The following is a 142,226-nucleotide window of genomic DNA, read 5'->3' on the forward strand; positions in this document are numbered from 1 at the left end:
AGACACCGGGTCTGTTTCCTGCTTCTCGTCAGTTTTGGGTGTCATTACTGCAGTAGACTTCGCTGCCGCCGGATGTCACATGTACGGACAAATGTGTTCTTGCCGCATTCGAGGCTTTGGACGACATCATCAACAATCACACCAACCTGTCGAGGCGACTGGCCTATGTTCAGTTAACACAGCTGCTCACGTCTTTCAAGGGTCTTATAGATGCTGACCCTCAAAACAGCACCCTCGAGCTAGAGAGCTGTAGTGCTAGCATAGCTATTGACATGCTGTGCCTTGATTGCATTGTAGTGCTTGCAGAATTTAGAGGAGCTCAGGTCTTTGCAACTTAATCCGACGTCCTGGCTGGGAAGGCACGTAAGAGTCATTGGCCGAATGGCTGTGGAGATGTGGAATTCCATTCTTGGATGACGTGGGGAGTGATAGAGACCCCAAAAACTTTCGGGCCTTCAGTCGGCTATTCTACATGTCAGCGATATCGTATGTTGCTAGAGTCTGGGGTTTGCACAGGGGTTATCAAGCAATTCCTGAATATTTCCAATCCAGTTTGACCATGCAGTTCACCATTTTGAAGAATGAAAAGCAGTTCAAGCGACACGCCCTGGCACAGAGCTGTAGACCTAAGGGATGACTCAAAAAGGTGTTGACGTAGTAGCCGCTTGTCTATTTTTAGTCTGTCTAAATCTGTACTTCAACCTTGTTCCTGTGGAAGTGCTTAATTGAATGCTGCTACCACGCTGGCGACAAGCCTTCAGGACTTTTCGGGGCCTGCGCGGTCGCCTCTAGCCAGATTGACCTCTGAACAGATTGTAGCAGGTTTCAGAGAGACACTCATGTCGATTACACAACAGCTGAAACAGGCTGAAAGTGGGACAGTGTGACGTACAGTATTTCTTAATCGATTTTCTATTGATGCTCATAAGATGGTGGAATGGCAGCTAATGTCTGTTTGAGGCGTGGGAGGAAATTGACGAAATAAGACTGAAAATTAGTGGGGAAATCGCGTTGAAGATGCAGGCCTAGTCGTTCGTTCGTAATCTTCACTTTCATTTACTTCGTGATGTGCGAAACAGTTTCCTCATTGGCCTGCGCAATGAGAATATCACGGCCAGACCCGCGATTGCCAGGGGCACCAATGAGCGCATCGGCAGGCCGGTAAAGATCTGTTGCCGGTAGGCATTCTTTCTCAGTATGCAACCCAAAAACGCCTACAAAGATAAGGGCACCAGGGTTATGCCGCTGCTCTGACTGAGCGAGCTTCAAAGCGGCGCGGAGCATGGCAACCCTGTTGACTGCTGTTCTGGTACCCACTACCATCCACTCAGGTGTGTAAATCCGCGCTGTTTCCTTGTACGACTATCACAGTGGACCGTCCAAGTCTGTTTCTAACTCTCGGGGCAATCCAAAAAGAAAATACCCTACAGATTCCTCTAGTCCCTTGTCTTCGGCAGCTATATAATAAAAGAGAAGAGAATACCCGCATAGATTTTCACGTTTAATGGCGCAGTGTCTTTACTTTTATCCCCCGTGAGTTAGTGAGGTCCCCGCTCTACCAATAGTTTTCCTGTTCCAATTTCAGCAACCGAAACCACTTTGCAGAAGTGCCAAGTGGCTCCATATTCGAGTAGCCAATGGGCTCTTAGTGGCCTCTCCACCAAGCTCGCGCCGTGCTCATCACGTCGCGTCTCCATTCTACCTCTTGGTCGTCTAATGAACGAAGGTAGGCACGCGTCCTCCAACAGCATAGCGCTTTGTTCTGCTTCCCACAGAGGGTATGCCCACCCCCAACAGTCACTTTTCCGTTCCTTGATGGCCCTTGGTCCTACTCATCCTTTCCTCTACCCTGTTACTATTGCGGAGACGAAGCTCGCGGTTAAAGTACCTCAACTACATTCAAAAGGCACAAAAACTAATTGCCGAGGATGGTTGAGCAGATTGCGCCAACTACTACGGCGGTTGGTCACCAGTCACCTATGGAACGAACCGATGACGATGTGATCTATCTCTGCACCTTCAAAGGTCTACAGCGCCTTACAACACAGCGACTCAACTAACAAGACCATAGTAAAGGACCCTTATCAGACCACCGATGCTTCTCAAAGAAGAACCAAACAAAACGGCCGAGCCTGTCGAAACCACGTAACGTCAACTAAGCCAATGTCTCGAAAGAGACGTTATACAAGAACCAATACAGCCTCCACGCTGAGAATACCTGCTGAGATGGCCTACAAGCATATCAGGCTTGGTGTGATGAAGGACTTTGCTAGGTTACGCCGAGCCGTGTATGGTTTCTTTGACCGCGTAGACAGGTTTCGCTGCCGCATGGAGATCAGGCAGTATGCCAGTCCAGTGGATCTAGGGCCTCACCTGAGCGCCACTCTTGTCACTCATGATCAAGTCGAATACCGCTCACGCTTCCAAGGACTTACACATCAACAAGTCCAAAGAGAGTTTCGCTACCAGTTAGCAAGGAAGCTTTATTCGCATGCAGCCGATGGAGAAATATAGGACAGCAACGCAGCTGATGTCTATTTGAGGGAAAGGGTACCAACAGGGCATCAGTTAAGAGCGAAGCATTGGCTAAAAGGGACTACAACTAAGGAGGTAAGCGCTGACAGAGTACCGGTGGAGCAGCTGCGTAGCGAGGATAGAAATAGGGCAGCGCCTCTAACAACGAAAACATTCATCCTGTCACTGGTAGGCTTGGCGCGCTGCTTCTTTATAGACCCTTATGTAGACAAATTGACCAAAGAAAACGGTACTTCTTTTACAAGGTCAATAGTTCGACTGTGTTTGTATACTATTGATAAATTGTCTCTTCAGATACACGATTAAGCTCATCAAAGTGTTAGGCAATGCCTGGTTGTTAATAAGGTCGTAACTCGCCTCTTAATCTTGTGTGTTCTAAGGTTGCTTATTGTAAGCGTCACTCTATTTCCCTCATGGGCATAACTCCGACTCGCTCATAGTAGTAATATCAATAGTCGTTACCTTCATCCCACCCCCATTTCTCCGCGTTCCATTGCCGCCATCATCTTCCTCATCTGGCAGAGCAGTGGCAGACAGGACCGGTAGAGCACCAGCATAAGCAGGGCAGCTGCCCAAAACAGCACCACTCGGCTAGCCATACGAATTGACTGAACTGAGCGAAGGCCTACGGAACAACCCTGAGAGCTGGGATAACCACCCAAGCTCAAAGTTATGCAATTATCAGGATAGTAATTAGGTAGTAAATTAGGCCTAACAGTTTCCACACAGCTTGACCAACGCTATAGCCCACTGACATCGGAGTGCATTGTGCTTTTCCATGTGCTAGCATCCGTGTGCTAGCATCCATGTGCTAGCATCCGTGTGCTAGCATCCATGTGCTAGCATCCGTGCGAGCTACTCCATGTGAAGCATCTATGTTAAGTGTTAGCATCCGTGTGCCAGCATTCGTTTGCTAGTGTCTATATGCTAGCTACTTGGTAGCCACTGTGCCAAGACTTTAAAGTGCAGGTGGCCATTCTAGCTCCCAGGGTCTCAACACTGATCGTATGTCAGGGACAGCAAAGACTATCAGCAACTGGGCTTGGTATAGCTGCGAAGTCAAGTGAGCTTGTAACGACTACTGCTACTATAGCAGCCTACCCCAAAAGCGTAGCATACTGTACAAACATTTATGTTTATCCAGTATAATATAGTAAAGGTGAAGAGATAGAGAGAGAGAGAGGGCGCATAAGATCAGCTGCATAGGCATCTTTCTGCGTGAGCACATCTGCATGAGCACGATTCTGCTCCCGAGGAACTGCGTAGGCACCTATCTGCGTGAGCACATCTGCATGAGCACGATTCTGCTCCCGAGGAACTGCGTAGGCACCTATCTGCGTGAGCACATCTGCATGAGCACGATTCTGCTCCCGAGGAACTGCGTAGGCACCTATCTGCGTGAGCACTCTGCTTTGCACGATTTTTCTTTAGGCTGTGGGATTTCTATATCAATCAATTCAAGGTACAGTACAATTCGACCGTGACTTCCAAGATGAGATCGATACGCAGTCCGCATGTTTAGATACATACACAGATGCTCATTTGAAACCCCTGAAGAGCATTCTTGCCATAAGGGCCGATTACTTCAAAGAGAGCACCTTTCTAATATTCTTTTGCGCCAGGGTGCCGACTTGGTCTCCTCGGGTTCGACTTGACGGTTCTCCAAGTCACAGCAGTTTTCTTCCATCTCATCTTGCCGTCCCTCGAGCTCTTTGTTCCGCCTCTGAAGTTCTTCGACGGTGTCCAGAAATAGCTGACCAGAACGGGTGCCCAGATGGGTGGCCAGAATAGGTGGCTTGAATAGGTGGTCAGAATAGGCGTCCAGCAAACAGCCGAAGCGCGATGAGTCGCGACACCCCACTTCACCCTGGTGTTGGATCAAGACCAGCTGTTCCCAAACTCCCTATTTGACTATCTGTTCCGTGTGTTTGTGCCCTTGGTCAAAAGTCTTCTGGACCGGAGGCCGAATGCGGCGCCGCTCTCAATGGCAGGCCCCCCCCCCAGCTTAGACGGTCAAGAGTGCATCCTATCGGGTGCTGAAACCCGTCAAAAACACTACATGTGGAACAGGCCTGGACGAGCTGCAAAAGGCGCTTGGCACACAGACTCCTTTCCGTTGCGAGCATTTCGGGCATTGATGTCCCTCGAAAAATCAAAGGCTGGGAAAGGAGTGCAGTCTGTCATGGCTGTTTTGATTACCTAACGCATGCGCTTCAAAAGCCACATGGTCAAAACTGGCTCCGTCGTTGCCGAGGGCCCAGTGCCGACGCCTCCATTTCCGGCTTTAGCGGAAGCTGCGCTTCAAAGCCGAAAGAGAAGGTAATTGAACAACAAAGGGTGCAAGGTGAAGGGGAGGGGAAGTGAGAGACTCTGACCTTACGCATCTTCAAGCTTACAGTAATCTGAGCTGCAGGACCTTGGAGGCCTTGCTTGCTTGTTTCACCATCTCAATGCAGAGAGTTGATACTTAACGTAAGCCGAGTGTACTGCACTCTGAGTACCTGAAAACTGATATTGGAGAAAAAAATAGATCGCACAATACATCGACCGCCAATTCAGCGGGAGGTTAGATGTGGAAGAACAAGGTTCCTTCTCTGCTCATCTGTTCACGAAGTCCCCTCCAAAGGTGATATATTCCCTATCGCGGACGATACCCATATACCAAGCCGAGAGTACACCATCCTGGAAATGATGCATGACCTGGCTGTAACCGTATGAGACTGCATATTACACTGTGAACCAATTACTGCTGGAGATAGGAAAGATAATCAAGCCCAACCTCACAGCCGTCACGACATCTACACACGTATATGGTTCCTACCTCTTGGCCACAAGCCAAAGGTAAGCAAATAAGCTTAGTCATTACGAGACCGAGCCACCGTGCACCAATAGGCTAGGTAATCACTAGCCATTTAAGCCCGAGCATGCCACTGTCAGCGTCACACGAGCCAGGACACATTTTGTTACTGTATTTGTGGGGTTGTATAAGCATCAGCATAATATTATTGGCCTAACATCCTTGAGGCCAAAATAACGCCAAAAGTGATAGCGTTCGGGCTTGGATGGATGCACCAGTTCATAAAGACAATCACTGCCAAGTGCATCGCTTGCATGTTGCTACGTCATCGCCCATACATCCCCAAACACAATCATTCAAACAAAAAAGGAGGTACTAGAAACACATTCACCCTTTCATCATCCAAGGAAAACGTGAGTCATGCGCAAATATTTCCGGTCAAAATACCGTTATGACTAACACATATGGGCTAGAAGCCTGCTGTATTACCAGCTGATCCTACTCTGCTAGCGGTGGCCTACCGGCCTGGAACCGATGTAGGGGCAGTCAGAAGCCTACTTGACCTCTTTATCCGATTGTTCCCCAGGACCTCGCTGACCGGTGGGCGCCCGGTGAACGAATTCGGCGCCGAAGTACGGCCCTCGGCGCAAATCGTCGAGAATGTATACATGGCGGCAGACTTCTACTGCTGAGATTTACCTCCTAGGTATTTTGGTTTACATAGAAATCCATAGAGAATCTAAACTACCAAGTTACTAGGCAACTCAATAGAAGAATAAGGAACCTATCCATCCATTTACCCAGAATCACCTGCCTAGCCACAGCCACCTACAGGTCACGCTCTGAATTCCTCAACAACCAAGTCATGCCTTAGCCAACCTCAATAGCTTGATATAGATGACGTATATACAAGTAACCTGCTTGTGCCATTCATTATATTCCCTCTATCAATACGACTGTGAGGAAGTAGGCTTCAGCCCTCAAACGGAGACATAGCGTAACTAAAAGCCAAAATTATTGGCCTAGGCGTCACAACTACTCCCTTTCTTACCACCCAAGATATTCGTAATCCTACCTAGTCCATGTCATAACCAGAGAAATCAGCCCCTTCAATTTTTCCTTTTGCTAAGAACATAAGAACAGATGCTGTATACATATTAGCAGCTACTTTGGAACAAAATGGGGTGATGCTGACCTGGCTCAACTCGTTCACAGACGATGCAAATGTTGTCGCTAACAAAAATCCTATGACATCCAAGTCCCAGTACTCTGGATCGTCAAGCCCTAGGTTAATACCCTCCTTCGCATATCCTTGCATTAGTTCCACTATCAAATAGCCTAGACCGACTACATCCTTTTTGGAGCTCAGTGGGCGACAATTTTCCTGACCATCTGTACATCTTGATCAGCGATAGATTTGCTAGTGAGTGAGGGACCATGCCTTACTAAGCTTAATCCTACCACTGGGGTAGAGCAGAATACAAGAGCAGCTAAGATAACCGTGCTGCAGTCCCATTTTCTCAAGATAAACCAGCGCCTCAACCACCTACCAACCTATGAGACAAAATTCACTACTAGTGAGAGGACCAAACAGACCTGCCCTACAATTACTGCCAGGCGTTAACGATTGAGATACGGATTCCTAATAGCTTCTTAAAGCAATCATGGCATATGCTCATAGACAATGTAGTAATTCGTCTTGTCGCTATAGATTTCATGCACTATAACAATGTTCAGGTGTTAAATCAACTATAGCATCTTGATTTGTTCTATAAATAACTCCAAAAAGCGGCAAATGTTAACAACATCGCCAGGTATTCCTCTCTTTTCGGCAACTAAAACAAGGTCACCATCTCCCAGACTTTGCTTATAGATTTTCTTGTAACTAGCCCATGGTGACGCCGTCTTGATCAATGTAGTGGCCACTGTAGAGTTCCCCTCTTGTTTAGCTTTGACAAGCCTCAAGGGTTCAATTTGGTGAACTTGGTTCTCAAGTTGATGTTGAGGGCGCCTCTTATGAAGAAGATTGGTCTGTTTGTAAATGCTTTTTTTATCGGACATTGCTGCGCGAGTTAAAAAAACAAAAGGGTAAGGAGAAAGACAGAGAGAAAGGAGGAAAGAACGAAGAAAGGAAAGAAAACCTGGAAGAAAAAGAACATGGTCAAGGAGCGTCGTTTCCAGCTCCTGCAAGGGTGTTTCAACAAAGGCTTCAAAACTGGAGCCCACAATGGAAATCAATTACTGACCTCGAAACGCCTCTATTTATTCGTTGGATTACCCATAGATGTGTTCGCTTTTTCTTTTCGCGCAATTAGCCCATAGACGAACTCCTCCGCAATGTTAGACAGCAGTTTCACCCAAGTGAATCAGCGACTTGAAGAAGAGCGTCAGGCTAAGTTCTGCGGTACCGCCAGTATCAGTACATCGTCATTGAAGCCAACGTTAAGGACAACAAACCGCGTTCGTCATCCCGTTTCTGAACCACTCAAGAGGTTATACTGGGAAAAACATGGCTACCAAAAAGAAGATAATCAGCATCATACTAAAGCTATAATCAGTCAACATGACTTCAAAGCTGCCCTATTAAATACAGGAATCTCTGCCCCGAGGCTCCAAAGCGATGCTTTACCCTATCCAGCTCTTAAATTCCCACCGGGAGTACAGCTAGAATGCCTCCAGGGATCGGATCATATTATAGCAGCTAATGAAGTGTTTAATGGCACAAACAAGCATTAGATAGTTGATCTTTATCTAGATAGTGCGCCTACAGGTAAATTATTATAACAAATCAGCTAACAATACCCAGACCTAAGCAATGATCTGAAAACGCTTTTTGTCAAAGAGTATGAGTATCAGAAGCAACCCAATAATAAGGAGTTCTATTGCAAGATTCGAGGATACCAGGGACATCATAGCAATGAAAATCCCTACTTTGAACGAATATAGCTAGGGCGACTTTCTGCTCTTTCAAAGAATCGTCAAGATCTCCTAGATCAGCTGTTTCGCCATAAGAAATACTCAGATGCTTTCGATGCACTTTTAGCTATTCCTACCCTCTTTTGTGGCTTTCGACTCACTGTGGTTCACCAGGTAATATCTATGAGATGTAAAGAGGTACAGTAATGACCCACAACGATAACAATATAGAGTCTAACTTAAGGCAGCCTAATCTACATTATTTAAAACACATACTCAAGGTCTGGAGTAACATATGTGGTAGCGACTACAAAACTATGCGGCTTATTAATCAGCCAATAGTAGAACGTCTACAGGGAACAGCACCAGGAGCATTCAGTACAGACCACAACAAACTTCTTAGTAACCTCAGAAGTAGTTGTATCCTCGGAAACTTTTCCAAGCAACAACAAAACAAACTATAGATTTGAATTTGCAGTGTCTTGCAACAACGTTTGATACCGTCACTCTTCACTTTCTTTGAGGACCGAAAGTTCCTCAGCACTGCTGCGGATTACATGAGACGGCTGACAGGTGTCGGCTCCAAAGTCACAGTTCTGAGGCGTCTGGATGAGATGTTCCAAGACACAAATCAGCAGACTGATTAGTGTATAGTGCAGGTGTCGCAAACGGCTTATGTTACTGTTCCAGGAGATACAGCAACCCGTTTTGACCTTGGATGCCGGCAATTATAGCTTACTGCCTTTCGAGAGTTCCAGGAATTACCAGCGGATATGAAGAAGAAAGATGTACTTACAAAGGCTCATAGAAAAGCAGATAAGATCACACTCTTCGAGTTCGCTTCTCTTGCAAACAGACTAGGCTTCGAATCTGATGACTTAAGCAATATAATAAGAGCATCCCCATACTTTGAAGTCGCCAAACGCCTCCTCCTGTCTGCGAGAAAGCCAGGGCAATATCAATATCCCAATTTTGAAAAATGCATACAACAAGTAACAGATATATTTACAACAGCCTAGCCAGTGTCTACTCCAGAGATGCCGCATAGCTTTGAAATAAATAAACGTTGCGTGGAGCCACCGATTTGATGTAGAATCCCTTGCAACAACGATCACAACCGTGATCAAACAAAATTATTCCTTCCCAGTATACTATTAGAGTGTAAAACCAAGCAAACGCAAGTTACCTCATTCTTCATACAAAGATCAGTTTACTTATCGTATTTTGGTCTCCCTCTGTCTCTAGCAGACTTTATTATTAACCAACAACCAACACACCATTTCGATTTAGGGGTTAATAGAGCCAATCCTGCAAATAGAACAGGTCTTGGTTCTGGAACACATACAAATACAGCGGCGCAGCCAGGAGAACAGTCGAAACTAGATCAGCTTAAGGGACTTTCTCAAATTAAGCAAGCCAAACTTAACCACCTGTGACAGCTAGTTCAAGAGCAACAGGACCGCTTAAACCAGCTTACCAAGAGCGTTGACAACACTACCAATGAACTAGACTTTGGGCAGCATTCAAGTGGCATGGAAATTATACCAACCAACATCAAGAACGGGACGCGAGAAGCCTCATTGGTTGGAGACTTCGGCCATTCTTCCAAAGAAAACAGCCCCAGGGCCACAAAATGACCCTAAAGAATCACTTGATTCGATTTCGACAGAGTCCAAGGAGGGATTCCCTCAGATAACGATAACAGTATTGTAGGCCCGTCATCAAGTAACCAGCCAATCGTCATCATGTTTGTTTCGCGAGAGGACTCTGGCGGGTAGGTTGTTTGTGATGAGATTCATGTTGACGCATCAGACTCATTGCCAGTCCAACAAACAGCGGCAAAGTACATGAGGAAACAGTTCTGTCTGTTTAATACCAGTTACAACAACCTAATTCCTAAAACATGCTTCAAGAAGGTAACAGCAAACAAAACAAATACAATTCTAGTTGTCCACACTTCCCAAGTAAGTACAATTAACAATGAGGAGATATTGTAAAAACAAAAGCGTTAAAACCCAAATAAGTAATAAGTCTTCAGTAACAAAAAAGCTTTACAGCCTTCACGACATCGTCGTTCTACACATATGCTAAAGGTTTTAATGCTAGCTGCTTTAGACGGTCGTTTTTGTCACAACAGTCTATGTGCTGTACCACGTTCAGACCTAGCGTCCACATTCCAGCGTCAAAAGCCTTCCAAAATAAACCACAGTGTAATAAGTTAATGACACGAAACACGCATGCATAGAGTGTGCTGTCACCAACAAGCCCCAGCCTTTATCTATTGTTATATATGCCTGGTATCCATAGATATGGTGATGTAAAGTAATAAAGACTCGTTATATCGGTCTAATAATGATATCGCTTAACAAAGAGAAGAAAAGAGAGGTTATTGCCACGACCGTTTAAGACCGAGATACAACCTCCTGAGAACAAAGGTTATCCGGCCGGCGGCCAAATAACCTCATGTTCCAACACTTTCAAATCAGAAGCCTTAAGCATCGTCATTATAATAAATTTAGATAGGCCTTAACAACAAAATGACAGATCATCAGCTAAGCACAAAACCTAAACTCTGCTATATTTTCGCGTACCAAACGGCACGTTGTTTGCGTGTGTGTATGCTTTTACATCTCTGGCTGGTAATCTAATTCCATCATATCGACTTTGCTTCCCAAATATCCCTAAACAAGCTTTCATAAAGCATGCCTCACCTCAACCAATGCCAACACTATGCAAATTAGAACTAGTAAGAGTATATTGGAGGGCTAACTTGCCTAAGACTAGCATATCATCCCTCCTCTTCTCCTTTTCCTAAACCCTCTGTATATACTTGCCTTTAACTTCCTCGCGAAGAATAGCATCGAAATCCAGAGTACCTTTTATGATCATAGCTTAAGGACTTATATCATGACTTTGAGATATATGCTCAATATATATAGATATTTTCAAGATCTAGCATAAGTAAGCCGCCGAATAATGATTTCTATTATACAACTTATATATCCATCATCCAAAGTGTCTTCTATGAGTGCATCATCTAGTAGGTCCTTAACAGCAACAGCTAGTTCTTAATATGTTAGTCAAGCAGATGATCCGAGCCGCCAACGTCTTACCAATAGTACCCAGTTTCCACACCAAGTAAATATGGCGGGTACAAGCTTTACGACTATTAAATTCGTAGATAAGCTTCTTCAAGTATGGTAGCTGCGCTGCGATCCCATAGCCACTAGTAACCATGAGGACAACATCATAGTTGGTGACTGGAATACTTGTGCTGTGTGGACCACCAAAGAGGGCAAGGCAAGTTTTCTGAGCCTTCTGTGATTTACTAAACTAAAGGAATTTCTGAGTTAACCCCAAGCGAGGCTTGACCAACAAATCAAGTGTGTTAAGAGGCAAGTCGGACCACGACGCGACTACAAAAGGGTAGGTTTGCCAGAGGGATCGAAGTCTTGCCGATGGAGTAAACACCCAAAGACTTATTGATTGTCCGGCGTCAATAAGGACTGGATGGGATAGCGACAATTTAAGGATAACAACGTCGCCGGAATTGTTGATTGATGTCTGAGGGAACCTATAACCTACAAGTCCGTTGCGATGGACGAATAGACATGATAGAAATAGCAGGGATAGAGCAGATGCGCCAATCAATATGTAGAGACACAGGCGTGCCAACGGCGGTTGCAAAGCCAGATGTTCCTATATCCTGTAGATAGATAATATTGCCAGGCCTTAATGGAGACGCATGAAAACTTCATAGAAGTTATCTTTGAAGGATGGGATAGAAAGAAGAACAAGAGCTCTGATAGCTGATGCCGCCTACCATTTCTGATTAATAGATCACTCAGGACTTAGGCTTGAGACTTTGCACAACTTACCAGAACTGCCCCTCTATTATCCAATACATCTAGTGGAAACGACTTAGAAGACATCTAAGCAACTATCGCATAGAACATAAGTAGCAACAAAGTCATGATGCCTACTAAGCCGTGCAAACAACGAACCGAACGCCATCCAAGACCAAGCAAACTAGTCAGTGAGTCAAGGTGCTATACTACATATTAAAAAACCATGTTAATGAGAGCTAAATCAGCCACACGTCGTTTAGCGTCGGAGAGTGAGGGACTCTGAAACCAGAGACAGAGGATATTCAACGCCAGGTAAGCTATTAAAGCCAAGACATCCGCTAAACTCTATTGGGTGTATAGAGTTGGATAGACAAGGTATCTGAGAATAGGAGTTCGCACAATGGATCCCAATTATGATAGCCAGGAGCAAAAACAAAGACAGATGAAGAATACAGGTAGGCTGAGAGCAGAAATAGCATAAACAATAACGAGACAATATTCTAAGTTTTACATGTTTACCAAGCAAGTATCATTCAAGATAAGTTACAGCAAAGAACTTAAATTTAAATGTGTTGGTGAATCTCCATTAATTAATCTCAACTATTTTCCCCTTAACGTCAAGAACAAGGTGGCTTTTTTGAAGTAGGTAGACATTTATAACGCTAGTGTAAGCCAATACCATACTACATTTTAACTGTTGGTTGTATTATACATAGTATATACAGTACATACAGTACAACATAATAGTCTTTTCTAGCTCTAGTCATTTCTGGCTCTGGTGTCACGGGTTGGTCATGTAGTAGCTTGGGGTTTGGTATTACGACCAAACGTTGTGCCTTTTGGCTCACTAGCTTAACGGTAGCAAACCTAAGTCCTGTCGTTCTGTCACATCTGGTCCTTTCTGGCTCTAGTCATTTCTGGCTTTGTCAGTGACTGCTCCATGAGTATCTAATCACTCGGCGAAGCCCATTACAGCTTTTGGTATAGCTACCGTATTAAACAAAAGAAAATTCCTCAATTAGTTACTACAATATCAGTTTCCTAAAAGGTATTTAAAGCCGTGGAGGCCCTGTTGTTCAAACTCCTTTCTCACTCTAGAACCATATCACACATTATCAATCATGTCTGCAAAGAATCAAGTTACCCCTAAGAGCCCCCTCACTACTTCTGATGCTAAAGGATCCCAGAGATCTTTTGGTCTGGCGACACCAGAACTGACCCCGGCGGTCGAAGATGGTAGGATTGAAGCTGACCAGGTGAGGATGGCTGCTGCTGTGCACCAGCTCCTTGAAGCTCCCTCAGCCAGCCCGGGTGAGACAAAGGAAAACAAAGTCGGTGAAGCTGCAAGCAACACCAGTGCACGCCTCAGAGAAGTAACCGTGCAAATTAAACGTATTCTTGGCTGCTCTGACACTTTATATGCCGAAATCTTGGGAGTCAAACCAGACTCCACCGAGAATGAAAAGATAGCCGCCTGGAGACACCTAGGATGCTTGTTGCACGCAAAGTCCACTGACCACAAGGATGTGGCGGCAGCTTTTGAAAGTAGGATTGACTTGTCCTACAGCACAGATCTTGTGCTAACATAGCTATCTAAGAACTTCGAATTGCGGCAGAAAAACAGAGTGTAAGCCATCTTGATATAGAGGAGGTAGTCAGCTGGAATGGCGAGGAGAAGTTCCTGGACCCTGAGGAAGACACCATAATGGTTAAAAATGCCATCCCTGTCCCGCCGGCCTACGTGACGAATATTTATAACAAAGTAACCCCTACACTTTATCGACTTGGACAAAACCCTACCGATCCAATTGCGCTGAAACTACTGTAAGATCTGAACGCAAAGATTTCAGAGTTAAACATAGCGGAAAAGAAAACTTTAGGCACTAATGGTGCTGAGATTTCTCTGGACCAATGGTGTATCCCTCTATCATTTTTTGGCCCCCATTACAACCAAGTCCTGGAATACTACAATATCCTTGTGAATGATAAGACGAACCAACCAGCAAGAAATGCCATTGCCAAGGAAAAGGAACTGATTAACAGCCTGATTAAAAGAAACCACTTTCTACAAGATTGGACTGTTAAGACGGCAGATGAGTATTTACGAATTAAGGATAAAGCAACTGCGACTACCAAAGCCTTGAAACGCGCTGCAGATAAGGCGACCATAAAGTATCCGTGGACCATGGCCGAGGCGGCCGATGGCTCCCTCATCATAGGCGTGCAAAAACAAGGTCAATTTAGGACCCAGGTATATATTAAGACACAGGAAAAAGACGAACAGATCATTTGCTGTCTCAAGTCAGCTTCTAAAGTTAGGCTCCTAGAGGTACAAAAATACTAGGAGATAGATAACTTCAATAACCTTGCAGAAGGCCAATCTCAGTGGTCCTACAAAGATCACAACGACTTTAAAGAGCTGCTTTGGGTCACCAAATCCCAGACGAAGTGTAAGAATATTGCGGCTAATAACAAAGATCCAAACGCAAATTGCTGCGTCAAATTCCACGACAAGGGTATTCAGATCCTTACCATCACTAGCTTTAACAAGGTTCTCAGTCCTTTGAGTACAAGGGCTGAGATCAAGAAGGTCTGCAGGAGAGATGATATCTCCCCACCTTAGAAAGCTGGCTATGTCAGCTAGTACTGTGATCAATCTAAGGTTGAAAAAGACCCCGTTCATCGTAGGGCTCTGGAGGACGCTCAGGCAACGTCATCCATCAACAATCGGTTGGACCAGCAAAAACAGAGCCTGGATGAAGCTGTAGGGCAGAGGAGCCGAGTAGCTAAGCAGCTGGAGGACAGAGTCCAAAGTCTTGAAAAGGAAATAAAGGATGTGAGAAACATGGCGACAACGTTGAATCACAACATGGAGATCCTGATAGGAATGTTTAAGGAGTTCATGAAGGCAAAGTAGGACCGATCCCTATTTTTAAAGGTCACGGCTGGTACCGCTTCGTGTTCTTTTGTGATGTTTTCTTTAGGCACACGCGTAGCTTTTCTTTCTTCTTTTTACTAAGGTAAGTTTAGTATGTAGTAAATTAGTTATTACTAGATAAAGTTCATTTCACTTTAGGTGTTTATCTTAGGGTACATCTCTTTCCACTCAAAGGTATTTCTAGATAACGTCTCAGAGGCTACTCTACAGATGTTAGTTGTTAGGTCTTCTGGCTGTGAGGGTCACAGTTCTAGAAAGCAACGTCAGAGGCAATAACTTGATTTTCATCGTTCGAATTTGTCCCCCTCAGCCCTTCCTTGAACCTGCTCTTTAAACCCTCGCTGAACTATCGTAGTTCTTTCCGTTGCCCCTATCCGCTGCTCCATCAGTGGGCTAACGTCAGCCACCCACTTTCTGGCACCCCCACATTCTGGCACCCCAAAAATCCCTCACCATCATGATGCCCATCCAACTTCCAACCAAAACAACTTTTCCCATTTTTATCTAAACAACCCTATCTTTTCAGCATCACTTTATTGGCGTCTAATGGCCAGATACTCTGAATATGAGCTTAATCAGGCGTTGCATGCCATTGTCCTTGGTCAATCTATCAAGCAGGCAGCCCTGGAATGGGGGATACCTCGATCAACACTTCAGAATCGCATGAAGGGGGCCCAGACCAGACGTCAAGCATTTTCTGACCTCCAGAGACTATCTCAGAGCCAGGAAGATAAGCTGGCTGAATGGGTGCGAATCCAGGCTGCTCTTGGACTTGCCCCAACCCATCAGCAGGTCAGGGAATTTGCTGAGCGTATCCTGCGTCTTAATGGGGATACCCAACCACTTGGAAAGAACTGGATAGATGGCTTTAAACAAAGAAACCCATCTATCGCAACCCAGAGAAGTCGAGCAATCGATTCTAGACGCGTCAATGGAGCCTCAGCTGACATTCTGAAGGACTGGTTCAGATATCTAGAGATCCCTCAGATCAAGAGCATTAAGCCAGCCAACAGATACAATATGGATGAGACTGGTATCCTTGAGGGCAAGGGATCTAATGGGCTAGTGCTGGGATCATCTGAGACAAAGTCAGTCCAAAAGAAGCAGCCTGGATCAAGGGCATGGGTATCTATTATTGAGTGTATCTCAGCTGAGGGACAGGCACTGCTGCCGCTGGTTATATATAAGGGCAAGTCAGTCCAGCAGCAGTGGTTTCCTTTAGATCTCAGCCCTTATAATGGATGGGAGTTTACAGCAACAGAGAATGGCTGGACGACTGATGAGACTGCTGTTGAGTGGCTGAAAAGGGTCTTTATCCCTCAGACTGCCCCTAGTCAGCCAGAGGCCAGACTGCTGATCCTGGATGGGCATGGAAGTCATGAGACAACAGACTTCATGTGGATATGCTATATTAACAACATCTATCTGTTGTTTCTGCCGCCACATACATCTCACGTCCTCCAGCCTCTAGATCAGTCAGTCTTTGGGCCGCTGAAAGCAGCCTATAGAAAGGAGCTAGGCATACTCCTTCTATGCGATGATACTACTGTTGTTGGTAAAAGGAACTTTATAGACTGCTACCAGAAGGCACGTCTGGCTACTGTAACAGAGAAGAACGTTAATAGTGGCTGGAGATGGACTGGACTATGGCCTGTATCAATAGCTAAGCCTATGATGAGCAAGCTGCTGCTGGCACCAGCTACGCCAGTCAGAAAGACTATCCAGACTAGTCAGGCTGGTATCCAGGCTGGCCAGGATACTGATGGATGGGATTCTATTAGATCTGCTGTTGTATGGTCTACGCCTAAGAAGGCTACAGATCTATCTGCCCAGCTTAGATCATTCAGTCAGCTTGGGCCTGACAGTCAAGACGTCAGCACACAACGTCTACTATTCAGAAAGGTCCAAAAGGGGTTTTCTGAGCAGGCCTATCAGCTGGCAGTCGCCCAGCAGCAAATCCAGCATCTACAGAAGAGGGTTAATGATGGGACAAAGAGGAAGAAGAAGAAGGTCAAAGTGGACCCTAATACGAAGTTTGCGACGATCACAGACATCCGGCAGTCTCAAATAGATGCTGGCGAAGCTGTAATTAATCCAGGCGAATCCAGCGTATCTAATTGCCCTAGTCAGCCAGAGGACTGTATCGTATTTGGTGGTGGGCAGGATCAATAGTTGATTGAAATCAATAGTATGGGTTGCGATGGTTGTTTCTGTTGGGGTGCCAGAATGTGGGGGGTGCCAGAAAGTGGGTGGCTGACGTTACCAGTGGTCTGACCCGGGCTCCACCGCCGGGCCCGCTTGTGACCCACTGACAATTACGATGATCAATAGGCTCAGGTCTAGATATAAGACGTGGCGCGAAGGAAAGGAGAGAGAGCTCGTGCCACGTGAGCGGCGTCGACGCAAGAAAAGGGGCGCACCATGCGATACCCTTAACACCACCGTGGCACATAGTCTCAGGACACGGCGCTGTGCCGCTCCTGTGCTAGCCATGTTGCGCTAGCTACTCTGCGCGTGGCCGTGAGCTAGCCGTAGAGGAGCATTGAGTATGTTGTAGCAGCTGTGTGTACTTGTGAAGCTGCGTGCTAACAACCAAGCTTCTTGTAAATAACTGCGACAAGCCAACGAATGACGGCACATACGCCACGACGACCAAACTAAAATCTATTATGTGCTTCAGTTTTTCCTCCTGAGATTCTAATAGTCCAAGTAACCCACATTAGGTTAGGTGTCTGCGACGCGTTATCCATGCAGTCGAGGAACGGCTCCTAATCATCACGATCTCGGTCGTTCCGTTCCACCTTCGTTACTTAAACAACCATCGAGGGCTGTTCTACATCCTCTGCCATCTGGCGAGATGTTAGGAGCTAAGGGTCAGCGAAGGGCTGCTAGGAAGGGCTAGACGCTGGGGTGGAACACCACACGTCTGGCCTATCATCTGTGGCAGACAACTCACAGCGCTGCTCGTGCCGCCAGAATTGGTAGCAAGTGCGCAAGAGCGTTTATACTCTCCTTCAGCTCCAGCCGTGTTGAGACAGTCCAGAACAGCGATCAGCTCGCTTTCTTGGAATCGTCGGAGACTGCTAGTGTCAGCATGGAATTTGTCATAGTATAGGAACAACTCACTTATCATTCACTAGATTTACCATGAGTAATAATAGAATCCCACGTCCATACCGACTGACCAAGACAGCTAGCTTTCCAAGGGCAAGTCATTTGTTGAATGCACTTTTGAGCGGGTTTCTCTTTGTTGCTTGAGGTACACCGTGTAGTGGCGCCGCTGCTTTATTGGGAAAGAGCTTCTCAGCAAACTGATTGACAAGCGAGAGAACGGCGCCGTTCGGGCCGTAGCCTACTGCGTTCTCCCCGGTTTGGGCTAGACTTTTGGCCCTTTGATACAAATGCACCATCTGGGCATGACGGAAGCGACCAATAGCCGTTTGACAGATTAGTTTTGATCCCGCAAGTGCTGATTGCTCCTCCAGGATGTCCAATCGTTCTAACACGGATGTGCCGTCCAAATGGGTGTCTGGCCCGACTGGCAGTACTTGCCTGCATCCTTCGAAGAGGCTCATGATTCCGTTCCTCGATGCCCTATGACAGCTCCACAGACACACGATTGTGCTTGGGCTAGCGACGTTCTCCGTCTTTGCGATGATTAAAGGAATACGCCGCTCCTTACAATCCTGCTCATGTCTGGTAGAAGGCCTGGCGTCAACTGTGTCTGGACTTCTCTTTCTGTTGACTCATTCGTCGGGCAAAAGACATGAAGTTTGGTCATCACGGTGCAAGGCGAGTCTAGCGACAGCATGTCCGAAGTACAGTCTGTCGAGAGGCCACTGGAGCCTTCAGATGCAGGATCTCTTTCACTAGAAAGAGGTTACGAGGAGTTTTCGAGTTTGTCTCTTTCGCTTGCAGCTAGCCGCCCGGCCATCAAGTGTTGCAGTACCTGCAAGGGATTAATCCCGACATGTGGTACAGATTCGCCGCTATCATCCTCTGCGGATAGTGAAGGCGATGATGCTGCACTGGGTGCAACTGGGAAATCGTTCAGATACCTGGCAATTACGGTGAATTAACTGCGAACCGAAGGATATTGATAGAGTATAGAGCGGAACACGTCAAAAGTCGCAGTCTAGACGGACGCACATGTCCTGCAGCTCCATGTAGGTTAGTTGTTGGTTAAGCAGCCGCTGTACGCAACACGTCCCAAGCAGTGTGTATCATGGTTAGCCGGCATCAGGTCTGAAGCCAGTTCTTAGAGTGTAAGACAAGAAATAGGCTAGAAAAGCACCTCGTAAAGGCCACAGTTGATTTAAATACTTATACCTGTCCGCACAAGACCCAGGTTTTAAGTATGATGTCACTGCAAGGAGACGTCGAAAGGGACAGCTTCCGGAATACCAATGCTTATTTAATTATTTGTTTGTTGTCACCCAAAGGCCCACTCACACTTCCAACCCAGCTATAACTCACACCGAATCCCAGGAGTATACCTAGGAGAGGAAGAACACAAAGGAACGTCTATGCTGGTGTGTGTTTGTGAAGCTCTAAATGCACATAGCTGTTTATAGCACATTCTGCACACCCTTATCTTAGATTTCTTATAACCAAAGGAATCTATTGTGCCGGTAGATAGCCTTTTTGGGAGCTTACAGATCCCCTATGCTAATACAAGCAGTTTTCGAGGATTCTAAGAAAACGAGCTAACTGCTGTTATCACTTCCTGCGTTAACAAAGACTTAGTTAGCTGTTTTATTGAGACATCCTTGGACATACATTGAATAGAACTGGAGGCTAGCCGTTGAATTCTTAGAACAGTTGTCTGGCCAGAAAAGGTGTCCAGAAGTGGTGTTCAGAGATGGTGTCCAGAACAGATATCTAAACACCTGACTTAGATTCCTATTCAGAAGCGCCTCAGTAGACCAAAGCAACTTCTGTTGCTAACTACACCTCTACTTCTGGCTGTATGTTCATCAGGGACGTCCACTTAAGTTCTTACCGCCAAGTCCAATGCTCAGAGTCACTTATAATTTCATCCAAGCACGCTATAGCGCATGACCAGCGGACCGCACAGGCAACAGGCGGCTGTGCGGCGTGGCTTAGGCTTTCGTTGATATGCGCTGGAGACACTATGTGGCGCCTAGGAAACTGAGACGATGACAGTACTCCGCTGACATGAACTGTCTGATTGAGGGGCAGACTGTTCAGGCAACGTGGACCTGTCGCTGAAACGGTGTTACTGACCTGCTGTAGACGGGTGGAGTGATTAGTGTCTGAGCCATACGAGATACTTTGCGCACAGTGAGTCAAGTGGGCAAGTGCAAAATGCACGTGTGCACGGTGTATATCTACAGCTCACACTCATGTATACTTTGGACTGTCAGCGGGTAATCCAGTAGTTGCTTTCCTTATTGGCGGGCTGCTAACATGAGAGCAAATTCTGACTCCAAAAAGCCCAAAAGGACCTTTAAGCTGGGTGCTTTGGGTACAGCCGTGCGAAAAGGCACTGTACTGTTGCTAAGAGGCTTCTTGCCTTGGTGGGAGGCCCTAAATTATGTGCTAGCTATCGTGCTGCACTGTACGTTCATGCATGAAGCATTAGTGTGGGGGGACGGGTCCATTCTGAGTGTAATCAACGTCTAGGATCGACTTTAACGGAGGAGCAAAACGGTAGGTTGCTGGGTGTAGAACAGCGACGCATAGTGTGATTACATTGTTTTGTGCACTGTGTAATCTCCAAAGTTGGTCTAATGGCTACCCAGGGTAAGCTGGACACTGCATCTTGTGGTCCACACTGTCACCAGATGGCACCAGATGTCATGTGCACAGCTAATGCTGATTATACCTACAGGTACTTATGCTACTTATAATCATAGTATCTATTGGATTTTAGAGCACGCAAAGAGTGGAGTCTAAAAGTGGAAGTGGCCGCTGAATTGTTCACTGACGAACGGCAAGTTCAAGTCTATATTAGCTTCTATGATGTGCTTACTATCCTTTTCTGTGATGTTAGCCTTTAGCATTAGAGACTAAGTACTGTGGCTTGTGACAAGTTCCCTAGCCACAGTACTTAATCATGTTCTGGCAAAGGTTGGATGGCCTCTAGCTCTGCAGCAAGAAGTGGCGCCTAATCACTCTGAATATACCAACCATCTTGGACACCCATTCTGGGCATCCGCTTTAGGCGTCAGCTTTAAGCACCCCGTCTTAAGGACGTTTTTGGCTGCAGATTTGGTGCATGTTCTGATCAAGCTCAACGAGAGTAGTTCCTTTATGCATAATATGTGGATCACCTGTTTCTCGGCACCAAAGGTCCACAGAAGCTTTGAGAAGGAGTTTGTGGAGCCAAAAAGCTAATAGGGGATGGGCCAAGAACACAATGTGCCGAATCTGTGTACTTTGAAGCTGACAACAGGCGACGGTTCAGGCTCCTTAAAGTCCTAGGGACGCAGCAGTACAATAGAGACTGGCCTTGTAGTGAGGAGCGTAGACCTCAAAATTGATCAAGGCCGTTTTTAGTCCTCTTTGGCTTCTAGCTCTGACCACAGAGTAGTCAAAAATGACGACTACCATAACGTAATTTAGCAATAAACATAAACAGGCTATACTATAGCTATTTTTAGGCCTAGCATAACTATAATACTAAGGTTACTATACTATTTCCTATTTTAGTATATCTAAGATATATAAGTATAAACTACTAAATAATATTATACTTATCCTAATAATTATATTATAGTATAGGCTTTGATGGTTAAAGAATAGCGCTTCTGAATTAGTGCCTGCTGAAGAAGCGAGACAGGACTAACGAAAATTTTGATAAGGTAACAAAGAACTTGTTGTTGTAATGTGACTAAATCAGGCAGCGATATGGTGTAGACGTATACATTCAAGTCTGTCGGATGCATAAACACTATGAGTACACTTCCTTGAATAAGTCATCGTGGCCTAAGACCAAGACGGAGATGGTGAGTACAATTGCGGAGTAACTGCTCAAGGCTAATAATAGTACCTCAAAGGAAAGAACGTACCCTGTTCCTGTGACGAGAACTCCCCTAGACTTTGTCAGCCAGCGAAACCATGCCCAGACCAACTGCCCCTCTTCTATAACTCACAGACCAAGGGGGACTGCTGCTAAGGAAAATGACGCCCAACATCGCGGTGACAATGGATCCTCGAAAGTAGACAGCCGCAAGGTCCCAGCCCAGACCCATCATGTTGATGCATACCATTCCGGCAACCCAATGGAGCTAGAGAAGAGATCTTATGGAGGATGCAGCGCGCTGCAGGAACTTGTCAAGAGTAGCAGCTCATAAAGGCCATGTGTAGTATATCGTAGATTTAACTGGCCACGCTGTAGACGTTTCTGTACTTAATCGCTGCCCCTTTGTTCTGTAAGTCATAGCTGGGTTGGAAGTGTAAGTGGGCCTTTAGGTAACAAACAAACAAACAAACAATGTCATTCTGAAAACTAGGCCCTTTAGCATCTCCTTACAATAACATCATACTGTAATACATAGATCTTGCGTGGACAGGTGTAAGTATTTAAAATAACCAGAGCCAGAGTTAGAAAGAGTAAATAATAAATACAGCCAGAAACGGCTTATAGGTAGTATAAACCTGGCCCGACCAACGATCGCTGGCCTCCCAACTCTTCTACCCAGGCCAGGCTCCCATCGGTCCTGCTTCTTCTCAATCAGAAACGGCGCCGTGGTGTCAGCTATCATCATGGCGCCGCAACTGGATGCCGCACAGCGTTCCCTAATCACGGCTCTACAAACGCAAAAATTTGACAACAAGCTGATTACATCAAGAGCCTTACAGTATGCTCCATATACACCGTTCAGAAAATAGGCCTCAAATAAACCAGAACCAGAGACGCCCATTGAAAAACCAGCCCTTACCAGCCCTTATCAGCCGCAGCCCCATAGCCGCATGAAAGTACACATACAGAGGCTGTCCGGAAGCCATCAGGGAGCCTAATATCAGTCTTGGGAGCCGGATGACAAGGTAATCCATCGAATACCAACCCCGCTCCTACCCATTTGTGAGTAGCAGGGACTCGTCATCTTTTTCCACTTTGCACCGCCAACATTGCCCAAATGCGTCAGTAACGACATCGCCATGCCCTGCACCAACAGGCCGTCGCTGCACCGCCACAAGCCTACATCATGAGATGCCCAATTGGTTCTCGCGCTTCATTCAAGAGACCTTATCAGCATGCTTTCCACCAATCAATCAGCCAAGCAGCCAAAGCACTCCAGTCCTATCTTTCGAGGCGTGGCCACGAACTTCTTCGCCAATCACATGCCGTAGAGTGCTCAGCCTGCAGCAACCATGCATGTAGGAAGGGCGTTTCCGCTAACGGCCTTAATTGGTAAGAGCCTAATCTAATCACCATCGGCACCCCGCTTCCCAGGTGAACTGTCAACAGAGCGATGAACAAACAATATACATGAAACCCAACCGTACCCGCGACGGCGTCGATATCTCCATACTCGCTCGCTAGCATTCCTTTTCCGCCGCCCTTCGACAGAAGAAATCCCATCTAAGAATTTGGTTCCACAAAAGAACGAGGCCATGCCGGTCTTTAATCAATACTACTACGAACCTTTGGGGACGGAAGATACACTGCGACTCATTGCTTTAGATCCGGTGGTGGATGAAGGAGAACCGTTGAGTTGCACGATTTTCCAAGGCCGGTGTTCGGCACAGAGAGAAGAATACTCTGCTGTTTCATACACATGGTGCGAGCAAAACCCCTCGCGGACCTTGGAAATCAGGTGCGATGATGACGTCTCGTACGTGAGGATTACCTCCAACGTCGACGCCCTCTTGCGGCGTTTTCGCTCGCGGGCTAAATCCTGTTATTTTTGGATTGACGCCATATGCCTCGATCAGACAAACGAATTGGAGAAAGCCCAGCAAATCCCTCTGATGGGACGAATATATGGAGAGGCAAAAGACGTCTGCATTTGGTTGAGTGCGGAGGACCGCATGACTGCGAAGGTCTTCACACTTTTACGGATACTCAGTCAGCTCCCTGAAATTCAACCGCAGGGGCGCATGGCTGGACGCGTTGTCTTTCACTTGAAAAAAGTCTTCGGTCGTGACGACGCATTGGTTGGATGTAGGTCCCTACACAACTTCTTTTTGCGCTCTTGGTTCTCCCGTCGATGGGTCGTCCAGGAGGCAATCCTCGCCCGCGAGGCAACCGTTCACTGTGGGTGGCATTCCATCCCTCTACTATCCATCTCCTGGGCCGCCACGCGTTTCCTCAGCTTGGACGTGGCTTCTTACCCGATCAACATGGCGACAAACCTGCGCAAGACCACCACCAAGCGCGGGATACTGGAGCTACTGTGGTACTTCCATGAAGCCGAGTGTCGTGACCCTAAAGACCGTATCGCTGCCCTTTTAGGCCTTGTACCGGATGGCAATCGATTTCATCTCGACTACACTGCCCACTGGACGGAATTGTATAGACAGGTTGCTTCATTGGCCTTTGGTCTTAATGACAGCGCCACCAACTTCTAATTACTAATCCATTTATTTGAATTCGGTCCCGTCTCCTATCCAGAAGATACCTCCTATCCGTCATGGGTCCCTGACTGGTCAAAGTCTTAAAGGCGGACCCTACCATTCTTTTCTGACATAAGAAACCCAGATACCCATGAGCGGTATCCTACCTCATCTAAATGGCGGGAAAATTCGACTTTCACATTTAACCGCAGCGTCCTACGGGTCCATTGGCATCCCTCAATCGGCAGGCAACGAGGTTGCCAAGTCAACTACGCAAAGAAATATCACTCATTTTTACTCAATGATAACCGCAGAGCTAAGCGTATAATAGAAGTATTGGATAAGCTCTTCCCCTTCACTTTTAATTGCACACAGCATATTTTTGCCCTCTCTTCTTTGCTAGCGAAAATCAAAGAGTTCCGCCATTCCAGTCGGGACCGAGAAATCGATAATGCATCTTTCAATGAGTACATAATCAAGATCTGTCCAGGCATTTCAGATTCGACAGACGCAGATTCACTTCGCTCCCTTCAGTACTTGGATTCTCTTTTACAGGAATTCTGCCTGTTCCGGCTGGAGCCACTTGAACCATGCGCGAAGATCAATCCATGTCGGGTATACGGCATTGGCCCTAAGACTACGGAAGTTGACGACGTTATGATACCACTCTGGGCCCCAGAATGGAGGCGTGATGGGCAAAGGGCCTCTTGGAGGGGAATGGGATGGGATTTCCGGCTAACCACGATGCTCGCCGTGAAGTACGTTGGAGAGCCGTCCCTTCAGCACGAGAGCAATGTGTTGGACGAAAGGATGCCGGTCCACAAGGGCAAAGTGATTGGTCCAGCGGTTTGTGTTATCTCAGAAGGCGGACGGAACTGCACACGCGACGAGCCAATTGACAAGAGGAAGGAATTTCCTTCGGAAATAGATCAATGGCATTCAATGCGCTTAATATAGATTTTGTGGCAGGCGGTATAGTTTTAGTTGCCTCTGTCAACGACGGGAGGATAATCGAGAAGGCCCAGGCCGCCCTGCCCAGCGCCCCCGGAAAAACTGTCACAATATTGGAGAAGACTGGGTATAAAACGCTGAAGGCGTGGATGAGGTTTATATAGCACGCGACTTTCTAAGATATATTTATTCTCTGGATGAGCAATTTGGCCGGTTACGGTATTTATAAGAGCACGACGAGTGTTGTGCTGCAGGTACAGCATTCGCCCCCAGCTAATCAGGTCATAGATGGAAGCTTGAAAGGATAGCAGATTTCAAAGACCTGGATGCGAAGAAAGTGTAGCTCCGCTGCTTGTAAATGCTTGATGCGTAGCTACTCTTAAGCATTCATTGTGTCGTCAGACTCGTGAGACACTTACGTCTCACGATCTTTCCTCTGCCGCTTCCGAAACTCGCTCGCTAGGCTAGTCCGCTTGCGTTTACATTAGCACCTTGTTGCTATAAACGTTGAAATAGTTGTTGCCAACAAGCTAAGAAGTGTGGTGTGTGGTGTGTGGTGTACGTAGTACCTCAGCCCCATACTCTTCAAAAATAGAACAAAGCAGGCTAAAAGTAGTTCAGCAGTTAACTATTTATAGTCTGCCATCATGTACTAGTATAACTTTGCAAGTTTACTTGCCTTAAAAGTACGCGTCTTATACTGGTCTGCTTTCCTGTACTGGTCTGCTTCCTTATATAGGTATGCTTCCTTATACAGGTACGCTTCCTTATACAGGTACGCTTCCTTATACAGGTACGCTTCCTTATACAGGTACGCTATCACAAATGCTTTCTTAGGGCTTTCTCATATTAGTATGCTTTCTCTTACTGGTCTGCTTTCCCGTACTAGTCTGCTTTCTTATACAGGTACGCTATATCGCACATGCTTTCTTACAACTTTCTTATACTAGTCTGCTTTCTTGTACTAGTCTGCTTCCTTGTATATGTACGCTATCGCATATGCGTTCTTAGTAGGACTTTCTTATACCAATATGCTTTCTCGACTGATTGATTTATTCATAGACTGTCCCAGTCGCCCTCATGGCAGCTACGCAGAGTGCAGCTATAAATGCTAGTATTCTAACCATATTCAAAGAGCTACTAGTTCTAACAGGAGTTATTTTACTACAAACAAGTCGTTCCAGACAGAACTATTATCCCTTTATGTAAACACAGTTTAGGACAAAACAATAATGCTTAGGTTTACTACCGTTAAGCTAGCAGGCCAAAAGGCACAATATTCAGTCAATAGACCAAACCCCAAGTTAACACACAAGCGAATAATAACACGGTTACTTCTTTCTCTACTGACAGTCTCTCTAGGTGTTCTATATCTATATACTTGCTAGGTCTTCTGTGGCCCTCCTCTACTTCTATCAACTACTAAATCACTTGTCTTTACTACGTATATATAAGTATCCCTATATACATGTCAAGTGTCAACTTTCCCAGCTGCATCCTAAGCTTATAAAGGTCCCTACTATGCTTAGAACTCTCCCACGCCATTTACCACTTGTCTTTCATTCTCCGGCGAAGAATGGTTTTTGTGGTCGCTATAAGGGTCCGCTCCGGCAATGATACGGCCTGAGCGCCCGGGTTAGGGCTAAAGTCAGCGGCTTCCTTTGTTGCTAAGTCTGCTACTTTGTTACCTATTAGCTAATCACTTAGTAGTCAGGTCTCCATACCACCACCTACCCACTAATTATTCATCCTGTCTCCAATGATAGTCGAACCGTTAACCTTGTTATATCTTCATCTCCTTTCAATCTCACCACAATAGAGGGTGAACTTGCCAAACTACGTCAGCAGCTGCGAGAAGAACAACACCGACGCAAGGAAGCTGAGGAACTTTTACGATCACAAACACCTTAGGCTTATCTCAAGGCCTGCCACTCGCTCAGTCTCGCCATTCAGGTCATTACCAACTACCCCCTAACTACGTCAGGCAACACGACCAACACAACCAACCTGACCAGTCAAATATTTCCTTAACGTATTATCCTGTGGGATGACTTCGCAACAGCACAAGATAAGGTCTGAGCCATCTCTTGGACCCACAATTCTCTTCCCAACCCCTCCTCCCATCTAGACTATATGATGTCCCTGGTCAGCCTGATCAGCAGCGAAATTAGGCTCCGGAATTACGAACGCGATACTGTCGAAAACCTGGTGCGGAAACTCGTCGACAAGGCGTACAATAACCTACAAATACGAACCGATCTTGGCTTACTGGGAACTATGACGTTCAAGAGCCATACAAACCTCAGCAAGACTAACGACAGCTTATCCAAACACATACATCAAATTTTCATCAAGAAGGACAATAAAGGCCAAACGCCGCCAAACTACAAGTCCCAGCATAGGGCGCAGGGGAAGGGCAATCAGATGGACCAGTTCTGCATACATCGCACCTCTAACGGTCGAAATATTCCTGCCATAGCAATCAAGTCCAAGGCGCCACATAAGCTAAGGCGTAACAAGGTTATCACAGGCCTGGCGTCCGAGATCCAGCCGGAACGCAACGTGATTAACAAAGACGGTAACAGTTTCACGTTTACATCAAATATACTTACTACCGCCATTATCACCCAGCTCTTCTCCTATATGATTAGCACACGCATGTCACAAAGTACCAAAGGCAACTAAACGCCTATCTTCTTAACTGCCTTTGTTCTTTAGCCTATTAGAATAGAGAGTTCCTAACATGGTCCAACTGTATTAATAGAGGCGACTGTTGCAAGCTAATGCACCCCTTGTGTTTTAATACGCCTTTCAAATGTCTTAATATTATATTTTTTCTGGCTAATAGCTATATACTTGTGTTTTTAGGCCTAAGGCTAATAACAGAAAATGAGCGTCAAGTAAAATACACAATATGCTCTTGTTTCCTATAAGGAAGGCGGCTGAGACAGAAGCGTGTTACGATAACGTAGTGCGTGTATTTGTATCTGTAAACGTATTTGGTCCAGCCCTCCCCTTCCTATTCCAGCACACACTCTACTACTTTTACATACTTTTGATTAAGATATTCGACATCACTCAGTATCCTGTAGCGTATATTAATGACTAGACAGTTACGCAGGATCAACCCAAACTCACTGTTCTTAGATATTAACAGATTCTAGGTTTCCCAAGACTTGTATGAGATTACAGTATATACTGTACAGGCAAATTCGATCATCCTATTGCTTGGCGGGTTCCAAAGGCGGGAAGTTTAGCTGGTAGTGTCTGAAAAAATCCCAACTGAGTGTTCCAGATTTCAGGCGCCACATACCCAACTCAAACTCGTTGTAAGCAAACAGTACTGCCAGGTCGAGGATTGTTGGATTATAAGTCTTTGTGTTGACCGTAATGTTTCTATAAGACAGATTTCTGTGCATAAGACACGGCTTCAGGTATCGACCATATGATTAAAGTAGAATAAGAATCTTCTGCACCATCTGGTCAACAAGGTGTTGAAAGCCCAGTTAAGCAGTCAACCATGCCCCATACAAATCTGAGTCAAATTTGCTAAGGTGGCATAGCATGCCTTCAAAAAGGTCACACCAGTTGGAACTCCAATTAGTGACTGGCTATGGGAACATGCCGTAATAGGTAAGTCTCATGAAGCCAAACTGACCAAGGACTAGTGAGACACTGTCTCAGTAGATTGCCGCAATCCGCCTACACAGTTCTACTAGGTGCGGTAATCGCTTGATTATGTTAACATCATTGATAACAAGAAAGCCAAGGAAATCGGGTATAAGGGCACTATCCGCTTCCCTTCTCTCTTTCATGCCGATTAGTCTTTCTCTCTCCTAGTTGTTCTCTCTCCTGGTCGTTCTCTCTCCTGGTCGTTCTCTCTCCTGGTCGTTCTCTCTCCTGGTCGTTCTCTCTCCTGGTCGTTCTCTCTCCTGGTTGTTCTCTCTCCTGGTCGTTCTTTCTCCTGGTCGTTGTACCATAGCGCTGTCTAGCTGATGCAACAAGGTCAATGCCACGTGCTGCCCGGCAAGAGCTTTACTCCCTGTGGTTGACGAGGCTTGCTACAGAGGGTCAGACCAGACAGGTGTGGGGAGAAGTTAGATGTTGCACCTTCACGATATAATAACGCATATCCTCTACAACGGACACGCCAACACATATTATCAATATCCATCCTGTTCATAGGAGGCAAGCGTTGACGATTTTCGAATCTGGCGGTAACACTTGACGTCGATCATTAGCTATTTGTTTACCACATTTAGGACTCCTACATACCTAAAAGAACCCTATCATCAAGCAATACTTTTCCAAAATCAATCAGCATATCAACAAGCAGTTTATTACATAAGTCTCGTCAGCATACTTTCCAGTCGTCGCCAAGCAAGAGTTAAAAATGCGAGGTTTTTATCATCATCCTATCTCCATTATGAACCATATGATTAGCCAGAGTGAATATCGTCACATTCGGTTTGCATTTACAGCACCTAAATTGCGGCGCAGCAAAGAGGGGGTAGAATAAAGACAGCATCAATAACTCATTTTTAATTCCGAATCTCCTATACTATATATACTTCAATTATAAATACAATGTTTACCAACAAAATCAAGCGCCTAGCAGCGCAAGCCAGAGCTTCACGCAAAGTCAGGGAGATTAAAAATCCGCATAGTTTCTTTCGAGTATACAAGCCTGAAAACGGTCAACCATGCGCCGAAATTGTACTTGTCTATGGGCTTAGAGGCACCAGCCAAAACACTTGGACGTGGCCAGACGACCCGCATTGCTTCTGGCCTAGAGAAATGTGCAATCTGGATCCACTTTAGATGGCCAGAGTTTAGACCCATAGTTATCCTGCTAACAGTCTAAAGCGACCTATAACGAAGTCAGTAGCAGATATCAATGATTTTGCTGAAGATTTCCTAAACCATCTTAAGAATGAAGTAAACAAGGTAGTATGATGCTAATACCTCACCCAAAAGTTCCACATGGTTAACCATTGTAGTAGTTACCTATTATCTTCATTGCACATTCTCTTGGAGGCATTGTTGTAAAGAAGGTGAGTTTGCTCTTTATCTGCCTATATTTAAACTAACAATTAGTAGGCCTGTGTTCTTAGGGCAAACAATCAAGAGTATCAGGATATTATCAGTTTAGCCTGTGTAGTGTTTTTCTTAGGAACTCCTCACAAAGGCGCCACAATTACCAACAAGATGATTAGCTGCTTGAAAAAATTTGGCGTGACAGCTGTACTGCACGTCACCCCGTTAAGAAAAGACTCCCCAGAGTTCGAAGAAATTCACAATAACTTCAAACCATTCTCAGAGAGACTCAAGATCATAACCTTCTATAAGTTAGAGAAGATGGATCTTTTCGGGTTAGGTGCCCAGGTAAGTTTTCAGTCTTGCCAATCATACCTCTTTAAGAAGTTACTAAGAGAAATAAGATAGTAGTAGACAAATAGTCATCGATAACACCAGATCTGCCGAACCAAGTCCTGGTACCAATATTCATCAACCATCGTAATATTGCTCGATTTCCGAACATTTCAGACCCTACGCCAAGGAAATTGATCCAGAGAATCCAGAGAAGTATCCGTCAGCACAGGCCCTAGACAAACGACGCTTAGCGGCTAAGTTCAAGGCAAAAATCCGACCTTATCAAGAAGTACCTTGGGGCCAAAAGTGCCCCTGATGCGTTTTCAGTATCGCCTAACAACATTATCAGACCCGGGACTTACAATTAGGTTCTCTTGAACACCGAATTTCAGGCCTTAATCAATGACTTGTCAGTTAAGCCAAGAATACTATGGTTTCATGGCCTCGTAGGCTCAGGCAAATCAGTCTTAGCTTCTTTTATCAGTCACTGGATGAAATCCTTTAGCAAAACATACCTTCACTTCTCCTTTCAAGACAATGACCCGAATAGAAGATCAGTCATCTCACTCTTCAAATCGCTTGCCTTTCAATTGGTCGACAACTCGCGGCAATTCCAGGATCACGTCGCAAGCCTTGCTCGTGCAGCAGAAACGCTGGACGATTACCCTAGTCACTTTGTGTGGAAAAGACTGCTTGTGGCCGCAATTGAGAATCTTGATGATGTCTTTAAGCGACCAGTTTACTGGATCATAGATAGATTAAATATCTACAACGATCCAGAAGCATTGATCAGTGGCCTCGCCAATGAAGCTCTGTCTAGAACGCCAATCAAGGTGATCATATTGAGCCGTCGCACTCAAGCGCTAGCACAACTACTCAACGACAAAACTACTTAAGTCAACATGGAAACAGTCGCAGAGAAACAAAATGCAGTTAGAAAATTTGTTGAAGCCAATATTGGCCACTCAAATCCTCATACACCTCACATTATCAAAACAGCAGATGGAAATTTCTTAGGGGCTTGCTTGCTTGTCAACTATTTCTTTCGTTAGTGTGAGAGCTTTTCACTAGGCATAGCTGTAGATGCAGCTCAGGCAGAGTTCGCAATCCAGTGGAAGGCCCTCATCACTCACAAGGCCTCAATGTGGTCCTTGGAGCAGAGTTTTGTTGCGCGCCAGGCTCTGACATAGATCACCTATGCAAAAGATCCGCTGGAAGTCAAGCAACTTGTTCAGGCTATTGCAGTCTCCACGGCGAAACGCGTTAAGCCACAAGATATTAGGAAGATCTTAGGGCCTTTGGTTACAATTAACGAATACTCCAAAGTAAGGCTATATCATCGTTCGTTACGGCAGTTTCTGTTAACATCAGACAATCCAAATCTCTGTTCCCCCTTTCATTGTTCTCATACAAAGCTCTTAGTAGCCTGTATTTGGGAAATCCTTGGAACAGACACGGAAGCAAAGGGTCTCTCCATGTCCTCTAGGCTCAGCCGTCTGGGTGTTTATGCGACTATATCGTAGCACCATCATCTTCACTTGGTGGATCCAGCCAATCAAGCATTTGATAATGAAGTCCTGTCACTCCTCAAGGAGTTTATGACAGGGCCTGGTATTTCATCTTGGATCTTTCTGCTCTCAGAATTAGAGAAAGTAAATCTTATGGCATCCGCAGCAGACGCTTTGTTGCGTCTTTGGACAAGCTTAGTTAGGCAAGCAAAGAAGTCTGGACTTGATGACATCCTAGGATCCTGGGCAATCGAACTCATACAATTACTAGGAAGATTTGGCAGTCAGCTCACGAGACATCCCAAAATACTATTCAGCGTTATCCCGTCATTCTGCCCCTAGTCTTCTTTGCTATGGGCTCAGATGAGACGAAAACACCGGTCATTCCCTATCTTAGTGCAAGGAATCTCAAACATACACTAGGGCGACATTATTGCACGCCTCACGGTTTCACAAGAACCTGACGCTGTCGTATGTAGTCCTTAATATATCATAGTTTCGTCAGGTTCAACTGATAAGGTCTTTTTAATATTGACTCTTAGATTTATCCACCAAAGAACAATCAAGCACAAGGAAAGCATTCGTATGATGCGCTTCAGCACATCAGGAACGATGCTGGCAACATACAGAAACTGAGCTGTCAAAGTGTAGCATGTTGACAGTGACCGCCCGCCGTGGGTCTTTGCAGTCCCAGCGACACTTCGTCCACTAGATATAACCTTTTGCAGCAATGACCTCGCAATCCTAGTCTGCGCTGAAGATGGTAACATATAGGAATTCTCGATACCAGCTCTAGCAGCGTTAACAGACAAGGCGGTCGCAGTATAGGACTCAGTAGCGATACCGAACCCAATCGATGCAGTTTTAGAGCTGCCCAAATACGTCTCATTCAACTCCAATGGATCCATAATCGCCGTCTCATATCATAACCTACCAATCACATCGTGGCAAATTCCGACAAGTCGTGGTTGCCTGCATCGGTAACGATCTAAGCATTTAGAAATCACACACAATGTTACTCTGTCTCCAGTAACCAAGATCCAATGGTTGTCCAGTTACAGTCTTGTTTTATTTCTCCGGTGTAACGGCTCAGTCTGGACTTAGGACCCAAATTTCCAGACCATCTATCAACTTACAGAGTTCAGCATTATAGACATAAGAGGATATCTAAACTGGCCATTCTTTATTACCAGCGACAATCAGGGAAACCTGAAAGTTAGAAGAGCCAAAGGTACATTACTGGCTTCAAGGACTTCCAGTAGTGGGATACCTATTGACTTTGCTATTTGTCCCAAAGGTCATAAAGTTTATAAGCTTCATTATAGCCGATGCAACGTCTAGACCCCCATGGAGTTGAATCTGCAGACGCTTAACGTAGCTGAGAGGACCACTCTGGCCCTCCACAACAAGTCACGCGTGATAGAGATCAGAAATCAGGAGCAACGAGATTATATCAAGCTTCTCTCCATGAGACCTAAGAATCCCGTATTCTGCGCTGCATATGCGCGGGGAAGGATTTAAGCCATGAACGATTTACTCCAACTAATTGCATCTCGCTCATCACCTAGCTTTATTACCGTCATAAACATAGCATGGGGACATTCTGAGAACTACTTGGCTATCACAAACATAACAAATGTTCTAAGTGTCTTCTTAATCGAGGACAGGACCTTCGTTAAGATTACATCCTTACAGCTCAAAGACATCAATACAACCCAGTTATTATTCAAGCCTAATAACAGCTCACTTTTAGTAGTATTGCAAAAAGGCTTATACGTTTAGGCTTTCAAAGAGGACCACAAGCCTAAAATCCAAGCCAAAATAGACGTATCCAGCTACTAGATCAATCACCCCTTTGATAAGAATTACCTATTTGGATTTTGTCCAACACAAATACTGGTCTTAAAATGGAGCAGTCTGCTGCAAATTGCAGCCTCGAACTTCTGCTGTTCAGAAACACCTACAGCAAACTTATCTACCAATCTCAATATAGAACCCTGAACTGAGACTAGATTCCGTGTCAACAAAGTACACCTATCAACTAATCTTTCACACATCTTCATCTATATTTCGCGCTTTAACGACTCAGGTCGGTCAAGGTTGATTCGCATCGCTATAAACAACATACGTTCTTGTATCTTGGTTCAATCAGACGCCCTTTCAGTGTACCATTACCAAGGACCATTGCTTAATCGACTAGGTCAGTTCCTTAGCACAGTTCACAATTCTAGGGGAACTTCCAATAGTCTTGTGTTCCTCGATCAAAATAGGTGGCTGTGTACATTATCTGATGAGGGAACTGTTCAAGAGCATCTACCTCTGCCGCATAACTAGCTTGATCCTGAGTCTACTAGGTTGGCAATGGTTACCCCGGATGGTGCGGTTATTATCCCAAAAGACGGGAAGATTAGGGTCATTAAAGGGTGCCTTGAGCTGACGTTTCAAGAGAGCGAGTTAATAGCCCGAAAGGGTGAGAGGACCAAGATAGTATTAGATAGTTGCTAAGTCTACGGATACTGCCCTTCCATACCATACATTATATATGCTAATGATATGCCAGAAATAAGACGAAGAGGCTAAGAAGATGCTTTGTATGCATTGGTCAGGCCCATGGTCTACCCCCAGATAACACTCAGCTTACCCTTTTCCCTATCCCATCAACAAAGCTCACAGTTAAAGCTTGGGTTAACTAGCTGTCTTCCTTGAATACATTCAAAAGGCACAGAAAATAATTACTGAGGATACTTGAGTAGATGGCAGCAACTACTACGGCGGCTGGTCAGCAGCCGGGATTTGGTCGGTTTATCCCTGCTGTTAGCGTGTATAGATACATTTAGACAGCCCATTCATGGCCTGGCTAAGCTTGAGAAGCGTATTGCTGCTGCTTCGCAGTGGTTGAAACAACTCCACCGTATCATCGCACGCCGCCAAGGTCACTCCCTGGCAACTTCTGTAGGTCCTCAGGACTAATGAATACAATTCGTTCAGGCTGTGCAGCGGCAGTTAGCACTGACCACACATTTTGTGCCCAAAGCTGCATCAGTAATTCGCTAAGCATTTTGACTGATAATACCGTATATAAACGAGCTTCTCAACAAGGATCTTTATTGGTGTAAAAATGAACGTTCAATTACTATTAACAAGGTTACCGCTTTACAGCTTAGCGTCTTACAGCCGTCTACTGTAGAGCTCAATGGTCACATCACGCAAGATTTAGCCAATCATACACACCCTAAAAAGAAGGTCTGTAGCGGTTTCACGGACAAAATAACGAATTACCAATCGCTACCTATCTCCACTCGCTAGCCCCGTTGTTGCCTGTCTTTCCCTCCTTTATATTACCTTCCACGCTTAGCCCATTTCTCTAATTTCATCTACGCCAGCGTCTCGTTTTCCACTCCTGTCCGCCCTGTCCTGCACGCACGCGTTCACATCAACTGACTAACCTGTCTCCGGCGTCCTAGTCTTTCGACTGCTCTTAACTGCTTACCTGACTCTTTACGCGAGTAGGACTAGAATCCCGTTGGAACCCATCTAAGCCATAATCTTCATATAACGTCTGGCTTAGATCTATTGCCCGTTACCCTGGTCATTCTACTACTCGCACAAAAGCCCCTAATACACCTCGAGTAAGATCAAGATCACGCCAGGACCCGTCTTGTCTACTGCAGCCTATAAAGAACTAAGTCAAATAACAGAAAAGCACAACACTATAAGCACAATAAGTACCCACCTACTTGGTTTCTGTCCGCTACTTTCAATGCGTGGAATTCTAGGAGATTGACTGCAAGTGAATGCGACACGTTATATAGCATGAACTTCCAAGTACCGCCAGTCGACGTCTTTGCCATACATGAAGACCAAGACGGACAACAACACAAATCCATCAACCAAATATTCAAATTTAGCAGCGCATATTTGTCGCCAGAAACAGTCTGTTTCTGTCTTGCCGTCACTATCAAAGATGGCAATTACAACGACACTCTTATCTACCTTCAAATCACACCCAACCATCTTAATTTGCTACGCTTTAAGCTATGCAAAAAAAGGAACAGAAGTCCGTCACACTTAGACAACGTGCGTCAGCGACTAAGCAACAAGGGCAACAAGGGCAACTTAACTTGCCTTTGGTTCCAGCTACGCAGTGGTATTTATGCACAGCTTATTGTACCGAATGATTCCCCTGACTACAGGGCTCTCGTCAGCCTGGCTCAGCATACCTTTGACTTCGTTACATCGGTTATGGCCTCTTCGTCGTTCTCCCTATACCTCCCAGCCAACCAACTGTTAAAGCAGCTGCTCAAAGCTTGCGTCGAGGCTGTTAAGCGCTCTTCGGTGTTGACACAAGAAGAGCTTCGCTCATATCAACGTGCAGTGGATCTGCAGAGGTTATACCATGGCAAAGGTGACAAAGTGCTCGCCACCGGGGTTTATGATGGTAGCTCTTGGCCAGAGACCGATTCATGTGCCACAACAGTGGACTTCAACACTATCCCGCGTCATCAGGGCCCACCCCTACTGTACAGTGAATGCATTAACGGAGAGGAGAAACCCAGGGCAATCTCAGATGCAGGCAAGTTTGTCGAAAGCTCCCTTGTTAATTGTGCACTACTGGAGTACAACGAGACCGAACAGTCGCATAATATGTCGGTTACTTCCAAACGCGTACAGCAAAATGGGAATGAGGACGTTCTCCTACACCCAAGCTCCAAAAGAGTACTTTCACACAGTTCATTTACCACAATACCTAAGACAGCTTTGACAAGAAATGCTCAAGGCCTTCAAGTAAAGCCAAGATCTGAATTTGATGATGCGGATAACGATAGTAATATGCTGCTATGTAACTTGATGCGTCAGCTTGAACAGTAAGAACAACAAATAAAACAATTACAGCAAGAACAACAAGACAAGCAGCTACAGCAAGAATATCAGATCAAGCAACTACAAGGTAAAGTTAAAAAACTCTGGAGGCAGAATGTAGACCTCAAGGGACGTTATAGTAAGGTAGAGGATATTTGTGATAATTTGGATCATCAACAAGGTCTAGCCAAGGAGGACTTGGAGAACCTAGAAGTTTATATTGGTGAGCTGGAAGAGTTTTGCGACAAGCTTGAGAAGCAAATGCCAAATATCCTGGACAAATTAGAGGACTTGATAAGAGACAAAATGAGCGACATGTTGAAAGAACACATGGGCGACTTGGTGAAAGGACATGTGAGTGACTTGGTTAGCGAGTATATGGACAAAGGTGGTAAAGGGAATCTGACTGGGCCGTTGAGAGAGTATATGCGTAAGAATGTCACGACTCAGATCACCAAGATAAAGGCGAAAATATATAAGGCTCTACAAGGGTAAATAATACTACTGTTCGGGTATATACATAAGTATAACATTGGTTTTAGTGTTTTGTGCTGGCAAGTCTACTAATTAGCTGCTGTATCCAAGTAATTAGAGTAAGCAGGTAATAACATGGGATTCTGTCACAGGCGCTTCCGTGCAGACTAATAAGTCAAGGCGAGGCGCAACACATGTGCGACTCCTTTGTTCCCCAACGATACCGTGTGTAACGGGCGAAAAGTGCCTGTGGCTGGATGTAAGATCAAGGGACCAAGTACAGGACGCGATGAGGCTCACAGGGGCTTATCTGACGGACGCTTCGTCTGACCCAATGAACAGGGAAAGAAGGTCTGACATGGCACGGCCAAGTTGGTCAGCTAGTACTTACGGTAGCCTGCCCTGTGGCGACTTACCATTGGACCTTGTGCCAGGTTGGTGTCCTTTCCTTTTGTTTGCGCTATGTCTTGTGTGTGTCTAGACCTAATCCTCTGAGTCACCATGATCTATTCACCACATTACACTTCTGACGCTAGTTTTGCCCTATCTATCACGGTGCGTAGAAGCGCTCTCTCCATAGTCCGACCTGGACCAGGAAACGCTTGGTTAGACAGCCGCTCTTATGTAGTATTCAGGTCAGTTAGCACCAGGGACTTCGGATAGTGAGTGATTATCTCCGAGCCGCTTATCCAGGCGGCTCCACTATTACGGCCGTCATACGTGTGACAGTAACCGGTCCCCAGAGCGTTCTCGGATAGCCTCGCGCTCAACACTCCCGCTTCTGACAGCAACGGGCACTCTTGGAGGTCTTCAATGCCTACGATCCCACTTTTGCCAACCCCCCCCCCCCCCCCCACAAATATCCTTCCTGCCCCGTAGGTCGCCCGGTATGCACGGGCTACAACAGTCCCGTGTTGGTGTTGTGGCCCGTGCAAGACAGTAGTTGGATTTATTCTGGCCAAGTGGTTCAATAAAATCCTCCCGTGGCCAGTGACAGCATTAGCCACAACCCTGACAGCGACACCAGCCACGGCAGAGTTGCGTGGCTTGACGTGCCGTAATAGCCTCATTGGTATACGAAAACCAAAGGGGTTTTTTTCGGCATGGGCCCGCCGGGGAACAGCTCCGTCGAAAGACACCAACCTAAGCAGGATTACTTCTGCATGGTACTGCTGTTGAAGTGTGGCCCACCTGATTACATCTGAAAGAGGCCAACCTGCAACCCAAAAGCCAGAATAGGCTATATTTCATCATTCGGACTGTCACGCATGGGCCACAACCCCTCTGCAGTGGGAGTGGTAACCCGTGCACCACAAGCTAGGGTAACAGCAGTGGCAGGAACAACTATGTAGTGGTGGATACATAAGGGCTAAGCGAGATATGAAGAAACCGGAGTTAGAGGGATCATGCACATAAACGATAGTTGCCCTTGCTGGGGCGTAATAGAATTAATCAGTTAGTCGTCACTTATGTAGTATAGCTGTGAATAGAAAAAAGCATTATTAGTTAACTATTAATATTTCAAGTGGTTTTCCGTTGGTATAGCTGAGCCAGATGCCTTCTGCATCCGGGGCTTAGCGCCGGGGCCGACCATACATGTGTATTCACCAAAGATCCATGATAGATAGAGTAGGCCCTCGGGGAGGTTCCAGAGTTAGAATAGCCTTTAGGAACCTCTGGGTTCTAGAATTGAACAAGGTGTTTAATAAGCAGGGATTACTTTTAGGCGTTCTAGAAGTAATGGTGTATGTCCGTAAATGTTCTAGGAACAGTGCTGGCATTACTGTATGACGGTGAAGTAAATTGTTTCTAGAAAGGAGAGGCATTTGACAAGCAAGTAGGTAGATAGGGTTTGGCAACTGGGACTGATTGTCTTGGCAGACTTTTTAGCAGTGGTGCATTTTCTCATACATATACTCTTTCTTATAACAATACACTTGCTCTTAATAGTACGCTTTCTCGTAACAGTACACTTCGTTTCTATGCTTCATCTGCCAGGATTTTCCGTACTGTCCCATGTTCTCATAGCAGTACGCTTTTTATTCAACTGCTAGTAGAATAGATATGGAATATCTATTGAACATCTCACTCTTAAGCGTTCAGCGTGTCATCAGACTCTCAAAACCCTTATTTCCCCTCCCAAGTACTCCTTTGCCTTTTTGGGAACTTGCTTGCTTGGCTAGTTTGCTTGCGTTTACCGTGAGAAGTTGTTGCGATGGATGTGTAAATCGCTTGAGCAGGACTAGTGTTCTGAGACAGCTTGGCTTCGATTTGGGCGAGTAAAGCGCGAATCGCAGCCAGTTCCTGAACCATACATCGATCTCCAGTAGCGGCAACAGCAGCATCAGTTGGGCCACAATCTCTTCCGTGGTTGCTGGCTGTTCTAGCCACAGAGGTATCTTTGTTGGCATCAGCAAAGTCATCGGCAACAAAAGCACTGTCTTTGCTGATGCTATCTTTGCTGTCACTGACGTCTTCAGCGTCGGCATCCCCAGCGCCTTCGTCGTTGGCTTCCCCGCCGCTAGCCCGGCTATTGTCGTGATCGAAGTCGTTTGTTTCGCCTATGCCTTCTTCTGAGTCGTCATTGCTGCTAATTACGATAGCATTGTCGCCAGGAACTGGGTAGCTTGCTGGAGTCGAATTGTGGAATGGCATTATTCAGGAGTATGTGTGGATGAAGAGCGAGACTGAGAGCTGGCAGCTGCAAGGGTGATAGTTGCCATTTATATACTATTTAGCTCGGGGAGACTATCTCTCCGAGTTCTTGATCCAAGGTATCAGCCCCTTGAAGCCACACCTATCATGCATGAAGCGGACATCGAAAGGGATCCATTGCCGCGGTCAAAAGGCGCAGCCAACCAACGAACCTCGGACAACCCAGCGATCATGCATAACGCGCCATCTTGGTCACATGGGTAGCAGCCTCTGTCCCTGCTATAGGCGGCCTCTGTATCTCCTTATGCTATTGTTTCTCTCCTTACCTCGTCGTGGCTGGACTCGGTCAGCTCGCTTAGCCCCTTTCGATTTCCAGCTGTGGTAGCTGGTGCTTTGTGACAAGGGTTCTTTCTGCTTAGCCATTATGCTCAGTTTGATGCTGACAGATTCCGTGAGAGTCGGTAGAGTGAACTTCATATTGACAGGTCCATCTCTGCCGGTACGGTCAAAGAGGCCTTCAAAGCTCATTCAATACCTATCCATAGACACAACAACCTGGTATGGTGTCCTAGGTAACAGATTTTCCTTATTGCTTCTATAAAAGGAAGAGCCATCTCCTTCACTTTGTAAGTCGTTTAAGGGCATCTTCCGTTACGATTTTAGGCTAGAGCACCAAGTAGGCATAGTATCGCTATCTTCGTAAATACCGTCATTAAACTTGTAGCCCGTCTCAAGGGGATTTTTATGCAGCCAGCTGTTATAATAAGAGTTCTAGTAGTGCAAGGGTGGTCCAGGAGTCTGATCTTGGGAGTCCGACCCCTGAGGGTCAGCAAGAGACCTAGGGCCTTCCAAATCTAAGCAGGCAGCGTTAAGAAGTACCCCCAAAGCATCAATATGACTTGTCTATCCATGGGCACTCGACGAGCATTCTGATGGTCTTTCTGAGGTTTTCGAGCCATCTGCCTGACTCGTCTGAGAAGAGATTGCCATCATGGCTGGCAATGGAGAGCGAGTGATACCGAGGATACCGCCATAGGTATGGTTAAGGGGGGAATGTTGCCTCCTTATCTTCCTACTGACAGCCCATGGCCCATCAAATATTTGTCATTGGTGTCTAAGGCAGTAGCCTAACAAGTCCTTGCGTTCAATACTGCAGTATACGTTACGACATCTTGCCTGCTTACATCAAAGTACCATAATAGTAAGCCCCCTGGTCTACTGTTACGCCTTTAACATATAGCCCCTTTTCATGGAGGTATGTCTGCCTTGTTAACTCATACACATTTTCCTTTTTCTAGGGTTGTGTCCACTTTGTATGCTCTATTAGGCGTCGAACTCTCATTGTATTACCTTAGCTGATACGCGACAACTTGTCATAGTCCAGACTTACAGTCAAAACCTAGTCACTAAGCCGGTCCATCCCTGAAGTAGTGTATACCGCAAACCAAGCCCCACGCCCAGTACGATAGACAGACAGTGGGCGCTGGTCCAACTACCGCCCAACCCCCTCCATCTCGAATCAGCCGGTCAGCCCGACAAGACACCACGGAGGGTTAGCTAACACCCCCCCTCACAGCACGAGGCCGGATGTCTCCTCACTGCTTCTAGTAATTTAACTTCATGCGGAAAGCCCAACGGAGGGCTGAGTAGTACAGGACCTGTTAATACTAGCATCACGAAATTTTGACCCGTCCTCTCTGTGTCTGTATGCCCCTGGACCGACCGCCACGGATGTAATGTATCGCATACGAGATGGTAACACCCAGCTCATCATTCCTCTCAGACAAGGGGTCCTACCAAGGCTCTCATATCACTCCTTAAGCAGTAGCAAGAAAACCATGCTCATTTTACAACCGCTATCCACACACTCCTTCCTGTCGGTGTTTAGGCCTCACTGGTAGGAATTATATCACGAGCTTGCGATTCTCAGACTTCACTATATAGATGATCCAGCATACTCGCCTTAAAATATACTTATATTCCTCTATTATGATTAGTTTTCAGATCATCTAGAGCAACATTAGACTAAAGTCCTGCGCTCCACACTTTCACAACCAGAAACTAGTTCCTGGTCAGAGCAGAGGTTTAACAACAATACATTTATCGTCAATGTCGTTCTCTTGAACTTCAAGGTCAACCATAGTGACAAATTGCGCATTTCCTGAATCATCTAAGTGCAAGTTAAAACTTGAGTTCAAAGCTGAACTAGGGCTGTCTGTGTATAGCAAGTAGTATTAATGTGAATTGCAACACAGTTAGTTGGGTTGTAAGTGAAAAAGAGAGGTATTGCTAATCGGAAGCGGGACGCAGACGCCTATGTAACTGCCTGATTGGACTACATTAGCAGTATTGGTTCTATTGTTAACTTTCGAGGCTATGTCTCCATTGCTGGGTAAGCTCAATTCTGCTCTAATAGTTTTGTCTATTAGACTACTACTCAGACTGAAGTCTTTGTCAGTGTAATATGGAATTAGCTGTGCAACATGTGCAACCCATTTGGTAGCCGGTCTTTGGAAGGCCTAGGACAGCACAGGAGCCACGGTGGGATCGTCTAGTAGGAAAATTATAATCTGATCATGTTCTGTGATATGTTCGATATTAATTGAACAGGTTATAGGTGAGCCGTAGCCAGCGAAGGGAGTTTGGGTGACTTTGCCGACAGCCTAGCCCAAGGGACCTATTCATACAACCACTTCACTAGCAGTTCGAGCAAAGTAGGCCGATATAAAACACCGATTCCCTTTAGGGAATAGGACCTAAGCCAGCTAGGCAAAGGGCTGCCATGGAGATATGAATCTTACTTGTCTGTTTCTCGTCAGACCTATACTTAAAGACATAAGGGCGTCCTTACAGTTACCAATAATCAGTTTTAAGCTTCTAAACATAGTTACACATAGGATATATAGAGTAGCGAATTATTTCTGCCTGAGCATTCGTCATTTCCGGTTGCATCAGATACATAGCAACTTGGCCTGTTCCGCCTATTATGCCATGCTGCGTGATGTACAAAACTTGCTGTTCTTTGCCTTCCGTAGTTATAAGGGTTCTATTGGGTTACCGTAATACTACTCAGGCAGTCCTGTAGAGAAGAATAGCAGATAGACACATGTTAGGTTTTGCAAAAGAGTAAGTGACTAAAAGATATTGTCAATATAGGTTTGAATAAGAGCGTTCAGGATGCCACAAGGTTCAACGTCAAGCATTGAGGGCATATTTATACAGTCTAGGTCCATGCTTAAGAGGTACGAACGGAGTCGGTTTGCCATTGATGCACAATACATGGCTACAACTTCCTTGCATCTGAGAGCCAAGGGAGCGAGGTACAATGTAGCCAAGACAGGACTAGGATCGCTAGCCCACGATCCTTATCAAGGGACTAGGTTCATCAGGAGAACGTGCTTTAGCCGGGTACATAAAAGATATGTATTTAGCGGGACGTGCATAGTGACTGACCTCAGGAAAAACGCTTTATCCAAAAGAACAAAGCTTTCTTTATTGCCCGACGTCAATACCCAACACATACATCTCTTAACACACCTAATTTACTCACCACACAGTATTACTCATGGAGAAAGAAATAGCTTGTTCACGTTGCCCACACGCCTAAGAAGAACAGTTCCGTGGTCGCATTCGGTGTGGCCATAACCTGTGCAGGGGCTACGACGCCCCTCTCCTACTCCACCCCCTCCCGTTCTACAGTGGGTCTAGATAAGTCCAGGGACTTGCTCCAGAGCAGAACCTGAATTCATGTTCCGCATAGTCGCTTACTACTTAAGATAACCAGTCGGCGGTACCCGCACGTTAACGCTGTTGTTCCCGAACATGTTTTCTTGTTCTGGATGGAAAGGAAGCCGCGATGCATCTGTCTACGAGAATAATACAGAAATCCAACCCCACAGAATGGAGCCAGACCGGCGCCTGCCACTTTCGGCCATGCCAACAGAAGACATTCTGGTTGAATGAATGAGGGGTAGAACGTGAGGCTATATACAAACGTGATTGTCCTGGCTGGCTAGGCAAGCCTGCGCGAAATGGGTGAAGTGGTGATGTCCGACACCATTTTCCTCGTTAACATCCGGTCATTGTCAGCGGCGCCTGCTGGCATTCTCTGTGCCTAGCACTACTTTCATCTAGCAGCAACAAGACGCAGCAGAGGCTGCGGTGGAACAACCGAAGCTACGGACTCCACCGAACCTAGCATTCTTCGTCTTATGTTGCGCCGCGGGCAGCAGACGATTTACTGAGTTGGTAATTGCTTGACCTACCAAAGAACACAATTTCTTATTTCCTGAATTTCAGGTTCTGTGCCACAGCGTCGTATCTCACTTATACAAAGTCATTGCCTAAAGCAACAATAGGCAACAAGCAAGAACAACGAAACACGTCCCAGGCCACTATCATAGTCTGTGTTTTGTCCTAGAACAAGAGTTTGTGTTCTTATATAGATGCTATATAGGAATACGCAGCTTAAAGATGGCTAATCATTTTGGTTACTCCTTCAGCGATCGCATTGGTCTGTCAGTATAGGTCTCCACATATTTGACCGGCTACCGAAGTGGCCCAGGCTTTGGTCCAGGTTTAGGGTCATAATATGCATGAAAATTTCGACTGGTTGAATCTTCAACCTCACTTGATAATCCAGCAACCAGATTCATATGCTGTAATACATTGTTGTCTAGTGACTTGGTCAGTAGCTCCCCAAATTCGAGTGGGAGCTAGGATCCATCTATATACCATCTGTATTAAACATCCCTTCTTCAGGGTGGAGGCTTCTAATTTTCTGAGTAGGCTATTGATGGTATAGATGGTGCCTTGATGATGATGATGATGATGATATATTTAACGTCCAGAGTAAAAAGGGACGTGCCGGGCGATGCCGACATGGTCTATGCTAATCTATACTATTTTACAGGCTGCCGTCTTCACCTAACGTTCCTGTTCAATGAGTCGGGCAGATTTCAGAAAAGAAATTGGTTGCCTCCATCCATTCGCACAGAAGAGAGGCTCCCTGCGTAGAACCTAGCAGAAAATCTATGCTTGCTTTCGCCATATGTCGGCGAAGATGGGCTGGGGTGGCTTTCCGGCCACGCTTGCAGAAGTAGAAATGCACTGGGGTTTTGCGTCTACCACAACTGCAGTCGAGCAGTGCGTCCTTATGGGCAAACCTCTCGTGGTATGCTGCGAAGTCTCCGTGATGCGATCTTGATGCATACAGCCTTCCCAGCAGGTGTCGAGGAAGGCGAAGCTCGGGGGGCTTGGGATGGGGGACTATCCCAAGGTCGGCATACTGCCGAGGGCAGAGTGATGGCCATCTTCTGTCGAAAGTTTGGAAAGCGACCGCTTTAGACTGCCGTTTCAAGTGCGCCAATGTAGGCCGTGGATGTGATTCTGGGGTTTGTTTGCAGGCCTCCTTGGCCAGAGAGTCCGCTTCCTCGTTTCCTGGTATTCCCGCGTGTCCAGGGCACCACCATATGTATACCCTGCCGGGCATCGTCCAGCTTGTCCGTTCTCTCTGTTTCCAAGAGCAGGAGAGCCCACTAAAGGCCCTAAATCTAGTCTGGCTGCTTCCTGCGCTCCGAGCAACGAGCCTAGCCGCGACTGCGAGGTTGTCGAGGCAGATATGAACATTGTCTGCCATCCGTGCCGTGGGAGACCTTACGGCTTCCAGCAGGCCCTGAAGAGCGGCTTGCGCCTCTGCGTCAAAGACCTCCGTTTGGTGGCCGAGCGGTTCGGATCCCCGGAAGATCTGTCGTGTGGCCTGGTATCCTACCCAGCCAGCCCCGGCGGAGGTTCTGCTTCCGTCTGTCGTTTGGGAACCGTCGGTATAGACAACAATATCCCGCTTTGAGAACTTTCCCAGTCTGTCTGTAAATTCGAGGGCTAGTTCTTCCTTGGCCTTCCCAGGGTCGTATCCGACTCTCCGGAGGACTTTGTGCCAGTCCGCTAAGCACTCCCAAGGTGGTAGTTCCAGCGGGTCTATGTATTCAGCATTGCCATCTGCAAGCCATGCCATTCGTCGTAGCCTAGAGTCTGGTCCTGGCCTGTCTCCGAGCCTCTTCCGGAGGGGATGTCGTTCGTCAAGGCGATGGACCCTTACAGAGGCTTTGTAGAGCTTCGCGTCTAATATCACCTCTGCCGGCGGCAGGGCAGCTTCGCGCTGTAGGATCGGTACAGGCGTCGTTCTATACACTGGGAGTACAGATCTGATGGCCTTGGCTTGCATAGTGTCAAGTTGGTGAAGCAGACCGTTGACCCCGTTCGACACAGTGTGTCCATTCTTGACCCGGTTCCTGCCGGGCCACCATGCCTCCGATGCGTAATACTGAATAGGTGATACGCAAGAGGTAATAGCACGACAAAGGAGGTGCGCCGGCGCGCCCCAGACGGTGTTCCCTAGTCCTCGCAGTCCGTTGACTACCCGGCATGCTTTGGCGCAGAGGTCTCTCACATGGTTCTTGAATGAGAGCCTTCGGTCGAAGTGGACGCCAAGCCATCGCAGAGAGGAACCTTGGTCAACAGCATGAACTGTATGCTGCCGCCCGTCCAACATTGTGATAGATATTGGCGGGTTTCCATCTTTGCGTCTCTTGGTGAAATGGATGAGTTCCAACTTGTCGAGATCGAACGTGATACCCTCCGACGCGCCCCATCCCAGGGCTTCTTGCCATTCTTTAGCTAGTAGGGCACAGTTGTCTTCTAGAGAGGTTGAGGATGCCAGGATGGCGATGTCGTCGGCATAGCCAAACCGAGACCGCTTCCTTCCGGGACGCGCAGTGCCCAGCTTGAATAGAGGTTCGATGTAGAGCATGAAGAGGATGGGAGACACGGGTGAGCCCTGTGGTAACCCACACTCGAGGTCGAAGACGTCTCCCATCTCCCCGTCCAACCTAATTCTTGCTCTTCTCCCGATGACAAAGCTCGAAACCCATTTGACGAGGTTCTCCGGCCATCCTTGTTGGCGGAGGCGATGGACCAGCCTCCCTGGCAGCACGGCGTCGAAAGCCCCTTTCACGTCAAGTGTGAGCATGGAGGTGACAAGACCCCTCTGCCAGGCGCACTCGATATCGTGGATGGCAGCACCAGTGAGATCGCTACACGAGCGAAGAGGGAGGGCGCCGAACTGTTGGTCGTGCAGTATCCGGTGCTTGACTGTGATCCAGGCAAGCCTCCTTGCTACAAGTCTCTCCAAGCCTTTTCCAAGTACGGACAAGAGCGCAATTGGTCTATAAGAGCGCGGGAGCGCCCTGTCTCTCTTGCCCGGCTTAGGCAAGATGACTAGGATTGCTTCTTTGAAACAGGTGGGATGCCAGCCCTCGCGTATGCATCCGCTGTAGAGCGAGAAGACAATGTCCTCAATGACCGGCCATGCGGTCTTGAGAACGGCCGTCGTGATTCCATCGGACCCAGGGGTAGTGCTTCCCGCAGAGAGGACTGAAGTACGTATCTCGTCCTTTGTGATCTGTGGGAAAGGAAGTTTGGCCTGCGGGTGGGGTACTAGGGTCTCTGCTGGTATGTCCGCAGAGATGGCAGCATTTCTGAGAAGAACGCGGGCAAACAAGTCGCGCTTCTCTTTCGGTTGTGAGACGAGAGTGGATGGGTTGTCCTCATCTCGGAGTGGTGGGGTCTGGAAGGATCCTGTGGCTTTGTGCCACCCGACCATTTCAAATACGTCTTTGCCTGTGGAGGCTGCGGCGATCTTTTCTCTCCAGTAGGTGTCCTTGGAACGGCGAAGCTCACGGAGAAAGTCCTGTTTAAGGATGTCCTCCTCCTCTCGCTCCCATTGACAGTCTATTCCCAAAGCGCGGAGTCTCGCGACGGTTCCTCTTTTAGTCGTATAGGCGTGGTGTTTGCGCGTACAGGTTTCGTTCCAGTATGGCCTCCCTGGTCCTCTGCCAAGCGTGCGCCTTGTAGAAGCCGTAAGCGCTTCTCCAAGACAATCTGTGAGCTGCTGCGCTAGGAGGTCCAACGCCTGTGGATCTCTTGCGTTGCTTGCAGTATGGCGCAGAGGTTGCATGTTTCGCCTAAGAACGTCGAGGAAGAGCTTCTCATCCATCGTGTCGAGCCGGAACTTTCCCGCAGTTGGGCTGGGTATATCGGTTAGGGCCAAGGGGACCCGGGTAAGCAGAGATTCGTGATCAGACGTTGTGTGTAGGGACGTTTCTATGCTGGTGGATGCCCCATAGAGGTTGCTGGACGCCCAGCATAGGTCTAACGTGTTGCCGTCTTCGTGTGTAGCTTCACCTGTCGGCGACAGCAGGACAAGGCTGGCGGCTTCAGCCCATTCTACCAGGTTGTCAGCGTCAGGGGAGCCTGTGGCATCGGGCTGCCAGGTCCAATGGTGTAGGTTGAAATCCCCCGCGATCAGTACTCGATCCTCGGGTTTCGGTTGCCAGGCCGCTATGATATCCCTAACCGCTTGACCGGGTCGCAGCGAGCCGCAAGGGGGGTTGTAAACGTTGATGACTGTGAGGACTTTCCGCATTCCCACCAGGAGTTGTAGGAAGAGCAGATCTGTGGATGGGCTGGGCAGTGGGCGTGTTTGTACGCCCCGTAGTCCCGTTCCTCTGCGGAGGTAAGTGAGCACCCTAGGTCTGTCTTCAACCCAATTGTCCACTGGGGTGAAAATCTCAAAACCCGGGTGGCATCTTGTGAGCCTTCTCTCTTCCGAGCGGATAGCGGGCTCTTGTAGTAGCAGTATGTCGACATGGGCCGCGTAGGCTAGATTCAGTGCCGTTTCGTGTGCAGATGGTCGTCTGGCCACGTTTGCTTGCATGATTTGCAGCATCCTAGAGGACTGTCTGCTCCTGCTGTGTCTCATTTGTCGGGGCGCAGTCCATCACTTGTCCTTCTTCATGGGAATGTCGATGCGATTGCTGGGTCGCAATTCTCCACGATCTCTCTCCCTCAGCTCGGATGGCCCGTAGCTGTGCCTTGTTCCTCCTCTGGACTACGCCCTTCACCACTTTGGGTTTGATAGGGCAAGTCGCATAAAAGGCGGAGTGGGGGCCGTTACACGATGGGCATTTAAAGGGGCAGTCACAGCCATCGTGACCCTCGGTGCCGCCGCAGGGTGCCCGGTGTAAGTCAGTCGTGTGGGAGGGAGAGCTGCACTTGAGGCATCTCTTCCTTCTGGTGCACGTTCGTTCGCTGTGAAAGCCGCCGCAGCGGTAGCATTGGGGGGACCTCTTCTCCCTCGGAAACTGCAGGTTCACAAAAACGCTGGCCCCCATCAGACGGAGGCGTCTTGGTAGTTGCCTTACGGCGTCCGCCCTAAACCAGGCTGTCACCGTACCCAGCTTTTCGACTTCGTCTTTTCTGGAAAAGTATGCTTTTTCAGGCTTGAGTTTTGTCACGATCTGTATCTCTTCAAGGAGCTCCTCGGTCGTGATCTCCAGCTCGGTGTTAGTTATCAAACAATGCCTAGTACAAGGGACATTTGCGATATAGGCTCGGATCCAGGTATCGCGCTGCTCGACCGCCTGCGCCTGGAGAAGGGCAGCAATCTGTTCTCTGTTCTCCAGCAGGGCTTTTGCGCCATCCGCTGATGAAGGTAGGAGTGCTAATCCTGTCTTTACATGGTCGATCCCCTTGAGGGCTTCTCGAGCTTGGGGACTCAGCTTTTCTCGAACGAAGGCGTATATGTCGTAGGCCCTCTCGTTACGAAGCGGGTTGTCAGGTGGCAGACGCGCGAAGACGCGCAGGTCTTTCGAGGCCGCCTGGTTTCGGGCTTGTTTTGCAGCTTGTTTTGTTAGCTTCGGTTTGTCCTGTTTTCTGTTTAGTGGCTGGCTCGCCACCGCCGCGTAGGAACGAACTGGGGTCGGCTGGTTCTGGGCTGTGTGTAAGGGATGCCCTTGGAGACTCAGGGCGGACTCGCTGGGTCCTGTGCTAACAGCATGCATAGACCTTGCTAGACCCCGTTGGTGCCGGTCTGACTGCTGCTTCTCCTCCTGAAGCTCTCTTTCCAAGGATTCGATCTTCTTCAAGCAGTCTTTTAGGAATTGTTCCCTCTCAGCGTCCCGTCGTAGGAGGTCCTGGACAAGATTTGAGAGCTTGTTGATCTCATCTTTAAGCTCAGCATTGTCCTGGTAGCTGACTTGCTCAACCACTCTGACCTTTGCGGTCGGTTTTCGGACTCGTCCCGACCGTCGAGAAGTACTGGCGTCCCCGTGGACTGTGATAGTTGGCCCGACATCTAGGGAGACGGCCATGATGGTGGGATTCAGCTCGCGTGGGCTGATGATGAGAAATGATAGTGTGGTGGGCCGCAGCCCTCTATGGTCTTAACAGCTGCTAACAGTGGGTACTCTGATTTCAAAGACTTCAGTGTTGGTTCAGATGGTGCCTTGGTTAGCGTCTGTTAGTGTCACTGATTGCCCCTGCTAACGTTAGGTCATGTGTGCTAAAGCTCGCCAAGAAACCAGCGGAATTACGTATATCCGACACACCAGTCGGTAATGCTAACCGCAAGGCTGTTTGGGCATCGTTTCTAACACGTGACCATCATTTCCACATTACAGCCTGACAGCCGTCACTTTGTCCGATCAACCCAGTCCATTGCCTCTGGCTTCTTTGTACTGCATCTCTCCCATGGCTTTAACTACTGCTCTATCTGCAGCAGATGTGAAACGAACATTCACTGAAGCTGCCTTTCTCCATGTTGATGACGCATTGGTGGGGGAGCGGGTTAAGGAATTTCAACAGAGGGGGTTTCTAATCGAGTCTGCTGACGGCTTAAACTTCTGTAAACAGAATATGTTCGAAGATCAGGTATGAAAGCAGAACATTGCCCAGAAAACGCGTCACTGATATAGTTCTAGCGTGTCTAGATCACTTTGGAGGCTTTGTTCCTATGGTGTGCAGTTAGGATCTATGAAGTTTACCGTAGTAGCCCTGAGCGCATCTACGGTTTTATAACTAGGCTAAATCCTGAATTAAAAGCCGCAGTGGTATGACTATAGAGCCTGGGGTCAAGCGTAGTTATACTCGACGGTTTGCATCAACTCCTAATCAGAGGATTCGTTGCTTTAAACGGCCTCTTAGAAATTCCATATGCCCCCCTAAGAGACTGTAAACAAATTAAGATTAACATGCCAGAGGGTAGCCTGTATGTCTTCTATCCGCTTGTCCTTGCTCAGTCTAACCATCAAAGGATAATACATAATACACGTTTACAGATCCACTTACTGAAAGGCTATTCAGTTCAGTTTTGTTTTGCAACGGAGGATGAGATACAGGGCTGGCCAAAAAAGAGGTTCCTTAACAGCCGGGAGCTGAAGCAGCAAGCTGCAGCCCTGGAAACACTAACAATAGGTGTCAACTTTATGTTTAGAGATCAGTGATATTTAGTATATACATATCTGTATGTATGTGTCTCATGAGGGAACAGTCTCAATACCCAAGTGGCCTATATCTGTCGCCAGTACTCTCAGTGGAGGCGACCATGTTCAAACCCGCAGATTCGTTTTCTCCATATATAGATCCTAGTATCGTCTGTCCATGAAGCTCACGCTCTGCTTCATGCATCCCAAACACCTACATCAACGTGTATATAAGTGGGGCTTTTGATACGAGTGTTATGCCAGTGTACATGAGCGGCGCCTTGGACATAGATATCATGTCCGCAAAAGGATCGAGGCCATGGGCCCTATACTCTGCCATGGCAGCACGAGATAGATCAGAAGTTGGGAGGACATGGTAGAACTGCGACCAGGGCAAAGATGGCTCTTCCAGGTTCAGTGATAGATTAAGACCGGAGCCCACAGGCATGAGGTTCAACGATTTGGAGAAGGTCTCGGTGTTGCTTGAAACCAGTTAGGCATCAACATTGCTGGTGATAGCTGTGGAGGGTCCGAGAACAGGCTTGCTATCGTGTTCAGGGCTGCTGAGAGCTACTGTTGTTGGAAGCTCAACTTTAACCCTATTATTCTCTGTTCTTTGTCTTTTGTGATACTGATGTGTGTGCCCATCTATTGACTCTTGTGTATGGTCGGTACAAGAAACTTCTGCCTTTGCTTCTCTCAGTTGCATGCCCACCTGTCGCCAAAGTGCTTTCTGTTGCTGCAAGATATGTGAGGTTGATCTACCCTTCTTGTAGTTATGGTGGAGATAAGTGCTTACGCGTTCTATAACGCGTCCACACGGCGGGCAGAGTTCATAGTACAGAGTATCTGAGTATTAGATTATTAGAGTCAATCAACCAAACGAGGGATAAGTAAAATATGAATTACAAAGTGTCTCTGGAGCTCTTTCAAGGTCCAGAATCCCTGTAGCTCGCGGCATTCATGCTAGGGGCACTGCAGATCAATATCTTCTATGCTACTCCTCTCATTCTCAGAGTTAACGTCACAGGAACCACCAGTGTCACCCAAGTCATTATCATTCTTAATATCACCGAAATCGTAATCATTAGAGCGGAAACGGACATACGCCAGGCATCTCAATAGCTTGCACACATGATACTAAGCCTGGGACTAAGCATTTTTTAGAGGAGTTACTAACGTTAGACGGAGGATACTCACCTGAAAGAATCCAATATGCTCATGCAACGCCTCAGGGGTCATGAAATAATCTAAGCAAGTTTAACACTCCATGATAGACAAATAGCGTTGTTATGATGCAGGGAAGGATAGCTTTGGCTTCTTAAAGCCATTGAATAAAGTCATCACATATCAGGTATCCATGCCCAGGGAAACCTCGGGTCAAAAATTAGTGGCACACCAATGACAGCCGTGGCACATAAGTAGCACCCATTCCTACGCTTCCTACTCACACAAGATCTTTGTTCTTTTAGTAACCTTCATCAAATAATCATCTGTTTATTTTCCATCCACACTACCAAAACCTTGGATCAGTTACTGACAGTGTCCTCAGGGCACCTTTGACGCCTTATACTCACAGGCTTTCTGTACCAAGATGGCTAAAAAATGCAAGCAGTGCGACAACAAAGGCATTAACAGAGGATTCAAATGTACTTGGTGCAACGGCACTGGGGATGAGCCTGCTCAAACCAAAGCTGAGGTTTCTAGTAGTTCATAGATACTTGCTGACTAGGGGCATTCCATACAGTCATTCATACAACTAATGAGATTCTGGTCACCATATGTTCTACATAAAAAGATTTGTCTACATATATTACAAGAGCAATTCATTTAATTGTAATCACATACTGATGCTAATAATCACAATTCTTACTAAGTTGCAATACCAGAGCAGACAAACGCTTAATGACATCACACCTTGCTGCTGCCATATCCCTGGCTTATCGTGTCTAGAGCAAGGCATTTTGTTCGACTTGTGCAGAACAAAAGTCCTTGTTTTGGCGTGTTCTCACAAAATTGCTTGGCCCCACTGGCTAAGACTAGTTTAGTACTATGTCCAGTCGCACTTGCATAAAGGTAGGTTTAGAACAAGAAACTTTGTGCTGAACATAGGCCCACGCTCAGATATTAGAGCTACGTTCCCTGAGAACAAGAATACCCATTCCCTTCTTATTCTAAACATATCATCTTGTTTCACCTACTAAGAGGTTTACATTAAATTAAGCTACATATAGATTTAAGCAGAAGAGCCTACACGTAGTTAACTGAGCAAGGAGAAATCCGGGTTACCTTATCAAATATAAGCCACAGAAATGTTTCATTAGACCATGCACACTCTCAATTCCATCCCACTTAACCAAGAACTAGTTACCCTCTTCAAGGGCCACCAACTTGCATCAGATATCACGCATGAACCTAGTATTTGTATAGCAGTACTAGGGCTCCTGTAGCAACATCTAAAGTCTTGAGTTGTGAGGGAAGGGGAATTGTAGAATAGCCAACAGCTTTTCAAACGTCCCAAGATGGTCTCCATTCGCAGCCTTTTGCGCCATGGAGATGGCCATAGTATGCATATTAAGCGTGCCTCCAGAGTTTAAAAGGCTCCATTATGCCCTCTCTTCTCGCAGAAGTTCTATCGTCCTAACCGTACCTAATCCATCTTAGTACTGGTATAAATATAAGAAATCTGTTGACGTTCTGTGCTTAAACTTCTACAAGCGGTGTTGCCAACATTGTTAAACATAACACACAGAACACTCTTTCTGCACTATGCATCATCCAAGTACTCCTCCTCTCCATCTCTCTGCTATCGACATCTTCTTCCCTGGTTTCACCGGCCTCGCCGCAACACTCCAACAGCTTCTCAACAGAAACTTGGATGGCTACGCCGGTTTGCTATGTATCTATAGGATATTAATAATTTGCAGCAAGTTTCTGTGCAAGACCATGGAAGGATTCGTTAACACCTACTTCAGTTAGTAACCATTCCCAAACTTGTGACACATATTTAATATCCTCCAGCTTCAAATATCGATGTCTATGATCCTAACAAGGCATATGACATGTTGAATGCGTGGGTTTCTAGCCAAGCCTTTTCCAGAGATGCTAGCTCCTTGCTTATCAGTGTTAAAAGCAGACGAGGAAGAAGCTTGTCCTAGCTTAACATTAATATTACGGCTAAAAAACATCTTCGGTTTACTCCTTGGGGAACACCGCTGTATTTCTGGTATTGTGGGAACCGTCTCACTTTACAATGCACGCAAGACAAAGCAGCATTGTTTCCGCGCAACACAATAACAGTCTTGTGTGTTAGGCGCTCTACATAGGTTCTATAGGACCTTATAGAAGAATATCGCGTCAAATATCTAAGGTATTCTAAGAACAAAACTTCAATCTTTGAGAACTATAACAACAGCTAGAAATAAACCACTACCCAAGACCTCAAGCCGATCAATACTGTTATCATGAACAAGCAGCTCAAGCAGACGCTCCTCAAGGATGTCCGCTCATTCCTCGATCCCGAAGCTCGGGCTTGGTATACACGCTGCGGGCTACCATATCAAAGGGGCTACCTGCTGTTTAGCCGTCCTAGAACCAGAAAATCCAGCCTTAGCCTGTCCATTGCCAGCTGTTTCAAACTAGACATCTACGTTCTTAGCCTTACTACTATAAGTAATAGACTACTCAGTGCCTTGTTCAAGGAGCTTCCTTAACGCTATGTTGTCCTACTTGAGGACGTTGACGCCGTCGATACAACCCAATCCCGTGTATTTGACGCCAATGACTTTGACTCCAGATCAGAAGATTCACAAAGGTCATTAAAGGCAAAGGGGATTATCTTGTTGTCTGGACTCCTTAATGTTCTCGACAGCGTCGCATCGCAAGAGGGGCGCGTCCTCATCATGACGACAAACCATATAGACTATCTTGATGAAGCCTTGATTCGATCTAGCTGCGTTAACAAGAAGATTGAATTCCAACTTATAGATGCTAATATGGTCAAAAAAATCTTCAATACTGTGTTTCAATAATCAGAAAAGGAGCTACCTAACGTAGAGAAGCGAGCAGACAGCAACGAGGAAGTCCAACGACTAGCAGACCAGTTTACAGCCCAAGTGCTAGAGCTGGAGTTCAGTCCTACCGACGTTTTTTCCTTCCTCCTAGCTAACAGAGACTTGCCCTCAGGGGCTATGGCCAAGATAGATAGGTAGGTTTCCCATACAAGAGGGGAAAGAGCGCTAAGAAGGGGGGATTCATGGGTTCAGAGTGATTAGTTTTGGGGTGATCTCTACGCTATACTCTTCTTCTTAGTTCCGTCTTCTTTGAAATTAGCCCAACTATTTGCTATTCATTATCAAGCATACAGATAGCAGCAATCTCTCTTAAGTTAGATGCGCTCATCAAGCATACTCCCTTCTTCATCACCTCGTTATTAAATACAAAAAAACCACTTATACTACAACCTAACTCAGAGGGAAGTATCATGAAGAATTCTTTGAGGACGTGCCATAATAAACAATATACTGCTTAGCACAACGCTTCTTGGAGCGATATGTAAGTGCAGGCAGGATTGGCAAATGTCACAACCAGGGCTCTTAAGATCTTAGCCGTTCACCTTGGACAGACCAGCGTAACGATCCACACTTACATGTTCTCTTTGCGTTTTCAAATAAAGATACTCCTTTTGAGCAGCAGCTATTAGTAGGGTTCCTGTGATTAGACTCATCAGCGACTTCATCCATGATGTGCTGGCTTCTTGGCAGCCACCAGCATAGAACTTGGCGTATCATTGTAGGAGCGTTGGACGGAGCTTGCGCTGAGATCCATGGACCTTCTCAAAAGGGGGGGTGCAGGGTACGCAAGAGCCCAAAGTTCAACTACGGTCCAATAGTAAACACCAGGCTGTCCAGCCCATGGCTGGCTGGGGCTTCTGGTGCACTCTCTAGTTCATGCACGCACGACGCAACTAGACTCCACTGCAATATAGGTTGGTTATACCCGGTCTATTTAAGATTTCATTAGCTTGATGATGTTAACAAGTCTCAACCAACAGTTACATTAACCGTTCAGATGTAGCATGGCTGACATGAACATGGGCTACCCCACCCGCATGGCCGCTGGAGGAGACCATGGCTGAGCTCAAGTACTGATACGTCCTTAACCCAAGCTGGCATAAGCTTTACCAAGAGAATCCCAAAGGTTATGTATAGATTACAGATCCCAGGCATAGGCAGCAGTGTTGCAAGGATTAATAGGTCATTCTTCTCATTATAAAATACGCTTAATGCCCATTCTCTCTGCAGCATTACTACATATTTTCTTGCAACCATCAGTCTGCTGCAGTGTGTTCTCTCTGTGCAGAAAGCACCGGGTTATTGCTTCCTCTTACCTGGTTAGCGTCCTTACTCAGTCTCCTCAACTAGTTAATACACCCCTCTAATAGCACTAAGCAAGAAGTCAAAACAGAAAGAGCTCCTGGCTTAACTGAGAGAGCTCTCTCCTAACAGTACAACAAAAAACATCATTGCCTTGTTAGATGCCAGACGCAGCGGCGACAAGAGACGACTGAGCCATATTTGCGGTAACCTCCTCTCGTATTATTATACGTCAGATCAGAAGGTCGACTTGGGCAAAGAAGTTATCTTAATCTCAGCATTCACTAATCTTACCTACTTCCTATCAAGGCATAACGTGTTAACTCTCGCCCGGGATCCTTCCTGCTTCAAAAGAGCCAAGCAGTCTTTGAAAGACAATAAGGTTCTGCAATTGTGGTCAGACTGTCTCAGAGAATGGAGCAAGGAAAGTCCAGAGTTAGGTTTGGAGTTCTACTGTGGTAAGTTTGACGCAGCAGATGAGACGTTCTCCCGCTAATAGAACCCGACTAGAAATCCGAGACATACAGGCGAATCCTCAAAAGCAAAGAACCGACACCACAACCCCTCAACCAAAAAGGCAGCGTGTAGCCCCCCAGGGCGGTGATAGCGACACCGTGGTTGCGGATTGTCCGCGAGCTGTTCCAGCTGGCGATCCCACCTCGAATGCGGCGCAAGAACGCAAGACTGGACATACAGACGCAGCTGAAACAACAGACGCTCAACGATCCAGTTCCGATGGTTCCCTGGCTATCTCAGCAAACGCCAAAACGAACAATGGGATATTAACAGATCCACAGACACGACCTGTGGCCAATTCTGCCCCCACGGAAAGCAGTCAACCTCGCTTGGCTAATGACAGCGCTGTGATGAGTTTGGAGGCTCGGAAGAAGATCATGACAACAACCCTTTCCCGATGCTATGTGGCTGTTTACCCCGTCCAGATGTTTGCGGACTTGATCAAACAAGCAGGGCAAGATGTGAAATTCTCCCATCATCCATCATACACAGACGGCTACTGCTCGCATCAAATTGGATCCAACGCTGCCAGCTTCTGCATCCGCGCTTCTCGGGACGTTTTGGAAGAAATGGGATGTCGCTTTGAGGGTGAGTTGTGGCCGACGTCTCGTGTTGCAATGATACTGATATGCATGCAGCTGGCCACTTCATGGCACAGTTCCCTCTTGTAGCACGTCTGTTCGAAGCTTGCGGCCAAGGCTATACAACATCAGTTTTTTGGCATCTAAGAGGCAGTGTCACTCATATCAAGGAGGGCTTCGATGTTGTCTGGGAGTCAGTACCGGATTGGATTTCCTTCTTGACTTATCTGCGATCAATACGCTCGCAGGTGTCCGAACTATCTTCGCTGTATGCAATGCTCCTGTCGTACCCACTCGGGACGAAAGCAGTCGATGCGTTTTCCGCCCATTCATCAATCCCTATGTCTCCCTCTTCCTAGTTCTGATATACTCGACTTGCGCTTTATCCACAAATAGACCGCGTTTAGGCACAGGAAACAGCCAAACACCGGATTTTTCTGCGTATTCTCCCGTGATGAAACCTTCCGTCCCTTCATCAGCAAACAGCACGATGCCGTGATCAAGTATGTCCTGTCCCTCGGCATCCCGCGTTACGTATATGAGTACAGCGACGGCATCGTCGGGGGTATCGTGAAATTCGAGATCGGCTGCGTTTAGTTCTTTGTTGACCTGTTATTCAAATTAGCCTGGGAATCATGGCTGTAGTACATTCCATACCCAACCAGCAGCCCTCTTCAAGATCCGCGTCCTTTCCCAAGTCGTCACCTCTTCTCCAACCAACATCTTCCCCGGGGAGAACGATGGAGTACTCGCAGCGTGGACTGTGGCAGCCTTGTGATTACAGCCTGGCTAAGCTGTCAAGCATATGATTGCAAAGCACCGTTCCGTGAACGTGGTCACGCCTTGTAGTGGGGCTAAGAGGGGTAGTATTCGATGGAGTACCCAGTGGCTCGTCAATAGCGCTGGCAATAAAGTTGAAGAAAAATTCGAAAGAACTATTGCCTAGTCAGAAACCATCACAAGCAAGGCCGTTTGCACGACTATAAGTGTTTGCGTGACATCTTGAATACGCATAGGTTGAGGTACCGGGTCAAAAACAAGGCGTAAAAAACAATTGGGTTTAGAGCTACTACGGGTAGGCCACACTAGGATCACGTGTGTGGACCAAAACAGTGTGTTGTCGGCCGAACTTTGAAGCAGGGCCGGCGCTCCCTAAGCAGAGTCTCAGCATGGGAAGACGAGGGAAATGCGCAGCCTTTGTCGCACATAGCTTACGTGAGCCGTTGCGAGATTGCAACGTCTAACTGTGTAGCAATGTTGCAACGACTATTAGGCTTCCGCGCCCAGAAACCGCGGGTCAAGCCTATTTTCAAACTCACTACCCTTGAGAAGAATCCTGACCAAGAGAATCCCAATTGTGTAATATAACCATCGTTCAGAAACCAAAAGACCCGAATCTTATGATATTACTCCCGAATAACTCTGCGCCTAGAATGCCGGAAAGAGATGGAGCTCACGCCACGACGGCAGCAGCTGTCTGTAACCAACACGAGGAGCCTCTCCTTTCTCATGCTTACCGCTACTAAGGATATGATGGACGGCTAACTGGACTTAATCGCAGTCGGCAGATGGTGACCCAGCGGAAATATTACTAGTATGCTCCCCCAGATAAGACCTGCAACATAAAATAGGTTAGCTTGAGTACGTTTATTTTCTTTTTTAGTCACAGAAAGAGAAGAGCAGTCAAGCAACCTAAGCATAATGTCGACTAGCGCACAGAACCGTTCATCAATATATCGACAGGAATGGTCATGGTGCTGGTTAGACCATGAAGCGCCCTTGATTAAGCCCCCTGTCACTGGTATTCTTGTGACTATCGACATTAAGATCGAAATTATACGTTCCTTTCCAGCGCGGCTTGTATGGTAATTAACGTGAGACAAAGAGTTTAGTCACTTGTACGCGCACATCTGCGGATGGCTGATTGGGAATGGATAGAGACGTTGATTTGTCCCATGGCTGCCCCTGAACGGTTCCTTGCCATAGAGCTCATCCATAGAAGGGTTCAGAAACAAGACAACTGCATCATGGTGTCAAAGCCATAGCCAAACACAGGAATGTCAGAAGTTAAATATGAAGGATTTAGGGTGTAGTAGATGCGTGAAAGAGGGGAAGATGACCTTAGCGACCTGGAAACACATGGTTAACCGCAGAAGACCTAGAGCAAGAAGGTTCACAATGAAAGGTTACATAAAAACATACTCCCGTGTGGTGGTGATTAGTTTAGCAATGGTTTTAAGGCAAGGATTACTTCCATTGGATCCCATAAACAAAGGCCTATTAATGCCGACCGCCTGATTAGTGTGGACTCTGGAAAGAGAGCTTGTTCCGTTGGGGTGATAACTGATCGGCTGTCAGTGTCCATATTGGGGTATAGTATATATAAAGGCGCTATGGCCATAGAATGGTAAAGACATACCCGGGTTACCATAGGCACATACACTTAACTTCTGCCTGTAAAATCTTATGCCCTAGATCCAGCAAAGATTAAGTCCATGTAATACATTAATTCCCCTTGCCTGCACACCGGACAGTGCGCCAACGGTAAGCAATACAACACGACTTCTGTCTAACCAAGAATAGACGAAGGCAGGGCTCTCACACCTTAGGATAAAGCGCCTCACCCTATAAGTTCTGCGGCTGCCTCAACAAAGACGTTGCAACTAACCCTTCCCTCTAGTTTTCTTGTCAAGACAGATATTGACATTTCCAACAACTCCAACATAGGAAAGGATCCCACTTGATCTTCTCATCTGCGCGACGATAGTAGAACAAGAGTTACAAAATTGCCAGGAATAACGCGTTCTTAACATGATCAGAAGGTACAATAGCTAAAAGGAAGACTAGAACCCTTGCTCACATGATACAGACATACGTTTTAAGCAACAGAGAGAGCACAAAACTCAACTGGCGTTGTCCAGATGTGGAGCAGAGCTTGGCTCATATGCTTTGTGAGCAGGGCTAGACCGTTGAGCCTCCAGGTCCAGCCCCAGACCAGGACCTACTTACACCCTATGACCTTAAGCTAGATCCCCAAGGAGCGGCTTTCGTTATTAAGTGGAAGCTCACAAAGATACTGAAAGATGCCGGTTAGAAAGTTGCACCAGGTATACAGATGTCGTCCCTAGATACGCCTATACACCACAACACTCCACCAAATTATCAACACAATCAATTTCTAATCCTTGAGAAAACCGCTGAACGGAACTCGGCTAAAATTAGAGAACGTAAGTTTCTGGATCTATGAAACAAGCCTTAAGCTTACATCTACAGGTCGTGATAGGCCTTTCCACGAGCAAAGTCTAACAGGCATCCAGAAAGAACCATTGGTCCTGGAAACCCTTCAAGCAGTTCCTATCGCTTCTCTACTTAATAGCTTAAACGTAATTCGCTTCCTCATTATTTGGTTTCCTACTAATGCTTTTCAAGAACAAAGAATCTACGGACCACAATCAAGACAAAACACACAACCAGAACCAAGATAATACCCTTATAAACAGCAACACCGGCGGAGCCATACTACCAATAGCCTACAATCAAACGATATAACCTGAATTCACACCATCTAGCTCCTCTCAGAGTACTTCTCTATATCTAACTATCATACAAATACCTCAACATAAAGAAGAAATAAAAACTGCGTTAACCAATATTATTCTATGAAAAAGGGATGATCAGACCCTTCCTGCGCTTTTAACAACCAATAACCTCTGCTCAAAGCTACGAACTTTTAGGCCTCATACAAGGTAACTATACTTAGCTAGATTTAGTCCAGTTCTACATGTACTAATAAGGTTGCCCATGGAGTTAGAACAAGGATCAGCCCCTCTAGCTTAATCAACATATTAAGTTATAAAATTCTAGCGACAGGATTTCAGTATTTTAGACTTAGTAGACTATCCTAAGCTTCAGCTATTTAGCAATAAGAAGGCGACTAGCTAAAAATTCGCAAATAGGGCCTTAGAGAAATTGCTAAGGAGCACTGATTTCAACTGGTAAGCAATCCTAGATGCTTATAATATAGTTAAGAAAAAGTTTTAGCATAAAGTAGTTTATTATTATAACTTCAAACTCTGTCCTATTATAATCCCAATATATTTGCAATTTATGCTTTCAGAGGCTATAAGCCAATTAAATAGCCTTCTTAAGCTCTTAGGACATCCTGCTCTGCTAAGAGTTTAGCCGTTAATTCAAAAGCACTCTGTATTAATATAGCAGGAGTAGTAAAATAAAAAGATGCCTATTCTTAACAATAAGCATTACCTTCACGCCAGGTACATACATATAATGCAAAACTTGATGTAAAACTTACGCAGCTCTTACTACGCATTTATTGCGTAAGTAACTGTAGAAATAAAGCCAAAGTTTTGCTGCCTTACTGCAACAAACAACATGGCTATTGCGCTTTAATAGCCACTTTATAGCCAGTCTCAAAGACAGCCAGGCCAATTTCCCCTGCTTCACTAATAATTCACCAAAAAAGAGCAAGGTTTCATGATGCTTTTCAAATGTTCAAGATAGGACGAAGTGCTACACGTGGACCATCATAACCTCACAACTACATAAACGTAGAAACCCTGCCAATCCTCCTCGTTTAGAGCTAATGCCTTATTATCATAAATAAATGTTTAACAAAACTATCCCATAATTCTGGTTGTCGTTGCTTTTTAATAAAACTAAACGCTACCTAAACTTAAACATAGAAATGCCGACTATCCTTCTCTACAGGGCTACCTAAGTCGCAGTTCAACAGCCTAACGGAAGCCTCTTGAGCACAGAAGGCCAAGAACAACAGTTTCTATACATCACACAGGATAGCTTGATCGGCGGGACAGGACATGTCGCTGCTTCTTTGATGCAACCGGAGATGACGAGCGGCCACGCAGAAATAATTCGCCGTTCCACTCACCCTATGTGCAACTACACTTAGAAATTCAAGACTGATGCCGGAAAATTGTGAGTGTGGTCTTTTCACCTCGAGCAGTCGCCTGACGGGAAAGCAGTCGAGTTATATTCACATCTCCCTGGCAGCCTTTTGCTCATCTAGACTGGTATCTTTCCGATAAGGGAGCTCGATGTATAGCAACCACCAGCTTTGCTCGTGCCCCAGGCCAGGTGGTTGTCCGAATGGGTCCCTCGGGCCGGACGGTCAGCAACGCCACTCACACTCTACTCGACGGCCATGGCTCAGCTGTGCCCTGTTCAATTGACTTCGGCAGTATTACAGAGCATGATCGAATTGTTATCTTCCAACCTGAGAATAGGACTCAAGCTCCTGTGCTGTCTCAGGCGTTTTTGGACGTAGCCATTGGGAGGAACACACAGGATGCACAACCGCTTCCTCGTCGTATCACCGGGGTTATTGACCCAGAAGGTGAAATGCTGTATGGGAGACCCTGGGGAAAATCGAAGGAATCCGAGTATCAACATGTGGTTCGGTGTACAGATGAAACGATAAGTGCTGCCGATTTAGGAGGACATCATTTGGCTGTCTGGGTCCCATTTCAAAGCGGCATTGTACCCGCCAGAGAACCAACGGTCGACCAACAGGATTATGACCAAGCCCAGCTCACCTCGCTGTACGAAGACACCAACAGTTCAACTTCAGGCTCGGACTTAGGCATCTCGAGGGATAATCCAAGCGACCCATCCTTCTTCACCATGAATTCCTTTCAGACTCCAGAGGATGTTAGCAACGATCTGTGCATTGTAGTCAAGCCTTTGTACTGATGCCTTAATCTCATACTAACTCACAAGTCATCTATTTCTGCTAATATCTAGACATAGGAGTTTCTGATACCAAGCAAAGTTTTGGTTTGAGTAGTTGAGCACATAATTAAAACATTATTATCTTCTTCGGTGACAACATACCCTGTGTCTTAGATTCATGAGCCCAAACCTGCTTACTGTGACACACTGACTGCCACCAACTTCGTCTTTGCCTCAGCCGTTACGTACTTCTATGCAATTCCTGATACTGGCTCGGTCTTGACAGTGAGAGTTGATATTCGTGATTCAGCCTGTTAACCGAATTTTGGCATTTACTTTGGAGTAGTTGATGTGGCAAATCCAGCGCTAACGTCTAGCGGGCTTCTTCGCGCCTCTATTTTGCTTGCTTTAGTCAGTAGGGTTGATGGCATCCTCGAACTGTTGAACCAGTATTAAGTGAACATAAGGTGCGTCAAAAACCGTCCTATCTACCTCTTTTGAAACCCACTTTTCTATTAACGTGATGTTTAAGTTTAATTTCTGAGTCGTCACTTTAGGTCAAGAGTTTAGGATAGATGAAAATGATGCTAGTGGTGAAGGTGACGGAGATAGTAACTGACCCCTGGATATTCGGCTCCGCTCCGACACCCTTGCTTAACTCCCCGAGCACAGGGTTTGTTGTGTCATTAACTCCGCCACGGCGACGACGCGCCACGCCTGATTAGGTCTGTTTTGTTGAGAGCTGTCTTATGATAGTCCGGGCTGCAAAGGAGCTCTTGCTGGAGCGTATCCAGTACTGCATACTGGCATTTGCTCTTGCCAACCTAAATGGAAATTGAGATATCGGTTCTAACATAAACTCTCTGCGTAGCTGGGACTTTAATATGGATTATGTGGTGCTGGACCTTGCACCTAGGTTGCAGTACATTATCTATTCAGTAGTAGTCGGCCTCATCACTAAGTTGGTGACCTCCTACTTGTGGAGGTCTTTTCAGAAGCGGAAGATGTCAAATTCGTATAGGGGTCAATTGTGCGTATATTCTGGTGTGTGTAGCTGTAACTATTGCTTGTGGGCGGCCGCGCGTGAGATACGCGCTTGGCAACCCCCTTTTTCCTGCGGCCTGAGGCAACACGGGGCGAAGCCCGCGCGCGCGGCCTACTGCCCGAGTCGTAGCCCGGGGATACCGGCGCGCGCCCAAGCGCACTTCGTGAGCGCTCTGAGAGCCTCAATTCTGACAGAAGAAGGGCTATAGAGCGATTCCGCGCTATCCGCAGCTAGATCCCTTTTTAGGCTTAGACGTGGCGGACACAGTGGTTGTCAAAAGTGGTGGGATTGTCAAGAGCAATACGCACTGGATAAGCGAGGATGCGCGCTGTGCGCGGCGAATGCGCGGAGAAATGACCAGCGAATGTGCCCAGGATTATACCCACTTCATGGGTAGATTAGGCCAATAAGAGCCTGCAAATTCACTGGGAATTACCTAACAAAGAAGCCCCTGAAAACGGGGGTTTCCTAGGTTTTTTCTCTAGATCATCTACACAACGGAGAACACAGATACAACCAATAGTATCATCTAATTTACCCCTACTTTCAACAGTAGCTTCTTCCTTAAAGAAGCACACCTACCTGCTGTAGCTCTGTAACTTATATGTTATAAAAAAAGGCTAAGATAACTACCTATAACTTCTTTAGTATAAGGCTTATTTATACTACTAAACTAGAGAATATAAAGACCCTGTTTACTACGCTAGTCTAGAAACACTTTAGCGTTACTTTTTGTTAAAGATATAGGTATTTACTACCTCTTTATACCTTTATTGCTTAAGTATTTCCGCTATTATAGCAGATTATATAAGCAACCTATATACCATAGTAATCTACTATACTAGTAGATTATTATATATATTGCTTACATAAGCACATGATTACGTAAGCAACAGAAGGATCTAGAAGATAACTTTAAAGGCAAGATTGGTTATAAGCCTTAACTTTGTTACACGATTAGGTTGCTTATTCTTAGTTACGTGTATCTGCTTATTAATAGGTTAGGATTGATTTCTGAGGCGTTTTGTAACAGCTTACGTAGTATGGAATATTCTAGTAAGCTGCATAGGTCTAAATAAAGACCTAGATATCTCTATATCTAAATACTCTCTTTAAGCAAGCAAGCAGATAACAATCCAACTATATACTATCTTTACTAAGCCCTTATTGTTATATTTATTTCCCCTTATTAAGAGTCCTATAGCTACCCCTATAGGCTTATATTGCTGCTTCTGTAAGCCTATCCTTCTTAGATATCTCTTAGAGACTCTTTATCTCTACAGACGTCTACAGGGTACTTAGAAACAAGATATCTAAGATACCCTTTACCTCTTGCTGTTGTGCAACAATAACGCTATTACCGTTATATATAACTACATTAACCGTTATATTAATAAGGCATACGCAGACTTAGCCTAGAAGCAGGCAGCAGCAAACGGTACTAACAGTAAAAACAGATTAACAGCCGCTATTAAAAAGACGCCTAAGAGGACGGATCTACTTTAGTCTATAATCCCCTACTTTAGTATAGACAGAGCGTGGCTTTAATCTAAGATGCTGGTCCTGTTTATCTCTAACAATAATATAACTACTATCCTGATTAGTAACGCTAATAAGTTTAAGCTAGAACGCTAGTATAGACTGTCTCCTTCCTGGCGCTTTATGCCTTTAAGAGGTAGTCCCAGACGCTGCCCCGCGCAGACCTTGGCCACTGTTAAGGCGAGCTACTGCATTACAAGGTTTGCCTGCCGCTTTAAGGCCATCAAGAATCAGGATGCCAACCATTCCTCCGTGCCAATCATTCGGGTCAGCCCAGTCCACATGAATGGTGTCCAGATTGCCGCTGTGCCGGCTTAGCTCCAAGCCGGGAATTCTATAACGCCGTGTTAGGTCACATATTAATCAGGTTGCTGTTGTTGTCGTTGTTGTATTTAACGCCATGGCGGCAAGAGCGCAGCCGCCCTTGCCGCAGACCTCCCGAGGGTTATGTGGTGTAAAAGGCCGTAGGCTACGAGCTAGTGTACAAACAATTATTGGTGCGTTGATGAATCAAGACTCAAAGGGCTAAGCATTGGTGTCGAAGGGCCTTTTGAAGCGCCAAGCCCCACTTTCCAGGTGCAGGTGCTGTCACCTGCCATTCTGTAGCAAGCATTGCCGTGTACAGCCTCAGCCATACATGGCGACCCTAGCGTCGGTTGTCTTTTCTAAGGGGTTCTTCGAATTTGCGGAGGGGAGAAGAGTGATGAGACGATCGAAGTCGACCAGTCGGTTGGAGATAGTGACTTGGGGCCCGGAAGTGCCGCTTAGACGGGGAATGAATTTCGGCCGTCTCCTTCGGGAGATTAGATGGAACCCCTGCTTTGTACACTACTACTCCGTAGTCCGTGTTGCAAGGAGACCCACTCTCTGATATCGCATCTGACAAAATCGCGTTGAGCAGCCAAGAAGGGCGGTGTTGGGAGGCTGGGCAGGGGGTTTCACCGGCTGGCTAATGCAATGTCAGGGACCAGCAGCGAACCATTGCAGGCAAACCAAGGCATGTTAGTAGTCTAACCTTGCCGGACCGACAGATTCACGTATGGCGATCTCATACCTGCTTACCGCTGATTCGGGATTCGCTTCGGTTTGATTAAAGGGGAAAAACGCACATCCTCTCAACTTTCCTTTTTCCAACCATTCTCCCACTAGTCTCATCTACTGAAACTCAATTGCACAGGCGCGGACGACACAACTTATTGCCAAAGACGCGACTGTATTCGGTTTACTCCATTTGGATGGCGGTCGAGAAGCTCTGTTCGGTTGCTGATGTGTTCATGTAAACAACGCGATAGCCTTCTTCGAGCCAACCGGGTATCCGCCCTTATCTGCCTTGGTAGCAATCCCATCCCCAACATCTTTGCCTCCTGCTCGATCTCAGCTTGTCCAGAGCAAATTCAGGTCTCTAGTTGGCTGACTGAAGCACCGCCACAACCACATCTCTAATCCCTTTTCATCTACGAAGAAGCATCCTCTTTCTTCCCTTAGTCAAAGCCTCTTTCTGCGCAACATCCGTCGAGTCATGTCCGCCGCTACCGTGCCCGTCCCGGCGCAGCCGCAGAAGCTGGAGAGGAAGCCTATCAAGTTCTCTAACCTGCTTCTCGGTGCTGGCCTCAACCTGTTCGAGGTCACCACCCTCGGCCAGCCCCTGGAGGTCATCAAGACCACCATGGCCGCCAATCGTGGTGACGGGTTCGCGACCGCCTTAGGCCGTATCTGGAGTCGTGGTGGTGTCCTGGGTTGTAAGTATCTTCTCTCCCACCTCACCACCTGCTAATCTAAAACCCACTCAGTCTACCAGGGTCTGATTCCGTGGGCCTGGATCGAGGCTTCGACCAAGGGCGCAGTGCTGCTATTCGTTGCCTCTGAGGCCGAGTACTATGCGCGTAGTGTGGGCGCCAGCGAGTTCGGCGGCGGCGTCATCGGTGGAGTGGTGGGCGGTGTGTCGCAGGCATACACGACCATGGGCTTCTGTACTTGCATGAAGACAGTCGAAATTACTAAGCACAAGATGACTGCGTCAGGGCAGAAGGCCCCTAGTATTTGGGTCACTTTTACAGATATCTTCCGATCTGAGGGTATCCGCGGTATCAATAAGGGTGTCCATGCCGTTGCCATCCGCCAAATGACCAACTGGGGAACGCGCTTCGGTCTCAGCCGCCTTGCAGAGCAGGGTATCCGTAAGGTTACTAACAAGGATAACGGCGAGAAGTTGAGCGCCTTGGAGAAAATCACGGCCTCGGCTTTGGGCGGCGGCCTATCGGCCTGGAACCAGCCGATTGAGGTCATCCGTGTCGAGATGCAGAGCAAGAAGGAAGACCCCAACCGTCCTAAGAAGATGACGGTGGGCAACACCTTTAAGTACATCTACCATACTAATGGCCTTAAGGGTCTTTACCGCGGTGTTACCCCGCGTATCGGCCTTAGTATGTGGCAGACGGTCTGTATGGTTGCTATGGGTGATATGTGAGTTTTGCTCCGGATAAACGGAGGGAATTAAGTTACTAACCTATGATATGATAGGGCCAAGACGTATATTGAAAAGCTAACCGGCGAGACGGTCACGGCAAAGCATTGAGCGGTGGCGTTTGGGACGCAAGGGGGAAAGGTTGATTTTGCTTTGCTGTTTTGGTACAATCTGCTTCCTGCTCTCTTTTTAACCAGATTTAGGTGAGAGGTCTATCTGGTTTTATTTTTTCTACGGGCGAGAAGGGTTCATATCAAAAGGGCCAACTCTAGGATCAACTGAGAACAAATATAGAGTATGTTAGTCGGTACGGTCATGCGTTTGACATGAAAAGTGTTTCTCGTACTTATCTTATCAGTATGTATAGGCTGCTAGGCTGTCTAGTGGCAGTTTTGTGTTGCTGGTTTTGTGTAGTGTCATGGTGAGCTTTCTAGTATGCATTTATGTCGACAGTCGTAGATTGATGTGCGGAGATTCCAAGGTTGTGCTGAGATCAAGAAGGGGATACTTGCTGCTGCCAGGACGTTGTTCTATTATTGGCGCGTCAAGTTTGGGCTAATTTTTCAAGATCTCCGGGCAGGCGTGTCTTAATCTTGCCACCTGGAAATGACATGGAAACCCAGAAACTACTTCTTATCACGCGCCCTGATACAAAAAGCCGACGTCATCCTCCCAAGGCAAGGCGTCCCAGGGATCCGAGCCATCGAGCGACGGGCCGCTGTCACCTAGCTGTTGTTCAACGCTAGACGTGGCTGAGCCATCGACATATACAACGCCGGACCCGATCGGCCCGCGCAGGCGCGCCTCGAGGACGGCACAGCATTCGGCGAGGGCGGTGCGCACCGTATCGGCGACGACAAGGGCGTGCTGGAGCAAGGTGCGGCGAGCACTGATGCAGGCGTGCATACAGGCGAAGAAGGCGGCGGCCTTGACGCTGGTCTCGCCGGCTCGCACGCGGCGGCGCGTCAGGCTCGTGGCGTGCTCGAGGGCATGGAGTAACTCGCGGCGCGACAGGGATGACGCGACCGGAGATGAGTCCTCGCGCAGCTGCTGCAAAACCTCGGCGCACACGATGAGGGATGCGGCCAGGAACGTATTATTGAACACGCTGCCGCCGAATAACTGCAGGTTGGCGAAGTCCTGCAGCGATAACCACGGCGCGGCGGCCGCGTTGGTTTCGGTGTCGGTGTGGGCGTTGTCGCCGTTGTAATCGTCGTCAGAGCCGTCGTCGCCAGCGCCAGTTTTGCGACGCCTTGTTGGTTCGCCGCCTTGGGACGAGGGAGGTGACAGCAGCAGCAGGGCGCACTCCTGGCACATAGTTCGCGAGAAGTGGTAAGCAACGTTACTGGTGGCCTTGTGCGCGAACTGGGCGTGCAGCAGCAGGAGGAAGCGCCTCGCCAGGAGGTCCTGTATCTTGATGTGGAACGCCCTGGGCCGCGGGCCGTTGGCAGTCGCCGGTGACAATAAGAATGAATCAATTAGCTTAGAGGTCTCGCGACAGGCCGCCGTGAGCTCAGCTCCCATGCGCAGGGCCGTGTCGTAGGAAAGCTCACCCTGGAACCGGCTCAGGAGCTCGGCTATGCGACGCCGGATGGGCAGGGACCTCAACAAGGCGCATTGAATAGAGCTCTGCGTAAATGTGCTTGTCGCGTGACCCATGGGCAGTGTCTCAGTTGAGTCGCTGATTTGGGAGTCGTTGAGATTGGAGGGAAACTCGCAATTCAGGGCCTCGGCCGGGATGACGGGGTGGGTACCGGAGTCCAGGCTGCACTGTACCGCCAGCTCGAGGATCGTGACCCACAGCCGTCGCCGGACCTCGGCCTCCAATGGGCTGACGGGCAGCTGGCTGGGCGCGATGTGCAGGCCCACGGCCATGGCGCTCTGCACAAGGGATGCCACGCTGATGCCGGCCAGGTCGCCACCGACGGCGTTGGTGTTGGTCAACAACGCGATGACCAGCAGGCATTGAGACTGCACGCGGCGGAGGCTCAGGTGTTTCTTCCGAAAGGGGGCCGCGAGACGCACTTGGCAGGCATGGATCCAGTGCGTTGCCTGGCAGCGCAGGGTGGCGGCGCCATCGGTAGCGACGGCATCTTGGTAAAAGCAGGTTCCGATGGCCATGACGAGAAGCAACTGTACAACGAGTGGCTCGCTGGCCGGCTGCGGGTTGCTCCAGTATCGAAGATAGTCGCGCCGGAAACAGGGAACATGCAGCACCCGGAATACCGACTCGAATGTTCGAAGGTACAACCGGACCAGCTCATCGCAAACCTCCCTCGGAGGCATGTACTCTCGGAGAAGCATGGGGGGCGATCGGGAGTCGGGCCCCTTGGATTTCACTTCTCGCGCCAGTGTCTTACATTTCTGCAGGAGCGGGTGACCCTCGCCCCGGAACAGAACACTGACGACGTCGTCGAACAATCCTTTCTGCTCGTACTTTGCCCCTCGACCAAGTCAGTCAAGAATCCAGGTCATTATATCAGATAAGTGTGCTGCTAAGGATTTTTGAAGCATACGACTTGAGACTTTCGTTGAAATATACCTTGCGTAGAATCGATATCCAATGTGTTGGTGCGTACAGCCGGGACTTTGAGAACAGCACCCTGCCCGGTTCTGCCGCCGAGAAGGACTCGGGGTACAAGGGGTGGGGTAGGAAAGCAGCCGATTGTCCGGCTTTCGTGTTTGCATTCGACAGGGCGGTTCCACTGTCGGGGACGAGCGTCACGGCACTAGCGTCTGCTCAACGGCTGGTCAAGCGCGCCGAGAACTTCGGTCTCGAACCAGTCGGGGCCACTCATGTCTACGGAGATGGCGCCTGGGACCGCCGATGCAACGTTCAAGTCTGTTGCAGAAAAGTTCTTTGGGTAGTCGGCATTGGCCAGCGACTCTGACGGCGGCCCTGAGCCGTAACATTGGTGCGTAGCTTGCGTGCTTGACGCCGACGAGCCTGAACAAGGCTGCGAGCTGGCGCTGTTGTAACTGTCGATTTGGGAGTCGCTACGGGCATAGTTCTGATAGTAGGTGCACTCCAAGTGAGCCTGGACACACTGGGCACAGGGTGCTTTGCGATCGCATGCAATCTTCCGCCGACGGCAACTTGTGCACACCACCGCCTGTCTCCGCCGCTTACGAAACGGTAAGTTTGGGCCCTGCCCGTCGGGCATGACTGTTTCGTCTCCGCGAAGGATAAAAACTGGAGAAAGAATAGTGGCACGGGCCGGTCTACCACAATGAGCTATACACTAGCACTGCACTACGGATACAAAGGATGAATTAACTGCGTATTTAAACAAATGTCGCACTTACCTACCTACCCACTTTAATATCTGATAAGCCTTCATCACTTGCCAGGTAGGCCGAGTGAGCGGGGTGAGCGCGACGGTATTGTGCTTGGAGCCTGAGTCAGAGGGGTTGATTGACAAGGCTTCGCCGCCCTTATGCTTTTGCATACAAGCCCAGCGTCCCGCTATAGTACTACTTCAGCTCTGACGTGATTGACAAATGAAGGGGCTAGAACGCGCCAGCTTGCACCAACAGGTGGCGCACGTCTTAGTGTTGGCTGCAACCGGTACGTACGGATAGGTGGAATCGACCTGTGGAAGTGGAGTAGGCGGTTGCGGTCGGCAGGGGTGGGGCGGGCCCCAAAAGTCCCGGATAATAAAAATGTCTTGGCTCGTATATCCAGCATACGGCCTCCGTATCTTTAGCGTGTTGTATTGAACCCATGCTAACGTCCTCTAAGTCATGCCTCAATGGCTACGTAACCGTCCTACTATGCCGCTGGGCCCCGCTGGGTCACCCGGCTCAAGCCTGAATCGAATTGGCAACGAGCAGAGCTTGCTAATCTATCTAATTGACCCGCCCGTCTTGGGTGTAACGGTCCAAGGCGAGTATATTTTCAACTGGCTATGGCGACTACTATGAGTATCCTCAGATGAGGATCAGAAGGGAAAACTACGCATCTCCACCTTGCCGTCGGTTTGATCAGGGTGATACCGCACTGGCCATCCGATGGTTGGCATCGTTGATTCTGTGGAGGGCCTAGCCGGGGTTGTGTGATCCTGGCCGCGATGTTTAGCGAGGCCTCCTACGGGCCCAGCCCGTTACACTGGGTCTATTGAATTGTCGACAGGGTCAAGGCCCTTGATTATTCACGGGGGTTGAGGGTCCTTAATGGACACCTTGTTCCCGCTTGTCGGGCGGATGTGAATCATCATCATCCTATTGGGCCCTTGATGAGCACCGTCTCTTCGTGCTGGGTTGGAGGCCCCAGGCCCCCGATTGGTCTGATTGGTCTGATTGGTCTGATTGGTCTCTTTGACGACGTACCTGGCCGCCGGTCCCGCATTGTTCTGGCTGGGGGAGACCGGAAGGCCCGCATATCCCATCGACTGCGGAATGGCTACAGTACATCCTGTGAGGGACGTAGGAGTCAGCCAAGCCTTATTTCGACCAACCAGATGGTCTGGTTTCTCGGTATCTCTCGCGTCGGTCCCTTGTGCGGGGTAGAGCCAATAAGGGCATACGGATACATGGTAATAGTAGGAAGGAATACATAGGGTAAATGACGTACCGTCATATATACCCTGCTGTGAGGGGAAAAGTGGATAAACAAGGGGGGACGATGTACTGTACAGTGGGGAACCAAAAGTCTGAGATCACCCACCGTGTTGTCACGGCGCTGGGCCGGAAGCGCGGCCTCAATCCTGGCATTGATCTCCTTCCATAAAGCGTTCTTGAACAAAAGTCGAGGCTTGCCGTCTGTGTTTGGGGTCACAGTCTTAAACGTTGTCTCGATCGCTTGATGGTCCGATCCGTGGTCTGTCTCGTGCACAGCGCATCTTGTCATCATCCTTGCTAGCTCCTCCGATGCGATTGATAGGTCAATCGTTGTTGCTGCTTGCTTTTGGGCCCACACAGCCACTGGCCGTCTCAGATCCATCACCCCCTCCCATGATGAGCGCTGTGTGCGGCCAATTTGGCCTCGATCCGTGTCAGAACCTCAGAATGATGATGTCTGCTCTTGCGGAAACTACGAGTTCGATACAGGGGGTCAGCGAAAAGGGCTTCCTCCTTATTCTCAACTCTCTGCAACTCTCGACAGTGTGACAGATGTAGAATGCAAGTGTTATTCTGTACATGGCAACTTGCTTTCTCCCCAGCCCCTATTGTTCTGCTGATGATCAACAGCCGGCGTGAGAAATTCGACTTGCGATGGTTTTTGAACAATGTTGAAGGTGGAGGTCACAGATTTGTTTATCATCTTGACATCCTGCCCGCCCTCGCCAAATTCTTTCAAGTTCTCGGTGGAGATACTCGTAGAGAAGATCAATACAAAAAGACGGACAGCTTTTGAATGAATGAGATACGACAATACGGTTCGAACCACCCAAGCATTGTCCCGATTGAAGCACTTGAACGTCTATCTAGTGTTACCACCCTAAATCATAATAAGATCAGGCAGTCATTCCTGCTTTCCAAAGCCCAACAAATCCGAGCCTACCAGTAGCCATCGGACTTTGCTTCTGCACCTCGTGGGGCGACCGGTAGTTGAGGAACTTCCTGTTGAGCCAATCGTGGGCATTCCATCTCTGACCCTCGAGGTCCTCGAATTCAACCTGGTTGTTAGCCCGGAGGAAGAAGATGATGGCGTAGCGCGAGCCGCGGGTCCAGCGGTCGAGATACGGCACCACACGATGCAGGCACGACTTGAGGCGGCCGGCCGTCAAGAACTTGACTGTGTCGCCAATGTTCACGATGGCATGCGCGCCTCTGGCTGGCGGCACGTACTGCCACTCCTCGCTATGTGGGTTGCAGACTTGCAGGCCCCATTCGGTGTTGAAGAGGATCGTCACGCTACCCGTGTCTGTATGCGCGAAGTGGCCGCTGCTCGTGTCCGCCGGCAGGTCTCCCTCGAAGGGGTAGTGTTGCATGACGGCGGTAGACGTGGACGGCTGATCCGCCCGGTGAAGATTCTCGAGCCGCGAAGCACCCGTCAGATCCAGGCTGGTCGATAGCCGGCTGAGAATCAAGGTCGCTATAGCGTGTGACTGCTCAATGAAGGTGCCGGCTAGGTCTCGGTGCATCTCGGCGCCACGAGGGAACCGTAAGTGAGTTCGTGGGAGGAGGATGGCGTCGGCTGGCAGCTGCAATACATGGACCAGCAATGTGAGTCTGGGTCAAACAAAAACCTGGAGCTTAGCAATCCAAGACGCACCCTGAGGCCCTCGCATCCATCTTTCTTGCCTTCCATATTACCGGTATCAAGACTTCGCGGCTTGTAACTGTGATACCTGTTTAGGCGAAAGCATAAACAGAATGGGTTGGGCATATATACCCGCAAATATTGAATGTTTCCCAAGCGTGGTTGGTATCCTGCATCTTCTCCTCCAATGGCTTGTTGAAATACTGGACGGCGAAGTCGTTTAGAAGGCTGGTTGTTGCTCTGTATGACTCGATCTCGTCAGAGCCCAGGTCAAGACAGAAAAATCCCCATTCTGAACAGGCGGAGAACAATCTAGATGCTTCCTCAGCGTCGTCGCTTAGCAACTTCTGGATGCTGATGACGCTCAGATTAGCTGTGTTGCCCTGGCTAGGGCCTTCGAAGCGAGCCGAATCCATCTTTGACATTATCACCGGTGAGGGCCAGAGCAACAAGAATGTACGGATTTGCCATCTGAAGGCGAGAGCATGGCCAATCGGCTTATATAGAAGATGTCGGGTGCCTTCCCTTTTTTGACACCTTTCTTTTTTTTCTTCTTCGGTATTAAGAGCTCAACTACCAAGGTACTAGGTAGCTAAAGACCGCTCTACTAGGAGCATGCTCCAGCTCCGTTTAGGAAGGTCAGGCTCCCGCTGCGGTCCCACTCTACGCTGGCCGGATATTACTGAGGATAAATCCGCGGAGATAAGTCGATAGCCCGGATTGATTCCCTACTTCTTCATATCACACATCGTCGGCAACTACCAAGGAGCCAAATTCACAAAACTTGGTACGAGGGTACCATCCGGCCAATCTTCAAGTGCTCTTCACGCGACAACGCCAGGCCAGTCCCACCAGAGTCTATTGCGACGGTACTTGTCGGTGGCTCTCGGGCGACTTGACGGTTAGTCGATTCGGTACGCATACACCCGTGGGACACCAGACCTACGATGTCCCGGAACGAAGCCAGAGCCACCGAATACGTCGCAGTTGAGAAGGGCCGGGAACGAGAGACGAATGGCGCAGAAGGAGAAGAACTACGGGATCCAAACATTGTCGACTTTGACGGCCCCAATGACCCAGATCACCCACTGAACTGGTCAACGACCAGGAAGACGACGACCATCGTCGTCGTGTCCCTGACCGCACTGCTCTCGTAAAGTTCCGGTTCAATCTTACTCCAGTGAATTGTCAATCGCCGAAGCGATTGGCACAAGTCGTCAGAGCTAATGCATTTCTGCCCTTTGCTAGGCCCATAGGCTCGACCATCAGCGCGGCGGCGGCGGCCGACATTATGCACCACTTCGGCACGACAGACGAGACGTTGGGGGCCCTCATGACCACGATCTACCTGCTTGGATACGCCTTCGGCCCCCTCGCCATCGCGCCTCTGTCGGAGCTGTACGGACGCGCCATCGTGTTCCGCTCCTGTACTCTCCTCTTCACCGTCTTCAACATCGCGTGCGCGGTGGCGAACAGCTTCGGCTCCCTGGTGGTGTACCGCCTGCTGGCCGGCATCGCGGGGTCGTGCGCGGGCACGCTGGGCGCCAGCTCTATTGCCGATATGATTGCGCGCGAGAAGCGCGGGCGCGTCATGTCCGCGTACATCATGGGCCCGACCCTGGGGCCAACCATCGGACCCATCATCGGCGGCAATCTGACGGCGGCCGCGGGCTGGCGGTGGGATTTTTGGCTCATGGCTATTGCCTCGAGCGTCATGGCCGTCTTCGTCATCCTCTTCTTACACGAGTCGTATCCGTACGTTATCCTGAAGAGGAAGACGGCCAGGCTGCGCAAGAGCACTGGGAACCAAGACCTGCGGTCGGCCTTGGACACAAGCAAGACCCCCAGCCAGCTGTTCAAATTCGCTATCCTACGCCCTCCGAAGATGCTAGTCTCCCCCATCATTTTCTTGATGTCGGCATACGCCGCCACCGCCTTTAGTTACGCCTACCTCTGCTTCACGACTTTCCCCCGCATTTTCCAAGACCAATATGGCTTCGGCAGTGGAGCGTCCGGACTGACCAGCATTGGACTTGGAGTTGGGTTTATCGTGGGCCTTCTATTTGTCGGGGCCGTCTCCGATCCCTGGTCTGCCTACCTCACAAAGAAGAACGATGGCGTGACCAAGCCCGAGTTTCGACTGCCCACGTTGATTGTCGGTGCCGTGTTCGTCCCTGTCGGCCTTTTCTGGTACGGCTGGTCGGCCGAGTACAAGGCCCATTGGATTGTGCCCATCATGGGAACCGCTCTGCTCGGCATCGGCATCGTAACTGCATATGTGAGTTTGTGTTTCCCTGGACCAGCACACTCTTGAAGCAAAGCTAATGAACGCCCTCACCCGTACAGACAACCAGCGCTACATATCTCATCGACGCATACACGGTTTACTCCGCGTCGGTCATGGCCGCAAGTGCCATCCTCCGCTGTCTCTTCGGTGCCCTGCTGCCTCTGGCTGGTAGCGCCATGTTCGACGCCCTGGGAGTAGGCTGGGGCAACTCGGTCCTTGGCTTCATATCCCTCGCCTTTCTCCCCCTCCCGTTCATCCTTTTCTTTTACGGTGAAAGAATTCGCGAGTCAAAACTTTTCAAAATGGAGTTTTAGAATGCTTAGATCGGGCTACCTTTCGATTCTGCATGAGAATTCCAGCTATCCCAAACTTCTCAACAAGATATGGAAATAGAAACACACTTTTAATGCTTATGGTGTACTGAGATAACATGCTTGAGAGGCTGCCACTTGACTGCCACATCGTCCACGGCGCTCAAAAAGCTTGGCCTCCCGGGGGGCGCCAACCGACCTAAGTTTCGCATCGGCCCTTGTCGAGTGAGGTGCCCTCCAGAGCCTCGATCGCCGGCCCAGATAAGACGTAGTCCGAGAGTGTCCGCGAGGCGTCCGAAGCCAAGGCGTCGAGCAGATGGACATACGCGCCCACCAGGACGTCGGTGGCATCCCAGCTGTAGATGTAGCTCTTGCACGTGACGGTCACAGAATACGAGCCGGCCGCGGACTCGAAGAGGCCGAAACTTAGATCGTAGCGGTTGTTCTGGACGTCGCTGTAGCTGTCCACCGCCAGCCGGCAGTCGTCACCCAGGGCCACGTCTGCCATGGCGCCGACGCGGTAGTTAAAGGCGGTTTGGCACAGCGGGCTGACGGAGGTGTCGTCACGCGGCACGTTGAGGCGGTCTAGGATCACGTCGAACGGGACGTGGCCGTGACGGCGCGCCTCGAGCTCGTGCATCGCCGTGTTCCGGACCATTTCGGCAAAGGATGACGCCGCCGGCCTTCGCTCGTCGTCAAGGAGGCGGAAGCGCAGAGGCAGCACGTTGACGAAGTAGCCGACGACATCGGCGAGGCTGCCGCTGCCGTCGTCCGGCCGGTTCGCGTCGAAGACGCCGATGCAGATCTCAGCGAGGTCGGGTAGCAGCTTCGAGAAGAGGGCCTGCGCGGTGGCGAGGTAGAAGTGGAACGGCGTCGCGCGCAGGGCCCTGCTGGCGTCCTTGATCTTGGCTACGAGATGGCTGTCGATGTTCCGGAGGCACTTGTGAACCTCGTAGCGGCGTAGCGGCTTGCGATGTGTGGCGGAAGCAAGAGGCAGGAAGGGTAGCGGCTCGGGCAGCTCGGTGTACAGTCTTTCCCAGTATGAGATGGCCTCTCGCATGGCGCCGCTGCCCGACATGGACTCGACAGCCCGCCTCTGCTCGGCCGCCGCGTCTATGCACAGCTTGGTCTGTCGGCTCAGCGTCTGCGCGGAATACGCCCGTCCCAGATCGCGTAGGAAGACGGACCAGCTGACGCCGTCCATGAAGATGAGGGGGTAGCTGAAGATGATTGCGTACGCATCCTCGTCCTCAACGTGAACCAAGACGGCGCCGAACGTCTCCCCGTAGGCGAGATCCCACGCGCGGTTCTTCAGAGCGCTGAACTCTCGGGCGATGACGCCGTCGTCGCGCGTAGCCGCGTGGACTTGCTTCAAGAGTAATGTCGAGGACGGCGGCTGACGCAGGAGTGCCTGGGTCGGTTCGCCCGTCTCGTCGTCTGGGTAGATACATGTCCGCAGCGATGGGTGATGTACGACGACTTTGGCGAACGCCTCGCGTAGCTTTGGGACGTCGAGCGGGCCCGTGATAGAGTAGCAGACGGCGATGTTGCTGGCCCCCGGGTCGTCTAGAGCCTCCCCAAGAGACCAAAGCCTGGATTGCAGATAGGACAGCCTCTCGACTCTGGATGTATTTCTCAATCGCTTCTGGGGCTGAGAAGACTGCGTCTGAATAACAGTATCGGAATTTGCGTCGCTATCGGCCTTAGTCTCGCTCTTGCTCAAAGACGCTTTTGTCTTCAGGTCTTCATGGCCGCTTGGCAAATCGATAGATACACGCGCTGACGTTTTTGGGCTGCTTGTCAGGGGCGGGGTTACGATCGATGGCGCCGAGCTTTGTGACGAGGCCACCGGGTCATCGAGGTCGTCCGATCTGATGGTTAGATTGGTATCCGCGCCATCGCTCACGTCCGAGCCGTTGGCGCCGCGGAGGGCGAGGTACGTGGCCGCCGTGTCGGCACAGATTTCGTAGATCGTTTCTCCCCCGAGGAAGCGGAGGACGGGGACGTCGACCGAAATCTCCCTCAGAAACCATGTACGCGTCTCCACCGCCAGCAAGGAGTCGAAGCCGAGGTCGAGCAGCGGTGCGTGCACGTTGATAGACCCGGCGTCGAGCTGCAGCAGGGTCTCGAGCTTGGCTGAGAATGCATCTTGCAGCATGGCCTCGGCTGCCTCCGCTGACGAGGTGCTGTCTATTCTCTGACTGAGTGGCAAAGCTTTGTCGTCATTGACTCCCACCCCACAGGAGCCGGCCGCTTGCTTGTCTTCGTCGGGCGGTGGCAGGACGAAGTGCGACAGCCGGTGGTCGCTGACCCACGACGGCCTCACGAGGTCAGCGTCGCCCGGGCGATCCGGGAATGGCTCCAGGCCCATGCAGATATCGGCGGGTAACCCGGAGTCGGGACGGCTGGCGAGGACGGCCTCGGTGAACAGCTGATGCGCGTCTGATTCCGAGATCGGCATGAAGAACTGCTTGCGGAGGTGGTCCAGTAGCTGGCGACCCTGGCGCGTGACGTAGCCGGCGTCGGCCACGACGCCCACATGCATGACCGAGGCCGGCAGGCCCCTTGCGCGCCGGTTCGCAGCCAGCCCGGCCATGAACATGTTGGCCGCGTGGTAATTGGACTGGCCGGCGTTGCCGGCAACGGTGGCCAGCGATGAGAACAGCACAAAGTAATCCAGCTCATCGCCGAAGAGCTCGTCCAAGTGCCGCGACCCGTCCACCTTGGGCCGCAACGTGTCGTTGAAGCTCTCGACGTCCATGTTCAGGAACAGCTTGTCACGCAGGACAAGCGCCCCGTTGGCGACGCCGCCGACGGCCGGCATACCGTCGCTCCGCATCTGCTCGAGGGTCGCGCGGATGTCGTCTTTGTTGGTGACGTCCATCGCATACACGCCAACGTTGATCCCTTGTCTCTGCATCGTCGTAAGCCACTCGGGGTTCACCTCACCGCCGCGGCTAGTTATTGCGATATGGCGGGCGCCGTTCCGCGCCATGAAGCCGCAGATGGATTGTCCGAGATCACCATTCAGGCCCACCATAAGGTGCGTCTTTGAAGATGAGAATATCCCTGTCGTGTTCAAGGCCTTCACCTGAACAGTGACCTTGTCACTGCTGTTCCCATACCTGACATGCCAGTCGACGATGGCGGGATATGCTACGGAAGACGATGGGCGTCCCAGAAGGGCGTCTCTGGGGATCACGTGCACCTCATGGTACGCGTCACCAGCGGCTTCGCTGTCGACAAGGCTGAGGGCGTCAGCGTACCCATAGCCCAGCGCCTCGCTGTCCGTCTCGAGGAACGCCGGCTCGAAGCGGATGACTACGCAGTCCGCAGGCAGGCATGGCCGCAAATCCCGCTTGATGCCGGCTCCCTGCACCGAAAAGTCGATCATGGCAGCGACGTCGTCTGGGAGCGTCTGTCGAACCGACGAGTCGAGTGCGTGGGCATTGATCGAGATCCAGCCTTCCGGCAGGGCCTTTTCCGGCAATGAAGAGGACATACAATAGACCCGGCGACCTCTCCACAACCGGCAGCCCGCAATAGCTCGGACCAAGGTCTCGGCTGGCTCATGGAGCAGGATAGGCCCGCGCCGGGGCACGCGCGGAACGAGACTGCGTGCCACAAGCTGTCCAGCAAGCGCCTCAAGCAACTTGCTGGCTCGGTGGTGAGTCGAAGTCGCGCATGGTGAATCGCCAGAAGGTAAGGGAATTGTGCCGTCGACATCGACAAGTGCGACAGACGCATTTGACCGAGTCACGGCAAAGGCGCTTCTCCTGCCAGGTGTGGTCGAACCGGCGGCGATGGAGCCATAACATAGGAAGTGGCGGTGTTCCGGGTGAAGGAGTGGCACAGATAGCTGTACGTCCATCAAAAGTAGTCCGGCCGAGCTGGAAGTGCGAGCCCTCGTTAGGCAGCGTGATACAGTGTGTTCGAGCCCAGTTAGCGACAAGATGCCGTCGGAGCACTCGACCTCAAAATCCCAGTCTACCTCTGCTTCCCACGCATCGATCTGTTTGGTGACTATGCGCCGCGCGGCATTGTATCGATCGTTTTTTGCCCCGTCGGGGACAAGGCGCGGGATCAGCAACGAGCCGGCGTCGGAGGCGAGCTCGGTTTCGGTCGACCACAGCATGGGCTGGCGATTCGGGGCGTCGATAAACTCTGGCTGGCCAGCCAGTGCGAGACGGATGAAAGCCTCGGCAATAACAGAGGTGTCGGCGTCATCAGGCGCCAGACGGATGTCCAGAAGCTGCAAGTTGATATCGCGCTGCTCGGCCCGCACAGCCCGCGCGATGCCGGCGAACATATTGGCCTGCGGGTTAGAGCCTCTGCAGCCCGCCGTCACCCACAGAACCGACCGGGCCCTCTGCAGAAAGGCTTGGAGGCGTTGTAGCCTCGCTGCCGTTACCAAGTTGTCGGGGCCGAACAGGGGTTGATCGAGCTCGATGAGGCTGATTGCCGACACACGCTCGTGCGGGCTCACGACGAGCTTGTCAACGCTGGACACTGTCTCGATGGTCGTGCTGGCCCACGGAGCGAGGGCGCTTCTCAAGTCTTGCGCCAGCCGGGCCACGACGGGCGTGTCACCTCCGATGATGAGCAGCTTGGCGACGTCGGGTAGGGCCGGGAGCGTGGCCAGGTGCGATAGCGGACTGCGCAGCAGGTCGACGCGGTCGTCGACTGCCTGCGTCACCAGCATGGACAGATAGTGGTTCTTGAGCACGGGGCTGTCCGACGTGGCGTGGTCGACCCCCGAGAAGCCGGTCCGCCGAAGTAGGTCGTCCCACTGCGCCGTCGGGATGCCGGGGGCCCACTTTCGGCCCTCGTCGCCGATCTGGGGGCCGAGCCACCAGCCCGACAGGACGCCCAGGATGAAGCCCAGACGCAGCAGATCGCCCGTGATCTCCATCATGACCAAGTACCCGCCCGGCTTTAGGAGACGGCGCACCTGGCGCATCGTGTCTTGCAAGTGCTGCGTCGCGTGCAGGACATTAGCCGCCACAATCACGTCGTAGGCGCCTTCGGAGAAACCCTGCGACATGACGTCCTTTTCGATATCCAGCACCTGGAACGTCATGCTGTGCCGCCGGACATGGTCCGAGAACCTGTCGGCCGCCCGCTCGAAGAAGCCCGGCGACACGTCTGTAAAGGTATAGTGGCCGTAGGCATTGCCGACGGTCCGCAGCACCTTCCGCGTCGTGCCCCCGGTGCCCGCGCCGACTTCGAGGATGTTGGCCCGCGGGTAGCGATGGACAATCTGGCCGACGGCGCGAGCGATGTGGTCGTTCATCGGGCCGAGTCCGTGGCCGTCGACGTAGAAGCGCGTGAGCATGTTGTCCTCCATCATGATCTCCAGCGGCTGCTTCTCGCCGCGTATGATGGACACCAGGTTCTCGCCCACCGCTCGCATTAGCTCTATGTCGATGTGGTCCTTGAGCCTATCTGCGTGCTGCCACACGGCCTCTTTCGTATCGTCTAGCCACTCGCTCTTGACCGTCGGTTGGTGTCCTTCGCGGACCAAGTCGATCCAGTGCTGCGCCGACTGCACGAACATGCGGTGGTGCCATGTCGCCGCCGTGACCTCGTAGGGCGACAGTTCCTCCAGCAGCGTGCGATAGTAGAACAGCGCCGTCCGGCCCATGGCATCGACGAGATGACCGTGGTCACCGTCGCCTTGCTCGGATGCTCCTTTGTCGAGCACGCTCCTGTCAATGCCCGTCGATATGTCGCTATCCCACTTGACGTGGGAGAAAAGCACGCAGTCGCCATCGGCAGAGCTTGCCTGATTAGCCATGGTTCGCATCGTCACGCCCTCGATCTGCACGGCGACACGGCCCGAGTCGCCAAATACAACCTGCACATCACCCTCAAATCCCTTGGGCGACGACGCCGTCACCTGGGCCGAGATGCTAGCAGCAATGCGGGTGCGGCCGGCTAGTGGGGATTGTGATGACGAAGGAAAAGGAAAAGACGAAGAAGTAGAATTTGATAAAGATGATGCCGGTGTAGCACACGCACTGGGACAGTCACGCACCGCGATGCTCGCACGGCGGATGGCAACAGGAAGATAAGGCGTCCACATCTGCTCTGTGGCAGGCGATGCAAAGGCGGCGAACAAGGCGTGAAGCGCAACGTCTAGGACGGCCGGGTGGACTGAGGATGCCTCAGAGCTGTTGCCGATGTCCATGTCGCCGTCCGCCTCATCCCACGACGCCGACGTGGAGGCGTACCTAAGCGACCGCTGCGCCGACTTGGTCCCGCGGAAGAGCCCGCTAAAGGCCAACCCGACCTTCTTCAGGGACGAGTAGAAGAGGTCGACGTCGACGGGGCCGAGGTTGGGCGGCGGTTGGCTCGGCGACGGCAGCAGCGCTTCTTCTCGGTTCGCATCGTCCTCGCCCTCGCCCTCGCCCTCGCCCAGGTGTACCTCGACACGGCCGCTGCAGGTCACGTCTGGCGCCGCGTCCGAGTCCGACTGTGCGGCCGAGAAGGAAAACTCGGCCGAGAGCAGATGCTGTCCCTTGCGAACAAGACGCAGGTCGGTCGTAAAGTCGCAAGAGGAGTTTTCTCGCAGGACGACGGCCCTGTGCAGCACGACATCGCACAAGTCGACCAGCGTGACGGGTGACGCGCCTGCGAGCGCCGTGGCGGCTGCGATGATGGCCGAGAGGTAGGACGTGCCGGGAAGCACAACCTGTCCCTGGAATACGTGGCCTTTGACCCAGGGCATCTCGTCCAGGCGCAGCACGTTGCGCCAGCGCAGTTGGCTTGGCGTGTTGTCGGGCGCTCTGCGGCCCAGCAGGCCGTGAGAAGGCCGGTCGGCCAGGCGGAAGTTGCGCGAGAGCCGAGACTCTCGCCAGTGCACCTTGGCGTGGTCCCAGCGGTAGGCCGGCAGGCCCTTGGCCAGCCGGGGAGGTCTGGTTTCGGCTTCGGCGCCTTCACAGCCCGCATTAAAGGCCCAGCAATAGCCACTAAAGTCGACCGGAGCCGCAGATCCGAGGTGTTCCCAGAGATAGCCGAGTCCGCCGGAGAAAGCCTCGACCTCGTCGTGGCCGCGCTGCATGACGCCGACGTACGGCAGGGGGGCGCCCAAAGATGCTTTGAAGATCTGTGTGGCGGGGCTTTTCAGCGCAGAGTGCGGTCCGACTTCGAGGACGGCGTCAAAGGGCCCGGCACGCCACAGGGCGCACTCGACCGCGGGACCGAAGAGCACCGGGTTGGTGAGGTTGTCGACCCAGTACTGGTCTCGCACTGCTTCCAAGCCGCTGCCTTCGTCGCCGTCGTCGTCGTCCTCGGCGAGAACCGAGTCTACATCGCCACGCACGCTCGACACCCATACGCAGCCGTCGGCGGGCTGCTGGACCTGGATCTCGCACGACCGCAACGAGGCGAGGTACGCGGGTGCGCAGGGCTGCATGTGGCGCGAGTGGTACGCCATGTCGACCTTGAGCTTCCTGGCGAACGTACCCTCGGCTGTCAGGTGCGCCTCGACCTGGTCGATGACGTCGACGTCTCCGGAGAGCGTGACACTGGTGGGAGAGTTGTCAGCCGCGACACTGATGCGCCCGTCGTACTCGGGTCTGGCACAGAGCCCGCATGCATCGTCCCAGGACAGGCTGGCAGCTAGCATGCCGCCGCCGCCGCTGCCGCTGCCGGCCAGCCTGGTGTGCAGACCGCGGTAGTAGGCGATGCGGATGGCGTCGCTGGCACGCGGCAGGATGCCGGCGGCGTACGCGGCGGCGATCTCGCCAGACGAGTGGCCGACCACGGCCCGGAAACGGACCCCGCTGGCTCGCAGCAGGTCAACGAGGCCGATCTGGACGGCGGTGCAGAGAGGCTGTGAGAGGGCAGCCTCTGCGACGCGCGATTCTGCCGCGTCGGCGATGAGTTCCTCCGTCAAAGACCATTTTGGCGCGTCTGCGCCTAGCGCGGCGAGCGACTTCTCGCATCGCTCGATGGACTCGCGGAAGAGCCGGCAGTGGAGAATGAGGTTGCGGCCCATTGATGCCCACTGCGCGCCTTGGCCCGTGAAGATGCCCAGCAGGGCGGGGGCTTCGTCCGGGCCGTGGTCACCGGGCCGAGAGGGCCGAGGCGGGGCCTCATTCTGATTCTCCAGAGCAGTGGCTGTGTCCGCAACGAATGCGTCCATGTAGGAAAGCAGCTTCTGACGGGTGGCGCCTGAGAAGGCGGCACGGCTGTTGTTAAAGTGAGTACGCCGGGACTGCAAAGTCCAGGCCAGGTCGCCGAGGTCAAGCACTTTGTTGCTCCGCACCTCCTCGGCGTGGGCTTGCACCACCCGCACCAAGCAGTCTCGCGAGTGGGCAGAGAAAACCAGCGGTCCGACAAAGCGCTCGTCGTCAGAATGCTCCTCGCGAGTAAACTGCTGCTGCTCGCCGTCTACGTAGCTTTCGAGAATGACATGGGCATTGGTGCCGCCGAAGCCGAAACTGTTGACACTTACACGCAGAGGCGAACCTGACTTCGTCTCTGGCCACGGCCGCGCCTGGCCGGTGGGGATCTCCAGACGTTCGTAGAAGGGATTAATGGCCGGGTTGAGCTCGGAAAACAGCATGTTGGGCGGAACCGTCCGGTTCTGGATGGCAAGCGATGCCTTCAGCACACCCGCCAGCCCGGCGCAACCCTCGAGATGGCCGACGACTGTCTTGATCGAGCCCACCAAAAGCTTGCCAGGAGGCACTTCCGAGTTGTCGCCGTCGTCGTCGCTATCTCGGGTCGGGAAGAATGCGTCTCGGATCGCCTGCGCTTCAACAGGGTCTCCGGCCTGGGTGCCCGTTCCGTGGGCTTCGAAAAATTGGCAGCGGTCGCGCCGGGCGTCCAGGCCAGCATCTCGGTATGCTTGCCCGATCAGGGCTGTCTGGGCGGCGGCGCTTGGCACCGTTATGGCGCCCTTGCCGCGCCCGTCCGAGTTCACGGCCGTGCCCCGGATGACACACTCGATGTGGTTGCCATCGCGGACCGCGTCGCCAAGTCGCTGCAGCACAATGGCCGCGAAGCCCTCGCCTCGGGCATACCCATTCGCGCCCTTGTCCCACATGCGGGAACGCGAGTCTGGCGAGAGCATGTGCAACTTGGACTCGGCCACGTACATGGTCGGATCGAGAATGAGATTGACTCCTGCTACAATGGCCATGTCGCTCTCGCCGCTCCTCAGGCTCTGAACGGCCTGATGCAGCGCCACCAGGGAGCTGGAACAAGCCGTGTCGATTGTCATCGACGCTGCCCTGGCGTCCAGAAAATACGAGATGCGGTTAGATAGAATACTTCGGTGTGTGCCGGTGGCGTGCTGCGCTGGCAACGTATCGAGGTCCCGGGCCTGGACGTCAGCAAAATCGCCATTCATCAGCCCGGCCCACACCGAGGTGAGTGATCCCTGCAGCTGATCGAGGGGCAAACCGGCCGACTCCAAGGCCTCGTAGACCGTTTCCAGAAGAATACGTTGCTGTGGATCCATGGCCGCCGCCTCGGCAGGGCTGATGCGGAAGAAAGAGGCGTCAAACAGGCGGATGTCTTCCGACAGCAGATAGCCCTTGTTCTGGACGTCAGTGCTGCCGTGATGCTCGCCATTCTGATGGTAAAAGCTCTGCAGATTCAGCCTGTCCTTTGAGAATGTACATAGGACGTCTCTCGGCTGCCTCAGCAACTCCCACAATTTCGCTGGGGAGTCTGCCTTGCCTGGAAAACGGCATGCAGACCCAATGATGCCCACCGGTCCTGCCATATTGGTGCTTGTACTAAAAATGGGGTGAATGTTTGGCGGATGGGGAAAAAATAAAATCGTTAAAGTGGCCAAGCATTCAGTGAAATTAAGGTTTTTAACTCTTGAGTACGTATTAAGGGCAACTTTCTCAATGGGAATCTCTTGATAATTTGAATCAAAATTCCACGTTGATACATGATGACCCATTTCTGCCCCGTCTCACGTTATCTCCGTCCTCACTATGTACTTGCGCTCTTGGCTAGCATAAACACATATCAACCAAGTCGCCAATTTATGCCCAGTCCCACACGAAATAGGAAGTCCGGTAATTCTGCAACACTAGTTACTGGTCGCAAATTATCTTTGGCCGATTGTCAAATACACAATCTCCGTTTCGTCCCCGCTCCGTACCCCGCTCCGGGCTCCGGTCCGGGCTCCGCCCCGTACCGCCCTTGATCTGGAGGATTAATCATACAGAATCCTTTCATTATATTCTCTCGGGGAATAAATTCTGGAACGGAGATTGGAACAGAGACCTTTCCGCATGCTAAGACAGGGTGTTTTTTTCTTTTCTTTCTTGACTAACAGCGACGCACAAAGAACTTGAGCAAACCACTCCATTTAAGCGTCCCATCTGGTGTTTGGCCTCAACTTCTTCTGCCTTACACCCAGCTACTCAATGCAGCTTGAAGGATTGCCAGGCTGAACCCCAACACTACTTACCCAATCATCACTATTCAGAAATCAAGTTCAGGCTCAGGCCCGGCTTCTTCGATATGACGGAGACGGCGTCATTGCCAACCACCCAGAAAGCTCTCAAAGTCCACGGGCCGGGTGATTTGCGCCTTCAACACGACTGCCTCGTGCCGATCTTGCAAGACGACGAGATCCTCGTGCGGGTGAGATGCGTAGCCATCAACCCGGTCGACGCAAAGGTGCTCGACATGGGCCCTATCGTCGGCGCCACCCTGGGATGCGAGTTCTCGGGCGATGTGGCACGGGTGGGCTCGTTGGTCGAGAACAAGCGGGTGGTGGTGGGAGCCGCCGTGTTTGGCTGCGTGTACGGCAACCACCCGGGGCAGCCGGATAACGGCGCCTTCGCCGAGTTCGTTGCGGTGGCCGGGGACCTCGTCTACCTGCTGCCCCGCCACATGACTTATCAGGAGGGTGCCACCCTGGGAGTATCCTTACCGACCGTGGGCATGTCGACTTACTACCCTTGGAAGTTCCCGCCGCCGCCGCTGCCGCTGTCGTCTTCGACTCCGGACACTGACGCTGACGCTGATGCCCAGTACGTGCTCGTGTACGGCGGCAGCACGGCAATGGGTGCCGCGGCGCTGCAGCTGCTCCGCATGTCGGGGCTGCTTCCGGTGTGCACCTGTTCCCCGCACAACTTCGCCATGGTGAAGGCTCTGGGTGCCGTCGAGGCGTTCGACTATCACGAGCCCACCTGCGGAGATAGCATCCGCGAGTACACGGCTGGCACGCTTGCCTACGCGCTCGACTGCATCACCGACTTGGCGTCAATGAGGATCTGCTACACGGCCTTGGGGGGCGGCGGCGGCCGATACATGGGGCTGGACCCCCTGCCTCTCCGCGCCCACACGCGCCGCGACGTCAAGCCCGAATGGACCCTCACCTTCACCATGTTCAACAAGCCGCTCGATCTGGGCAGGCCCTTCTCGCGTCCGGCAAGGCCCAAGGACAGAGCCTTCGCCAAGGGCTGGTTTGGAGCCACGCAGCCGCTGATCGACACACCTGGCCGGGTTCGACCTCACCCCCTTGACCTGAGTTCTGGCGGGTTGCAAGACGTGATCAAAGGTCTGGATCGTATGCGCAGGGGTGACGTGAGCGGGGTCAAGCTGGTCTACTCACTGATGTGAGTAATGTGTGTGTGTGTGGGGGGGGGGGGGGGGGGGGCACGATGACAAGGTTGCGTTTTCCATACACAAGTCCCTATCTTGATGGATGGGTTATGAAACCTCCCCAACATACATAGGTCCCTATACAGAACCTTGGCCAGCACGACAACCTGCGTCAGCTGTTGGTGCAGGTCGGCGCGTTTTAACTGCTTCATTTGTCAATCACATCAGAGCTGCTCCTGAAGCATAGAACTCTTTTAGCTGCTGAGGTAGTACTATGAGCGGGACGCACGGGGTTCCAAGTTGTATAAAAAGTACGTGAGCGGCGCAGCGACATCAACCCCTCTAAGACGGGTTCTGAGGGCGATAACGTCGCGTTCGCATCGCTTAATCAGTTCGCCCAGCCAGCAATAAAGGCTGATCAAATAGTAAGGTATGTAGGTATGTAGGTCAGTATTTATTATGTTTCTCGGAATCTTTTTATTTCATCGTCTGAAGTGCAGCGCGAGAGGTCCTTCTTGTTGACGGACCGGCCCTTACCACCTTAACCGTCGGGGCAAGATTGTATGCGATCGCAAAGCACCCTGTGCCCAATGTGTCCAGGCTCACTTGGAGTGCACCTACTACCGCAACTATGCCTTCAGCGACTTCCAAATCAACAGTCACAACAGCACCAACCCGCAGCCTTGTCCAAGCTCGTCGGCGTCAAGCACACAAGCCACACACCAAACTTACGGCTTGGGACCGCCACCGCCGTCGTCAAAGTCGTTATTAGCCCACGTCGACTACCAGAAGCACTTCTCTGTTGCTGACTAAAACATTGCATCAGCGGTCCCAACCGCCGTCTCTATGGACATAAGTGCCCTAAGCTGGTTTGAGACGGAGGTTCTTGGTGCATTTGACTAGTCGTTAGGCACAGCTATAGACACTAGGGCGATAACGCTCTTCCCTAATACTATATCTAGCTTGTTGCATAGCAGCCTAAAAGCATAGCAGCTAGGCCACCTAAGGAAAACCTTTACGCAGAGCTCTATCTAGCACGCCTTATTAAGATTGCTGCCTGTCTAGCTTTACATTGCAAAGGTCCTAAGCTAGTTCTAAGGTAAGCCTTCTTATGATACGGCCCTGTACATAGGAGCTAAGCTTACGGCGGCCTGCCATAAGACCTCTAAGCTAATTAATTTATTCTTGTTGTTGCTGCTAAATGCCGACGGCCTGCAGCCTAGATCGTTCTACATCAAGATACAGGACCTTCTGACAAGGCGATACCTCCTGCTGCTGTATAACCAGTTTGTGCACAAGGCCACTAGCAACATTGCCTACTACTTCTTGCAAACCGTGTGCAAGGAGTGCTCCCTGCTTCTGCTGCTCTTACCTCCGTTGTTGCCTAAATCAGTGGCGGCGAGCCGGCCAGGAGTAGTAGTCGCGAAAACAGTGCCTCTGCCACTGCTGACGATGATACTGACACCGACACAGACGCAGGCGCGGCGGCGGCGGCGGCGTGGTCTTCACTGCAGGACTTTTCAAGCCTGCAGTTATTCAGCGGCGGCGCCGTGTCTAAGAACACATTACTGGTTGCATCCCTCACCGTGTGCGCCGAGGTGCTGCAGCAGCTGCGCGAGGACTCGTCGCCGGCGGCCTCGTCGTCGTTGTGGCGGCGCGAGCTGCTGCAGGCCCTCAAGCAAACCACGAACCTGGCGCGGCGCCGCGTGCGAGCGGGCGAGACGAGCGTCAAGGTCGCCGTCTTCTCCGCCTGCATGCACGCGTGCATTAGTGTTCGCCGCACCCCGCAGCAGCAGCAGCAGCAGCAGGGGCTAGGGCAGCGGCAGGAGGCCGTTGTTATCGCCGACACGGTCCGCGTCGTGCTCGCGGAATGCTGTGCCGTCCTCGAGAGGCGCCTGCGGGCATTGCGCGGGCCAATCGGGGCCGCCTCCAGCATCGAGCGACAGCTGAGAGACAGCGGCCCGTAGCTCGACGGCTCGGATATATGGCACACTTGCCTTGGGAGGATGATGCCGGCTTTTTCGGGGGTTAAGAAGCAGCACCTATGGTTTCAAGGACATTGATACCGGGAATTACGAATAAGACGGGCGTGAGAGGTTCATCGGGATGGCTTGCGGCGAGCCCCGCAACCGTTGAGACGTGCGGGAGACAGATTAACTACATGCTACCCCGGTCCACATGTAGCGCAGCGGATGGTGCGCCGACGGAGATAGTAACTGCTGCCTGGCTGTACTTTGTGCCCTTCCCCGATATCCTTGTTTAGCTCCCCGAGCTAGGGTTCCAATTACTGCATAGTATTTGGCTCGCCCTTTAACTCCGTTCCAGTGACAACCGCCGCCTAGCTGCTAGGTCTGTTCCAATGGAAGAAAGCTGTCTTATAATAGCCAGGTGCAATGGAGCGAGGGCCTTTGTTGGAGCATATCCAGCACTGCATGCACACTGCCATTTGTTCTGCCCGTCCTTGTTTGAAGCGATATCGGCTGCGAGATGGAGTCTCTGCGCAGCTTGGACTTCAACCTTGACCTCGTGGTGCCGGACGCTGCACCCAGGTTGCAATACGTCGTCTGTTTCGTCCTAGTTGGCCTCATCACCAAATCGATGACCTCCTACCTGTGGAGGTCTTTCCAAGAGCAGCGGAAGGGCTATGGGGCCATCCCGCGCTACCCGCAGCTAGATCCCTTCTTGGGCCTGGACGTGGTCTTCGCGATGGTCTCGTCCCTGAAGAAACACACCTACCTGATGTGGCTCCGCAACCTGCACGTCGCAGGCAAGGCCAAGACGGTCACCTACAACTTCTTTGGCACGAGGTTCATCCACACTACTGAGCCGGAGAACATGAAGGCCATATTTGCCACGCCGGTCTGGAAACACTTTGGCGTCGCCCCCCTGCGACGTAACAACCGCGCGACCATGCCTTTTGCCGACAGGGGCGTTGGCACGGTTGACGGCCACGAGTGGGAGTTTAGCAAATCACTGATCAAACCAGGCTTCGCTCGCGAGGCCGTCATCGACACGCAGCGTCTGGAGGAGCACACGGATAACCTCCTAAGCCTCATTTCCGAGGATGGGTCTACCTTTGACATGCAGATGTTGTTGCAAAGATGGGTTATTCTCCCCCCCTCTCCCACATCTTTCTCTCTCTCTCGCGCGCCAAACGCCACGCCTGCTCTGTTCTAACCAAGCCAATTCGCAGTTTCTGGATACGTCCACCCACTTCATGTTCGGCGAGCCCATCGGTTGCCTCCTGCATCCCAAACGCGCCAACGTGGCATGGGCCATGACGGAGGTCCTGCGCGGCTTGCGCTTCCGCCTGATGATGGTCAGGTGGCTCTGGCTTTTCCGGCACAAGGCGTGGTTCGATGCCATCGACGTCGTGCACGCCTACGTCAACCGCCTCATCGATAACGCGTACGCAGACTTGGCCCAGCAGCAGCAGCGGCGGCGCCAGCAGGCGGTAGCGGCAGACGGCACCAACGGCGGAAATAGGTCGACGGTCGCCACCGAGGAGACGCCTGAGAGGACGGATCTGCTGTGGTCCATGATCCCCCACTTTGGCGAGGACAAGGAACGGCTCCGGTCCGAGATGCTGGTCCTGTTCGCGCCCAACAACGACACAACTGCCATCCTCATCAGCAACGTCTTTTGGAACCTTGCTCGCCGCCCCGACGTCTACGCAAAAGTCCGGGAGGAGGTACTATCACACGGCCCGGACGCACAGCTCACCTATGAGCGCCTGAGGTCCATGAAATATCTCGACGCGGTGCTGAACGAGAGTAAGTTGTTTCTCCAATGATTCCTTACAACGAAATGTGGACAGAACAATGCCAGAGAAAGCTCAATATGTTAACCCGGGGCAGCGCACCGGCTATATCCTGTCAACCTCACGCAGACGCGAACATGCCTCAAGGACAGCACGCTCCCAGTGGGCGGCGGCAAGGACAGGAAGCTGCCGATTTACATCAAGAAGGGCGATATTGTGCGGGTCGACAAGGTGACCATGTTCCGGGACAAGGACCTGTGGGGTGAGGACGCCGACGAGTTCAGGCCGGAACGCTGGTCTGGAGTGTCTCCGTCCTGGCGCTTTATGCCCTTCGGAGGCGGTCCCAGACGCTGCCCCGCGCAGACCATGGCCACCGTCGAGGCGAGCTACTGCGTTGCGAGGTTTGCTCGCCGCTTCAAGGCCCTTGAGAATCGGGATGCCAACCCCTCATACGTGCCAATCATTCGGGTCAGCCCAGTCCACAAGAATGGTGTTCAGATTAGCGCTGTAAGGGCTTAACTAGCTATTAGCACCCTCTAGGCTCTGTGTTGAGTTGCGTTTTGACTGGGCACATGATTCATGATTCAATAGCAGATCTGGAACCTTACGTAGTCACTTGAATAATTGAAGCAGTGAGCGATCACATCTCTGCTACAGAAACCTACCCATTCTCGAACCTTGCAATCCCGGTCGTCTATGGTGCTTTGAAGCTCCACCCCAGCCGGTCGAGGGTCTCATCTGGCATAATTTTAGTGCTTGAAGCTGTTGGTTATCAGAACTACGTCCTTCGACGATACCACAGTGCCCTTTTCCATCTCTTGTTGGTCTTGTTGGTGATATAGTGCATCCCGTCGTACTAGATGCTGGTTGTCAAAGTGATCGTTTCTGACTGTCGGCCGACAGTACTTGAACGTTCGTTCTTCTAGAGGGAGCCTCTCGTCGCCGACGCAATTAGGACACTGATTCGGATCGAGGAGTAGTGGGAAAGGCTTGGGTTGAGGACGGGTGCGGATGCGGTTGCGCCTGACCGTCTCTCTCTTCTCACAAAGTGCGACCATCAGATCGATAGCCTCAATCCAAAGCTCCATTAGTTTGTCGTGAGAGCAGTCAGCTGGTTGGTTGCCCAGGATGTGGGCCAGTCTGGCGCGCTCGGGGATCTGGAGGTTGATTTCTGGTTCGGCATACTCCTCCTCTTGGTCATTTGCTTGCCTCTCGATATCCTACGTTGGGTTTGGTACAAGATACCGGCCGTCTGGAATCAAAAAGGGAGGCTACTTATAGGTTCCTGGGACTGCTGTGCCGCTGGCGCGACTGACATGACCGCTTAACCCGCGGACAAGGAGGGAAAAGATGCCCGTCATTGCCAACTTTTCCTGCGAGGAGCTGATTACTGTCACGCCATTCCTAGAGGATGGACCTGCCCAGCGACAACGGTACTTATTATACCCACCAAAAAGGATCAAGCTGACGGGGCCACAAAGTGTGTGTCATCCACGTTAAGCTTCTCGCTGATGCGGTAGTCTTTGCTGACTTGGAGCATTGTCTTTCTCCTGTAAGTCGCTAGAGAGCTTTGAATGTAGCTCGCGAACAGAAGAGCAGAGACGCGACCTCGTTCCTCCAGATCCATCCTCCCGTTGAATTACCGGCCTCAGTACAGTGCAATTTCTTCCTTCCCAAGTCCAACTTTTGGGTAATCAGCACTCACTCAGAGTGCAGTCAAGCTTACGTTGAGTATCAGTTGTTTGCATTGGGGCTGTGAAATAGGCAGCAGGTGAGGCCTCCAAACTCCTGGGGCTCAGATTACTGTAAGATCGAAGTCAGAGTCTGTACCCCTCTCGCTTCGCCTTCCTTGCCCCCTATGCTGTTCTATTCCCTTCTCTTCCAGCTTTGAAGCGCAGTGCAGGAGAAGGAAAGTGTCAGAACCTGGAACTGTACCGTTGAGCCATGTGTACAAAAGAGAGGACCCCTCATTTGTATGAGGCTATTCTGAGTACTTATGTAGTTCCGTCAGAAAGCCAATATTGGCTTAGGTTTTGCGGCGGACAAGCGTCAGCCGGCCGATGCAAAGGTTCCTTTCCAGCGGCTGACCCCTACTTTGCGGTGGTACAGCTTCCACCGAAGCCGGAAATGGAGCCGTCGGGTATAGGCCCTTTAGTAACAGCAGCGCAGCCCAATTTGGGCCCGTCTCTCGGAGCCCATGCGTTACGTAATCACAGCGGCTAGAACAAGCTGCATAAGGTTCCTGTCTCACAGTGATGCAGCAAGGATATGCGACCTATGAGCCAGAAGCCACCAAAGCTGTTAATGAGTTTTATCAGGAGGCAAAGACACTGTGGAAGAAAGAGAGGGACTTCGGGATAGACCATATCTGCACCGCGGTTGCCTTGCTTTACCTGGCCATTACTGCAGTCTCTCTTGAGGCTGGGGCGGAGTATGTTGCCCTCCTCGGTGATTGTCTGGAGATGAGTTCCAGGCTTGGACTCTTCAACGCAAACTCTTTCGAGGCGCCAAGATCCACGAGTTCCGAGAGCCCTGACTGGCAACGAGCTGTGTCCCAGATTGCCTGGGCACTCTTCAACACTGTGACGTATGTTGAATTCTGAGCTTGGCTGAGAGGCCAGAATTTACTTTTTATGCGCCCCGCAGTCAAATGTCTCACTAACAGGTCAACCAGACTTCTCTCTATGCATGTTCACAGGCTTTTATTGAGCACTCGCCCTGCTTTCCCATCCCGGACAACGTGAGAATCTTATCCACTGGCAGTAGTGTCGGATCTAAGGATATCAAGAGGAGGGGCTACTTTTCAGCTTTGTTCAGGGAGAACTGCAAGCTCTTTTTAAATAATTCACGACATGCTGCAAGTCACATATGGTCCGAAGCAGAACCCACACACCAATGCCATCTCTCCGCCCTTCGCTGAAGCAACCTACAGACGGCTTCTGTCGTGGGCTGACGGCTTGCCGCTCGAGATGGCGCGAGGCGACCAGTGTACCCATCATGCGATGATTCTACAGCAAGCCATTCTCACTACTACAGACATATTGAAGTGATGGCTGATCGAATGCTAATAAGCATCTGTTATCACTTAACCATTCTTGACTTGTTCCGCCCGCTTACTCGACGGCAGAAGGCATCTCAAATATGCCTTCATTCTTTCAACTCCAAGGAAGCATCGCCAGACGCTGTGTATGCAGCGTCTGTGAATCAAATAAAGCGGATCGTTCTCTCCTACCGACAGACCTGTCCAGAGTACTCGTTCTGTCTCCTCTGGCATTCGGCACTTCTATACATGGCTAACGATATGCTCCGTGAGGCGAGTGTCTCAGGGAGAAACCCGGAGTGGCATTTCTACTTCCGCCTTTGCTTAGCGAGCTACCAAACGCTCTACAGCGGTTTCCGCGTAGCCAAAGGCATCGTGTTTAGTCTGCTCTCAATGGCCATCGAGAGGGGCGTCATAGACCTCCGGGCAGCGAATGCGATCAGAAAGGACTTCGAGCTAAGGGGCATGCACCACGATATGTCGGATCGAGTACCAGAGTACTTGATGGTGGATTTAGACTTGGCTATGACAGACCCATCTGCAGCCCAGGCGGAGACGTTGGTGCAAAAGTTCCACAAGCTACAACTGCATAAGACTAACGACAGCAAAAGAATCGTTACAACTGGTTGATCGTCGTTTTCGATGGGTCTTCAACCCTATTTCCGAAAGCGTTAATGTTTGATTATACTTTAATTCCAACTTGGCACTTTGTAAAGACAACATAACACTGGCCTCGTAGTTGATTTTGTTGCCTCACGATCAGGGAATGCTTGATTAAGTAGCTGCAATCAATTGAGAGAATGACTGCTTTGCGGTATATGCCCAGGATTGAGAGATTAGATGACCTTGCGTACGGACCACATGAACCAGATGGGGTTCGTCGAGTCGGTGAAGACAGCCACCTTCATGAGGATTACCGAGATCATCTTGTTGAAGTGTTAAAAGGATAGCTTATCGTGGACGGTTACAGAGAATGGGACAAGAGTGTTCGCTCACTACAGAGATTTCCATACTGAACAGGCACATAATTACGTAGCAGTTTCCTGGAGAAGAACGAACACTTGCATCCGGTCCAAGAATAAGTAGTCACGGCGAGATTTGTCTCACTTCATATGCTGAGCGCGAAGGAAGTTACATCCGTACACTCTAAACTTCATGTTGAGTCTGCCAATGAGCGTAACCGGGATGAGTAAGAGGACAAGGTCCGTCGAGGGATGTAAAGTCATTTGCATGGTGTTGGGAGCAAATAACAAGAGGGATGATACTTAAACAAAGAAAAAGACAGCAAAATTTGGATCGACAAGGCAACAGTAAACTTATCTAACACTATTCTCTAGTAAATTCAGTAATACTACAATTCTTCTTTGCAGTTCTTCGTACATTCCCCTTCCAGAACTCTGTCGTCTCATAGTTAAAAAAACACATCTCTCATCTTAACTTATTCAGCTTGGTAGAGAAGTGTACTTGCAGCGTCCCAAGAGACCGACCGGGAAAGGAACCCGAAAAACGGCTGTGGATGTCCTTCCACGGAAGGGCCTCGCCCTTCAGTTGAACCAAAAGTTGATCCTCATCTTCTGAAAAGGGGGTTCTAGATGTGGGAGATCGCCTTGGAGGTATAGGCCTTTTTGACTCAGAACTCGAGGATCGACTTATTGAGCACAGGCCCCCGCTAACAGCTTCAGATCAGTTACAACACGGCAAGCTTCTAGCTCATATTTGTCAGAAGATATCAGGCAAAAGAACAGGCACCGAAATATGTAAGAAACAGACAGACAGGGACCTTAATAATAAGAGCAATAATAAGAGAGACAAGAGCTAGCCGTGTGATTTTAATAATGTTTTACTTCATAGCTTTTAGACAGCAGGATTCAACCCTAATTGCCTGTCTCCAGGCACCCCATGCGTGACTGACAAACGCAAGAGAGGTCTGTTTAAGGGCTTGCACAGGGACCATAACAAGCCCCTATTAAATCATGTTAAAAACGCCTCATGCTGTTGCATATGTTAATCCTATTAACACAATGTTACTAACTAACCAGAGATAAAGTGCGTTACAGATTACTAACTTAATAAAGGTCAGGATACTAGGACGAAGCAAGATTAGAAGCACGTTAGCACTAGCCTTTGTTATACTCCACTCCTCGCGGTTATCTCTATCCTTCTGATATGGTCCAATATTACCCTCGTATCTGATTAGGAATTGAGACTCTTCATTGGATGCGGTTTGTATCAACAAAGGATATCAAGTATCTTTTCCAAACCCTGCGCGTCGCCTGCCAGCGTCCCGGCCTTCTCCTTGTCAACCCATCCAGGGGTGTAACTGCCCCCAAAGTCGATGATCCAGGCATTGTCGTCACTGTCGATGAGAACATTCTCGGCTTTAACATCGCCCCAGATGATGCCCTTCTGGTGCAGCTTCTCTAGAGATGTGCTGATCTGTGTCTTCCAACGTTTCCTCAGATCGGGTGAACTCTGGTCAGCTCTTGCTTTTGACAGCACTCCCTTCGTGTCGATCCAAACAAAGAGCATGCCCATTAACTTGTCTCCGTCTCGAACAACTCCGTGTAGGCGGCAGATCCATGCTTCGGGGGGAGGAGGTATTTGCGCCATGACGATTGCTTTCAACGTTGTGAGCTCCTTCTTCGCATGCGCTGGGCCAAATGAGAGCCCAAAACGTTTGAAGTAACATTTGACCTGACTACCATTTCCACTGTCAACAAGGACCTTGGTTGGTCGTTTGATTAAGATGTCTTCAGAGCGATTGTACATTATCTCGACATCCGATGGATGGTAAGACTTGGCCCACTGGTCGAGGTCTGTAAGGATGTCGTCCTTTACAACCACAACCGGGCTGGACCAGCCATGGTTCTGTGTCTGCACTTGGTATGGTCGCAGGACTTCGTCGGCAGCCTCTAAACCGCAAACGAAATACGGTGGGAACAGATACTGGGAGAGTCTCGGCCGTCCATTGTCGGTAACAGCTAAGGATGATGGCGACAACTGAGCGATGAGAGGCTCGAACGGCTTTGACAGCCAGTTGTAAGCATCCTCTATATAAAAATCGTCCTGCTCTTCTTCTCCTGACCGTAGTAGGTGTAGGCATTTGAAGTACTGGTCCGTGAGCTTGGGTGATCGATGAAAATGCGACGGAGAGACTGTGCAATAGAAGGCTCGTCCGTTATTGGTTCGTATGATGAGGTCGCAGTCGTCTTCAGTTTCGTGTACCTGCCATCGAGCAATATCGTAGAGTGGCAGATTCTCCATGCCGACTGTTGTGGTAGATGGCGATGAATCGAAACGCAAATAGGTGAATCCGGCTGCGTTTTTAGACCGTGAAGGAGATCTTGGTTGAAATTCGTAAGTTCTCCGCTGCGCGCACCCCAACAAAAGTGCTGTTAGCAGATGTGGTCCGTGCTCTAAACTTTTTTTGTTGGCAGGCACTCATAATTGGCTAGTGATCGGGCGGTAGTGCCCACGACTTGATGTTCGTCACAATGGTCCACCAATGAAGGCCTAGCAATCGCACTGGTCCCAGGCGTCTCGCCTGGCCTAATTGTGACAGCCATTTTGCCGCGATACACCATATGACGATTTCTTAGCTTTTTGTTAGCAGGCACTCATAATTGGCTAGTGATCGGGCGGTAGTGCCCACGACTTGATGTTCGTCACAATGGTCCACCAATGAAGGCCTGCCTAGCAATTGCACTGGTTCCAGGCGTCTCGCCTGGCCTAACTGTGACAGCCATTTTGCCGCGATCTCCCGGCTTCTGTCCGGTTTCAAGACCCGTACATAGGACTATGATCTGCCCAGCTCCTGTGTATATGACACTGTCATTCCCGAGACACAAGTTATAATGACCCACGCTATCCAGCAAGTCTATCCAATCATCCGAACTCGCATCCGAACATCTATATACCACTGAAATGTGTCGAGCATGGAAATACACTTTCTCATGTGGGCACCAAGACGGAGAAAAGTGGTACGAACCTGAGAACGCTGAAGATTGCCCAGATGCCGTGCGCGCCAACCGTCGGCACAGACAATATGGGACTCTGTTGCGTTGCAGTCCCCTTGCAACCGCCAGCGTGTCAGCCCAGGGCATTTGTGAACGGGATAAGTGCTACGCCAAGGAGTACCTCATACCCTACGGGTGGTGGTGTCACCATTGCGGCATGATGAACGCAGCCGGGAAAAAGCACTGTGCGAATCCTCAGGCCGGTCACAGTCGAACGCCATGTCGGCATGAGCCTTGTCGGAATTGCCAAACCAATGACCCTGCCGAAACACAGTATTCCTGAGCAGACCGTCTTGAGAGAATTACATCTCGTCTTCCTACGATTTTCAGCATCGGCACGTGGGGATCAAGGCCTGGAGGGTGCGATGTGTGTGCGAGGACGTCGCCTGCATCATCGACGTAGAAAGACTACGAAGCGCCTAGCTTCTTGCACGCACACAAACAGAACAACCAGGATACAATTTTAGTCACTGAACACATCAAGAATAACCCCACAATACAATATTGTACCTCTTTCGCGGTCGCCTGTGATACCAACAGCCAGACCGGGGGCAGAACGGGAGGTGCGGAAGATTTGGGGATGCAGTCCTGTCGATTTCAGGTTCAATATACTCCTCTTCTCCCAGTTTGTGACTATCCCTAGCTCTACGCTACTGCTGCCGACCGACCGACCCCCTTAAATGCTTTGTTTGGGGCAACAATGTTCTTCCCCGAAGAATGCCGCACCGTTGCCCCACCAGCGGTGCCCCGGTGACCCCTTGGCTCCCGCCTCCAAGCCCATGACATCCATCCGTCCCTGAGGTCCGGGCCTCCGTGCCGTGCTCGTGACACAGCTTCGCAGAAATAAATTGGCTTTACCTTAGTAAACAGAGTGCCTACACGCCTTGTTGCTTTATTGCTAAGTCTGATGCTATGCTGCGCTGAATGAACCGGCCAACTTTAGGGGTAACACAATGCCCAGCCCTGGCCTGTTCCGGAGCGGAGTAGATCTTCGGTTTGGGGACATGTTCCGGGCGCCCACTGGCTGGGCTTCCGAACAACCCCACAGCCGGTCACGGCGCCAGACGGCCCCACCACGCTCGTCATCTCCGGTTGCATCCAAGCAGCGACATGCCCTGTCCCGCCGATCAAGCCATCCTGGCCCCGGCATCCCTTGCCTTGTAAATGAAGCTTAGCCGACTGGTCTCTGTAAGGAGGAAGTCGTAGACAATGATGATGATAATTGGGACATCCTGCTAGTAAACGCTCAAGCGTGGGAGGTGTTCCTTCAATTATGGTGTCTGTCGATTTTGTGTCGTCGATGGTTCCCTGCCTGAACCCATAGAGAGCTGCCTCGACGGAAGACGGGACATTGACCTGGCGGTCCGTAACGTTGATAGTTGTTGTGCGGTACTTGAACTCGCGCGTCAGGAACGGGAAATACATGAGTACGTCGTTGTCAAGAACGGTTGGTGTCTGGCAATGAAGTCGCCGATGAACAGTGAATGTTTTCGAGTTTGTGATCTGTGAACGCTTCCCGTGGGTAGCCCAAGGGATGGCAGAGAGCGGCAGGGTTCCTGTCAAGTGATGTATTACCGACTCCATCGATATACGTCTAAAAGTCAAACTAAGGTTCCCGTGAGGTCGTGAATGCATGTGTCTGGCTATCGCTAACTGTCGCCTCAGGCTCGGGTGTCTCGGACTCAGAGTTCAGTGTCTCAGGTTGAGAATCGTGTGCGACAGACACATGCTCGGGTTCTTGAGAACAGCGTATTCGGCGTCGTCGAGAGGAAGGGGTTGACCGGGTCCCCCATTCGAGACGGGCATTGGTTAAACCTTCTGAAGAGGCGCTTTTGGGACTTTGGCGGCCTCGGGTATCAAGAACGTGCAGTCCTTCGTTTCCGGAGTCAATCGGACGCAGCTCCAGTCTCTGTCGGCGTGGACTAGGGTTCGATTTGTCGTCGGGGAGGAAAATCTGCGAACGTTTGATCGGTTTTGAGGGGGTTCGCGTTGCTAATTGGTGTGCTCTCTCCCTAAACTTGCTGAATTTGTCTTCGTTTAAGCCAAGTATGTCCTCCAGCTTCTCCACAACGACATCAGGGCGGTCAAGGAATGTTTCGTCGTCGTCGCTATCATCTTCTGAAGGATAGTCTGCAGTTCTGAGTCGAACATCGTAGAAGGCAGCGAGATACGCCAACATTGACCTGTGCCGATTCGTTTGAGGGTCCCTCAAGGAATAAAACTCGTTCGCGTTTCGGGGAAATTGTGAAAGATCGGGTTCGAGAATGCCTTGTTCAGGGCGATATACAACGACAGGGCGAATGGAGAGAGTTGGATTCTTCAAGGCGTTGTTTCGTATGTAGGCGTGTGTTTGACGGATCTGGGCTTCAAGGCGCTGGTTTTGGGCCTTTACGTCGTCCTTGAATTCTTTGAGCTCCTGTTTGATGAGGCCGATGTCGGTTTTTAGCTCCTGTTTGACCAAGCCGATGTCGGTTTTTAGCTCCTCCCGCACGAGGTCGATAGAACATCGAACGGACGTGAACTCGGCGTTCAGCTGCTGGTCCTGGAAATTGCGCAAGTCGATGTAATCGTCACGCGAGATTAACTGATGATGCTTCTCGTGCGGCCAAGGGAAAGGAGATGGTGATGTCATGACGGCGGTGGCAGTGGAAACAACCATGTAGCGATTGGCGATCCTTGGCTTTGATGTTGTGGTAATGTTAATCGCTGATGATCTAGGCAAACGTTTGGGGGAGGCCAGTACTTATGGGAGCAGCCCACGGACAGGTGGGGCAAAGAGTGACATTGATTGGCTCATGGTCTCCGGGACCGTCCCCCCGGACAGATCAAGTGCACGGTCTCAATGGGCCAGCGCAAGCCCACTAGCCAATCAAGTAGCACTACTCAATTGGTGCGTAAGCCAGTCCCTACTAACACATCTCCCTGGCCCTTGTTCACTCTTACAAGACTCTAGTATTCACCTGAGTGAAACGCTACTAGAGACCGTGGGCATTCCAAAATGCTGTGATCACTTGGCCCCGATCTCTGCGGCGCTTTATGTGGCTCCTTGAAGGAAAGTAAATCTCTGGATAGACTAAGTCCAGAACTCAGTCCAGAACTCAGTGGTCATGTCTACAAAGCAGGGTCACGGATTCTGAGGCTAGCCTCAGTCACAACATTTTTTACCTTGCCTGCTTAAGTCTCAGGCTGCATAAAATCGAAAGAGGTAGCGGTTATCCCATCGAGTGCGGATAGACCTCATTTTTGCCAAGGGTGGGGGTTAGGCCAATCAGGACTATTGGCCGCATGCGCCTATCCAATAGTTTGGAGGCACCTTTGGTGTCCATAGATTCTGGTTGTGCATTCACTAGGGAGGTCCACTTAAGTTCTTATCGCAAAATCTGATGCTCAGAGTGGCTTATCTTTCCATCCAAAACAAGCAGCGTGGCGCATGACCAGTGTACCGCACCGGCGACAGGTTGCTGTGTGGCGTAGCATGGGCTTCCGTGGATGGGCGTTGGAGACTGTGTAGCGCCTAGGAAACTGAGACGATGACAGTGCTGCGCTGACATGTACCGTCCGATTGAGGGGCAGCCTGTTTATGCCACATGGACCTGCCGTGAAAGGGTGGAGCAATTAGTGCCTGGACCGTACGAGAAGATTCGGGCACAGTAAGCCATATTGGCCAAGGCCACAATACATGCGTGCACGGTGTATATTCATAACTCATACTCATTTATACTTCGGACTGACGGTAGGTAATCTCGCAGTGGCTTTTCTTGTTGGGAGGCTGCTGACACAAGAGCAAATTCTGACTCCAAAAGGCCCACATATCCCTGTTAAGCCAGGCGCTTCCAGTACAGCCGTGCGGAACAACACTGTATCAGTGCCAAGAGGCTTTTTGTCTTTGCGGAAAGACCCTAGACAAGTTTGCTAGCTATTGTGCTGCACTGTACGTTTGTGACGAAATCTTTGTGTGAGTGGGATCCATTCTGAGTGTAATCAACGTCTAGGATCAACTTCAGCGGCAGAGTGAACATGGTAAGCTGCTGGGTGTGGAAGAACACCGTTATAGTGTTAATAGAACTGAAGAAGCACTGTGCATTGTACGGAGTCGGGTCTAGTGGCTACCCAACCGGGCAAGCTAGACACTGCGTCCACTGTCACCATGGGGCACCAGATGTCAAGCTTAAAGCTAATGGTGATAATATCTAGAGGTACTTACATCATGTGTAATCGCAGCATCTATCGGATTTTGGGAGCATGCGCAGCAGCTACTTTTTCAACTTTTGATAATCTGTCAAGTATATCAAAGTACCTAGACGTCATCCTTACAATGAGTGAAGCCTCCAAGTGGAAGTGGCAGCTGAATTGTTCACAGACGTACGGCAGGTTCGGGTTTGCATTGGCTTCTATGATGTGCTTACTCATGCTTGTTTTCTAGCTATCCTCTCCTGCTGCGATGCTGGCCCTACGGTGAACACCTGGCCTCAGTACTCATTCATGTTCTGACAAAGGTTGGCTGTCCTCCAGCTCTACAGCAAGAAGTGGCGCCCAATCACTCTGAACGTACCAGCCAACTTGGACACCCATTCTGGGCATCTGCTTTGGGCGTCAGCTTTGGGCACCCCGCCTTGAGGACGTTTTTGGCTGCAGGTTTGGTGCACTTTCTGATTAAGCTCGACGAGAGCAGCTCCTTTGTGTAAAATATATGGATCAAATATTCGAAGCTTTGAGAAGGAGTTTGTGGGGCCAAAAAGCTAATAGGAGACAGGCCAAGAAAGGTTTACCTACCCTAACACACAATGTGCCGAATCTGCTTACTTTGAAGCTGATAACGGGCGACGATTCAGGCTCCTTAAAGTCCCGGGGACGCAACAGTATAGCAGTAAACGGCCTTGTAGCAAGGAGCGTAGACTTTAAAATAGATCAAGGCCGTTTTTAGTCCTCTCTCTTCGGCTTCTGGCTCTAACCACAGAGTAGTCAAAGATGACAACTACCACAACGTAATCCAGCAATAAACATAGACAGGCTATATAATAGCTATTTTTAGGCCTAGTATAACTATAATGCTAAGGTTACTATATTATTTTCTATTTTAGTATATTTAAAGTATATAAGTATAGACTATTAAATAATATTATACTTATTTTAATAATTATGTTATAGTATAGGCTTTAACGGTTAAAGAATAGCGCCTCTAAATTAGGGCCTGCTAAAGAAGCGAAAAAGGATTAATGAAAATTTTGATAAGGCAATAAAGAACTTGTTGTTGCAATATAACCAAATCAGATAGCGATATGGTGTAGACATATACATTTAAGTGCGTCAGATGCATAAATACTATAAGTACACTTCCTCAAATAAGCCATCGTAGGCCAAGACCAAGACGGATAATAATAGTACCTCAAAGGAAAGAACGTACCCTGTTCCTGTGACAAGAACGTCAGTCAGCGAATCCGTGCCCCGACCAGACGCCTAACATCGCGGTGACGATGGATCCTCAAAAGTAGACAGTCGCAAGGTCCCGGTCCAGACCCATCATGTTGACGCATACCATTCCGGCAACCAATTCTATAGAAAATACAATATTTATATAATTACATAAATATACTATAATGAAGGTTTTACGTATATACATATAGCTATATTACTACTTATAGTGCAGGAGAAGGAAAGCCAATATTGGCTTAGGCTTTGCGGCGGACACGCGTCAGGCGGCCGATGCAAAGGTTCCTTTCCAGTAGTAGGCATCAAAGGTCCGTTGGAAAGCGAGGTTGGGAGAATGCATGGGTCTTGCTAACGATCGTAATCATCAGCCAACAGACTAGGATCGCTGTCGGATATCACTTCCGACTTCCGCGACTGAGGTTTCCCGAGGTCCCCTGATTAACAAGGCAGCAATGGGAACACCCAGAAGTTAGCTGCTTCTTGGCGTGGCGCACAGGTCACAGAATACATCTTGGCAACCCCGCAGCGTCGAACATTGCTGCGAGATTGCGGTCGGAGGTTGACCTCATCATAGTACACAAGCTTGAGGACCGGAGAACACGAATTGGCGAGCTTGCGGAGCCGTCACATCAAGTCATGCGTCTATCATGTTTCAACGCCGGAGCCGGGCCAGGAAATGCAATATGTCCAGAACGTTGCACGCCATCCATGGCGCCGGATTCTCTGCCGTGAATGGCTGTTTGGAGGTCTGGTCGCACCGCCAGAGTCTCATTTTGGGACATTCAATCGCAGAACAAGTAGGAAATCAGCGTGGCTTCCCTACAGGGGCAGCCAATGATTCCTCATTTTCCCAGCAAGAATGTATCTTAGTTGCATTAGCCGTTTGACTTAATACCCTTCAAGGGATAGTAGATGCATAAGTTTCCGTTTCTTCGCGTTGGCATTGCAGTTGTATCCAACCAGGGAGGGGCCAGACAACGTGGATTCAGATGATTGGCCTACTAATCGAGGCATGCTAAGATACTGAGAGGGCTCCTCCTCATGTCTCTCAGTCACATTATTGGCTCACATGCCAGGTTTCATGGCCATTCTGACTCCTCATCACACCTTATTACCATGGCATTGGATGAGGTACACGTATGCACAACGATAGTGCTTCTCCAGCCGAACTGATAGCCCATTCATCCGAGTATTATCTTGCTAACTCCTCTATGGCGGTTATATCATATATGTGAGGACCAGTCGATGAGTTATAAACGGTTCACCTGCACTTCCCCCGTATGAATTAAGCACCGCCTATCATAGCAATCATCACCATTACTTCCCACAAAGACGATTCCTAAAACGGTCCATTCACTAGCTGCTTTTAACGGCTTCCCCAACTGTAGATCACCTGCTTTTCCACTTTGGTTGTAGCTGCTAACACTCACAGTCCTCAGTGGTTTCAATGTGTCATTGGGTTTTTTGGGACTGCGATCGATGCGGGACCAGGGGTCATCGACAGCAAAGGACTGCGTGCGGAAATGGCAATCATTTGGCGTACTCTAATGGTTCGACGGTTGATAGGCAGAGCGAGACATGCTATCCGTGTGCGTATCCATCACCACCCAGCTCAAACTGAATTTGGACCGACAAGTTTTGGATTGAATTGTAGCTAGGTTTCCACCGATATGGCTATTTAATTGCATCAAGTGTGAATCGGCCGTCCTAAACTGTCTCAACCCTTGGCTTCTCATAGTGAGCGCTTTTGCCATTGAGATGATCGGCCCTGAAAGGCGGCTCGCTGCCTTCTCCGTTGAGATTATGCAGCTTTTGGATTTCCCCGTTCACGTATTTTTCGAATCCCTCAGTTGCAAGACTCGCTGATACTGTCCGATTTCGGCCAAAGTGGACACCGCATACTTGGATGTTATTTTGTTCCGGTAAATGCCCAATGCTCGCGTCATAGGCATCGTGGCCTAAATCAAATACGATGAAAACTGCCAGACTGTAGCGATCTATCGCTATAAGTCTAGGTTTCGATACGCCGCTGTTGTTCCAAAGTTCTTCTTTCTCCATAGCTTTGAGTGCCTGGTCTATGACTTCCGTACTATTATCCCAAGCAGTCGGGTAGTAGGTACTCTTTGAGGATACCCTGGCGCAAACCCTCAAAGGTTTTGCCATTGTACTACAGCAGGCGGTTAGCATATCTTTCACGGGAATTATAAACGACGTACGTGAGCGAAACAAACCTCGGTTTCTAGGGTGGAGGAAGGGAACGTGTTATGGGGAGGTAAGAAAGGACATGGAGAATGCTTGTCTGATTGATTGATTTCCACACGGTTATCAGTTGTTCTTACGTCAGTGGCAATGTCATGGTGGTGTCGGGTAAATATTTGTCCGACTTGCTCCCCTTTGCCGGTGCAAATCACTGACCAGCTGTCCCCAAGATTCTCTTGTCGTAGGTTTGTTATACTTAGTTATTATTACATAGTATCTAATAACTAGTACTAGAGATACAGTACTGTACTAACAATAACTATCTTAATGCGTGCAATGAGATGATGAGATATCTATTGTCTTTATTCATCTGTACTATCTAGCCAAGTCGGACTGGGTTTGGCGGAAAGTCGGGGCAAAAAATGGCTTCTGCAGGACACGCGACTGCCAGCCCCCACATTTTGACCTCGTGAAACTCCACAGCTCATCGTTTCAGTCAGGCCCTTTCTTCACCGACCCGAGGTGCAAAGCCACCAGTACTCTCATCCTGCCTGTTAAATCTCATTGAGTCCGGGTTTGCCTTTGCTGGGCGACTTCTGCGACGAGTAAAACTGGCGGGCGTCCTTTGTATAGACACTGGGTAGACCCTTTCCTTCTGGGGTTTAGCGATGGAAAGCTGCGAAGGGTCGTGGCACCCACCATGTCTGCTTTCGATAGCGGCCACGACGGTGCATCATTAGAGCAATATTCATAGTGCTTATGTTTTCGTCGCAGTACAATATAGACGTCCGCTTGATAGCGGCGACTCACTTCATCACATCGCCACATGATGTTTTCTCTGGCCTTTTCAAAGTTTTCGTTGGTTCTATCCCGTGTCCTTGGTTGGGGTGGGACATGCTGAGGAATGTCCATCATGCTTCGAATTGGTCGGAAAGCTCCTGGCCGCTCTGCTATGGCGTGTCGTTCATTTTGGGTACTTACTTTACATCTGAGCCCCGGGGCGACGAAAAAGTAACCACGAATCTGGGTTCTTGGAGAAGTCCCTTTTTGGCGCAGGCGATATCTTCTGCCCGGATCGCAGCCTGATTTTGGGTTTAAGGCTGGCCCCATAAGCCTCAGCGGCGTAACAGCGACCGTAGTCCCGGCTGCGGGATCAGCCCCTCGGGAGCCAGGTTGCTGGATTACGCCTGCAGGTATAGATATAATTTACCGTCGCCAACATCATGACATTATTACTTCGTGACGTTCGAGACCAAGTCGATCATGCAGAGCGAGGCTTTCTATGTCGTCGGCGATGTGATGGATGTTGATGACGACAGAACTAGCACTAGACCTCGCAGCGCGGGGAACCTGGGGCGAAGAAAGAGGTATCAACCATAGCCAACATTGTTCGTTCACAAGCGCTAAACCAGAATGAAGTGTAGAATGAATGTATGGTCTCGGAGTGTTACAGCACAACTATTGCGAGACCCATCTACGCCGAGTCCCATGTAAGCTCAACGTGGAGCACGTCAATTCCTCCAACTTGCAGCTTCAACCCGAGTCCTTCTTCTCCACTTATTAACGCCACCTTGAAATCGTTCCCACGCACTAAATCATCAACAGCAAAGCTTCAAATAACAGCAGGCGCCTCAGCTGCCATTGCAAGAGATATCATACCTGAGAATTCCCGATCAAATTCAAAAAAGACCGCCAGTTAGCTAGAAACAAAGTGAAAGCCTAGGAAATCCACAAATACTTTATATAAAATCGGAAGATCACCGCCAAAGAGGTTAAGAGGCATTTTCAATTGCTTTATAAGAAAGTCATAGTCAAAGGACGGCAAGCCCTGTTATAGTACTAGTAAACCCGCTTAAATATCTCCTGTGAAAGTTCCTGAGTTTAGCATGCCTCCAGGTATTACAACAGAACTAGAAACTGACGAAAGAGGAAGGCATGCCCTTGATTCCATTGGAGCGGACAAGAAACCTCCCTTGTCTGAAGTGAACTTTCATATCATAGCCTGAAGCTCTTGAATCATGCCATTAATAGTCTTTCGCCAGGCTTTAACCTGCTTCTAGGTCATCTAATCCACATTTAGCAAGGTCCATTTTAGGTATATTTGTTGGTAAGAGAACGATATCTGGAATCTGCCATGTCGTTTAATGAGCAAGTCGCAAAAAAAGCAAGCTGATTTACTGTAACCAATGAATCGAGGGGCTGGTGCGCATGGAACCTGCTTATAATGCAATACGAGCTGCACCTCCGCGTGGACGAAACAAAGGTTTGCTGCCCCATTTAGCAGAATAGGCGAGGGTGAAAGAAGAGGCTTAAGAGTGATCTGTTTAAAGATATTGCAATAAGCCTTTCTCATTACCATTTTAGCCAGGTCTCTGCTTAAGTTAAGATATCTAGCAATTTTGTTAATCTAAGCAACAACCTTTTGTGTTGCCTCAGAGAACTGTTTTAGAGCAGGCTTGAGCTGTAACTCAAGTGACTTCTGTTCTGTGCCGATGGATGTGTCGGCGCAGCATTACACTGCGATTTCGACGCACTTACACAACTCGGAGCCAATTTGCTCCGATTCCAAAGGCTCCAAAGCCTCTATTACATGAGTCAAATTCAGGTAGATCCTTTCAAATTTGCTTCCTTGTAGTTTAGGAAGTAGTAAAGTCGTTATATAATAGTACAATAATGTTCTCTTCTGTCTCTGCTTCGCATTCCAATGAGAAGGTACAGGGTACCAGGGTGGCATCAATCTCTGTAGGATTCGATTTTCACTAATTGCTAGTACTTCATTAAAAAGTTAGTCCTGTACAGCGTTTCTATGTAGGACTTCCCAAGTCAGCTATTATCAAACATTAAGCAAAATAGCTAACATACCTCCACTTACGTAGCCTTCTAGAACCCAAAGTAGACACCGTATACTTTTAACTTCCTCTGTTCGCCATAGCTCATTACAAGAAAGTCGTATAAGAAGCCCTTGCTGGTCTGGCCGCTCCTTAATGCAAGCTGCTGCTATTTCCGGAAAACCTTCAGAACTATAAGCAATGAAAGCAATATAGTCAGCTAGTTACATCTCGTCTTCAAGCCGCAGAACATGGTCAGAGGACTGGGGGCCCTCTTGATACTGATGCTAGTAGTTAGCTTCCTGGAGGGGGGTTTGCCTCAGCTTGGATAGTTAGGCAATAGCTTAATGGAATTTGGTCTCATCGTTGATGGTCCACAACAATGGCATTTTGGTAAGTGTCGTTCTAATTATAGAATCAGGGTACAGGCGAATCAACAGAACCCTGTCTCTACTTAGGCGTCGATACTTTCTAGTAAGAACAGTAATAGCGTAAGAACAGAAATAACGACATCAGCAAGGGCTGGAGGATCGAATAACAGTCGTTAAGGAAATTAACGTAGGCCTAATGTGCGAAGCCGGATAACCAAGGCATGCCTGAACCAGCTGGAATCGACAAGGGCCTTTTAGGCTAGACTGCAGGAAGTGTTCCAAGTCGGCATCGTTCTCTGTTGCATACAGAACTTGTGGAGTAGGAACTCGGTTGTAAGAGAGAGAGGCGTACTAATACCAGCGATCCAGACAGCGATGAGTTGTCCCCGCTTCAGTATCAGACACCCGATATAGGACCTAACCGGAATCCTCTGAACGTGGCTGAAAAGTTAAAAGGCCTCCCGCATATGCTTTGCCTCCGCAACCCAGATATATATTACCGTTTGTTAATAACTTGATTTGAGAATACAGTAACGCTGTCTACAGACATACAGACCTCGGTAACATTAGTGGAGATCCCGGGATCATCATGACGTATGAATGATGGCCCTGAATATAACAATAGTATAAAAGGCTATCAGCAGGTGGTATACTACATAGCGCACCAACACAGGTGTAACCCTCTTGTATATGCATGCTTGTATCCAGTGAGGGGTTTGCTTTTGTGATGGTTACCAAGGCTAGACATGTGGCTAGTTTTGGTACACGTCCCACTCCGAGACGACCAGCACATCTTACATATCGTATGAGTCCTCCTGTTACTTCAGGGCAGCCAATTGGCCAGGATAAAGCAGGGAGTAACAGGGAACAATACGGCCAACCAACTACAAGCAGATTCTTTGTTAGAATTAACAGATATGCTTTGCGACTACACATTGGCTTTATCTTAGTACACAGCATGACTTGTAAGCCTTATTGCAGATTGGATGACTCATCTATAATAAGATTTGCGTCTATCCACCTTTTTTGCATCCTTGAAGATGCAAAGAGGTGATTAGAAGACAATACTAACGTTTACTGCACAGGGCATGGAAGGGGAAATTGGGCTTGTTGGTTGCATATACACCTTGCCTGAGACAAAAACAAATCATTAGACAGGCCAGCCAAACGGTTAGCTACGCAGCTAGCAAACTTTCCCTTGCTGCACTTAGCCAGAATCAGCAGTATACACAGCCCGCCATCAAGAAGGTTTTTCACAGTAGCAAATATCCTTAGTCTTGGTTATTGGGGCTATCTGTATGGCCGTGGCGCACCATGTGCATGTTCAGTCTGTTGGTGGCCTCTGGCATGATTACAAACTTGACCAACTAGAACAAAGTCTATGCGCCCCTCGACGCCCGCAATACACGTGGCAGAGGCCTTCTAGAGGTCACAATAGTGCAATAACGTACAATTCACGAATTATGTCCGTATACAGCATTGACCCAGCCTGCCAAGCTCAGAGCTAAACATCGAATTTCAGGCTATTCTGATGAAGCAGGAGCCGCATCAGACATCTGCGGCGATGCCTGTGATGTACGATCCTTACGATAATATATTTGCTTTAACACCCTGCTTTACCTTTTCCCACCAGATACTTATTTAATAGCACAGTCACGGCGTTAAACTATTACACGGTCATTATGCTGCTTAGTATGTTTCTATACAAAAACATGGCACTTGAAGGCCTGATGGACCAATTCCTGGACCTGACACTTGGCAATGTACACTATCTTCCGTTTTGCTTCCCAGAAGACGTTAAACGAACTCTAAGGAGCCTTAATAACATACCTTACTATTTGTTCCAAGTGTTCACTCCAGAGTCTTGTGGTATAACCGACAGAAGTTAAGCGAAGTCGATGGATGCCAGGCATACAACTAAGGACCACGACAAAGATATCTTTGCTAGGGCCAGGAAATCGCAAGTTGCAGCTATGGTTAATGCGCATCTATGTTGGTACACAAGTTCTAGTAACAACCTGGTGTCCTAGACAAGCTCATTGCTGTTTGCACTTATGTATATCTTCTACCTGCGCGCCAACACAAGAGACAGATCGGCTTTCAAAAACATTTCTGTTTACATTATGGACACTACTTGTTTTCCTCCTGGGGTTTTTATCCAAGATTTAGACCTTATCCGGGCATATAAATCAAGCAACTCTGAGCTAGCGTCATTTGAGACTCTGTGATCGAAGAAACATTGATCTTTGTCCGGACATTTTTACTTTGGAGAGTATTTGTCACAAGGTGCTCTAAGGATTAAGGACAATTACAAAGTCGTTTCAGCTTAGGCACTCATTGACTGGGGCCTTTATGATCTGCTTCCCAAGCTTAAAAATTTTACGCACTAGAAACCACAACGAATACCACAATAGGCAAATCCAGTTATTGAACTTTGTAAGAAATTTTATACACAGGTTGCGGATCAGCAAGAGGCCAGCAATGATCGACTCATAGCTTCAATTAGTATTGGAGAGCTCTTTGGGCATCGCTGGAGAATGCCCGTGGCAATTAGCTTGATTGCGCTTGTGCCGCATAGAAGTGATAATACCAATGTTATTTCAATTTTTAGGTCCAATTACTTTACTGGTATGCTTTTGACACCTGAGACACGTCTAAAGCTGACATATGAAGATGCCAAGAGAAAGAAATGCTTGCCAAAAAGGACGAAATTTAGGCCATGCGACTTTTTGCCAGAGGTACATGAATGCCGTACCATAATGCGAAGCGTGTATAAGGACTACTGTATACGAACTATTAGAGGAAAGTTCATATTTTTCACTTTTCTTTTTTATTGATGAAGACGTAAACTAGCTAATACTGAATTCTGTAGGCCATACTGCGAATGCTGAGGTTTCACTTCGCAGTGCTCTTCTCTTCACAATGAACGAACATTTGAAATCACAAGATCTAACGCCTTCAAATCAAGACATGACCTTAGTCGACGCTAGGCTTAGTAGTGTTCTTGGGCGGTTGAACACAATCATTCATCTTTGTCAATCTTTAAGTAAAGACTTGGGGGAAGAGAGTAGTTAAGGGGTTGAGACTCATTGAATCAGTCTACAACTTCCATGTGGTTTAGAATATCAAGTGTTTATTACTTCTCCTTTCCTCAAGGTCTGATTCGTAGTACATTAGTCTATAGTGTATAACAGCTTGAAAGATACTAGATGAGTTATCTGCCTAATACTATATATTACTTAGCGTAAACACTATACTGTATGGAGTAACTGTTATCAAGCTGGGAATAGCTTCGTCTGGCTAGTACATTGAGCAAAATCGGAGGGCGATTAAGCACTTTATAGACCATATCACTGAGCGGGTAGTAACAGGTTGCTATCGAAGCCGCCTACCGTGTTTGCGATGCAAACACAGACTGCTCCGTGTTCTAGGTGCTGGCCATAAGAACAGCCTTGTACGAGAACGCATATCGTGGAATCCATAACAGGGCTCGAGCCCGAACCTCAACCAGCAGCGAAGATAGAAGAAGATTAGGGATATGCACTGTCTAGGAAGGCTAAGAAGAAGGCCCAGAAAGGAAAGAATGTCGAAAGCTAGGAGAATGCTTACTTCTGGAAGGAATCCCATCTTGCAGATGGCAGATAGGAGGATTGTTTCAGCAGTCAACAGTACGTTGACAGCTTCATGTCATCCTACTATCAGTCGCAAGAAAAATAGGTCATTAAGGATATAAAGCAGCGATTTTCACAGAACAAACTAAAGAATCAGCTTTTTTCCATGACACCGCAAACGTTTTAGGATAATAATTGTTAAGTGCAATACTATCAGACAAATTATGTAAAGACCTACAATAGATCTCTCCTTACATATCCAAGTCCATTACCATTCTTTCAATCCGTCGGACTATTTCCATGCATGTGTCACACCTTGCCAAGCCCTTTTATCTCATCATCTTTAGCTTAGTAGAGAAGTGGACTTGCAGCGTCCTGAGAGACCGGCCTGGAAAGGAACTGTGGATCTCCTTCCAGGAAAGGCCCTGTCCTTTCAGTTGAACCAAGAGTTTATTCTCTTGTTCTGAAAAGGGGTATCTGGACTTAGCAGACCGCCTTGCAGACTTTCCTCTCTTCAGCGAAGAACCTGAGGTCCGACTTACTGAGGGATAACAATGCGTTTGTTGTTGTTCTGTGGACGACTGCTCCCATTGTAGTTGAAATGTCGTGATGAATCTATCTGTGATGCGCTTCAGGACTGCATTATTAAGAGGCCACTTATTATACTGTGTAAAGAAGGATTTGGGGGCTATTTTATTATTGGTAGAAGCAGAAGAGACCAGTGGGCTCAGGATTCCACTTGTCCTTGGTTGCTTTGTAACCTGCTATGACTCTTGTCTTGGCTCTAGTGCTGATTGGAATGACGTGTCTTGTGGTCTTAGAGTCCTGGTGGTGCTAATAGTCTCCTGGAAGTTTCTTTTGCGACATTTGGGCTTTGGCTGACTGCGTCGGTCAGAATTGTCCTCATAACCCTAGGGCCCTAGCTAAACTCTTCCAGGGTTAGCTTAATCTCTGACGCAGTCATCGTTAGTTCCATGAGCGCCATCCTCATCACTAGATTCCAAGTCCAAATCAGCTTCAGCATAAGCGCTTACTGGTAGTCGTGATATATGAGCTTGGTGATAGACTAGTGATAAGGGCGCAGGAGGAGCATCTGGTGGTGTCTTATCAGCGTCTGTGTGTATTTTGTCTGTTGAAGGTGGAAAATTGCTGGAATAAAACGCCGTTTCTGTGATCAGCAGCTTGTTTCGGTCGGTTGAGCCTGGGCTACTTTCCTTACCATCAACGTTTGGCCATGGATTAGGAGTCTCTTGTCCGGAGATGAGTTGGCATGTGTACTTTTTGGTGTGATATGGCGTGTCTTGGCCTAGGGATGCTAAACTAGAGTATGGCAGTCCACTTTCGGCTAAAGCTAGGCGTTGTATTGTGCCGGACTTTTCGGCAGTCTGTCTTGGGGATTCTGAGGCCTCTTTAACTTCCGCGCTATTGGATGGCACGACTTGTTGATGTTGCAGCCAGGTCATAGAGCCATTATTGGCTGCTTGATCCACTTAGGGCGGCTGCTTGGTGTAGGGCGGAGTGCTTTCTTAAGCAGGCGTCTCTAAGCTAAGAGTCAACGCAATCTTGGTGGGATTTTAAGGGAGAGCCAGGTCAGTCCTGTTCTTAGCAACTTAGGGACCTGGATCCAAGGGAATCATTGCCGCAGCAAAACCCCCAGACAGCAACAAGGGCAATGAGACTAGTAAACAGTTAGCAGACCAAGCCGCTAGCTAAGGCAAATTCTCATGCCTGTTGAAGTCTACTGTCACAGGCTTCTTGGCTAGACTGTGGCCCATATTGCCTGACGCTAGGCAGCATTCAATCTGTAGGTAGCTCATATCTTTTGGATTGATTGTGTTATCAATATTTGCGTCTATAAGGGATTAAGAGAACATCATTAGGTTTTTGTTGATCTTAGTGGGTGTGGCTGTTGTTGCGTCTGGCAAAAGTATCGGGGTTCTTCCTATCATCGAACAAGAAGAATCAAAAGTATGTTTTGTTATGTTTCTGGCTGCCGATGAAGGCATGGGTTTCACTGGACCTGAGTAGAATGAAATATTGTTAAGATTGATAGGCATTTTTGTTTAAAAATTTGAAGAGTTCCAAAAGTCTAATATTTAAAAAGATAAGTGTTGAAGTTTATCAGACAAACACACTTATTTAAGTAGTTGATATTTAGCAACGAGCGCAATACGTCAACGCTTTCGTCTACTCTAAAAAGGAGAACATCGAGTGCACCAAGAGGTCCCCTTTAAACTCAAATACCTATACAAACAACGCCTAGACTGTTCAAGCACATTCGTTCTCCGCTGTTCATAGATAGTGTCATCGTGTTACCAATCAAAAGCCACTAAAAAACCACGCCCTTACAGATGCTACTCAACCTGAGACCAGCCTCCCAAAGTCCCGTATACACCTCTCAATAGTTCTCAGAGTAGCCACTAGCCTGACAAGGTTTCAGAGACAATGTCCGCAGATTAGTATACCATCATGAGGACCAAACAGGCTATATCGCCGTCTGGGCTACCGTTCAGTTTGCCCGAGGTGTTATACGTTGGGCAGGAGGGATGCTGGCCAGGCCAAAGCACAAGGCAGATACGCATGAAGCCTGCCGTGCCGCAACACTCATGATTCATCCATCTCAAGAGGCTTGTCCCAAAAGAGGCATTCAGTGCGCGTATCTCGAGAGTCGGTCCAAATGTGACAAAGGAGCCTAAGAGCAAAATAATGCAGACTAATCTAGGCTCTAAGTTAAAGGCGAAATGGCCTGACGAACCCCTTTGCGTTACTAAGTTAACGCCTGGTCAATAAGGGGGTAGGTTGTGACTTGCAGCAAACCTAGGCTATTAGACAAGGTAAATCCAAGGCATCGAAATATGCAAGACTCGGGAACCCACCGCGCAGTCACCCAGCAGAAAGTTGGTTCCAGCAGCGCATGACGGTGCTCTTCACTTTGCCTCTCATGGCTACACACTCAACCCAGCCCCGATCTCCGGCTCATAAGCGTCCAGATCTCCTACTTTCAAGTCAGAACAAGTTCATCTTATTGAGGTGTGGTTTGGAGTCAAACTTAGAGCAGGCAGAGATGGAGAGGCAGGCGCCTACGTCGTATAGAACGTATCGGCATGGGGAGAGCTGGAGCCGAGATCACGGTGCAACTGACCAAGGCAGCAACGTAAGAGACAGAGTCACACCACTCTTGGGCAGGGGTGCGACTCAGGAGAAGCAGGGAAGACAAGCAACTAGTTTTTTATGAAAGTATTGGGAGGGAAGGTAGATGGTACAAAAGGTCGACGTCGAAAGACAGGCGCGACGCAATATTTATAGGCAGCGTCAATTAGGACGGACAGGGGTGCACTGGCAAAGCGGCGTGGGCGCCATGCCCGATCGGGAGGTGCCGCCAAACCGGAGGAGGAAGCAGCGACTTCTCGATTACTATTAAAGGGTACACTTAGTTAAGCTAAAAAAAAAGAGTATTCTAAGTAGCTAAAAATATACTAAATTATAGCCTATTACTATAAATAAACCTCTTATAAGCTTCTTACTACTACTTAAGGTAATAGTACTAGCAACACTACTTAATAAGGCTACTTAAAGTGCCTAAGGTATCTAGGATACCTAGGATATAAAAGGATAAGCATTTACTTCATCTGCTATTATATAGTCTATACCTAAGAAGATAAAAGACCTTAATAGTTAACTAGACTTATTTAGTAGGCTAGATCAAAGTATTACTATATAACGCTAGCTCTTTAAAAAGGTTAAAAAAGGCTTCTAAGAGCAGTCCTTCTAGCTAGCTACTACTTAGCACTAGATATAGCGTCTTTAGACCTAAGTTAATAACACTATAATAAGGAAAAGGAAGGCTATTAAAATTAACCTTAATACTAAGTTTACTAATATCAGTAATATCTAGTAAGCCTAGATTAATGTTAGCGAAGTTAAGGCTAATATAGATGAATCCAGCGCATCTGATTGCCCTAGTAAAGCAGAAAGCTGTATTATAGTTGTATCTGGCCTTTGTTAATAGTTAATTAAAATAGGTGGTTGTATTGCGATAGCCTTGTTTTTGGGTAGGCGAAAAAGGTGGGTGGGCAAAAAGTGGGTGCGTTAACTTAGATTATATTAGAGTTCTAGAGAGGTGTTAATCTAGGCCTAGAGTTCTCCTCTCTTAATATTAAGAGTTAGAAACATGCCTTAGAATAGATAGATGTTGTTTTTAAAGGCTATACAAGCAGTAGATTTACTAGTAGGCGTTATAAAGTTTAGTAGTAGACTTAAATTTAATTTAAATAGCTATATAATAAGTAGAGAGTTACTATTAATACAAGATATAATACCTACTAGCTTGTATATAAAGTAGAAGATAGAAAAGCTGTAACTCTAGTTTAAACAAGCTGCTAACAGCCTAGTTATTTAGGGCTAGAAAAGCAATAGCGTTACTACTAGAATTAAAAAGTTCCTTACTAGTAGTAGTCTAAAGAAATTGCTTAATACTATTAATATATATAGAAAGTACCTAATATATAGTTAGAGACTTAAGTATATATTCTAGTTTTAAGTCTAGTTAGTATTAAACTAATCCTTAGTAGCTATTTATAATATACTCTTTAATAAGGAGGCTAAGAAAGTTATAGCGGTTTTAAACTTTAATTTTACCTTTATCTCTTACCCCTTTAAGGAGTGTTACGACCCAACAAGCATAACATAACCAGGGTCGCCCTATAGGCGCCTAGCGGTTACGAGACAAGGTTATATGCAGGATAGCACGGGAACACGTCAATCCCCTCTCAGAACAGAAGAACTAAGGAAAGTCACGTGAAGATAAGAAGAACCGACAACAGATAAGCGGTCCATAACCCAGGACTAATATACCAAGGATCAGTCCTTATCAAGGACTAACTTCAAGAGATCAGTCCTAATAGAGCAACAATAGGATATAAGGACAATCATTCCAACTAAACTAGATACCTTCCATAGCTCTTCAACAAGCAACTTCGTAATTCACTCTCTTATAAGTGACTCTTAGATTATCCTTCTATTATAAAGCTATAAAGCTATCTATGCCTAGACGTGCCTAACTAATCACCAGACACTAACAGACCAGCAAGATTACTAACAAGACTTACTTTACTATTACCAAGTATTAACCTTAGCTACCTATTAGCAAAAAACACCACTATTAGATATCTAACTATAATACTTTACTTGCTCCTGTTTAGTAAGTTAACCTTAATACTTACTAAACAGTAACGATATCCTCTAAAGCCACCCCAACTTCATTTTCCAGCAGATCCAAAAAAAAGGCAATCACACTCCCTAAACCTATGAGCTTGGACCAGGAAATAAAGGGCACTAAGTCCTTTAGTGACAAGAACAATAATGCTAAAATGGCCAAATAACTCAAGAAGGCCTATAAGGATATTATGAATATATAACAAATATTTAACAATAACGCAGCACTCCTTAACCAACTTCAGGCTAAAATCCAGCAAACCAACAACCTCAAAAAAGAAGTTCACACTTTTTAAGCTGCTACTAACATTATCTTAACCCCAGTGAATAGACAGGAGAAACTCAAGCTCAACTCCCCTACCACCTACGACGGGACCCCTAGAACGCTTAAAGGATTCTTGATACAGGTCAGGACCTACCAGACGTTCTACTCTAGCAACTTCCGTACGGAAACAGAGAGAATCATCCATGCAGGCACCTTCTTCAGAGGACAAGTCCTTTCTTGGTTCAAGCCTTACCTAGAAGACTACTTAGACAACAAGACGCTAGAACACTATAACCTGGAAACCTAGCAAATCTTTAGAAGCTTTGTAGGATTCAAGTACGCCTTGAAATCATTATTCCAGGACCTAAACAAGAAACGACAAGCTGAACAAGACTTGGCAAATCTCAAACAAACCAAGTCAGCTACCAACTACACTGCAGAGTTCCAAAGAATCTGCGCACGACTTGATTACACCAACGACACCAAGATCTTCATGTTCTACCAAGGACTTAAAGAAGAAGTAAAAGACAAGCTATCCAAGCTCAACCAACCAAACGACTTCCTGCAATACATAGAAATCGCAGTCAGAATCGATACCAGACTGTACAAACAGCGAAAAGAAAAAGGAGAAACATGCCACCCTCAGCCAAATACTAGCAGAAAGTATGTGCTACAAGGACCTAGGAACTCATAACCTAACTTATACTGGCAGAACAACCAACAGCACAGTAAGCTAAGCACCTCTTATAGGTAACACAGTAGACCTATAGACATTGGTGCTATAACCAGGAAGCCTTACTAGAACCACCAGGATCCAAAGGACTTCAAATGCTATAACTATAAGAAGCCTAGCCACATAGCCAAAGACTACAAATAACCTAAACGACTTCAGAACTAACCTATACCTAAAAGCACTAAGAAAACTAATATAACAAAAAAAGAAATTTCCTACAAACAAAAAAACTAGACTGCCTACTTTAACAACAACTACTTAGTTCATTAAGAACAAAAAAAACAAACGGGATAGTACCTACAATAGCCTAAACATAGAACTATGGCAATCTCCTAACAAACCTAGAAAGGAGGCCACCCAGAACAAACCACAGTTTAGCAACTAGAGTAACAAAACTAACAGCTGATCACCAAGCTCATCCAAGCCAAGGAAGCTGCACAAAGCAAGGAAGACAACCCTTGTATACCCAACACATTAAAAGTTATTAAGGAACAACTTCAATTACGCATACAAGCCCAAGAGAACTTCCAGAAACAATAGGTACTTAAGAAAGACTTTAAGAACACTCTTAAGGAGAAAAGGAGCATCAAACCTAGGAAGCCCACTAAGATAGTAGCCATGGGATGGAAGCAACCACAACGACCCAGATTTCCCTCTCTGAGACTCAGGTTCAGGGAACCTACACCCTAGGAGTTAATTAAAGTACTTAGTGAAAAAATAAGCTCTGAAGAAGAACACAAGGAATCACTTAATGAGTTCAAACCCTTAAACAAGCTCAAGAGAAAGGCTACTAAGTAACTCAAGGATCTCAGAAGATCAAGCTAAACTTCTACATAATCAACATCTTACCAGGATATTAAGAAAAAAACTAGGACAATTATATTTACACTATTCTCAAAAGAAGAAGAATCCTCTAATGAATTGGACCCTGGACAAAAAGCCTTCTGTAAAAGGGAAGCATAGCTCTATAAAGCTAACCAAAGCCTAACTTATTATGACCTAAACGAACCAATAGCCACACAAGCAAGTGTCGACTTCAGTGATAACCTGATAGTCAAAAAGGCTTAGCCTACCAAGAATAACTACCCTGAGTACTAACCACAGTACAAAAAGAATAAAAACAATCAAGAAGTCTGGTTCTATGGAACAGACAATACCGGAATCAATGGAAAACCAGTAGTATTTATCCTAAAGGAACCTATATTTGGAGACCACAAGTATCTCGACCAAAAACACGTACGCCACACCAAAGTATTCTAGGCCAATTATATCTATAACGAATACCAGTTCTACCTCCAGAACAAAAAACTTAACAACTTCTTTCCCTAGTAAAGAAAACAGTAACTGATCCCTATGATCTACCTCTATCACTAACTCAGCACATAGATAATCAAGGAATTCAAAGCAAGCTAGTTACATATACAGCCTAGTCCAGAATACCCAGTTCTATGCTACAATAGACTGACTAAACACTGGTCTAAATGCATGTATAACGAATATATAATATATTATGTAGGAAAGGCAAAGGCTTAGAGAACCTAAACTAAGGAACAAACCTTTTTTGAAGTAAAACTAGTAGACATAAAAAGAAAATCAAACCACTAACACTACTTAAAAAACTAGGGACACTAACTGTACCAGGACAGTAGGCAGTGATACTAAGAAAGTCCCTATGTTTAGCCACAACAACAGACGCCTCACACCTTGTTCTAAGCGTCTATATTGAAGGACAGCCCACTCAAGTCATGATTAATAGTAGAGCACAAGCAAACCTGATGTTACCACAACTAGTGAATCAACAAGGAATTACATAGAGATTCAAGGAGGATCCCTATACCCTACAAAACATAGAAGAAGAAACAGTTAAGTATAGTAAAGGCACTATTAATAGAGAAACTACATAACTCTCTATGGTTACCTATGACCATCAAGAACATCTGATCTTTAACATAGCACAAATAAGAGATATAAATATTATTCTTAGAATCCTATGGTTACAATAACATAACCTAAGTATAGATTAGAGAATAGACTAACTCTAATAGAGAGATTTAACTGTGAAGCAGCGTTGTAAGCTGTAACCCCTAAGTGAATTAAAGTAACACAGATATATTGTATACATTAAAAGAATTAAGCCTATAAAGAACAAACAATTTAAATAATTTATTAACAATCAACAAGAAGAGAAACGCCTCTCTCTAATCCTAGAACAATACTACAAGTACACTAAACTCTTTACTGAAGAATTAGAGACCAGCTTGCCTAAACACAGCTTGTACGATCACGAGATCCCGCTCAAAGAAGAAGCACACCTGAAGTTTCATAAAATCTATAAACTTAATAAAACAAAACGCGAAGTACTTAACAAATACCTTAAAGAAAACTTATATAAAGGTTATATCTGACTATTAATATCCCCTATAGAATATCTAATATTATTTATACTAAAAAAGAATAGCAAACTACAACTCTATATAGATTACTAACAACTTAATGATATTACAATTAAGAACTACTACCTATTACCTCTTATCTCAGAATTACAAGACCAGCTACACTACACAAAATGGTTCACAGCTATTGACCTTAAAGGAGCCTACAACCTGATCAGGATGAAGAAAGGCAAGGAATAGAAGACGTGTTTCCACACCAGGAAAAGCAACTTCAAGTACCTAGTCATACCTTTCAAACTCACCAATACACCCACCACCTTCCAAACAATGATCAACCACGTCCTAAGGGAGTTTCTAAATATGTTTATTATCATCTACCTAGACAATATACTTATCTATTCTTGTACTCTCAAAGAACACAAAGAACACGTTCACACTATACTTTAACGACTATAAGAAGCTAAATTACTAGTTAAACCTAAAAAGAGCATATTCCACAGTTAACAAATCAACTTCTTAAGATTCACCATCACACTAGGAGAAATCTGAATAGAAAATAGGAAAATCGTGGCTATTAAGGACTAGCCTTGACCTTAAAATGTTAAAGACATCTAATCCTTTTTAGGATTTATTAACTTTTACTAATAATTCCTTAAAAGATATTCTGGTAAAATCAACTCCCTTATTAAACTCACTAGAAAAGATATACTTTTTAAATAAACTAAAGAACAAAAAAAAGCCTTTAAAGAAGTTAAGTAATAAGTTTATTTTAAACCAGTTCTGATTATTCTAGACCTAAAAAGACCTTTTGAACTAGAAACTAACGCTTCAGATTATGTTATTAGTGGACAACTTAGCTAATATAATGACAAAGGAAAACTATACTCTTATGCTTTCTTCTCTCAAAAGCTTAGTGAAGCCAAGCTTAATTACTAAATCCACAACAAAAAACTCATAGCAATTATTAAAGCTTTCCAAGAATAAAAACCTTAGTTATCCAGAACTAAACATGAAGTTAAGGTCTACACTAACTATAAGAACCTTACTCACTTCACTACCTCTAAAGTCCTTAACAAATAACAGATCAGATAGTCTGAATTCCTGTTGGAATTTAACTTTAGGATCATTTACATTAAAGGATCTGAAAACGGGAGAGCTAATGCCTTAAGCCAAAGACCAGACCATGAAACCCTGGTACTAGAAGAAACTTAAGTTATTTTTAAAAAGGATAGTAATAGTGACCTTATTCTAGCACAGAAACTCATTATGATCAGCACCTATGTTAATACCAGCGTAACTAGCAAAATAACACCTGAACAGATCATGGAAATTCATAGTGCTAAGGCCTACAAACACTAAGAAGTTACCAAGACATTTAAACGAATTCAACAACATTATAACGCACAAGTCACTCAAGCAGAAGTAGCTTCAGCAATCAAGGATTGCAATATGTGCAAAAAAAGCAAAAACAGTCCACACAAACCATACAGACAATTATAACCACTACTAGTACCACCTGAAGCATAGCATTCAATCTCTCTAGACTTTATAGTTAAACTCCTAAAATCAAGAGAACTACTTACAAAAACCTATTATAACAGCATATTAGTTATTATTAACTAACTCACAAAATACGCATACTTTATCCTATACTTAGAATCAAGTATGGCAGAAGACCTAGTGTATACGTTTTTGAAATATATTGTCAACAACCACAGATTACCTAAGGAAATCATATCCAATAGAGACAAACTGTTCATATCTAAGTTTTAGAAATCCCTAATTTTATAACTAGGAGCTAATCACAAGCTATTGACCACTTTTCACCTATAAACTAATAAACAAACTAAACAAATTAACTAAATACTAGAATAATATCTATAATATTATGTCAACTACAACCAAAATAATTAGGTACCACTGCTGCTAATGGCCCAATTCGCCTACAACAGTGCTATAAGAGAAAATACCCTGAACTCCCTATTCTACCTGAATTATGGATTTAAGCCTATAGCATATAGAGAACCTCGACAAGGACTATAAGCACTAAAGGCTATGGTAGATTACAACAAATTACAAGAAATCCAAGAAAACGCTACCAAAGACCTTAAATTCGTCAGAACACAAATAAAGAAATACACTAACACATCAAAGGTTAAGAGACCAACTTTTAAAAAGGAAGATAACGCATATCTTCTATGACGTAACATTAAAACAAAACAACCAAGTAATAAATTAGACTACAAAAAACTTAGACCTTTCAAAATTATTCAAAAAATCTTAGACATCAACTTCAAACTCAACTTACTAGACATAATAAAGATCCATCCAGTTTTTCATATCACACTACTTAAACTAGCACTACAAGGATTAAACACCAACAACTACATTATTATAGAACCAAATAAACTAGAATATAAAGTTAAACGAATTATCAATAAACAAGAAAAAAATAGAGAAGCATAATATCTTATTAAATAAAAAAGGTATAAACATAAGGACAACTCATAAGAACCAATCAAGAACCTCTAGCACTCCCAACAGCTGCTCCAAGACTATCACAACTTATAGACACTTTGGAACCAGACGCCTACACCAACAGCCCCAAGTCCAAGAACTCATCACTAAGCCTATACAAGGACCAGTCTACGTCATTAGGCACCTACATGAACTACAACTCCTCCACCATTCCCCGTTCATAAGCATCTAATACTGACTCCAGGGCATTAAACTCATTGATTTCTTACATACTATAACGAAAAGTTTTAGCTTAACGCTTACAAACAAGTTTCCAAGTTTTCCAAATCCTAGACAAATAACCAGCTACAATAGCCATCAAAGACTATAATCAAACAAGCTCCTCGTGAAGCCTCAAAAGCTCCTCACTTACTGCCTCCTCTTTCTCATCCTACTCCTTTTACTAAGCATTCAATTTTTATACTATGAACGAAGGTCAGACAGAAAAGACCACACCCAATCAAGGGACACTCACAAGTAAAAGCCACCAAAACACCATTACAAGGCTTCTTAGCCTTAATACAGCTTTAACAGCAAGAAGAGCCTTCGCTAAAACAACAAGCGGTCTTTGTACGAAAACAACGAGTGCAAGGCATATCAGCAACAATGGAACAAGCTTCAATAAACTCCAGAAGCGCAAAGCGCTCATGATCTTTTATCTCTATCTTTTAAGATTTTACCTTCAGTTTTGATTTTTCTATATAACCTAATATAGTGTTAGCATTATGAATAAATAAAGAAGCAAGTTTAATAACTCCCTAACCTGGGAGGGATGACCTACTTATAAGGTCTTGAGGGTAAGACCTTTGGAGGGGAGACCTAATGTTATGACCCAACAAGCATAACATAACCAGGGTTGCCCTATAGGCGCCTAGCGGTTACAAGACAAGGTTATATACAGGATAGCACAGGAACATGTTAATTCCCTCTTAGAACAGAAGAACTAAGGAAAGTTACATAAAAATAAGAAGAACTAACAACAAATAAGCGGTCCATGACCCAGGACCGACATGCCAAGGATCAGTCCTTATCAAGGACCAACTTCAAGAGATCAGTCCTAATAGGGCAACAATAAGATATAAGGACAATCATTCCAACTAGACTAGATACCTTCCATAGCTCTTCAGCAAGCAACTTCGTGATTCACTCTCTTATAAGTAACTCTTAGATTATCCTTCTATTGTAAAGCTATAAAGCTATCTACGCCTAGACGTACCTGACTGATCACCAGACACCAACAGACCAGCAAGATTACTAACAAGACTTACCTTACTGTTACCAAGTATTGACCTCAGCTGCCTATTAGCAGAAAACACCACTGTCGGATATCTGACCGTAACAAGGAGTTTATCTTAATGTCTTTTAGCTATACTAGTAGAAATATTAACAATACAGATCCTATAATTAACTAGGTGATTCTCTTAGAGGACTTTACTACGCTACTAGTAGATCTAGATAGTAGTTCTACTAAAAGGTGAAAGCTTGCTAAGATGTAGTATATAGTTTTATAGGAAAGTGCTGCTTTTGCTTCTAGCTATATCGAGAGCGTCAACTAGATCTATAACCTTATACGGTTGTAGAAGTTCTTATATCTATACTAGCTAAGCAGTATGTTAGCGCTTAAGGAACTAGATGATAAGAAGAAGGCCGAGCTGTAGGGAAACGCGGAAGCAGACCTAGTAGGATGGCTTAAGAAGCATAGGTATTAAGCAGAACAAGATATAAAGAACGTTAAAGAGCCTAAACTCTAACGTTAAGGAGAAAACCAACTTGCAACAACGGGATCAGGCAACTTGATTTAAGTAGAGACGCCATTGTTAGGGTAAAGGGTTACGAGTAGCGTGAATAGGTATATGCAGCATTGGCGTAGAAGATTAAGTAAAAATTAGTAGTATATTCAAGAATAAAAAAAAAGGTAGCAGAAAAGAATGCTAAAGATTTGTAGATTGGCAAAAGAGGGTTGAGGGCCTGTCTCGACATTAAATTTAAGAACCGTAGTTGTGGCATTTCAAGCTCCGCAATGCCGTTACATGTATTCTTTTAGTTTTATTACTTTTATCTGCATTAGACTTGGCGTAAGTTCTCAGCTAGGAAGAATAGACACACTTTCTCCCAAGGATAATTATCGACAAAATTGTGGTTCCGAGGAGCTAAGTTTTCGGCGTGCTCATCAAGGGACTCCTCGCTGTTGGATCTCTCGCTGTGCTCACTTTCTTGAGGATCCATGTTCGTATTGTATTTCTTCAGTGGCCTTTTGAGCCAGACGCCTTCACAGAATGCACCTTATATACAGATGTCGGCGTCCGGGTTAAACTCGTCGGTTCGGGCAGACGAGATATTGACAATGAGTTGAGGCTTTCCAAAGTAGATTCTAGCAACAAGATGGGTGCTGGCCGACACAGCGTGGGCGTCCGTCGCCGACATGAAAGAAGCGATTGAAAAGGATGAGAGCGAATTGACAACGTAACAACCGGCGTCACTGGGACCTTGGGAGGTTTGAAGATGAAGGGCACGGGAATGACATTGACAGCGGCACTGTTGGATTACGTGACCAGAATACAGGCGGGCGGTCAGCAGCCAGGCTGCCGGCCGCCGGCCGCGGCAGCGGCTGCAGCAGCGGAGCCCGGAGATTACATCTCCAGGTTGCCAACAGCTATATCTACACTGCCGCTGCTGCCGCTGCCAACCTTCTACTTTCCCTTCTACATACCGATTTACAGCTTCCGAATATACCATATTGATATTCAGCGAGCTCCAGCCCATACGGGCAGTCCTGTTATATACAACAGATACCCTGTGATTCCAACAGGCACCTTTGTGAAAGAAGGCAAATTGCTCGCGTCAACAGTGGGAAGCGGATGTACATGCTGCCGAGACCAGATGCACCTACAACATCACGATCGATGATGTTAGCCGCGGTTGACTGAGGATGAGTTCTGGGATGGAAATGGAGGTCGGCGGCGTGTTCGCGACCGGAATTGATCTCGTAAATGCCTGATAAAGACAACCAGCTGTGGTCACCCTGTGGCCTCATTTCGCCGTATTACATCTCCATCCATGCCTGAAATGGCCCTGGTAACTGAACTTCATTATTTTGAACAGGAGCGAGTACAGCAAGCGGGCAAGGGCTTCGAGGGGCGGAGATTATAATGGACGGATAAAATTTTTCTTTTCTGAGAGGGCTGTGGTGCTTCTGCTCAACGCTATCGATTTTCACCGCTAGTTGATTTAAATCCACCGCCTTCAATTCATCCAAGAATTCACCATCGCAATGTATCTTGAACAGCCAGCCCAGTGGACCTTTGGCATGGTTTACTGACAAGGAAACAATGCCACCAAACAGACCCCCCCACCAAAATGCTGCAATTGTTTGTTTATAGTACGGAACACATTTAGAGGCCGTCAAAAACGCCTTAATCCATATTAACTTCAAACGTAGAGTAACTCGTGTTTGAATGATTTGCTGCCTGTGTGGACCTCATTCGCCTTGGGCCCTTGGGGAGAGGCGGAAACGACAAGGGTGTTTCGCGCGTTTATGCTAATTTACAACTCGTTCGATCATGCTCTTCTTCGGGGGTTCCGGTTCTCGTTTTGTAAGGCAAGCGACGTTGTTCCTATGTCTTGGACTTGGTGCCTCGCAGCTATGGCGGCGTGTGAAACAAGATGATCTAGGGGCACGTCCCATTCTTTGAGGGAACTTCTCTCGTGGCTATTCGTAGTTAAGCAAGGTCTTTAAGGCTATAGCCACACAGCCCGATGCCCTTCGAAACCGATACCAGGACCCAGACAGGGTTGGTAATCGAGGTGTTAAGCTCGTCCTGCTCCAAAGTCAACATCTGGCTTGTTATGCAAGATGGATTGAGTTTGGGGTGGGGGAGATGTGTTGGATTACACATGGACAGCAGTTAGACCAACAACTGTTGGACACATTTTTCCTATGGCTGTGATTAGTCACGTGACCCAACCACTGCTGGCCCAACTTCTGTTAGTTGAGCATCCCGAGACTCCCGAAGGGAAAGATAGGTCTTGCACAATACACACTCAATCATCCCATCAATTCCACTGCGTAGTTTTCAACAAGATGTAGAAAAATTAGCTGTTAGAACACATGGGCTGGATGTGGTGAGTACGTATTCTTCCTGGTTGAAACACCTGCAATCATCTTACACCAAATGTGACGATTCCAGGGAGTTGTACGATTCATGTGCACGCCCAAATGTATGTCTGGCTGTCTTCCCAATCTGTCAAGGTTGAGAGTTTGGTCGTTGTCATCAGAGGGACTGTTGATGACGACATTGCGCAGGATCCGGTTATTCCATGTTATGCGTAATGGTCGCAACAGGTATATCGAGCATACGGCTCCGTGCTCTTGACATACGAGAGCTTATCTATTATCCTAGGTCACGTGATCGATACCGTCGTTCTTCCGTTGTCCTTCTCTGCTCCTGTGATCTGCATATAAATGTCCTGTAGCCGCCATGTGCGCTGCGGAGCGCCCCCTGGTCCTATTATACTTAACAGGTCACAACAACAAGGAGGGGGTTAAGGATGCTCTATTCAGTGAGCTGGCTAGACGAGATCCCTAAAAATCAGGATGATATCTTTGCAAAGTGCAAGGGTATGTCAATCATGTGTAAATTTCCTCCCAGCTTAGATTAAATCTCTGTTGGCACCTGGTCCTTCCTTTTGACGTGTCCCTTCAGCGCTCACGCCCATTTGGGACATGAAAAATTAAGCGAAATACGCTCTCTTTCCAGAAGATACTGCATAGAAATGTTCTGATTGGACACAGAATTGCGAGCCCCGATAAATGTCTAGCGATTTCTGTTGGTTGCTTAGCGACTGCGCCTCATGCCAACATAATTCATTTCGCAGCCTTGTGAGACCAGTATCGCCAGTGAACTTTGTTCTTACCAACTCCAACCCTATTGCAGCGAAAATTTGGATCGCTTCAGAGGTTTGCCGGACCCGCCACGACTTACTGCGTCGCCAGCATTATCGTCACTAGCCGTAACCACTTGCGCAGAATATGCGTGCCGGCAGGCTATGAAATCAAGATGTTCTCCGCCCACCAGAAGAGAGCGTTGAGCCCCGACGACAATGGAACCGACACCACAATCAAAGGGGTGAAGCAGCAGAGAACACTGCACGGAAGGTATCAATGCTTGCAGAATCCAGGGCAAGGACAAATAGTCAGACTTCAGCATTCAGCCTACACTGTGGGATGGATCTGCGCGCTTCACATCGAGATGGCTGCAAGCCTTGCTATGCTCGATCGAATTCACGAAGACTTACCGACAGCTAATGATTCGAATTCGTATATCTTGGGAAGCATTGGCGAACATAATGTCGTCATGGCGTGCCTGCCCGCTGGTCAATACGGGACTAACAATGCCGCAACCGTGGCCGGTAATATGACGAGGAGTTTTCCTAGCCTTGAACTTAGATTCATGGTTGGAATTGGAGGTGGCGCCCCTGACCCTGATGTTGTCGATATACGCCTGGGCGACATCGTAGTTGGCAAACATGTCATTCAACACGACATGGTCAAGGTCTTTCCTGGTCAAGTCGTCCAACGGACCGCCATACCGAGGGTGCCGCCCCCAGTTCTCCTTAACGCCGTTTCAAAGCTGCGCGCACTTCACGAGACAACATCCAGCCAAGTCCCTTCCTTTCTCGACCGCATGCACGAGCGCCATCCCAACATGGTTGACTACAGCTATCCCGCCTCATGCGACGACCGCTTGTTCAAGGCCACGTATGATCATGGCATTGCACCAGATTGTAGTCGATGCAGTTTGTGCGAATTACAACATCGGCCTCACCGCCCATCCCCAGAGCCAAAAATCCACTACGGTGGCGTTGCTTCCGGCAACCAACTGATGAAATGTGGAATCACTCGAAAAACCCTTGCCCAGAGTCTCGATGTCATCTGCTTCGAGATGGAGGCAGCTGGTCTCATCGATAGCTTTCCTTGTTTAGTTATTCGCGGAATCTGTGACTACGCAGACTCACACAAGAACGCACAGTGGCAGAAATACGCGGCAGCAACTGCGGCGGCCTATGCGAAAGAACTCCTGAGTGTTATCACTCCGAGAGCTGCCAATAGCCCATCACATCCCTGGTCCCCGGAATGCCCTAATGAGAATAGTAAGGGTGTATAGCATCGTACATGTTGAGACCTGGCTGACATGCACGCAGTTCAAGAGAAGCTACAAGCTCGTCGAAAAGTCTTGTTGGAGTTACTTCGCTTCGCTGAAGTCGAGGCTCGCCATGCTACCATAAAAAAAACGCTTTCCCAGACTTGTGAATGGCTCCTCCAAGAACCTATATACAAAGACTGGCTCGATCCTGCCAAAGCTGCCCAGCACCATGGATTTCTTTGGATCAGTGGAAAACCCGGTGCCGGAAAATCGACGCTCATGAAGTTTTTGTTCAATCGTGCAAGAAGAGCATCCAAGGCAGATACTGCAACCATTTCATTCTTCTTCAACGCACGAGGAAACAGCCTGGAGAAGTCGACATTCGGTTTATTCCGATCCATCTTACTTCAGCTACTTGAGACCTTCTGCGACCTGCAAACCGTCCTGGACGATTTGGTTCTCATCCCGCTCAGGCAGACAGCATGTCCTCCGATCGAGACGCTGCAAGAACTTTTTTGTAACGCCGTCAAGTTGCTGGGCCAACGCCGCTTAACTTGTTTCGTTGATGCTCTAGACGAGTGCGACGAAGAACAGGTTCAAGAGATGGTAGCATTCTTCGAAGAGCTAGGTGTGATTAACGGTGTTCAGTTGAAGACTTGCTTTTCCAGCCGCCACTATCCTCATATCGACATCCGGAATGGTCTTAAACTGATTCTTGAGGACCAGCCCGGACATTCCCGAGATTTGGAGAGGTTTGTTCAAAGTCAACTGCGGATAGTCGAGGCTCCCCTCGCCGACAAAATCCGGACCAGCATACTGGATAAGGCCGGCGGTGTCTTCCTGTGGGTTATGATGGTTGTTGGGCTTTTGAACAAGGAAATCCGCCGGGGCCGCACGTTCGCGATCGAAAAGACGTTACAAGAAATCCCCAATCAACTAAGCGACCTATTCAAAGAGATCTTAACACGCGACAACGAGAATATGGATGATTTGCTGCTCTGCATTCAGTGGATACTATTTGCTAAACGACCTCTTAGCCGACAAGAATTCTATTTCGCCATGTTATCTAGTCTCCCGGGATATAACGAGGGTCCGATTTCTAGTGACTCTGATCTAGTCACTAGCGAGGCTATTGATCTGTTTGTCACTAGTTCTTCCAAAGGCCTAGCCGAGATCACCAAGTCCAAGTCCAAAACCGTCCAATTCATCCACGAATCTGTAAAAGACTTCCTTGTCAAAGACAAGGGGCTCCAAGAGTTATGGCCGGACCTCGGCGATGCCTTCCAAGGCTTGAGCCACGAGAAGCTGAAGCTTTGCTGTCTGTCATATATAGCGCCCGCTGTATCCAGTCAGATAGGCTCGACAATCTGCGATCCGCCTCCGAAGGCAAACTCAAAACAGGCAAAAGAAATTCGTCAAAAGGCTTCAGAAAAGTTTCCGTTTCTTGGGTACGCCACCGCTTACGTGCTTCACCACGCCAACCTTGCTGCAGAGGCACTTCCACAGCTTGCCTTCCTGCATCAGTTTCCTCTGGAGGACTGGGTCCGCCTTAGCAACATTCTTGAAAAACACGAAACTCGACGATACAAGTCTACAGTAACATTTCCCTATGTCTTTGCCGAGAAAAACTACGTTCGGCTCCTGGAAGAATATGTGCAACATTACCCAAACGTCCACGTACAAGGGGAAAGATATGGATTCCCGCTCTTTGCTGCTTTAGCCAACAATCATCGTCTTGCAGCCAGAGCACTACTTGGGCAGGTATCTATGCCGTTATCCAACCAAGATATTTTTCCTCGTCCTGACTACAAAGGATTGTTTGACTCCCGGGTGGATGCCAAGTTAGACCCCCTTCGCTGGGCTCTCGAGAATCGCCATATTGCTCTCGTCAAGTTGTTGGCCGTGTCGGGCCACTTTGACCTGAAGCGGATAGATCATCGCAGGCGCTCCATATTCCATTCGGCTGCAATTGGCGGCGACGCGGATGCCCTGGCTTTTCTTACTGAAACTGCCGCCGATGGAAGCTCGCGGGTCTTTAACGAAGCGAATGAGCCACCCGCAGCTACAAATTCATCCCTCATAGCAACAAGCTTTGATCGTTTGTGGCTGAGCAGACACATCAACTTGAAAGACAAAGTAGGGAGAACACCCCTTATGCATGCTGCCAAGAGGGGCTACGAGGATGTTGCACGAATTCTGCTGCACTTGGGGGCGGATGTGAGAGCTAAGACATCTTATTCCGAGCTAGGGGGCATAGAGCAAACCTCTCTATCCATAGCCGCAGCAAAAGGTCATGAACGCATTGTTCGCCTACTTCTGGAAAGCGGCTCGGACATTGAGACGAAAGATTTTCGGGGAGGAACGCCCCTCTTTCATGCAGTTCAAAATGGCCACTTGAGCACAGTCAAACTACTCATCTCAGAAGGCTCCACTATTGACTCAAGATGCTTTCCAGAGGTGAATCCATTACACTTTGCCCCTAACGTGGAAATAGCCAAGATCCTTGTCGAGAGTGGTGCGGACGTCAACAAAAAAGACGATTCAGGCAGTTCACCATTGCACAGAGCTGCCAGTATAGGTAAGGATGCTATTTTGAAGTATCTCATGGAGAATGGAGCATACATTAATGCTAGAGATGGAAGAGATGCCACCGCCCTTCATGTAGCCCTGCGGGTGAGCACCATGAAGCTTCTGATAGAAAGTGGAATATCTATCGAAGCCAAGGATATTGATGGCAACACAGCCCTTCATCTTGCAGCTAATGACTTCAAGTCCGAGGTCGTCGAGCTGCTTGTTAAGAGTGGAGCAGATGATAAATGTGTAAACCGGAACGGTTAGACGCCGTTTGATATAGCACTTGTATGTGGCGGTTACTCGTAAGGTTAAGTTTAGTGGCATTTATTTGTTGTAAGCGGCATAAAGAGCAATTGAGTGCGATTTCCTGTTTATGCGATGTAGAGAAAGGCAGCTGAGGATTTTAAATTTGAAATGTATGCTTATGATTTAGACTCAATTTACATACGTGTTTCCACTAAACCTATCTTTAGGTCTACTAAATAAAGCAATCTAGTTTTAAATATAATCTAGTTTTAAAAAAACAAATTATAATTCTATAGTTAATATACTAGTAGATAATATTTCCACTATAAATAAAATCCTAATTATACTATTATATTAGTATACTACTATTAATATATAATTAATATATGGAGTAGTAGGTATATAGCATCTAAATTAAATATTTTATATTTATAGTTATTTTCTTTAAACCTTTTCAACTTATAACCTTTAACTTAAAACCCTAAGCAATATAGTCTTAAAAAACCTAAGCGTAAGAAATTTAGTCCCAAGAAATCTAATCCTAAGCAATCTAGTCTTAAAAATCTAAACCTAAAAATCCAACCCCAAGTAATCCGGTCTTAACGTATAGACATGCCTAGTCCTAAGAAATTCGGTCCTAAAGCATAGGCTACATCACAACGTTTATATAGCAAATTAGGTCCTAATTCCCGCTGAATAGTACTTAGGGTTTATAGTAGCGATAAAAAGGGACTATTGTTTACCTCGTTTATAAGTAGCTAATCCCGCTACAGTAGGGTCTCACCTCTAGATCCTCTAGGTAGTATGCCGCTTTTAGCGTCTATACTAATTTCTACTATTACGGCTATAGGTAACCTTTTAAGAAGAATTAGAATTATAATAGATTAGTAGGTTAGAAGCAGTGTAATAGTAGATAATAGGTGTATTGTAGAATAAAGACTGATTCTTAGTTCCTTTAGAACTAAGCAGTGTAGGCTTCCCTCAGTTTTGTGCCGGATTACCCCGCACTTCTAGAGCATGCGCTGTCTCTAGGTGTGGACAGCTGCATGACACTGGCGGATGATAGCATTTCGCCATGGTCTCGCCAGCGTCCCGTGGCAACTACCTTGTTTGTCTTGTAAGACCCCTTATTTAAAGACTCGCCTATGCACGTTACGTCGTTTTAGACAAGGCTTGCCTTGTTTACTGGAAGAAATTTAAGACACTACTGGTCATTCGTTGCAGCCTGCATGAACTATACAATAGCAGCCAAGGCAAGGCGGCCTCTTTTCCGACCCTTAGGTTTTCACCGCTTAATGTTGTTAAGCCAACCCCGCACTGTTATTTTTTTCCCACGATCACCGTTCTTCCTTCACATAAATTCATCTGGAGTATTAGAGAGCATTCATCAGTTCGAAACCACCACTCTATCCCCACAAAATTCCAGCCGTTAACGAGAATGCCGCGCATCAGTAATGCCTATACCCGTATTCTAATGTCCTTCTCTCTGGTCACAGCGGCGCAGGCCGACTGGTGGGATGACTTCTCGAATAATTTAGCCACCGACCTTTCCCCTTTGCTTGCTCTGTTTGGTGAGCAGGCGACTAAGCAGTTTCTCAGCGAGTCACTTTCGCTTTGGGACAACTTCATCTTTGCGATGGCACCCCTTGGGATCGTTACCGCGGTTGTTTCTGCGATTCGCGTTTGCGGCGGGCTGTCCCTACGCGCCTTCATTGGTCGAGCTCAAGAAGGAGGAGGGATTGCTGAAGCGGAACTGTGCTCATCTACAAGCCGGGATGTTTGCGAACTCTACCACAATGGCACTATTGTCCGAGTTTTTGGTCGCCCCAAGATTATCGAAGTCGTGCACGACAACGAGCAAGCCGACTTCTCTTATCAAGTTAGCAACACGAAAAAGCTTGTTCCACCCAAGTCTGGCATCTTCTTCTTCAAAGATTATGTCGACGAGGGGCTAGCTGAAGCTGCAGGTTGGAAAGAAAGAGGGGTAGCTGGCACCAATGATGATGGCGGACAACTAGGAAACGGCTGTTGGAATGTGTTCAAGAGGTTTCTTGAGCGGTATTTGTTTGGAAAGAAAACATCCGAAAACACAAACAATCTCAGAGACGACAAGTTTGCGCCACACCCAAACCTCTCTTTCAACATCGGTATTAAGAAACATCCTGTTTACGTCTACTGGGCAGCAGCGATGGTCGGATTTCTTTTACAAATGTCTGCCATTGTGTTTGGCGCGATTGCTACGTATTACTGGCAATACGAGAAAGATGACGCACAACCGCCTGTTTGGGCCTTTCCCCTTATGGCAGTTGGAACGGTACTTCTATCTTGTGGCATGTTCTGGTGTGCATTTCTGGTGGAAAGAAGTACGAAAGAAAGGGTCTTCCGGAAAGATTCACAGAACTCGACCAAACCCTCGTCCGCAACCCTATACGTTGCACAACCAGGTAACCAGACAATCGGAGACCAAATGTACGATTCATTCGCTTTCTCGGACTCATTAGAGCCACTGAAAGAATATATTACCTCGTGGAAGCTCCCAAGACATTCTAACGAACGGCACATGGGAATCTGGCTTGCCACCGGGGCAACAATGCTTGGATTTATTTTCCAATTTGTTGGCCTAAGAGCAATGCACGCGTCAGTTTCTATTGTAGTACTGGTCACTATAGTAGTCATGAGTATCGTTCGCTCATTACTGCGTACGGGACGTCTGAGGCCAGAACAAAATCTACTTCTCAATCATCCAGAAGAGATCAAGGGACATGAGCTGGACTGGCTTGCAACGCAAATGCGTAACGAACGAGATTTAAACGAGGGAACAAAAGACGAAAAAGAAAGAAAACTCTTTTGGTCGATTGTTCCAAGTTCGGAATCACAGACAAATCAGGTTTCTGGCTTTTTGAGATCTGAGAAGGCTACTATCTGCAACAATAAGGACGTGGCAACGAGCGGCGAAGAAGCAGCTAGCAGACTTGTTAAATTTATCTACATGAAGGGACACAAGACCGTAGGCATCTGCGCCTTTTATGACACCGAGGAAGGCGCTTTGTCTCAGCGAACAGAAACTCAACAAACACCGGGCTCACAGAGGGCCATGAGATGGGCGGAGGCTGAATGGTTATCAAAAATGAAATTTGCTACTACGCCACGCAAGAATCCAACACCGCAAGAGAGGCCGCATATAGCCGCAGAGCTGTTGCATTACCGATCTCGGCTTGCCGAACTGACGAGCCACTCAATCAACACGACAGCAAGGTCATCTACAGATTGGGAAGACCAGCTCGTTCCATTGCGTAGACAGGTCCGGCAACTGATAACATCAATCGAATCCTGTGCTCAAATTCTGTTCCCGTACCTAAAGTCTGAATGGAAGCAAGCCACATCACTTGTTTGGAGTCTCAACCTAGGGGTGTCCCATTACCTCGGTTCTCAAAACCTCGGAGGCAATTCCAGCCCAAAGCATGCCAAATTACACCAAGTTCACATTTTCATTCGCCAGTCGAGCGCCGATATTAATCAGCAAATGACGACGTGGGAAGTGGATCAGTACTCCCTTGAGGCAGTCCTCGGTCTTTGGATCTGGTCAATTACGTCGAATCCCATCACGGAATCCTCGGATACTCAAAACCGTACCCAATCTGGAGCATCGGGGGTAACTAAAGCTAGAGTTCTTGCTGTCGGAACTTCTAAAGACGACATGAAATCGGCAGAAAGAGTAATCAAGTACTGGATGAAAGACATGCCGGTAATCACATCGACTAAGCAGTGGAAATCAACACCAGCCCTTTATGACCAGGGTGCGAACACTCTCTGGCATTCAAATAATTCCGAAGAAATTATGTCGTCTCGAATACCTTCCAAGGTCCCTTATGATCGAATGCTCCGGCTTTTTGGTTGGCCAGGTGCAATGCTTCTGACTAGTTATGAGAATGCACATGCTTCAAGTAGCACATATGCGTTGGTTACAGATTCCAAGCAACAGCTACCCAGTCTTTGTGCTCAAGACATCTACCAATCCTTCATCGGCGCAATGGCGACGATATTAGAAACTATAACAGACAACACTCGTGCAGTGGAGAGTGCTAGCGGTTTTTACTTAACCAATGACGTGGTTGTGAAACTTGCCGACTCATTCCTGGAGAGTGGCCTTGGTTCGCGGCAAGATGCTTACTCAATAATTGTTCCAGCCTTAAGTCGCCATTCTAAGCTACCTTTACCCATTGATGTACTTCTCGACGTATGCAACGTGGCTAAGAAAAGGAGACTGGCTGGCAAGTTCACAGAAGCAGAGTCAATGTTAAGATGGGCCTGGGAGATTGGGTTCGAAACAGGGATTCAACACCAAAAGGACGCGAGCTTAGGCGCTACCATACTAGAGCTAGGGGAAGTCTACAGAAATGCGTATCGGGAAGCCTTTCTTAAGCAAAACGCGCAAGACTCCTCCCAAGAGTTCTCCAGAGGTTTCCCCAACGAGTCGAGACGATTTCGGCTCGAAAAGTTTGGTTTCGACGGCATATCTTGGCTGGAAGAGATAAAATCCCGAGCCACATGCTCCATGGTCATTGAAACGATAGATCGGTATATCAAGTTCAGGGAGAGATGGAGAAAACAGCGACCCAAAGCCGTTTCGACAGCCGAAGAAGTTATGAAAGCACTAAAAGAAGACGACCGAGACCAGTGCCTCTTCGAAATCAGCCGGGTCAGAGATGTTTTGGCGTCAGATTATGAAGGCCAAACTATTCTTTCTTGGGCATCCCGTCGAGGCTGGACGGAAATTGTTCATGCATGTTTGGAAATCGGCTCTGTTGTAGACTCCGAGGACAATTTGAAGCGCACACCACTCAGCTACGCTGCAGAGAATGGACATACGGAAGTAGTGCGCATTTTGATAAAGAGCCAGGCACTCCCCACAACAAAAGACGAAGACTGGAGGACACCCTTGTCATACGCATCGCAGAATGGACACGATTGTGCAATAACATTGCTGATGGCCGACCAACGAGTAAATCCAGAGACCAAAGATAAACGCGGATGGCTTCCATTGCATTGGGCAGCGGCATTTGGTCACTGTGACGCGATCACAGTTTTGTTGCAAGAGAAAATTGGAATAAACGACCTTGATTTGGATGGGAAGACACCTTTCGTCATCGCCATAGAGAGCTGTCAAGAAGAAGCGGCGCAGCGGCTAGTGAATATTGGAGCAACCTGGAACGTCATAATCGACTCGCAAGAATCCTGGCAATTGGCATTCCAAATGGGGATGTGGTCATGCGGCAGTTTGCTTCTGAGACTCTTGAACAAGGAAGGCACAAAAAGACTTTCTGGGCCAGCAAGAAAGGTTGTGGCAACTTTACTGTTGCAGCCAACATCTATTACTTGGGATGTGCGCCCTGATCCTCTGGTACTCCACTTGCAATCTGAACATCGAGTTGAATTTCTCGAATTGGTTTACGACGATACGCAGCATTATGCAACACCAGATACGTTCTCAAGGGTCATAAACGGCCAACTGGAAGCCGCGTTTTGGGTATCTGAGTACGATAATGGAGCATTGATTGATCAATACGAGATAGATCTCGAGCTTCCTGAGGATTTTCTTAGTATTATCAAGCGTCTTTGGAACCACCTAGAGCCAGATGTTAAACTTACACAAGAGTTGGTCATGATGGCGGCACGGAATGCGACCGATTCTAGACCACTGAGGCTGCTACTCGAACGTGCAGGAAATACGATAGAGGTCACCAAAGAAATCGCCGAAGCAACAATCATTCCAGAGACAAGCTCTAGTAGAAGTAAGCTGGAGCTTTTGTTCGACATGCGGAAGGAGGTTGTTGTCACCCAAAACCTTATCAAGGCAGCTATAGAGAACACATCCCGCACAGGAAAACTCATAGCGCTCCTGCTCCAGCGACAGCAAGAGGATATCGTCATTACTAATGATGTGATGAAAGCATTGGTAGGAGGGATGTCAGAGGAAACAGACACCCTTGACTTATTGCTCCGTGAAAGACCACATGACGTCATCATCACTTCGGAAGTTTTGAAGGAAGCCGCCACTAATAGGACACATTCAGCTTTAGGCATATTCAAACGGCTACTTGAGAGCCGACCACAAGGCCTATTCATTACAGAAGAGGTCGCTAAGGCTGCCTTGACCAATACATCCTACAATGCATTCTTCTTGGTACAAGATTTGTTCGACCAACCGAATTTAAAGATCAATCTCACTGCAGATCTTCTCGGGGAAATGCTGTACAGGGCCGGAATACAAAGTGATGAGTTGCAAGATCTTATCGAAAGTTGTGGTGGGTGGGTTTGGTGGATGGACGAAACACCGCGTTTGAACTTTGACTGGATGTTTACGAAAATAATGAACCAGAGAGCAGAGGACTTTGACGTTACAGATGATCACTTGAGAGCGGCAGTACAAAGTAAATACTGTAGCGAGAAGCTTGTTGGCGACCTTCTTAGGCTACGAAGAAGTAGTATTGATGTAGAGGTTGTAATTAAGCTCGTAGAGATGGCTACAAAAGCATGGAATGGTGGTGAAAAGGTAGCTGAGTTGATTTGTACTTTTAACTTTTTCTTAGAATAGTTTTATTAGAATCAAGACAATTAGAGGTAATAAGCAATAAGAGCATTATTATCTATTGAAAACTAGGGAACAGCGGACAAGCCGCCTGTTGAATAAGGCCTTCCGTTAGGAAAGACCTCTAGATCCTACTAGCTTAGACCAGTTAGTTAGTTATAAGATAGCGGATTAGTTAAGTGATATTAGGGCAGAGAAGCGTAGTTAACCAGCTAAACGCTATTAGCGGTGGTATTCTAGCTGAATACTAGGGTTGGGGTCTAGGGTTGCCTGCTAAAATGGTGACGGTGGTTCATGCGTTTTATAAAGTGATTTTTCAGCCGATTACCATAGGGGGTTAACACCCTTACCTTATCTATTCATCCATCCTACCCCCTGATATATATAGACTAGGCAGGTAAGGTATAAGCCAGCCAACCTCTTCTAAGCGCTATTGGTGGTGGTATTCTAGCCGAATACTGGCCGTCATTGCGGGCGGTATTCTGGCAGAATACCAGGGTTAGGGTGCAGGATTACACCACTTCCTTTCCTTCATGTACAGCGCCATCTCCTTCCTACCTCAGTAGAACCTCAAGGGCCTTATAGTTTAAAGGTAGGGCACTCCTCAGCTAAGGAGAAGATCTAGGTTCAAGTCCTGGTAAGGTCGTCGTCGCTTTTTCTTTTTTTGCCCCTCCCCTCTATCTCTTTCTCCTACTCTTATCCCCTACACGTACCCCCTCCTCTCTTCCTCTCCTTTACCCGACATAAACGAGGGAAAATAAGATGATGGCAATACACGGCAACAGTACTAGATGCACGTTGTCCGGTAGCCGGGAGGCCTCTATATGCGGGAACCGACCAGGGCCCGACGTGGAGATGCTTCTTGGTGACGAAAGGGCCTTCCTCGCCCGTTCCAAGGCAGCAACGAGGGCTACTACCTTGACGACCAGCCTGACGTTAGTTGGGACCGTACTCGGCGTAAGCGTATGTGGTTACTAGGTATCA

At 48.1% G+C, this 142,226-nt stretch overlaps 20 protein-coding genes and 1 non-coding gene across 21 annotated transcripts; 11 read left to right on the forward strand and 10 right to left on the reverse strand.

The window, feature by feature from the left end:
- Positions 1-1,056: 1,056 nt before the first annotated feature.
- On the reverse strand, positions 1,057-1,284 carry ColSpa_11969 (uncharacterized protein; the record flags this gene model as incomplete). Its single annotated transcript, XM_049278181.1, has 1 exon — positions 1,057-1,284. The coding sequence occupies one exon, from the start codon at positions 1,282-1,284 to the stop codon at positions 1,057-1,059; it is 228 nt and encodes a 75-aa protein (XP_049134138.1).
- A 23,062-nt stretch (positions 1,285-24,346) lies between these two features.
- ColSpa_11970 (uncharacterized protein) lies at positions 24,347-24,574 on the forward strand (the record flags this gene model as incomplete). Its single annotated transcript, XM_049278182.1, has 1 exon — positions 24,347-24,574. The coding sequence occupies one exon, from the start codon at positions 24,347-24,349 to the stop codon at positions 24,572-24,574; it is 228 nt and encodes a 75-aa protein (XP_049134139.1).
- Positions 24,575-27,646: 3,072 nt separating this feature from the next.
- ColSpa_11971 (uncharacterized protein) lies at positions 27,647-28,195 on the forward strand (the record flags this gene model as incomplete). The annotated part of the gene is made up of 1 exon (XM_049278183.1): positions 27,647-28,195. The coding sequence occupies one exon, from the start codon at positions 27,647-27,649 to the stop codon at positions 28,193-28,195; it is 549 nt and encodes a 182-aa protein (XP_049134140.1).
- Positions 28,196-49,636: 21,441 nt separating this feature from the next.
- ColSpa_11972 (uncharacterized protein) lies at positions 49,637-50,588 on the reverse strand (the record flags this gene model as incomplete). The annotated part of the gene is made up of 2 exons (XM_049278184.1): positions 49,637-49,650; positions 49,673-50,588. 2 exons carry the CDS (start codon positions 50,586-50,588, stop codon positions 49,637-49,639), a joined length of 930 nt encoding a protein of 309 aa, XP_049134141.1.
- A 17,394-nt stretch (positions 50,589-67,982) lies between these two features.
- Positions 67,983-69,038, forward strand: ColSpa_11973 (citrate/oxoglutarate carrier protein; the record flags this gene model as incomplete). Its single annotated transcript, XM_049278185.1, has 3 exons — positions 67,983-68,202; positions 68,254-68,926; positions 68,984-69,038. The coding sequence occupies 3 exons, from the start codon at positions 67,983-67,985 to the stop codon at positions 69,036-69,038; spliced, it is 948 nt and encodes a 315-aa protein (XP_049134142.1).
- A 525-nt stretch (positions 69,039-69,563) lies between these two features.
- Positions 69,564-71,231, reverse strand: ColSpa_11974 (transcription factor mlcR; the record flags this gene model as incomplete). Its single annotated transcript, XM_049278186.1, has 1 exon — positions 69,564-71,231. One exon carries the CDS (start codon positions 71,229-71,231, stop codon positions 69,564-69,566), a length of 1,668 nt encoding a protein of 555 aa, XP_049134143.1.
- Positions 71,232-71,656: 425 nt separating this feature from the next.
- ColSpa_11975 (uncharacterized protein) lies at positions 71,657-72,091 on the reverse strand (the record flags this gene model as incomplete). The annotated part of the gene is made up of 2 exons (XM_049278187.1): positions 71,657-71,974; positions 72,035-72,091. The coding sequence occupies 2 exons, from the start codon at positions 72,089-72,091 to the stop codon at positions 71,657-71,659; spliced, it is 375 nt and encodes a 124-aa protein (XP_049134144.1).
- A 2,292-nt stretch (positions 72,092-74,383) lies between these two features.
- On the reverse strand, positions 74,384-75,557 carry ColSpa_11976 (oxidoreductase vrtI; the record flags this gene model as incomplete). Its single annotated transcript, XM_049278188.1, has 3 exons — positions 74,384-75,073; positions 75,145-75,211; positions 75,265-75,557. 3 exons carry the CDS (start codon positions 75,555-75,557, stop codon positions 74,384-74,386), a joined length of 1,050 nt encoding a protein of 349 aa, XP_049134145.1.
- Positions 75,558-76,079: 522 nt separating this feature from the next.
- Positions 76,080-77,733, forward strand: ColSpa_11977 (MFS transporter prlG; the record flags this gene model as incomplete). Its single annotated transcript, XM_049278189.1, has 3 exons — positions 76,080-76,285; positions 76,381-77,410; positions 77,479-77,733. The coding sequence occupies 3 exons, from the start codon at positions 76,080-76,082 to the stop codon at positions 77,731-77,733; spliced, it is 1,491 nt and encodes a 496-aa protein (XP_049134146.1).
- A 196-nt stretch (positions 77,734-77,929) lies between these two features.
- ColSpa_11978 (hybrid PKS-NRPS synthetase lepA) lies at positions 77,930-87,469 on the reverse strand (the record flags this gene model as incomplete). The annotated part of the gene is made up of 1 exon (XM_049278190.1): positions 77,930-87,469. One exon carries the CDS (start codon positions 87,467-87,469, stop codon positions 77,930-77,932), a length of 9,540 nt encoding a protein of 3,179 aa, XP_049134147.1.
- Positions 87,470-88,224: 755 nt separating this feature from the next.
- On the forward strand, positions 88,225-89,331 carry ColSpa_11979 (trans-L-3-hydroxyproline dehydratase; the record flags this gene model as incomplete). The annotated part of the gene is made up of 1 exon (XM_049278191.1): positions 88,225-89,331. One exon carries the CDS (start codon positions 88,225-88,227, stop codon positions 89,329-89,331), a length of 1,107 nt encoding a protein of 368 aa, XP_049134148.1.
- Positions 89,332-90,514: 1,183 nt separating this feature from the next.
- On the forward strand, positions 90,515-91,280 carry ColSpa_11980 (uncharacterized protein; the record flags this gene model as incomplete). The annotated part of the gene is made up of 2 exons (XM_049278192.1): positions 90,515-90,539; positions 90,787-91,280. The coding sequence occupies 2 exons, from the start codon at positions 90,515-90,517 to the stop codon at positions 91,278-91,280; spliced, it is 519 nt and encodes a 172-aa protein (XP_049134149.1).
- A 520-nt stretch (positions 91,281-91,800) lies between these two features.
- ColSpa_11981 (cytochrome P450 monooxygenase apdE) lies at positions 91,801-93,592 on the forward strand (the record flags this gene model as incomplete). The annotated part of the gene is made up of 3 exons (XM_049278193.1): positions 91,801-92,418; positions 92,507-93,086; positions 93,171-93,592. 3 exons carry the CDS (start codon positions 91,801-91,803, stop codon positions 93,590-93,592), a joined length of 1,620 nt encoding a protein of 539 aa, XP_049134150.1.
- A 230-nt stretch (positions 93,593-93,822) lies between these two features.
- On the reverse strand, positions 93,823-94,434 carry ColSpa_11982 (uncharacterized protein; the record flags this gene model as incomplete). Its single annotated transcript, XM_049278194.1, has 2 exons — positions 93,823-94,293; positions 94,390-94,434. The coding sequence occupies 2 exons, from the start codon at positions 94,432-94,434 to the stop codon at positions 93,823-93,825; spliced, it is 516 nt and encodes a 171-aa protein (XP_049134151.1).
- Positions 94,435-95,328: 894 nt separating this feature from the next.
- On the forward strand, positions 95,329-95,676 carry ColSpa_11983 (uncharacterized protein; the record flags this gene model as incomplete). Its single annotated transcript, XM_049278195.1, has 1 exon — positions 95,329-95,676. One exon carries the CDS (start codon positions 95,329-95,331, stop codon positions 95,674-95,676), a length of 348 nt encoding a protein of 115 aa, XP_049134152.1.
- Positions 95,677-96,362: 686 nt separating this feature from the next.
- ColSpa_11984 (uncharacterized protein) lies at positions 96,363-96,743 on the forward strand (the record flags this gene model as incomplete). The annotated part of the gene is made up of 1 exon (XM_049278196.1): positions 96,363-96,743. The coding sequence occupies one exon, from the start codon at positions 96,363-96,365 to the stop codon at positions 96,741-96,743; it is 381 nt and encodes a 126-aa protein (XP_049134153.1).
- Positions 96,744-98,342: 1,599 nt separating this feature from the next.
- ColSpa_11985 (ribosomal protein S6 kinase beta) lies at positions 98,343-99,377 on the reverse strand (the record flags this gene model as incomplete). Its single annotated transcript, XM_049278197.1, has 1 exon — positions 98,343-99,377. The coding sequence occupies one exon, from the start codon at positions 99,375-99,377 to the stop codon at positions 98,343-98,345; it is 1,035 nt and encodes a 344-aa protein (XP_049134154.1).
- A 2,561-nt stretch (positions 99,378-101,938) lies between these two features.
- ColSpa_11986 (uncharacterized protein) lies at positions 101,939-102,761 on the reverse strand (the record flags this gene model as incomplete). Its single annotated transcript, XM_049278198.1, has 2 exons — positions 101,939-102,051; positions 102,092-102,761. 2 exons carry the CDS (start codon positions 102,759-102,761, stop codon positions 101,939-101,941), a joined length of 783 nt encoding a protein of 260 aa, XP_049134155.1.
- Positions 102,762-130,734: 27,973 nt separating this feature from the next.
- ColSpa_11987 (uncharacterized protein) lies at positions 130,735-131,218 on the reverse strand (the record flags this gene model as incomplete). Its single annotated transcript, XM_049278199.1, has 2 exons — positions 130,735-130,834; positions 130,986-131,218. 2 exons carry the CDS (start codon positions 131,216-131,218, stop codon positions 130,735-130,737), a joined length of 333 nt encoding a protein of 110 aa, XP_049134156.1.
- A 7,990-nt stretch (positions 131,219-139,208) lies between these two features.
- Positions 139,209-139,842, forward strand: ColSpa_11988 (26S proteasome non-ATPase regulatory subunit 10; the record flags this gene model as incomplete). The annotated part of the gene is given in 2 exon segments (XM_049278200.1): positions 139,209-139,796; positions 139,810-139,842. 2 exon segments carry the CDS (start codon positions 139,209-139,211, stop codon positions 139,840-139,842), a joined length of 621 nt encoding a protein of 206 aa, XP_049134157.1.
- Positions 139,843-141,817: 1,975 nt separating this feature from the next.
- ColSpa_tRNA_319 lies at positions 141,818-141,888 on the forward strand. Its single transcript has one exon. It is a non-coding gene; the product is annotated as a tRNA-Leu (tRNA).
- The last annotated feature ends 338 nt before the right edge of the window (positions 141,889-142,226 follow it).

The sequence above is a fragment of the Colletotrichum spaethianum genome, assembly GCF_022836535.1.
Source record: "Colletotrichum spaethianum MAFF 239500 DNA, contig54, whole genome shotgun sequence".
NCBI classification, from domain to species: domain Eukaryota; kingdom Fungi; phylum Ascomycota; class Sordariomycetes; order Glomerellales; family Glomerellaceae; genus Colletotrichum; species Colletotrichum spaethianum.